Consider the following 123,637-nt stretch of genomic DNA (forward strand, 5'->3'; position numbering starts at 1 on the left):
CCTACAAGGGGGGTGGATTGTGATGAGGGAAAATTCCTATTAAATCCTACTTTTTAGGCCCAAAGACAAATACGTTCTACGAATTTTTCAAAAAGTCAGAGAAGTTCTATTTTGTAAAATATTTCCAAATAGGTTCAGATTGTGAAATTTGTTCCATTATTGCCCTTCCAACCCCAAACCTACCACCGTCTTAACCTACCTCGGCGGCGCGTCAATGGAGATGTACTAGGCCCTCACGCACTCCGACGCCGCTTTGAACACTTCGATCCCGATGAAGTTCTCGATGCTTGGAGCTCGCCAGTATAAGCTGTGTAACTGACGCTGGGAGCTCGCCGGTCACCGGTGTGAGCTTGGTGTTGTCGACGGGTCTCAAATCAACTGCACTAGCAATAAAAAAGAATATCGAAGCTGCTGGGTCTGAAGTTGGCTTGTCGAAGTTGATGGTTGCTAAAGCTCAGTGTGTCTCGCTAGAATTTGTTTGGCCGGTAAGTTCAGTTACAGCACCGCCGACATTTTTGTTCATCGCCGGTGCGGTTCATTCCGAGTCACGTGTGCTCACAGTTAAATCCTTACTTCCCTGCTATTTCGAGCTCGCCAACATTCTCGCAGTCACTGTGGTCGCGGGTCCATTTTTGGTGGCTCATTCATGCTGTCCTCTCCACTGTGCTTACCGGACGGTCATTTCATCAAGCTTGCTGCCATCATCGGCCACACCCAACTCGCGTGCTCATTGGTAAATCCTTGTATTACCGTCCTCTGTCCTCGCCAGATACCTCATCGACGCTGTTTTTGGGTTCGTCGACAATTAAACAAGAAATGAATTTAAGGGTATGGTTTTAGAGATGGTAGGTTTTAGTTGGAAGGGCAATAATGGAATAAAATTTGCAGAATCTGAACCTATTTGGAAATATTTTACAAAATAGGAAAATTTACAATTTGCAAAATCTGAACCTATTTGGAAATATTTTACAAAATAGGACTTTTTTGTCTTTTTGAAAAATTTATAGAACTTAATAGGAATTTTCCCATTGTAATGACCCTGTTGGCAGGTTCGAGACACTAGCAGGTTACCACACTAAGCGAGCTACGGGTGCACAATCCCATATCGCCTAAGTAAGAAAAAGGTAAAGTGTTTATATGTAATTGTGTCACTCCAATTGGTATGAGGCCTTTTAGGATAAAACTCAAGAGCAAAACCGTACAAACTCAGACCCAAAATGGACAATATCATACCATGTGGTAGAGTGGATCGTTACATTTTCTCTCTCCTTGGCTTCAATTTTTATTTGGGACAAGAAAATTTTAAAATAATAGTAATACCAAATGTACAAGTAAAACTGAACAAAGGGACCATAAAAAAAATATATACAGAGCAATAACGAGAAATTCCCGCGCCTCCACATATTTCAAAGAAATTCATGTCTAATGGCTTCAGTTAACAATCCCTTGCTGCAACAGTCAATGAGTGAAAACAAATTTGGATTTAGGATCAAACAATGCAATCAACATTTACAAACTCAAATGCTCCCCCAACCAGAGAGCATAAAGAATTCCTAACTTCATAACAATGCAAACCTTAACTACAGAAATTGTTGGGTCCTTGTACTACAATAAAAAGAAAATTAAACAATGAAGAAAATAATTGGGGGGGGAAAAAAAACAATTAAAATTGGAGTTGCTTACTATGAATACAAGACTCCCTGCAGATCCATGGCGGATTCTGTTTGCTTCTAATATACATGAGGTGAAACGATTTCTCATTAGGAACTCCCGTGAGATCTGACAGATGAAATTGATTGTGCTGAGACAGACGCTGTTGGGCTATTAGGATCCCGATCCCCATTGGCAATTTTTGGTTTCCCACTCAATCTTTCTATTGCTTCCTGGCAAATCTCGACAAACCAGTCGTCTTCCGGAAGTATGCTGCCAACATTAAAACTCAGCTTCAAAAAGTCGAAACTTTGATGCTACAAATATACCAAATTGCAATTCTATCGAACTTTATAAATTAAAAAATAATAATAATTTTAATTTTTCTAGCAAAGTCCAAGCAAATATAACAGTCAGATGCTACCTAGCCAGCAGCAGTGAAACAAGACTTTTTTTTAGCTTTATATGTACCTTTTATGTTGATAAATTCAAGTCCATTACAACAATAAACAGCATGAATTACAAGAAGAATTCTTCACAAAATTCCATGCCTTGATTTTACTTTAAACTTTGGTTGCTCTTGAAATTAAAATACTATAGATCTTTGGTGAATATTGCATATTGAAACACAATTCACGTGCAAATAGCCAGTGCGGGAGTACACTGGAGAGTGGAGGCAGATCTAATCTCCAGGCAAACCAATTGTATCCAAATGTATCTTCCAACAGCAGCATAACACGTATTGATAGATATGTTTTAATCTTGGAAGCCCATAAATTTGGATCTTTAATGATTTTTATTAATTCTGTAGAATTTCTTAATTGGTCGTGAATTTTACATTGACGTCACAAGTCAATGTCTTGTCAGCAAGAGAATCTTACTATTTTTATTCTCCACCACTTTTATGTTAAAAATTGAACAATGAAAAATCATACTAATTGGACTTTTAAAAATGGGCTGTTTATGCTGCAAAGAGTTCAGATGACTATGATATAATGGCATTCGATAAATCTCAATACTAATCATGTATGGTATATAGTATATGATTCTTTGAAAAAACAACAAAATTCTAGTCTATGATGTCTATCTGATAAAGCATTTGACCCAACATAAACATGTCTCAAAATAAACATGAACATGTTTGAAAAGCATATGACACACCAATAGGCCTGTGGCCTAGCGGTACCAGGCCCCTACTTTCCAAAGGGAGGTCAAGAGTTCGAACCTCAGTGGAGGCATGTGTGTTTGAGTACCAACTAGGAAAAAAAAAAAAAAAAAAAAAGCATATGACACCCTAGGTTAAAAACATAATTCTAACTTCCTAAAACTCCCTCATAATTAACTATGGTTATATCAAAAGACCACATCTTTCTTCTTGTGTCATGCAAACTCTCTCATCTCCTCTCTTTTTCTCAAAATAAAACCATATATATTCTTCAACACTAGCCTCTGCCACCATCAATTCTCTTTTCGACCCAACCATCACCTCTGCTACCTCTCCAATCATTGATCACATAAGCCTGAACAAGATCCACTAGCATCATCGGGGATATAATATTAAACAACAATTTAGTTCTAACCTACATAAAACAAAAAAAAAACTAAGTGAAATGTCCCAAACTCTTGATTAACAATCTAAAATTATATATTAGGTATTATGATTTCTGAGAAGTAAATCTACGGGAAAGGGGTGCTTTCAGCAGTTTAGAAGCTGAAGTCTAACTTATCAAAAAAAAAAAAAACAGAAGCTGAAGTCTTGAACAATGATTGGAAGTGCCGTAAATGAAGTCAGTCAAATTGGTGGCCTAACATACAATGGTGTCTAAATCCGTAAAGCCTGTGATTTTTAACAAGACTGACATAAGACCCCACAATGAGTTCATAGCTAATAATATCACTACATAATAGCGTAATGTGATTGTAACGGACGATATGTACGACCAATGCAAAAATATGATTACTCAATGGAAATCATTGATGTAGACTTAATGCTCTATGCTCCCATCATTCTCACACATGTAACAGTTCCGCTGTACAGGCCCCTAATCACACCAATACATCTAACTGATCATCCTTTCGGTTCTAAAATCCTATCATTGTATCATGTGTTTTTGTAAGTCAATACATAAGTCTTATGAAAGGATGTTATTTATACAGTTACATGGCATCAAAAGGTCATCCATGTATCGAAGGTTTGCGACTAGCCTAAAACGGATACAATTGAAAGCTGATAGCAATCAATTATCTGTCTACACATATATATAGTATAGGAAGTTACATGTCCACTATAACATAGTGTCTCCCCAATCCCCATCCCACATCAATATTTGTCATCAGAAGAACAGAAGCCCACTAAATAAGAAGAAAAGTTTAGTGAACTGAGTCTCTGCAGTTAAGAATACATGCCATAATCCAAGAATACTTAAAAGGCCTTTGTAATGCAGATGTGTCCAGTCTAACAGTCACTATTTACAAAGCTTGGCACAAAAATCTATTAGGATGTTTAGACCAACAATACAGCCATAATTTCAAACAAAGCAGACTGTTAATCAGAAGGGGCTTTGGTAGATGATTAAGAATACCAACAGGGTGGATATAATTTTTAAACACAAGTCAAAGTTCATTTCTGTAATCAGGATCCACTTTTCAAGTCAATTCAATAGAATCAGTGTGTGAATCATTTACCTCACTTACACAGGCATAAAGCTACTTTTACTCCTATTAAAAACGACTTGGTATCACCAACTCATTGGATTTCCAACTACGATATCTTCAGTTTTATTAAAGCAGGAGGTTAGAAACTAAAACAGAGAACTCACATATACAAGCTAAAAAATAAAAAATAACAATAATAAATAAATAAATAAATAATAGCATGGCGCCCAAAGTTAAATACAGTACTTGAAAGAACCAACACACCTATACGCATCCATTCCTGTCGCAGCAAATGCTGCAACTGCTTTAGATATGATCTCCTTGACAGCTCGATGCAAATTCCGAGATAGGTACCGCCCTTGGGAAGCAAAGCAGATGACAAACTGCATATCCAAATAAAACTGCACAAGATTCAACAAGTAGACAGAAGATCAGTTTCAACTAACTGCGCAATAAAGAGTGCAGGTAAAATAATGAATGCCAACCCTACAAACCTGTTGAATACCAAGAGGACCTAAAGGCCTTGGTCCTTCCTCAATGTCATCCCAAAAACTTTGGTCTTCCGAGAGCCATAAGATGACAGTTTCTGTGAGTCTCATCAACAGCAATGTGGCAAATCTTTCCCTGCCTACGAACATATCTGCAGCAAAACTGGCCATCCTGTTGAGTTTGGCATAAAGTTCCTGACAACAACAGAAAAAAAGAAAAATAAAGTTAAGTTACAATATAAGCTAATAAAATAGATATAGAAAATTAAACTAAAATAAATTCCAACACAGAATTTGAAACAAAAACTTAATATTGAATAAAGCATAAAAGTTTTTTGATTTTTGTTTTTTTGGAACCATAAAGAACTTCTACAAATATCTTGATCACATAAAATTCAAAAGTCTCCAATCCAGCTACCTGAAATTGGCAGCAGAACTCATTATCGGCATGACAGAATGAGTCCTTTATGATATTTTTTTTTTCTGGGAAGCATAAAGAACTAGGGGGAAAAAAAATTGAACTTAGGCATGATTTCCACCCCCCACCACAATTTAGTCAGTACTAAAGCACTGTTTCCTATACAAACACTGGTTTTAGAAAGAAAAAAAGTTTACCAACAATTCCCTTAATTGTCGCACACCTTAGCCAAACATGGAAAGAACAAAAGGAAGGAAATAAATATAACACAGAATAACAATGCCCATAGTAGTAAAACCGTACATATATCTCTAAATTAGTCAGTCAATGTAACATATGACTAGCAATAAAACAAGGAAAATCATACCCATGCATGTGCCTTGTAATGCGTGAGAGAATCTAGATCAATGTTTTCACTTAAGAGGAATGAGTTATCCTATTAATCAAGCAGAAATTGTGAAGTTGTCCTATTAAATATTGTGGTCAAACTACCAGACTAGTAAATGTGAATCAACTGCTACAATAGGCAGACACTGAGCTTTCGAATTGCTTAATCTAGAATTAGAAAGTTTGTGGCAATTAGAAAAAAATTGTATACCAATAAAAAATGACTAATAACTATACAATTGAGAGGTAAGGAAGACAGAAAAAGCAGAATTGCCTAGAAATACCTGGAATATTGAAGAAGGGAACCATTCTATTTCATCCATATTACCATCCATGTTAATGTACATGTCTGCACTAAGATGGCTATCACCATCCTCGGTAAAAATAAGATCTAAAGCATGTTGTCGACAAAAACTATCTTTTAATCGGTCAACCGAGCTGACAAGACGCCTTCTCCATTCTCTTTGCTCAGGATGACGGTTTTGCCGATCTGCAGGTTTTCTACGAGTATCATCCTTGTAATTAGCCTGATTCAATTGGGAGAGCTTCATGGTTGCACGTGGCAGTAGTTCATCTGCTAATAGGGATGCATTTGCGAGCAATGCAAGTTGTTGGGCTTCCGTCTCAGCCATTCGAACAATTTTATTTCCAGAACCTTCATAGTTTGCTTCTTCTTCCATGGAACCCGGCAACGCTTTTATGAGCATGTTAACATACGAATTAAATACCTGGAACAAACCTTCCAAGGTTTTACCTCCCAACTGCATACTAAGGAGTGGTCCCACATCTTCAAAGAAATCCTGCAAGGGCAATAAAAAATATACAGCAATATGAACATGAGGAATAGATCACTATCATTGATAAAGAATCATATCTAAGCAGATTCTATTGAATCTCAACTAACATTCAACTGTCAAGATGAACACATTCAAGATGCTCAAATAAGCAGAATATGATCCTAAGAAGTAAGAACCAAAAACACCCAGGTAATCTGTTTTTAGCAAGAAAAACCAATTTGAGAACTAATTGTTGAGAATCTTGTCTAACTTACGTTTTAGTATGCTATGACAGAGTGCACAAGATATTAATAAAACCAAGTCAGAAAGAGTATACACAATGCCGGCCGGAGCCTTAGGCAACTTAGGCGGTTGCCTAAGGCCCAGCCAATAAAAAGGCCCCAAATTTTTTATATTCTTATATTATAACCTTGCCAAAATTTATATTTCATTAATTCCTTCTATCATTAGACTCCAGCCAAAAAAAATGTCCCAAAACATTATAAGTGGCCTCCCAAAATTTTTTATTTCCTCGTAGTATTATTAGACTCCATTTAATAGTGCCCTTCCTTTTATAATTAGACTATAGCCAATAGAAAGGCCCAATTTTTTTTTTTTTATACTTTCTTACCTTATAACCTCCCTAAAATTTTTATTTTCTTCTATTATTATACCCCCATTTAATAGTAGGTACAAAAAATTTCTATCCATGTTTTTTTCTTTTCTTTTCTTTTTTCTCGTCTATCATTATCATTACACTAACAGTAATATATAATTAACCCTAGTGGATATTCTCTTTTAACCTTTATCTTTATTTATTTTTCCTTATTCCACACATATATTCAAAAAAAAGTATTTAAAAGTTAAAATCATTAGATGATGATAGTTTGAGAAAATAATGTCTTAAAAAAATTTTACAAATGGAAACAAACATTTCAAATTGAAATGTTAAATTACATTATAAAAAAATATATAGATTCTTTTCCAGATGCATGAATTGCTTACATAATATTATTGACCATACCTATCACTTCTGCTCATATCTAAGATTAGTTATGTAACGAGAAAACTTGAATAAACTGGCTATAAAACTTGAATACAAGGATGATTTTTAAATAAACATTGTTAACTATTATTTGATATTAAAAATATTATATATTAAAAGATTATTTTTATATTTTTCGCCTAAGGCATCAAATAATATTGAGCCGCCCCTGACCCCTGTACACACCAATAAAAAAAAAAGAAAAGAAGTTTTCAACCTAATTTATACCAAGAGACCGAGAACAATTCATAGCAAACTGAAATGTGATGCGTACACCAAAATATTATGCATGCATTGCTTACATAATATTATTTGACCATACCTATCACTTTTGCCGATATCTAAGATTAGTTATGTAACGAGAAAACTTGAATGAATTGGCAATATTATTTATAAAAAAAATAATTCTATAAAACTTGAATACAAGGATGATTCCTAAATAAACATTGCTAACTATTATTTGATATTAAAAGATTATTTTTATATTTTTCGCCCAAGGCCTCAAATGATATTGAGCCGCTGAGTATACACCAAGAAAAAAACATAGTTTTCAACCTAATTTATACTAAGAGACCGAGAACAATTCATAGCAAAATGAAATGTGATTGATGAGTACGTGGGAAATGATAGTACACCTAAAGATCAGACTGAGATATCACAAAGAGAGAGGAATTTTGTATGCCATCAACTAACCTCTTACAGAACCGCGATCAAAACCAAGTCTTAATTCAGACACATTTATAGGATCAATTATATGAATCAAATAATGAAATGCCAGATTTGACATCATTTTGCAACTACCACTTCCCATATTGTCCATTATATATCAAATGATGCTAAATTTTTGGTAAGCCAGTTAGTGGTGAAAGCAGGGTCGCATCCACTCCTCCTCAGTCAAAACCCTCATCTAAGTTCTTTTTTGAAAGAAAATTCCAAAGTTCATGAAAATGTTACACACTTACATATTGTATCTGTTTCTTACAACTGACATTTTTCTTATTAAGAAAAAGAGTCATGTTTTTAGGTGTCATTGTATACAAACTATTTCAGCTGTGTTAAAAAAATAATAATAATAATAATAATAAAAGAAGGTTCCAGGGTGTGGGAACACATGTTCATGGTGTATGTTGACAAATTTTAAAGCTTGTTGGAGGTTTCTGGGTCTGAATTGAAGAGTCAAAGCACAGTGCAGTACAATAGAAGTGTCCATGCAAAATGGAAACTAGTTCATTAATTAGAAATAAAGCTAGCAAATTCAGTAAAGAGGTTTAGAGGTTTGAATTTGGTGTACCACTTACATATTGTATCTGTTTCTTACAACTAACATTTTTCTTATTAAGAAAAACAGTCATGTTTTTAGGTGTCATTGTATACAAACTATTTCAGCTATGTGTTAAAAATAAAAAAGAAGGTTCCAGGGTGTGGGAACACATGTTCATGGCGTATGTTGACAAATTGTAAAGCTTGCTGGAGGCTTCTGGGCCTGACTTGAAGAGTCAAAGCACAGTGCAGTACAATCGAAGTGTCCATGCAAAATGGAAACTAGTTCATTAAGATAGATTAGAAATAAAGCTTAGCTAAGAGGTTCAAATTTGGTGTACCCCCCACCCACCCAAAACAACACAGAGTATAGCAACATTTTCATCACCACTTTATTGGGGGAAAAAAATTTATTGTCTTCATTCAGAACATATCCAGATATCCTTAAGCAACACAGACTAAAAAAATAAGTCAATCAATATTTGTAAAGATGGTGCACAAAATATGTGCGCAATAGCTAAGTTATTCACCTGGACCATTGAATTGAAGCGATGAGCACTACTTGAAAGTTTATGGTGATTTGTCGTTGTGTTGCCAAGAGATGTACTTGAAGGCCTGCCAGATTGACGTGTAACATGTGGGGGATATGTAAGTTCCCAATCATCAGCGGCTGCCATAGCAGCAGTACTCTCTTCAATTCGTTTTAAATTAGCATCTAGTGCTTGTTCAACACTAGGTCTAAAGAGTTTCAGTAGCACAGGACATAGTGCCAATCCACGAGCTTCCAGCAATGAACAATGACCTAATGCTATTTGAACACATTCTGCAGCTGCCCTTAAACCTCCAGCAGCTGCAGATGAAGCTAATGCATGTCTTTTAACAAGAAGTGCAAAAGCCTCAGTTTGCTTAGTAGCCCACATCACAAGCTCAGAAGTATAAGCTGGCTCCTTGCCAAAAATGGCCAATGAATCACTGGCTGCTTGAGCAATGGCAGAGAACACTAGCTGTGAAAGGGCAGCAGTATATGCTCCTCCATATGACGTACTTGACGGACGAAGACATTGCATGTTATACTGATATCTTAGGTAATGTGCATTGAGTAGCAAACTATGAGCACGGGGGCCATCTCCAAGCTTTTTAAGAGCTAAAATAGCTGCACGAAGCTCACCACCACGTGTAGAAGGTTGGCAAGCAGCTTCAGCAAGCTGATCCGCTAATTTTTGCCTCCGTTCACTAATAGCTGTCTCAAGTGACACGAGTACAGCTGGACTCAACCTTTTCTTTTCTTTTGCTTCAGAAGCTACTCTTTCTCCATCATCAAGGGCTACCAAAGCTTCAGCCACTCTCCTCTCGGCTAATAAAACATCCAGGAGATCGGGGAACTCTATTAATTGTTTCTCCAGGTCTGAAGGTTCTTTGTCTTCATAGTTGGATAAACTATTTGCAGTAGGACCATCAGAAACAGTGCTAGATAATAAATCAATGTGAACTCCCTCAGCTAGACCATGAATTAAAGTTGACTGAGTAGATAGAAGGTTTCTGATTGACAAAAGTTCGCCCTCTAAATCTGATATCTCTTTCGCTGTGCTGGAAAAAGAGGGGGAAAAGAGAAGGAAAGAAAGAAACAGATTATACAGGATCCAGGATGTACTCAATAAGTAATCAATCACAAATATAAAAATGAACTCCTAAAAGGGAACCCAAATATAGATTGATAATACAGGTAAAAAGGAGCTAGTTAATCTCATCTTTTATATATAAAAAAGAGAACATAAGAAGCTGTGATCATGTCATCGTTATATGTAGTTGGATGGCTTGAGTTATAGAACTACATTCATTTTTAAATTAATGTGTGTGTGTGTGTGTGTGAGAGAGAGAGAGAGATGCATCACCTCCCACTCCCAGAACCAAAAAAAAAAAAAAAGAAGAAAAAAAGAAGAAGGGAAAAACAACAAGTTTCTGTCTGTTCTCTTAAGTCTTACTCGGGAAATCAAAATACCATATTCAGTGAGCTTTGTAATAGGTCCAAAGCTTAAAAAATATTTTTGTGATCTAGGAAAAGTGTTAGTAGTAATTGGTTGATCCACTAATTTCCTAACATATTTCTTTTTCTTTTCTTTTTTTACTTTTTTACATTAGCCCAATCAAGTTTCAGAACAACAACATTCCCCTTCACTTCATGATAGAAACAAAAAATTTCTAGATATTTTCTTTCAAAGAAGTAATTGTGCAAGCACATCTGCAATCCAGATAAAATCAAGTTTCTATTTTAACAATAACGTCAAGGCATATTAGTTCCTTCTTTCCAAATGATAAGCATGCCCACCAAACTCCGCACTATGACCAGCTATTTTAAAAATTCAACAACCTCCTGAAAACTCTCCACCCACCTCCCGTTTTTTCTTTTTTGGAATTTAGCTCTAGAATTTGCAAAAGTGAATTCATCTACAGAAGACTGGTTCACAAACTCATAAGATTATACTAAGGCAAGTATGAATTCAAACAGAAAAAGATTGGTTCACAAATAGATGCTCACCGTACGGCATAAATAAGAACATGGATTATCTTGGCATGAGGACTATTGAAGATTTAATGGAGGAATCAGTGGAGGAAAAACTTTCAGTAAGATTTGGTGTTACTAGAGGAATCAATGGAGAAAATTCCTCCTTTTTCCTATTTTCTAATTCTTTCCATTCTCATAATTTCTTCTCCTATATAAAGGAGCCTCCACCATTGTATTGTACATTAATTGAGAGGGTATTATAAAAGTGATGTAACCCTTTGGGCCCTTTGTGCCATGGATGTAGGCTCTAGTGGCTGAACCACGTAATATATGTGGTTTCTTGTTTTATTTATCTATTCGCTTCCGTTTTATGTTTTGTATCAGAGCCTAATTTCTCTTCCTAGGTTTGGACCCCTATTTTGGGGTATTCCCTTAGCATCTAAAATGTTGCTAAAGGTTTCTCGGTGCTATTTATGACTCGTTTGGGCTGCAGGTTTGTTCAGCAATAATGTTATTCGCCTTTGCCGTGTCTCTGGCAGTTTTTATCAACTTGTTTGGGCCACCGATGTGTTTGGTAGCATTGTCCTCACCTTTGCCATGTCTCCCACAGTTTTTTGTTGATTTGGTTGGGTTGCCGGTGTGTTCGGTAGCATTTCTTCATTTTGTGCCGTGTCTCCAGCAGTTTTTATCGACTTGTTTGGGTTACCGGTGTGTTCGGTAGCATTGGTCTTCGTATTCTCTCTTCATTACTCACAATTGTTGTTACTCGTCATCTCAATGGCAAGTTAGACATTCATGCTCTAACTTGATGGGGAGTATTGAAGATTTAATGGAGGAATCAATGGAGGAAAATCTTTCAGTAAGATTTGGGGTTACTAGAGGAATCAATGGAGAAAATTCCTCCTTTTTCCTATTTTCTAATTCTTTCCATTCTCAGAATTTCTTTTCCTATATAAAGGAGCCTCCACCATTGTATTGTATATGAATTAAGAGAGTATTATAAAGTGATGTAGCCCTTTGGGCTCTTTGTGCCTTGAATGTAGGCCCTAGTGGTTGAACCATGTAATATATGTGTTTTCTTCTTGTTTTATTTATCTATTTGCTTCCATTTTATGCTTTTCAACAAGGACTCACCGAATGAAGGCTGCATAATTGGCATACACACTTCTACGCATTTCCTCGGCAGAAGCTTTCTTTAAATCCATAAGATAGGAGCATAATTGCCTGATTTCCTGAAAGTCAAAGCACACATATATTTTAGAAGTTTCAAATATCATTGTAAAAGTTTTTTGTTTCCTGAAATATGGCATAAGTGCATCATGTAAGCTGAAGAAAACTTGAAAGCAACTCGACTAAACAAAGACTTTTCCCAACAATTATACATTGACTACACGAATCCTCTTCTGTTATTCCGCTTTATCTAAGGTCGTAACATCAATCAAGCCAAATGTTACCATATCATTCATACTGTCTCAATCTATATTAGTTTTCGCCTTCCCTTCCTCTAGCATAATCCTCATTGTGGATCATATCATTCTTCCTCATTGGAGCAGTTACTAGCCTTTTGCTACACACATGGTGCAGGTTTAATCGATTATCTCATTTCATTATTCCAATTTTAGAGAACATTGAAAAAACGTAGCACAAAACTTTCAGGAAAAGAGACAATGAGCATCCATCCCAATTCCCACATTCCCACCTTGTAAATTTTTTTTTAGTGGAGGGGAACGGTAGAGTCCATTATGTATCTAATAACCTATAAAAATAGATGTCATCAACTGCTGGGTTAAAAGTATATCCTAGATTTCCTGTGTATTTTCCATATCATGCATGTTTCCACCCTTTATAGGTTACCTGATTAACCAACCACGTAGTCATGCACCCTCCCCACTTTAAAAGAAAATTTTGTGCCTGGGAAACATCAACTATCCCGGGCAATTTGTCTTTTTTCACCACCAAACTCAAGATTCGCCTAAAATTAGTTACAACAAAAACTAGAATGAAAGGGTTACCATAAGAGGTGATGACAGAAAAAATGAAATGAAATAGTAGAGCATGTGTCTTAATCTATAACTTATATATAATCTGCATCACAAGCTATTAGTTGGCAAGAAATGAGACAGGGAAACACTTAGAATTTGCTAGCGTATATGATGTAGCTACAGCAAATATCTTCTTTTTTTTTTCTTTTTTTTTTTTTTTTTTTTGATAAGTAGCTATAGCAAATATCTTTTTTAAGAAATGAAAAGAACATTTGATCACTTATAAGAGTGGCACAAACAAGATACAAATCGACTATTGCTTATATAGAAGAGGAGAATGGAGTACATGTAAAGATTGTAATGTAATCCCAGGAGGAAGTTTGACAAACCAACAAAGACTATTAGCATTAGACCTCTTGGTCAAAGAATCAAAAAGTCAAAACGTAATGAAAAGACTTCAACACACATAAAGTGGAAAGACTTGAAATGTAATAAAGGGATGACTTTTAGAGAAAAAATACTACAAGAAACCCAATGGGATTGGAAGGAAATATATATATAACTTGTGGTCCAAAATGGTGGGTTGTATTAGGAATGTAGCAAAAGAAACTCTAGGAGAAACTACACAAAAGAAATTATTATAAAAGAAATATGGTGGTGGAATGATGAAATACAAGAAGCAATAAAAAAAATAAAAAGTAAAAAGAATAGAGTTTTACATAATAAGAAACAAGAGGATTTAGAGAAATAAAAAAAAAAAAAAAAAAATTTAAATATGAAGTTAAAAAGATGGTAGCCAAAGCTTAACAAAAAGCACTAAATAACGTGTATGAAAAATCAAAAACAAAAGAGGGTGAAATAGCTATTTACAAATTGGCAAAGAATTTTTTTTTTTATAAGTACAAAGTGGCAAAGAATAGAGAGAGGTTGACGAGGGACATGAATCAAGTTAGGTGTATTAAAAAGAAAAAAGAAAAAAAGAGAGAAAACAATATTAGTTAAAGACAAAGATTTATGAGAAAGATGAAAAAATTACTTTCAATAATTACTAAATGGGGAATATACTACATAAGAAATTGTAAGTAACGAACCGTACATAGGAATGACAAATAAATTAATAATAAGGAGGTAGAGGACATACTTAAAAAGATGGGTAATTAAAACACTGTTGGACCGGATAACATATCTATAGAGGCTTGGAGAATTTTATTGAAGATAGGCATTGAATAGTTAAAAGAGAAGAAAGGATGCCAAGGGACGGGAGGAAATGTACTATAGTACCAATTTATAAAAATAAAGGGGATATACAAAACTGTGAAAATTCTAAAGGAATTAAATTATTGAGTCATATAATGAAATTGGGGAAAAGAATAATAAAGTAAAGACTAAGGAAATAAACAGCAATATTTGATAACCAATTTAAATTTATGCCACGTAGCTTCACAATGGAAGCCATATACTTAATAAGATAACTTATAGGAGTAAACAAAAATACTTGGTAAGGTTTTCATAGATTTAGAGAAGGCATGTGATAGTGTGCCAAGGAACATATTTTGATGGGCTTTACAAAAAACAAAAACAAAAAAGGTACCTATAAAACTTATAAATCTTAATTAATCTTAGGGTAAAGTGCAGAAAACCCCCCTGCGCTGTGTCCAAATTTGCAAATAACCCTCCTGCAGTATTTTTTGTGCATAAAACCCCTTTAACTCTCACATTTAGTTGCAAAATGCCCCATTGCCTTGACTATTTTTTATTAAATGACCATAGTACCCTTTTTTATTGTATTACACTTGACCTATTTTTCCTGTTGAAATAAATTATGAAAAAAAAATTCATAGTATATTGACGAAATATTCTCCATTAAATTTGCATAATTTTGTCTTTAATTTTGAAATTAATTATTTAAATAAAAATCTTAATTAGAAAATTTTGAAATAATTTCAGTAACTTCTTATTTTTTCATGAATATATTGCATAAAAAAGAAGATATTTTTTATTTACGTAATTTATTAATTTTTCATGAATATTGTATAAAAAAGGTATTTTTTTACGCTAATTTTTTTTTCAAAGTGAGTATAATAAGTTTTATTATAATAAGTTAATCATTTTAGAAAATGGTAGCTACTAATCTATTTATTATTTTCCATTTTTATGATAAATTGATACTAATTTTAAAATTAAGGTAAATGGTATAATTAATTTTTGAATAAGAGAAAATATAATAAAAAATAAGTTAATAAGAAATGAAAATTTTAATAAGAAAGGGTAAAATAGTCTTTTGTAATGGCTTGGTCCTTAATTTCAAGAAATTAATAGTTCAGTGGGGCAATCTTTAGTTTGGGGGTTATTTGCAAACGGACAATAGTTCAGGGGAGTTTTTTGGACTTTACCCTTAATCTTATTTAGGATATGTATGGTAAGATATTGACTAGAATCTACACTACACGCGAGAAAACTAGTGACTTTCCTATAAAGGTGGGATTAGACCAAGGTCCGTTGTTGAGTCCATACCTATTTGCAATAATACTAGACGAAATAATAAAAGATATTCAAGAAAACATCCAACGGCGTACGTTATTTTTGGGTGACATATAGTTTTAATAGATACTTCTAAGAAGGCCTTGGCAACAAAATTAGAAATATGGAGAAATGCATTAGAATCAAGGGGCCTAAGAATTAGTAAAACTAAAACGGAATATATGGCATGTAATTAAGATAAAGTAGAAGACAATGACAATATACATGTTACACTTCAAGACCAAAGAGTTACTCAAAAGAACTATTTATGTTGGCTATGATCAATATAACAAAAAGATGGGGAAATAGATGGTGATGTAGTAAGTAGGATTGGAGTCGAGTGGACAAATGGAGGCAAGCTAGTTGTATACTTTGTGACAAACGATACAGAGTTATTAGGCTACCAATATTGTATGGAGCAGAGTGTTGGGCTTTGAAATAGACACAAATATAATGCATTAATGTAGTTGAAATGAGAATTACATTGGATGTTAGGAATCACTAGAAAAGATAAGATAAATAATGAAAGGGGAGCATTAGGTATAGCGCCTATAAATGATAAAATTAGGAAAAGTAGACTTTAGTGGTATGGTTATATTCAATGCAGACCCAATGATGCAGCTATTAAAAGAGGAAGAGTTGTTTGTTTAGAAGGTAAGCAACAAAGAGGCTAACCAAAGCCTACGCACGACGAAGTAATAAAAACAACTTTAAAAACTTAAATTTAAGAGAAGACATGATGTATAATAGGAAAGAATGGAAAAAGAAGATTCATTTGCTACGATTTTTATGCACACACGTATAGAAGGATATTTATTTTAAAATTTTCTTGAGGAAAATAATTTTGTCATCTATCATGAGTTCTTCACGTGGGAACTCAAGGAATACAAGATGTATGTATGCTTTCAATAAGCAGCAATTATACCAACTATTATACCAGACGGAGGCATTTATTTCTCTTAATTAATTGAACATTTATTATAACAGATAGACTCTCAACTCCAAATGAAGAAAGATATAAAAACCCTACAAATCTCACGTCTAGCCCGTGAATGCACTTGATATAGGTGTGTCTTTGCAGGAGTGGAGATATATCATATATATAGTTCACCACTGTGCTCTTCAGCTAAGCAAAATGTAAGCATTCCCACAAATGCTAGGAGTGTCCGTGTGGTTGAGAGAAATAGATGTGAAGAACTCAGATGCAGTCCAACTGGCACAAGTACTTTGTGCATTTAGAATAATCCATGTAACATATTTTCTCTCATAAAATAGCATGTCAATCGTAAATAAATTTGATTGGATCAATGCCCAAAGTTATATACAACATCAACAACTATTAGACAGCAATTTGTCACGTCCTCCTCTTTTTTTCCTTTTTTTGGAAAATTAAATTTGATAAATATAACTTTTTAGTGACGTGTCAAAAAGGATTTTATGTGATAAAACCATAATTTTATTATTTATACCCCTTAATAGGATATATAACCAAATATATATATATATAAATATAACCAAATCCTAAATTGATTTGAGGTGCAGCATATAATGTTAATGGTAGCAAATGAGGCCAAACTTTTTCAGTATTAAACTATTTTGAACAATTAGTCGCAGTACTACTTAGCATTTAAGCATAATTCAAGTCCCTCGTGCTCTATCAAATCTCAATTCCCTCACAGAATAAGTGATATTCACAAGCAAAACAATTGTAGATACAATCAACAAGTAAAGATCTCTAAACACTGTAATACTAATAATATATGCTTGAATAGAGAAATGATCACACGTAAATTGATTTGAAATTGGTGCAATAAAATAAAATTAGGGCAATCCTATCCCAACCTTCTCATTCAAGGAGTGACACGTGGACTGCACATAGCCGTCGGCGTCGAAATTATCGGACCTGAATAGGTTGAGATTTTCCTCGAGCTTCGTGCCGGTGTCCTTGGCGTTGCCCTTCGCTGGCGTGCCTGAGAGTGACCTTGACCGAGAAGTCTTCGCCGAAGCCATTGGCTGGTTGAAACTTGTTTCTCCTTTCAGATCCGATTAAACGTACCGAAGTTTAGGGCTTGAATGACAACAATTGAAGCAAATTTCTGGTTTCAACACGCATCAAATGGCTTACAACTGAGGCTGAAAATCGAGCATGAGATCGTTCGTTCGATTACGAATCAGTGTTGTGTTGGTTGAATAGTGAGAGAAATAGAGGGTTTGGTGGCTCGCCAGCCTGACCGACTCCGTCTCTCTCTCTCTGTAGTTTCTCTCTCTAGTTTCTCTCTCCTGTCGTTGAAGTGGTTTTGACAGAAGAAAAGGGAGGCTTCAATTTAAAATTCCACAGCTGTAATTTAAAGAAAATAATTTCTGACATTTTTTTTTTTTCCACATATGTAATTTAAGGAAAAATAATTTCTGACTTATTTTTCCCCTTCCGTTGGCAATAATAATTTCTGCCTTCTGAACACTCACGGAGTCTAATTTAATAGTAGTAACATAATAAGATACACTCAAAAAAAAAAAGTTTGACAAATCTCTAGTTGAATTTCATAATTTTCTTGAAGACCATGCATATAGTTGATGAATTAATTTTGGTTATGATGATATCAACTTCAATTATGATTAATTTACTTTATCTTTTAAATCAAGTGATATCTTCTCATTATTTTCATATGAGAGTTAACCCTAGTATAATGGATATATATATATATAAAAGTAATTAGTGTATTCTAAATATATTTTATCTAATTGTACAATCCAATTGTAGAATTTGTAAATGAATCAAGTCAAGAATTCAAACATGTTATTTTAGTATATTTCATTATCCAGCAATTTTCGACAAGTTATTTCACAGATGAATTTGACATCAACTCCGACCTAGACTTTGGCCTAATACCAAAAAATATATATATATATATTTTCCGTTGGTGCTTACTATCTAGATTTCTATTAGAGCATCTCTAATGCAAAAATATTATATTTCCATGCCAAATTTATATTTTGAGAGGAATTATAATGTCAAAATGTTATATTTTTGCAATTCTGCTGTAACGATTACATATTTTGAGAGCCTATTATAGAGCTTTATTTTTATTTTAGCAACTTTTGACAATCTTAAAATATGAGAGGTCTTTTGAGATAACCTATTTTCTTCCGTTTGCTATATTTTGAGTTTTAGAAACTATTTGACAGCTGTTATATTTAAGAATATATTTGAAAATTTTAAATATAAAAAGTCTTTTGAGAGACTATTAAAGTGTCACACTTTCATCCACCTTCTATATTTTGAATTTGAGAGTCCATTTGAAATGCTCTTAATTATATGTGTATGACAACAAGTATGGATTGGACTCCATGTCATGGACTAACCAATTTATACCCCTTGAGAGAGATCAATTATGATAAACACCTGAAGAAGTAGGAAATAATGACAAATCATTGTACCATAAATAAGGTCAGCTTTCACTTGAAAGAGAATATCTAGCTGGCATATTGCTATAAAAATTTGGAATGAGAATGTGGTAATAGTCAAAGCATGGTCAAAAGTGTCTATAGACAACAATTTATCGGTGAAAGTGCAAACAATTCCCAATAATTTATAGGGTATTTGGTGCACTTTGTGCCAACTTCCTCTGCCTTTGAAGCTATAACTTCCAAATTATTATTATCTGCAAGCCTTGTTAGTTTGACTCTTGCTTCTTTTGCTCCTTCCAAAATTCCACTAAAGTTTTCTTCTTCTTGTGCGTGTGTGATTTTAAATATGGAGTTTTGAAGAAAAATGGAATATGATAAGATAAGATCAACTAAAATGATGGGAATTTCTCAAATAAATGATCGATGAATTACCTGCATAACACTTTATTGTGCATGATGGAACAGGTCATTTACATGAATCAGCTTAAAATATATACACAGCACAGTCGATAATGCTTCCAAAAAACAGCAATAACAAATACATTTTCGGTCCAGAGACTGTTGTTAATGCCTACAGATATTTGATTTCATCATCAGCAGACAGCAAAAGAATCTGATTCCTTCCCTTTGATAAACTATTATGCCAGAAACTGACAATGAGCCAACTAGCGAACTAAATTCAGCACATGAGCATCTGTATATTTCAACTCTGCGGCTTGTCATCAACTCAACTGCATAAGGAGCACCAAAGTCGCTTTCTTCAACCAAGGAGAGCTAGGTTGACGATTTAAAGTCTCCGCATGAACAGCACAGTATGACACTTAACCAGTTCATAGAGCCAGCTTTGGGGTTTCAATCTGCTTTTAGCCTCCGGGATAGTTCAACTAGTAACTATTTTCTTCTCTGACAAAAATTTTCCACCAGGACTGCACACTTTCACCAATTATCTAACTTCAACTCGTTTCATGGTCACTCTTTTCGCTTTTGATTCTCCATGATTGAGAAACCAGCAGCTCATGAACTTTGCTCTTCAGCTGCAAAGCATAAACAAAAGGTCTAAATTTGATACAGAACTTGTTCTTCTAAGTTTTTCATTTTATGATTTAATAAGAAGAAACCATGTTTCAAGAAGAGCGTCTAAGTGGCCCTGAATATTCCTTGGATCACTGAACAGATGGATAGAATTTCATCATTAGTAATAAAGACATCTATTTCCAAAGCAGTTCCAAAATTTTAATTAGACATTTCATAGGAAAAACCAACCTAGGGAATTTTAAATTATTTTTTTAAAAAGAACATTTCACAGTGCCTCCAAAATTTTATTCATGGTCCATGAAAATTTCATTAAAAAATGAAAAGAAAAAACATTAAGGATTTACCTAAATAATTGGCTGTGGATAACAACTACATAAATCATAAGATCAGCTCCCAGTTACGCAAGTAACATCATGAAACAGATGGGACGTATGTCAAAGTGTGAACCCTCCCCCACACACCCATTCAATATATATTAAAAAAAAAAAAAAAAAAAAAAAAAAAGAAGTAATAATTGGTCTCCCCTGAAATCTTTTACCAGACTTTGACCAGATTGGGCATTTTCCATCATAATGTTTGTGATAATAGTTGATAATTTGTATCACAAATGACACAGAAGCAATAATCTCAACAAAGTTAGTCAAAGAACACCTGCACTTAACTGTAACAGCTACAAGTCATGAGCACATTAACATGCATTATTCACATTAGTGTAGTACATTTACTATTACTGAGTACTGTAGCATTGTGTAGTTCATGTTAAAGTGACAACATTTTCACATTATAATTAGGGTTATTGGTAGGGTTTATTTTTTCTTTTTCTATTTCTCTTGAAGTTATAACATATTATTGACCTCATTCAACTTTGAAAGCTAGAACATAAAGGATGTTGGTGACTGAAGATCTAATTAAGGCCAAAGATATAAAACAATAACCTCGTTTAGCCCAGTTTCATTCTTCACCGAGACACGGATGGATCCATCAGGTCCCATTTTTCGGTACCTTGCCAGCTCCAGATCATCAGCATCACCATCCTCTGTAATGAATACTACAGGAGATCCATGCAAGAGATCACATTTGGAGACTACATCAAGCCAAAGATGCTCACTGAACCTTCCTTTTATTTCTTTGTATATGATGAACTGCAAAATCCATTATCAGCAACCCAAAGAGATCATTTCCTAAGAAAAAATCAGAGAGGGGCATGGGAAGGCAATAGATCTAAATGCAGCATTTTCCAACAGCAAAAATAATCACAAAGATTAAGAAAATATGCATTTCTTCGTCTCCAAATGAGATGCACATTATTTGGAACATGGGTTGTGGGAAAAAATAAAGAAAATGAAATCTCTGTAACTTTAACCACTAGATTTGCAAGCGAAGAAAGAAAGATCCTGGAAGCTTCAGAGAGCCCATCTAGCTCAAACCTGCTAGAACATCCCTACATACCATTTCTTTTCCTACATCTTCTTCGCAGTCATAGAGCCCATAATGTTCAATTCCGTGCAATGAAATTAATTCCACAGGAAATTTTGTCCTAACCAAAGGCCATAATATATAATTCAGATCTTTACCAGTGTGCTTCCTTCCATGTTGGGAGTAAGGCAGAAAGAGCTTAGAGAATTTTCATCTTGAAGAACATAAAGAATGGCCTACTTTAGAATAGATGAACAAATAAACAATTCTTATTCCATCAAATAGACTACCAGTTTTGTTAATGAGGTTCATATATAAATAGGCAAGTTGTTACAGCAAAATTACAAAAACATGGACAATGACAAGGTGATGATAGATTCAGACAGACAGAATAATCCGCACGCTTCTCATTTCAAGTTAACTAAAGCATAATGACACCAGTTGGTTCGCAGCATGGGGTTAAAGAGTTTACCATTTGTTGATTTTTCAAATAGCTCTGTGGTGTGGTGGGATGGGGGGTTGTGGGGTTGAGGAAAAAAAATAAAGCTAAATTAATTGTCAATGGTAGCCATAGCATGATAGCAAAAACAATGAAAATGTTAAGTAAATTCAATCTCATTGTCCTATATCTTATTTTTTAATCAAATCTTCTCCTTTTCACGTAGTATCGAAGAGCTCCTTATCTTTCTTTTTTTCATGCTGTCTGTATCAGAAATCACTTGTGTTGATTTTTGACATAAATGAAAGATTAATTTTCAATAATTCTGGAATGAAGCAAGGTCCAGACATAAAATGTTAATTGTATGTGTCAATGGAACTTCAGTGACCTAACCAACAAAGGATAACTCTAAACATCATCTAGTTAATCATTTGAAAATATGAAAACAAATAATACCTGGTCAGAAGGTGAGGTCCCACATTCTCCAGAGAGGTCATGAACATATAGTATGGCAGTTGGCAAATGCGACAGGACAGCAAGCGTTAACTTTTCCAAATTATTCCTGTCCTCTGCAGGTTACGAGGGGAAAGAAGCATGATATAAACCAAAGAGATAGACCTAAATCTTAATCCATCATCAAAGTAAGACATTTGATACAAAAAATGTGATCACAATCAGTCAAGTTATGCAGAAACATGCAGCCATGAATTTGGCTCTATTCAATTAACTAAAGTAAAAACTTTCCAGCCAATCCATATTCTCCGAAGAAATATCCCTGAATATATATATATATATATATATATATATATATATATATTCCTTTCTCTTTCCCCTCAATTAAGAAATTGGAACATTTTAATTACCCTGGAATTTTGAAGGCCAAAATTAACCATCAAAAGAGATCTACGGAAAAAAAAAGCAAGAATGTTTTTTCTTTTTTATCAAATGTGATGTGAGCATAATGTGGATATTTCATTTATGGAATGTACAAAAGCAATTTTTAAGATTTTTTTTTTTTTTTTTAATCCAGAATGATGATGCAATGGGGCTTTGTTATGACATGTAGGAAACTACTTCCCCTCCACCCCCACAAAAAAGGCCGGAAAACAGATTCGGATTCCATTGTGGAAGTGAAATTCTGCTTATAAATTTTGCTTGTGCAGCACACTCTTTTTCTCATGGGAAACATAGATGTTCCCAAAATAAGTTACATTTTTTGTTTACAAATGTCTGCTTTCCAAATCCACACCAGAGTTCTCATTAGTCTTCTTAGTACCACAGCAAAACAGATCTCATCAAATTCATTGATCTGGGTGTTCCTCTAAACATATAACTTTAGAAAATCACCACAAAAATTACAGCATAAACTGTATCAAAACAATGATCCAGAAATAAAAAACACATCTGGACAAATGACTTTAATTCTAGAATTATGAAGTTTGGCAGGGTAAGAATAACAGAAGCAGATTGACCATTTCTTGAGAGGTGACCTAAACATGTCCATGATAAGAATCATAAGATAAGTCACACAGCTGCACGTAATGGCTGCCACTCTCACATTCCGCGTGTGAATCAATGGACTTAGAGAGAATACACTCATAACTTGTGGATCCAAATCTTACAATCTGCGCTCTCAGATTTTTAAGACTTCCAACTTGCAGGGACAGAGTCGGCATAGGCTCGGGGGGAGCAGCTGCCCCCCTGGCCTGGCCCCGCCATTTTTTTCTTACTTTTATGTACATATATTTGTGAAATTTTACAAAATGCTCCACTAAAAAATTTCACTTTCTAAAAATATCTCTAATCTTTTTCTTTCTTTTCTCTTTTACTCTTCAAATTCCATTGATTCCCTTGAAAAATTACATTCCCCTTCTTCAATCAAACACTAGTTTTTTTTTTTGATAAGTAAAATGAATTAAAAGGCGTTCAAAAGGGGAACGCGTCCCAAGCTATACAAAAATAGAACCTATGATCTCAAGGAACCCAAAAAGTCCACAAGGTCCTCAATAGAGGAAAAATCTCTCCCCCATCCCCAATAAAAAAGAGTACAAATAATAGAAAATTTCAACACCCCAATGGAGGATTCCTTCCCATCAAAAGATCTTCTATTCCGCTCTTTCCAAATGCTCCACCAAACACAAAAAGGGGTTACCCTCCAGAAGACTCTCGCTTGAGCCCCCACCCATTGGCCCCTCCAGATATCCAGCAAGCCCCGAGATGTCCGAGGCATGACCCAATGAATACCAAACAGATCAAAAATGAGACTCCAACAATCATGAGCCACAAGACAATGCAGCAGAAGATGATCCACTGACTCCCCATTCAATTTACAAAAACAACATCGATTAACAATAATATGTCTTCGCTTCCTCAAGTTATTCAAAGTCAAAATCTTACTCCAAGCTGCAGTCTACACAAAAAAAGCCACCCTAAGAGGTGCCTTGGACAACCACACCGTCTTCCACGGGAAGGAAACGCCTAAAAACCAGAGAGGCACACAAAAAAAGACCGGACCTGGAACATCCCCTGAGAGGAAGGCACCCAAATCAGGGAGTCAACACCAGTGCCCTCCACCTCCTGTCTGTACAAGAGAGCCAACAAGCCAATGACATCATCCAACTCCCAATCCTGAAAAGATCGCCGGAATCGCACATCCCAAGATAACCTCCCGCTATCAAGACGATAGCAATTGGCAACCATAGCATGTTTGTCAACAGCAATCCTGTACAGCCTTGGAAACAAAAGAGCCAAAGGCCTATCCTCGCACCAAGGATCCTCCCAAAACCAGACAAATCTTCCATCCCAAACTCTAAATCTAACATGTTTGGAAAACTCGTCCCATCCTTTTCCAATGGCCCTCCACACCCCTACTCCGCTAGCATACCTGACTGGCCTAGCTGACCAACCCCCTCTCCTCCCCAAAACAACAAGAAATAACCCTTCTCCATAATCTATATCTTTCACTGCCAAATCTCCAAAGCCACTTACTAAGGAGAGCACTGTTAAACGAAGCCAATCCCCTAATCCCAAGCCCGCCCAACTGAAATGGCCTGCAGACCTGCTCCCTTCAAAGTTCTCTCATTTTTCTTTTATTTTTTTGTTTATTTCTCTTTTAAAAATTCTTCTTTTTGCACTCATGTACGATGTATGCGCTGAAACCTCTTTTTCTTTTTCTCTCCTCTAATTCCTTTTTCTTTTCTCTTTTTTTTTTTTTTTTTTTTTTTTACTGCAAGTTCTATGAACTTAGGTTGCGTTTAGTAACGAGAAACGTTTCTTGTTTTCTGTTGTCAACTTCTAAAAAGGCAAAACAAAAACAAAAATCGCGTTCAATAAAATATTTTTGTTTTTCTATAACAGAAAACGTTTTCAATTTTTGTGAAGAAAAGAGGAAACATCAAAATGATGTTTTTTATGTTTTCGACACTGTAGCGCAGAAGCGTTTTCAGTTTTCACTAATGTTACTGTACATGCACTATTCAGTTCAAATAAAATTCATATTATTTGTGTTATATACTAAGTTGCATATTAAATGTTAATAAAAATATATATTTTTAATATAGAATATATTAAATATTGTATATTATTTTTTATTTGATAAAAATATATTAAATAATAATGTAAATTATTTTTTGTGACAAAATAATTTTTGAAATAAAATATAATGTTATTAAATTATTAAGCAGTAGATATTTTATATTATTTTATATCATATCTATATTATATTATATGTAAATATTAAATTATAATTAATTTACAATATTATAACACAATATATATTTTATTCATAATAAAATTTCATATACTAAATATATTATATATCACATAATAAATGTATACATCATGCATATACATGTATTTATATACATAATTGGTGGGAATGTTTTTGCCTTGGTATATCTAATTTTGTACTTATGACGTATTGGGTATTTTTAAGATTTATAATTTTAAATTAGATTTTCTAAATTTATGGCTTTTTGATATTAATGGAAGCAAGTGTCGTGCCTGAGTGATTGGGTTACTTCCTGTGTCCGAAAGTTCGTGTTCAAGTCATTTACCCTCCCCCTCACCCTCCTCTCTAATCACTAACTCCAAAAATTCTTGCCATGAAAAAAATAAAAAATTTAAAGAATATTATGTACATTTTGTAACAAATATGTTGTATTACTAAACACAATTATTGTTTATGTTTTCAAATTTGTGGCAACAAGAAGTATTAATAAATTTCATTTCTGTTTTCTATTTTCACTCAAGAAAGCAAAATCATGTTTCTACTTTCTTAAGACTAAAAAAACATAAAATGAAAACGTTACTAAACGCACCCTTAATGTTTACTGTAATTTGTTGCGAATAATGACATACTATTTGAATAATGCGCCACAAGTATAGTTCAAAAACATAAAACGAAAACGTTACTAAACGCACCCTTAATGTTTACTGTAATTTGTTGCGAATAATGACATACTATTTGAATAATGCGCCACAAGTATAGTTCTACCCCCCAACCCCCCCTCCCAAACAAAAACAGCGCTAAATAAGTTTTCTCAATAAGAAAAGTTATTGGGCCCAATTTAGGGGGAAAAAAGGTTACCGGGCCCATATAATAATCATCCATTTGTCCCAGATTTCATATTTGCCACATAAAATTTATAGAAGACAATGTGAGCATATTAAAAGTGTTAGGACGGCATAGAAGATCTTCATCTAGGTCATCTCCTGTGGGATCAGTGATATCGCATCTCAGTACCACGCAACTGGCTCGATGTACAAATAAGTAACTATTACTCATCATGATGCCAAGAATTGGGCTTCTAAGGAATCCCTTCCAGTATAAACTATAAACTATTACTCAACTCATAATGGACCAAGTTGACTCAATATGAATTATTTTTACTGCTATAACAACCAAAAATATTATATATATATATTAGAAACTAGAAGAAGTCACCATGGGCTGTCAACTTCCTCAAAGTAGAAAATTACTCAAACACTAACCATATCCCCACATAAGTATGAGCAGTTTTGATTCATAGTTATCAACCTGTCAAAGTTACAAGTCAACTGATTCATTTTTGGTTGTGAAATGAAATATATCCACCCAGTAACAGACCTTGATTGAGAGGGATCAAAAGAGATGGTAGCATACCCAGGCACGCACCTATAGTGGCGCTCAGTGGGGGTGCCCCACTGAAATTTTTTCCATTATATGCCCCATAAAAATCCCCCACTGAAATTACAGGAAATCCCCACTATATGACTTTGGCCCCCTTATCATTTTTTATCTCAAGAAAAAACCTCGCGCAGACACACTCCTCACGGCTTCTGGCCTTCTGCGGTTTTTCTTCCCATTACCGACCAGCACCAGCCCCCTCCCTTCCGGCCATCCACCAGTCTTTCTCTCACACGACAAACACACTTGCCATTCACCAAGAACCATAGTTTTCAATTTCAGTAGTTGGTGAACAAAACCCTAGTTTTCACAATCTTTGGCTCTGCAACTACTTCAAGTTCTCTCTAAAGCTTGTAACAAACAATTTTTCAACATTTCTCTTCAACATTGAAGGTGTAAGATTAAGGCCACAGGTACACTCTTTTCACTCATTAGGGTTCAAAATTTTGCAATCAAGTTTTATTTAAGTCAAATTAAATATTGAAATTTCTCATAAATTTGTTTATTTATTTATTTTGTTATTCACACCTATCTGATCAATTGGAAGTGTTTTTGAAAAACCTCTAGGTGGAAATCAGTTCCTAAGCACATGGAACACCAACTCAATCTACTTATTCTTGTTTTTTCTGCTTCTTATGGCTTGCTTTCTTTGAATTTTTTTCTAATAGTATAGAATATGCAATTTCTGAATATTTAATTTCTGATTTTTTTTCCCCCCGGTTACAATGCACAGGCTTACAAAGCACAATTATGCTGTTTTGGGTGATAGTTATTAGTTAGTTGCTACTTTCCTTGTGCACAATGCACAGGCGCATAATTATGCTGTTTTGTGTTTAACTCAGGTTGAATGTATAGCTCGTTCATGGGTAATAGTTAGATTTGTTTTGTGCAGTTTATGCTTTGACCATGCCTATTTTTCAACAGAGTGGTATGCTAATAAAGTAGGAATTGATCACAGGAAACCAAACTGATCAACTGATTAGTTTTCAGCATACCACTTTTTATATTTTTATACATATAAAAAACATAGAAATAGATCATTGGACATGATCACTGAATACCCTAAAATGTGCATAGAAAATGAAGCTATCATACGACGTTTTCAAAATATAAAAAGTCATCGAGGACAATTGTAAATGTACTCGATGGAATTATCAATGAACATTAAACTTCTTTTGCTTATCCCTCACATAATTTTCTGGGTCCGTCACTGAGCATACCAATGCCAGGGGAAAGAAATGATCCCAGATAATATGCCACATATATATTTCATAAATTGGAAGGGGAAAAGAAAACTGCAAAAACCTTACCATCGTGTCTCTTCAGTAGACCAGGTGTGTCTGTTACCTGCAGTATACTTCTAGGTGTAAACAAAGTTACACAGAAAAACAAAATCCACATCTTACATAAGGAGATTGACCTGAAAATTCTGGTAGGTTAAAGCAATATGGCCCATTAGGATTCCTCTAGTTGTAAAAGGGTAGTTGCAGATCTATGCGGGGAAAAGAAAAATAAGAACAGTTAGCACAAATACAATAGCTAATTGTGCACAATCAAATTGGCTGTTCAAAATTAAATCCAATATATCAGGATTGGAATTTTTGATCAAAAAACTTATGAGCATCATCCTACAAGTATCTTTTCTTTTTTTTTGATAAGTAAAATGATATAAAAGAGCTCAGAAGGGGAGCGGAACCCAAAATAAATACAAAAGCTCACAAAGGGCCACTAAGCCTTAAGAGAGGCTAGAAAATCGACAATCACCTCTTAAGATCTATGATCTCTCCCTGAAATCCAACAAAAAAGAGTAGAAAGAATAGAAAACTTAAGCATAGAATTCGACATCTCCTTCCCCTCAAAGTATCTCATATTCCTCTCAAGCCATAAACAGCACCACACACAGAGAGGCGTAGCACTCCAAGCATCCTGAATATGGGCCCCCACATGGCAACCTCTCCCAGCCTCAATAAACCCTCTAGTAGTTCCCGGCATAACCCAGAGAATCCCAAACAAGCCAATCATCAAGACCCAGCAATCTCGAGCCACGGTACAATGAAGGAAAAGGTGATCCACTGTTTCCTCATCTCGAAGACACATATAGCAACGATTAACCACCACCTGGTTTCTCCTTCTCAAGTTATCTTGGATTAAGATCCTTCCCAGAACCGAGGTCCACGCAAAGAAAGCCACCTTGAGAAGAGCCTTAGAGCGTCAAACAGACTTCCAAGGAAAGCAAACTCTAAAATCATCCGAGAGACACCTAAAGAAAGATCTCACCTCAAAACGCCCTTGAGAGTTGGCAGCCCAAGTCCAACTATCAGACTCCTCAACCACAATCCTCTGTCGATACAGTAACTCTAAGAAACGAATGGCCTCCTTAATCTCCTAGTCCCGAAACAAGCGCTTGAATCGAACATCCTAAACCAACCTACCACTATCAAGATGATAACAGTTGACCACCAAGGCCTGCCTATCCAAAGCAATCTTGAAAAGCTGAGGAAAAGCAAGAGCAAGAGGAACATCCCCACACCAAACATCCTCCCAAAAACTAATCCTCCTCCCATCCCTGAGTCGAAACCGAACATGTTTGGAAAAGAGATCCCACCCCTTCCTAATAAAATTCCTAACACCCCCCCCCCCCCCCCCCCCCCCGCGAAGACCCCCTCACTTCCAAAGAGCTCCAGCCACCTCTCAACTCCCCAAATTGACTGCCACGACCCGCCTCCAAAGCCAGTGTCTCTCCACACCAAACCTCCACAACCATTTCCCAAGGAGGGCCTTATTGAAAGGCATCAGTCTACGAAGACCCAAACCTCCAATCCGAATCAGCTTACAAACCTGCTCCCAACGAACAAGATGAAACTTGAACTCTTCTCCTCTACCCCCTAACAGAAAATTTCGCTGCAACCTCTCAATCCTCTCCGCAATTGAAGAGGGAATCTGAAAAAGAGAGATAAAATAAGTGGTTAGGCATGATATGGTGCTCTTGATCAGAGTGATCCAGCCTCCCTTGGAGAGATACTGCTTCTTCCAGCCCGCCAACCTCCTCTCAAACCTATCCACCACTGGGTCCCAAACCCCCACACACCTCGAAGGAGCTCCTAGAGGCAACCCAAGGTAAGAGATGGGAAAGGAGTCCGTACGGCAACCAGGAATGTCAGCAAAAGCCTCTAACTCAAGGACTTCCCCCACCGGCACCAAAACGCTCCCTCCGACATTCACCTTAAGGCCAGAGACAACTTAGAACCAAATCAGAACGCATCTCAGAAATCTAAACTGGGACACGTTCGCATCACAAAGAACTAAAGTGTCATCAGCAAACATCAAATGTGAGATCTCCAACTAGGAAACAACATCCTTTCCCACCCGAAAGCCTTTCAAAAAGCCCAACTCAATCACCCTTCTCAACAATCTACTAAGGGCCTCCATCACAAACAAAAACAAGAAGGGAGAGAGCGGATCCCCCTATCTTAAGCCCCTCGAGCTAGAGAAAAAACCGAAAGGAGCTCATTCACAATAATCGAAAAACAAGCACTAAAAATGCAAAAGTAAATCCATCTCCTCCACCTATCACCAAATCCCATCCTCTCCATCAGGTAAATAAGGAAGCTCCAACTCACATGGTCATAAGCCTTCTCAATGTCAAGCTTACACAGACTTATCAAAAAAAAAAATGTCAAGCTTACACAGAACTCCCGGGATCCCACTACACAGCCTGGAATCCACACACTCACTGGCAATAAGGACTCAGTCCAAAATCTGATGGCCTCCCACAAAAGCATTCTGAAAATCCGAAATAATGCCATTCAACACTTTCCTCAGTCGAGAAGCAAGAACCTTTGCCAACAACTTGTAGAAACACCCCACCAAACTGATAGGGCCACCAAACTGATAGGACGAAAATCTCTAACATCCAACACCACCCCCCCCCCCCCCCCCCCCCCCTCTCCCCAAACAGATTCTGTGAACAACTTCTCAAAGAACTCAGTAAAGCCCTTGTAGACCTTATCCTCCTTGCATAGAATCTCTCCCTCCACCCGAATTCTCACAATATGATTGCCCCTTCTATGAGTATTGGCCAATCTGTGAATTTTTTTTGTGTTTTTGTCCCCCTTCTTAAGCCACAAAGCTCTAGACTTCTGTCTCCACGAGATCTCCTCCATGACTGCAATCTCAGCAAAATCCACCTGGCACTACACCCTTCTAACCTTCAGAGAGTCCACCAAGTCCTCTTGGCCTTCCATCCGGTCAATATCAGCAATCTCAGCAAGAATCCAAATTTTCCTCCATTCCAGATTCCCGAAAACCTCTTTATTCCAAATCTTAAGATTCCCTTTTAAAAGACGCAAACTGCCTGCAAGCACATGACTTGGGGCGCCAACCACCCCAAACCCCTCCCACCAAAGGCGGACCCTTTCCAAAAAACCCTCAGCCCGAAGCCACATATTTTCGAATCTGAACGGAGAACATCTGCTACGCAACCCACCACAATCCAACATCAACGGAACATGGTCAGAGAATCAGAAAATCTTTCCTCCCACTCCCCGACACAAGAAATCTGTCAAGCCGAGAAAGAGTAAGGGAGATCTGCCACTAGACCAAGTAAACGGCCCTCCTTCCAAAGGCAAATCCACCCAACCCAAACTCATCAATAAACTCCAAAAACTACTCCATGTCAGACGTCCACCTACCCCCCGTAGACCTCTCAAACGGAGAGCGAACAACATTAAAATCCCCTCCAACACACCATTGCAGAACCCAACGACGTCTAACCTCCCCCAACTCCACCCAAAGCAAATGGCGCTCACTGACCTTCGTAGGACCGTAAACACCAGTGAAAACCCAATGAACACCATCCTCCAACAGAGAGAGAACACACGAAACAAAGAAACTCCCAACCTGAGAGTCCACCAAAGACACCCATCTGTTATCCCACATGATCAGGATGCCCCTCGAAGAGCCAACAGCATCCAAAGCCATCCATTCCACAAATCTCCCTCCCTATAGGCTTCGCACCATCCTATCTGACATCGATGCGAGCTTAGTTTCCTGTAAACACCACATGACCTCCCCTTTTATGAATAACCGACTTCACCACTTTTCTTCTAACTGGGTTATTGAGACCCCAAACATTCCATGAAATAATTCGTAGCTTCATAGGAGCTGAAGAAGCAAACCCACCCCTCCTTCCACTATCTCTCTCCCTGGATCCCTTACCACCTCCTCCACCTCCTCCTCCACCCCTTCCCTACCACCCACCCTTTCCCTGAGATGAGAATTGAGAACATCAGTGAACAAACTCCTCGCCTCAGCCTCCCTACCCTCGAAAGACACTCCCAAAAGAGAACCCACATCCATACCTTTCTCCCTCACCCACACCTCCTCAACATCAGTCTGGCCACTCACCCATTCCCCCTCCGGAGGAACAACAGCCAACGGAAATGTCAAATTCACAGCCTGCTCTAAGTCTTCCCATGGAAGAACTTGCAGCTCCCTCCCAATCATTAAGGGCAGAAGAGGATTGCGAACAAAGACGCGTTTCAATCTCCTCATCAGACATCACACCCCTAGCATCATACTGAAAACCTTTCAACATCAAATGATCCCTAATCTCTTTCAACAAAACATTAGCTGTATCATCATCAATTCTCACCTTCACATCATGTCCCACACAAACCATAACCCCCTTACAATTATTCTCACACAGCCGAGAGAAACCCAACTTATAAACCAAGCCCCCATCATGTTTTCCTTCTAACTCCAAATCCCTCTCCACCTCTAGAACCGAGGGAGAACAACCAGTGACAGCCCCACCCTTCGCCAACCCCAAAGACTTTCTCAACCCCCCTGAGAAGGAGAAGATGCAAAAGGAGAGAAGTAATGGGGAGGAGATGCCCCATAAACGATAGTGGACTTACCTGGATCAAAACCCAACTGCATAGACGCCACCCATTTCTGTTTATCCTACCGTGTCCACCGTTTGCGAAAAGCAGCAAGAAAATCTTTTTCTTGGGCAAACGTCGTCACTGTATCAGCTCCTTTGATCGCCGATCATCCTTGAATCTTCCAGAAATAGGCAAGTCTCTGCCAACAAAAGAGGAAGACAATGGCCCAAATCCGTTATTTAAAACAGGCCCAGAGCAAGAAAACCCACCAACCGGCCCCCTTTTCAACCCAGAAGGCCCACAACCCGAACCATCTTTAACTGAATGGGCAACCGGCCCACCATCCGAACCATCATTAAAGGAATGGGTTGCCGGCCCTCCATCCAGCATCAAACCGCCAACGGGCCTTCCAACAACCGGAGGCCCCTCAAGAGGCCCACCAGAAGATGGGCAAGCCTCACAAGCAACTAAAGCCCCATTCCCCGGCCCAGTGCCAGGCCCATCATCGCGTGTGGGCTTCGGAGCCTTTCCAGCCCAAGAAACTGAAGAAGCAGACTCAGCAGAATTTGAAATCATCGTGGAAACAGTTGGTTTCCACTGTGAACGGACAATGCCTGGAAGCCAACCACGTGGATGGTCTACAATCCTCCCCCACCCACGCACTTGCTGCGCGTGGACACCACCACGAAACCTTTTCTGATCCCACCGCTGCAAAAAAGGCCGACAACCAGTCCTGGTGAAGCCTCCATTCCACTGCATCTGCCGAAGACCTTCTTGTCGGCGACGGTTCAACCCTGAAGAAAGCCCATCCCTACGTTTCTAAGTAAAGAGCCTTCTAAAACACTCATTACGGATCCACAACGCATCCCTCCGTTCCTTCCATCTCTGGAACTCAGCCATTCCCTTCTTCCCCGTGGATTCCCACCTCAACCATTCTTTTTCGTTAAGCAAGTGCGAACCATCCCCTCCTTCCAAGCTATCCGTCGTCGGAACAAGCTCGGGGTGCTTCTCCTCCCAAACAGCCACCTTATAACAGAACCGATCATCATGGATGAAAACAAATGGTGGACATTTTTAATAAATGCTCTAGTTAGTCATTAGGATATTTTTAATGATTGCCTAAATAGTTGTTAATTGTGATTAAATTGTATAAATTTTGACAATTTTACATTAGTTTTATACCTATTTTGCAAAAGACTGATTGTATAAATCTTTTTATTTATCAAAAAGTAATAATAATAATAATAAATGTACTGAATGACATCCTTTTGGAAATTTTATTCACTAGCTTTGTGTTCAATGCAGAGGGACAAATCAATACCAAGAAAATCTAAATTGAAACCTGCTCTCATGAGAAAAAGAAAGTGAAGAAACATTTCAAAGCTGAGTCTGATATCAACACCAGAGACTTTTCATAACTAAAATTAGCAAGATTAACAGTTCTAACTCAAGCAAGAGAGGACTTTAATTAGCTTGGTCAATTAATTCCTCAACTGCATTAGCTCTAAGGAATATATAACTGAAACCATTAAGAACACATAATAATCATTAATAGACGTGTCCATACCTCAGGCTTCCCTGTTGAGAGTATACGGACCAAAGATGACTTCCCCACATTAGGAGCTCCAACAAGGCAGAGTGTCGGTGTTTCTAAGTCAACAACTGGCATAGCACGCAAAGTCTGCAAATATGAATTTAGTTTCAAATATAGAGAAAAGCATATATTCTGATGGAACTTTTAGATAATATTAATATCACCAATGTAGTTATCGTAAACCAAAAAAAAAAAAACAGACACACACACAAACACACTTTATGGCACATTTGGATAAGTAGGAGGGCATGGAGAGTGAAGGATAGAGAAAAGGAAAGAAAGAAAAAATGTGTTACCCCCTATCTTGTTTCGATAAGTAAGGAATGAAAAGAAATGGACAGTATACCTCCTTATATTGTTTGGGGGAAAATAAAAAAAAGTACCCAAAAGAAGAAAGGAATGTTTTATTATACAAGTAGAAAGGGAAAATACGAATTCAGTTGTTATAAGATACAAATACAAAATGCTCCAAAAGGGCGATAAAACAAGCGTGATACAACCTTTCCACCTTTTCCTTTATTATATAACAAGCATGATAAAAACCTTTTCCACCTTTTCCTTTCTTTCCATTCAAAACTCACTCAATCCAAAAGGGGCCCTTAAGCTCGGAAAATATCAAACACAGTACGAAAAAGCTAAAAATGTAAAGATAACATATAGGACAAATGGGAAGCAATGGGTAGTAAATGGCATTAATGCACAAAGTGTGAACAAGTGAGAAATCAACACAGCATTGATATACTATATTAGAAACACAAGTGAGAAATCAACGCAGCATTGATATACTAGATTAGAAACACAAGATAAATCTTACACTACCCAGTGTTATTAAAGGCCCAAGGCGCACCAAGGCGCTAGATGTCCTTTGGAGCCTAGGCGCGAGGCACACGGCGCGGTGCTCACCTAAGTGAAGTGAGGCACACAATTGAAAATTTAAACTACCATAATAACATTCATATCGTATAAGTAATATCAATATTCTAAAAATTAATATCAAATATAAAAAAGTAAATCCATCAACTATACAAGCATCCAACAACCATAAAACAGAGCACAATTTTGTTTTCTTGAAAGGCAAAGCAAAATGTGTTTTTTTGAATGGCAAAACAAAGCACAAAAAGAAATAAATAAATATGTTAACAAAAAAAAAAAAAAAATCAGAGCCAAAAAAAAAAAGACAGAGAGGAGAACTAGAAGAAGAGAGAGATGTAAACAAACATAAGAAGAGAGGGGAGATCTAGAGGAGAAGAGAGAAAAAAGAAAAAGAAAAGAAAGAATTGACGTGGCTTCGTTGTTCATCTCTACAACTAGGGTTTCGTCTTCGTCTCACAATCTCATTCTATCGCTGTTCGGTTAACACTTTGACTCTTGAGCTTTCTTATTTTTTTATTCTTTTGTACAAAAGTTCCTTCTATCATATGTTTGGGCTTTCTTTTTTGTTTATTAAGTTGCCAAAAGTACCCTTTTTGGCTTAAGAAATAGAACAATCGTATTTTTTTTAAACAAATATCGGTGAGGCGCGCCTCACAAACAGGACGAGGTGTAACCGAGGCGCGCGCCAAGTAAACATCAGCGAGCCTGGAATGACAACAGGCGCTAAACCTGAGCCTCGAGCTTAGGCGCGAGCCTAGGCATGCCTTTAACAACACTGACACTACCTTCAACTCAAGTCCACAAATCCCTGAAAATCACATTTCAAATGAGCAGAAAAACCAGTATGTAGAACACTAAAAAATAAAAATAAAAAATAAAATTCTAACAGACAATCAAGATGGTATTGATGTACTAAAAAACATAAGATATTTTTTAAAGCAGCTGGAGGAGATGCATTATAGTACCACACAAACATGATTTCAACTTAAGATCGTAGATCCTTGACGTACTCACCCGTGTAGGGGAAATAATCAAGATTTAGATGGTTCAATTACTGCTTTATGCTAGTATATTCTCAAACACATAATTTCTTTAAATTTTTATTTAGACTATATATATAATTTAAACAGGAAAATGTTCGTGAACATGATCATTAACAGGCTTGTTTTGAGCTTGTGAATATATATATATATATATATATATATATATATATATATAATATCTAACATATAAAAGATCCATTAACCATTTAATACACTAAGACTAATTTATAAAGCCCAACCCAACCCATATATTTACACTCATTTATAAAGCCCAACCCAACCCCAAATAGTTCCATTTCATTCAAAAGCCCAATAGCTCAAGCCCATTACCATAATCAAACCCAACATACATACATACATATATATATATATATATATAGTTTTCTAAGGGGGTGAAGTTGATGGCTAGGGTTATAGTTATATGAAGTTGATGAATAGGGTTATATTTAGATGAAGTTGATGGCTAAGGTTATAGTTATAATAGTTATTACTATAGCCCTAACCATCAATTTCACCTTCTTACAATGTGAATCATGACATTTATTTAGCATACCAAGAGATTATATGTTCATTTGTGTTTATCCATTAAATTAATATAATGCTGAATTTGAAAAGGCACCTGAATTGACCTTTCCAGGATTGTGAATAACAAGTATTGAATCTCTTTTTAACTTTTTCTACCGGGTTTGATTAAGATAAGGGCAGTGACACATCCTCCGAATTCGGCGGAAGCCGAATAGAGAACATGCAAGTGGAGTTGCGGGCCCCACCACATGATGTCAGGGTGAAATCATGTGGTGGGGCCCATAAACCCCACTCACACACTCTGTCGGCATCCTCCGAATTTGGAGGATGTACCATTTTTCTTAAAATAATCATCATGTCTCATTGACCAATTTCTCTTTACTCTCTCTCTAAAAAAAACACACTCCCTCCGTCCCAAAATAGATGTCCACTTTGGGAACTATGACTCGCTAATTTTTTTAAAATTTTATTCAGACTATATATATAATTTAAACAAGAACATGTCTCTGAACATAATCATTTAAGGGTTTGTTTTGAGCTTGTGAATATATATATATATATATATATATATATATATTTAATAATAATAATAATATATAAAGATATATTTATATATGTTACACCTAACATACAAAAGGTCCATTAACCATTTAATCCACTAAGACTAATTTATAAAGCCCAACCCAACCCATATATTTACACCCATAAAGCCCAACCCAAACTTAAATAGTTTAATTTCATTCAAAAGCCCAATAGCTCAAGCCCATTACCATAATCAAACGCACCATATATATATATATATATATATATATAGTTCTCATATAAATATATATATATATAGTTTTGTAAGAGGGTGAAATTAATGGCTAGGGTTATAGTTTTATATATATATATATATAACTATTAGGCTTTTGAATGAAAAGGAACTATTTGGGTTTTGGTTGGGCTTTATAAATTAGTGTAAATATAACTATAACCCTAGCTATCAATTTCATTCTCTTACAAAACAAAACCCTAGCCCCCCCACTTCATAGTGTGTCGACGGCAAGCAAGAGAACGCACTCATCAGTAACACAAGACGTTAGTTGTCAACAACAACAAAGAAGTAGATCGTACCATCTTTGAATTGGTAAAAAATTTAAAAGAACAAAAGATGGGAACTTGAAAGTGGTGCCCTTTAGTTTGTTTCCTAACAAAAAGTTAAGTGTTCCAAATGGCATATCACCTTGGCAATGTTCAGCAAATCATTGACAGCTTTTCCTTCATGATGAAAAATCTCTTCAAGTTTCTTCATTCCCTACAGAATATCATAGCACATAAAATTTTCAGATATAAATGGACTTGGATGGTGGGTTGAACGAACAGGAATATAACTGACCTCATTCAATCGTTCTTCTGCTTCTCGCTTCGTTGAAGACTACAAAATTTATATGAATATCAATTAACCATTACCATACTCAACTCAAAGCATTTTAGAAAGCAATTGAAATAGGGGAAAAAAAAAAAAAAGTAATCACTATTCAGCCTTCAAGCAAGTTAAGAAAAAAGGGAAAAACAAAAAGGGCCATTCAAAAATGAAAAGACAATTTTTCAGTACCAAAAAAAAAAAAAAAAAGAGTAGTTGGAAACTTGGAACATACAGGAGAAAAATTTCCATTAACAAAAAGAAGAGAAGCAAATGAAGAAAACCCATTCTCAGGAAATAGAAGGAACAAAACAGACAAACAAACAACTATGCAAAGTAAACCTAATAAGACATGGAAAGAAGGAAACTTTCTTTATAAGATTCCATAGTTCTGGCTTCCTTTGTAGCCAAGTGATCAACCTTCTCAATGGCCAAACTAAGAATCTATGTAAAATCCTGAAAACCTTCCAATGAAGCTGGACTATGCATCAACAAATCTTAGATAAAACAAAAAAAAATCATTGCCTACCAACTCGGCCCGAATTTCCTATAGAATGAGCAACAATGTTAAAACTTTACTTGTATGATTCTATTAATTGGAGATTTGGAAGCAGCCTCCACACTACTGATCACTAATGAATGAGGCCTACAAGCAACTACCCAACTCCAATCTGATAGAATAACCCCAAAGAAGTGCCTTCAAGCTATTATCGTCTAAACTTGAAGAGAGCTAAAAAAAACTCCACCTTGTGCCCAGCCTCCTCAACAGGTCATATATATCCACAAAACCTTTTCTATTCCTTTCTTCCAAATGAGACAAGTTGCATAAAGGATTCCACAAGACCAAATTCTTATTTTATTCCCAATGCCAATAGCACAAGCAAAAAAATCAACCCAGATTTGACATCAAAGGGACCACCCAACTTATCCCAGCTAATCAGCTATTTCACATAGGCATGCAACTCAGGTGGGCTGAACAGGTTGAGGGAACCCAAGCTAAACTCAGGGAATAGACAAAGCCCAAGCTTGATCAAGCGTAAGCTCCAACTTAATAAGTCGAGCCCTGACCTTCCTGAGCTCTGGTTAAGTTCAGGTTAGGCTCTGGTCGGTCAGGTTAGGCTCTAGTTATTAATATTTTAATAATAACACTAACAACCAAAATAAACTAAAAAAACCGGATTCAAGACTTCAAGCTGGGATCAGGTTGCCTGACAACTCTGCCACATACTCAACCTGGATTGAAGTCGGGTTGAAATTCCAACCCAAGCACAACCTGAAAAACAAAAAGAACTGCTGAATCCCGTCCAAATACAGGATTGAATTCAGGTCAAGCCATCTAACTTGCAGCCCCAATACTAAAGAGTTATTGCCATGGCTAATTGCATGCAAGATCAGTGAAATGAGCAAACGTTGAATAGTATGATCATTGAACTCACAAGCCACAGCAAATATATTTGTCTAGGGATTCCAAAAGAGCTTGATTGGGAACGAGATAAGATTCGCACACATGAGTTGCAAATGCTTCAGCGTTACTTTTGGAGAAGATAAAAAAGAGAAATAAAATTAGGAATTTTAGTAAATTAGGGTTTTTATTTATGCTTATTGTTATTTTTGGTAATGTTTGAATTTTAAGGTTATTTTGGCATTTTTATGTTTTAGGGTTTTTAGGGTTTGTTTACTAATTTGCCTATATAAAGGCTCCTATGTAAACAGACAATTTAGTTTTTGAGTATTGAATAATATTGTGAGTTTGAGAACTCTCCTGTGTCTTCTTCTCCCTCGGTGTTCTTGCATTCCTCAATCCCTCTGTCCATTCAACCTATTCACTCTAATTTCTCACCCCCTTCATCTGTCTCTTCACCCCTTTCTTCTACTCGCATCTCATCTTCTCATTTTCCTCCCCTTCTTTCTTTCTGGTTCTAAATCAAAGTAAATACAAGGCTACCCATCCGGAATCAGAGTTTCTTGGTTGGAATATGTAATGAACCACTCCACCACATGGTATGATATATCTCATTATTATTGACCATCCTACAAGACACTAACTAAACTAAGACCTTATCATGAGGGGCAACCTTCACTTACAAGCCAGTGAGCTAGAGAGAATGATGGAACTAAAGCAGAAATTGTAGCAACACTAGGAAAAGAAGTCACTACAATAAATAAATAAATAAAAATAAATAAATAAATAAATAACTAACATCATTCTCCAAGAGGAGGAGAAACTTGAAAATTAAAGGTTGAGGGAGAATTAAGCTCATGGATGTTGAGGTTTTCTGAAAATCAGCGTTCCAAAAGATTGATTGTGTTGATTTATCCGTGAGATTGGTACCATCAGCTCCCTTAGATCTAAACACATTAAAAACTGAGGAAAATGACACTTTAAGAGGTTTTCCCCCGAATCCCAAAATTCTCCTAATAGTGAACTTTCAATCCTTCTCCAACAAAGAACCGAGTATGATGGAGAAGTTCTGTGAGCCCTTGGAAGAGAGCTTCACAAGGACAAAGGTGCATCTCCCAACTGAAAAATTTTGTTTTTGACAATGGCACTTCCATTTCAATAGAAAATGTCAAAATTCATTTGTCACTTAATAACTGGTCAGGTGAATACCATTTACATCTCCTCGAAAGATGTGGATTAGTGCAAATTAAGAAAGAGCACAAAACCAAGTGACCCCCTACCAACCTTGTATCCTAAAACCATGATTTATCAATGGATAATAGGCAACCACATAAATATGTGGGGATAACTATGAGGCCAAAACAAAATGATACTGGAATTTGAAAGTAAACAAAGATCAGAAGAATGAAATCTTTCTATAAGATCTGAACAACTACAGACTGGAATGAAATCTTTCTATAAGATCTGAACAACTACAGACTGATATGAAAAAAGCTTATTTGCATCAATTCATATTTAACCAGTTAAGAGACCAGGAGCACCATGTTGATGATACAATAGTTTTTAGTTCTAATTGAACAAGCATTACAACCTTAGCACAGAGAGAGGCGTGTTCCTTTCCAACCGATGTCACCTTCTTCCTCAAAGCATCAATTTTTCGCAACACCTGACAAACCATAAGGGAATCCACAATTTACATAAAAATTATAGCATAGAGTACAAGGATTTTGACACATAGTCATGACATAAAGAGAAAATAGACAAATATTAATGCTTTGTGAATCCAAAGATCATTTGTAAAGTACAACAGTTGCGCGCAAAGAAAAAGGAGTCCTTGAAGAAACAAATTCAATTTCTCATTTTCTAAGCATGAAGCATGTATACTTCCAATTTGTAATAGCCTATATATTATTACAATTATTTACTGAATCTAGTACTGCAATATCATGAATCCCTTTAACAGTGGATACGAGAAGCGGATCCTTCCAAGGGTAAACGAACCATTGCTATATGTTCCAAGGACCCTAAATAAATGACATGTGGACAGCAATACGGTTGATGATTACCTCTTCATAGTTCCCATCTCCAAGAGTCAATTCAATAAGAGACCGTTCGTAAGGATGCAAAAACTTTTTGTTTGGGAAGCTCTCCTTATACATCCTTAATGGAACAGCGAGCTCCTAAAGATGGAAACATGAAGCCATGAAGTCAACTTCAAGCAGTTCACTCATATAGCAAGTAGAGAATAAAAGATTTATTATGCTCAACTAACATAATGGATATTTAAGTTACCTTCATCAGTGCATCAAGTTGCTTTGCGCCTCTATTTCTCTCTCGCTTTGCAATATTGGAAATGCCTAAATGCACAAATTAAATGTCACATTTTGCAGTTGGCTCAACCAAGTTATAATGCAATTGACATCTAATTTGATTCAGTTGTCTAATATTGAATTGGAACATGCCAACCCAAACATTACCCCTTGTAGGTAAGACCCTCCTTGCCTTCCTCAGTGCCGAGTAAAGAATATCAGTAGGTGGCATCACCATAGGTAGGTTTTGAAAAGCACCAACAGTTTCAACTGTAGTCAATGCTTTGTCCTGGAAATGAAATAAAAATCATCCAATTCTTTCCTCCAGTTATTCAAATCTGATAAACAAACATTTAGAGAGTGCAAAAGCAATGAACTTGAAAAGCAAACAAGCAAGTTGAAAAGTATACCTAAATAAGACAAACCGAAAGCAAATTCATACAACGCTTCCGAACTTTGAGAAGAATTTATATTGGACACACTCCTCCCCAGGCTCCCCCTCCCTCTCCCAACTCCCAACCCCCACTCAGAGAAGGGAGGGGGGAGAAAGGTCTACTTCCCTAATAATATAAATAGTAATTGTTAAATTCATACCCTTCTGAGTCACATCTCAAGTCAAACTTCTCTATCACCTACATGTAGGGTTGCAAATGAACCAAGCTGTTCATGAACATCTCGGGCTCGGCTCGGGCTCGTTCATTAAGTAAACCAGCCGAGCTCGAGCTCAATTTTTAGGCTTGTTTAATAAACAAGCCGAGCCCGAGCAGTGTTGGGCTCGGCTCGTATAGGCTCGTGAACAAGCTCGTTTATAATGGGCTCATATGTATTTTCATTTTATTATGTTTAAAGGTTTGGCCCATACAATATATTAGTTCAGCCCACTTTCATTAATCAGGCCCAAGAGTAAGTAGCCCACCATCACATTTAATCTATCTCAGCCGTTGATTTTGGTACTCTTTAAGTGATAAGAATAACACCCTAAAAAAACTTATCAAAAAAAAAGAATAAAACCCTAAAAAGCTAGAAGACTACCGTATCATCTTCACAGCTCCACCGCATAACCCACCGGAAGCCCTCACAACAATACAGCTCGCTCCATCTCTCTCCCTTAATTCGATCAACTCCAACGTATAATCCGCTGGCCGCCCTCCACAAGCCACTCATCTCTCTTGAATGGATCTTAAGGTGAAGCAATGGTGGAAACCTTGTAAGATCTGATTTTATGTTCAAAATTTGTTCTTTCTTTTTGTATTTCTTCTTTTTTTCCTTCTATTTGGAGATTGAGATGCGATCACATGAAAGAGACGATGTTTAGTTCCTTTCTTGAATCTGGAATTAATTCTACAACTTTGGGTATATTGAATTTTTCAGCAGATGCATGTTATGGGAAATGGTCTAATTGCATAAATATGTTCTCTGAAAACATCCCTATGCAGAGTTGGGAAACAAACAAATTTGGAGGGTGTTTGTAACCGAGCCCGAGCTTTTCGAAACTCTACTGAGCCGAGCCCGAGCCCGAGCCCGGCCTATCCAAGCTCACCCGAGCCCAAGCCGAGCCCGAGCACCTCTCTGGAGATAACGAGCCGAGCCCGAGCAATCCAAAGCTCGGCTCGGCTCGGTTCATTTGCAGCCCTACCTACATGTAATTGCCCTCACTATATCCTACCATTTCAGTAAAACCTATCGTCATACCATCAAGGCCCCAAGCTTTATATCCACATAAACTTTCAACACCCACACCAACTCATCCTTTCCGAAAGGTCTCTCTAGCATCCAGCTAGCTGGAATTCCACCCCCACTAGATTCAGCCATTTAACAGAAGGCTATGCAATGTAAATACATTTTAAACCCATTTATTTCTCCTCCTCAGTCCACACCCCATTTACCAGTGACATGCTAAATAATGCAGCCTCTAATAGCACTAATCATCTTATAACTCAATATTTTTTTCTCCTTTAATTAAGAAACCCTTGCCCTACAAGTTTCTTCCATAATGACTAACCTCCTAAATCATCACTTCAGCTCATTCCTCTTCCCTCCATAGATTCAAAATTCTTAACCTACAATGATCTCTTATTTACCACCTCTCCCAGAATCTTGCCAGCATCATCTTTTCCACACTCGTTAATTTTCAATTTCCTCCTAAAATGAGAGAGAGGGAGAGAGAGAGAGAGAGAGGGGGGGGGGGGAGGGGGGGGGGAGGGGGGGGGGGGGGGTTGAAATTTTAACATAGTCACCCGTGGATTACGGCGGCGCATGACTATTCAATATTAAAATGCAAATATTAATAATCGGTAAGTAAATATTTCTTAACTCAAAAGCAAAGGAATCGAAAGAACACAGTAAGTCACCAATTATCATAACATTTAAATCTTTTTCTTCAGAAAATTTTCAGAAGTAATTACTACAAGAGGACGTACCTTTTGTTTGTTTTGTTGTTTGGTTTGGGCAGCAGGTACATAACTTCCATTCACAACTTCATATGCGGTAGTCTGCACTTCTTTACAAAAGCATAAAGTAGGATAGATTTCTGTTCCAGGCACCAGATATGAACCTGCATTTGGAGGTGGCATATCAGAATCAGAAAAGGATACACGCGCCAAAATGGAACTTGAGTTATATTGAAAAGAAAAATAATGGGAAAAAAAAATCAATAAAAGAAATTGAAGGACCAATGCTGCATTTGGTTGCTGAATAAAGGCAGGAATATAAATTATATTGCAAATTTATTGTTCAGGATGCAAGAAATCACAATCTTTCACCCAAATGAGACAAATAATAGTACTATTTAGCTCAGTAGATGGCAGTTTTTCTATATCATGAATCAAATCAATATCAAATGTAAGATTTAACACTTTATGATAACTATATACATTATAATGAAAAGGAGTGAAGATGAGGAATCCTTCAAGCTTGTAATATAAGGGAAAATAGAAACAATATCACCAAAAAGGAAGAAGAGTAAAGAGGAGGAACCTTTCAACCCCACTTTTCCTTTTCATTGATAATATTTAATGTTTAAGGAATATACAAAGGGAAAGAGATCAGTCCACTAAGTTTTGTCATGCTTCGTTCCTATCTCAATGTAGCGACCTTACCTCGTCTCAACTTCCATGGTGAGATCAATAGCTGTTCCATAGGCGGTGACTCGGTATTTAGGGTTGATCATCAAAGCATCAAGGAACGTGAATTTGCTCTGCGGTCATGTTTAGTAGGTCGTTTTGATAAAGATGTGGGATGTATTGAAGGGATTGAAGCGTGGGCTACGAAAGAGTGGAAGGTTTCAAGCGGCATAAAAGTTTCTTCCCTTCCCAACGATCTTTTTCTGTTCAGGTTTCCGTCGGAGCAAGAGGCTTTAAGGGTTTTGGATGAAGGAAGGAAGAGATGGGGTGAAGCATTGTTATCCATCAATATATGGTATTTCGCGGTTGGATGTTCTGCAGTGAAGGATCGCAGTATACGGAGGGTGATGTTATTTGGCTTGCCCTTTCACTTGTGGTGCCATAAGCTATTTGAAGCAATTGGAAATCTGTGTGGTGGATTTAGAGGTGTTGAGGCGGACGTTTCGGTGAGTGGAGAGAGAATCCTTCTCTACGTTTCCACCGGAAAAAAGATGCCGGAGTACGTCTTTGTTGAGGATCAAAGAGTGGCCTTTAAGGTCAATTTGATTGAGGAAGTCACACCTCGTATCCTTCCGAAGTCTCACCTCGTATCCTTCCGAAGTCTCACTATGAAGGAAGGTGGGGAGAGATCCTATTTCCCGCGTGTAGCAACGATTACCAAAGGGGGTCACCGGAATTTACAAGTTCGACAGGGCCTCAAAGGATCTAGCCAATTGCATGCCCACGCACCTGAAGCGCGTAGAAAAAGCAGTTCCAAGAGCCGTGTTAATCATGTCCTTGATCAGCGCCCACCGTTTCGGTTTGCCGGTTTTCAAAATCACCAAACACATGGCAAAGATCGTGGCATTAATGGAGCCACTCTTGCTTTAGTCACTGATGGGCCTAGTATGGGCCTGATGCACATTCTGGGCCTTTTTTGTTTAATGGGCTTACTAACAGCTTTCAGAAAATTAAAAGGGCCGTTAATTGGGGACCCAGCAACCAGCTATCAGTTTCAGTCCTGAATGAGAAGCCCAGCTCTCCTATTTTGACAAAGCCCAAGCGTAATGGACAACAGACCAGGGTTACAAGGGGGCCCATCTCTTTTATTAAATCAAAGCCTAGCCCAACTCGCTCTCATGTTAGAAGTCTTTCGCACAGTTCACTCCCCGGAACTATATGGAACTCGCCGGAAAAGAGATGGATGAATCTCTCTGCTGCCGAGGCTGGTGTTAAGCCTGTTGTTAAGGGGTTTCGTCATTCTCAGTGTTGCGAACTTTTCTTCTACATCCTGCTCTGCTAACCTACAGCCGAAGAGCAATACAAGACCTCCGTCTCAGGGCCATTTTCCTGAAGTTCAATGTTCAAGAAAAGAGAAGCAGAAGTGGGTAACTAACGATTCAGGTATGTCTTCAGATCTTCAGAGCCCCTCTACTGATCCACCCTCTTCTTCTACCCTTTCCTGTGAGGTGATGAACGGTGATGCAGATGTTACGGATAAGATGTATGGGTCGCCACTTTTGAACTCTGAACATAATGATGGGATGAATGGCAAGGAAGAGTGCATGATTGATCCTCCTGGACAGTTGATCACTGTTGGCAGTGCAGATGATTTGTCTGAAGGAGTAACAGTCTGTATGGGAAGAGGTTTGCAGTTTAAGCTGTCCAATGATGAGGCTGTGGCTTTGTTCAAAGAGTTACGATTGAATGTCGTGTTGAGAGGTTTTAAATGTGTGCCTTCTGCAACGGATGAGGAGAATGAGGTTGGTAGTATTGTTGGACTGGGTGATTATGTTACAGATTCAGATTCCGTTTATGAGTATGACAGAAAGACTGAAGAGGAGGTGGCTGATGATTTGGGATCCATCCAACAGATCTGCTTTACTGAGCTTCAACCTTGGCTGAAGGATGACCCTAACATATCAGTGGTGGAACCTCTGGCAGTGGTGAGACCTAATGATGAGGATACTGATTTGGGGAAGGACTGGGTGGTTGATAATATTGGAACTACCAGTGAGTTGTTGGGAGTTTCTTTAGAAGGTAATAATGCTCAGACTTTATCTCTTCTCCAAGCAATTGTGACTGGAACTGAGATAGCAGTCACTAATGAAGTTATAAACACGAAAGCCCATATCGTCTTGGAAAGGGATTCACGAGATTAAGAATCTCATCTCTGATGTCAATTACGACAAGAAGAAAAGAGTGGTGATGGAAAGGGGTAGGCCTAGAAGAAGGAGTTTGAAGAAGGGGGGAGGGGAGTTAATTTCAAATGGTTTTTAATGAAGCTACGAATCATTACATGGAATGTTCGTGGTCTCAATGACCCAAATAAAAGGAGGGTAGTGAAGGTAGCTCTAAGGAAATGGGGGGCCCAGGTTGTTTGTTTGCAAGAAACCAAGTTGGCATCCGTTACTGACAGGGTGGTTAGAAGTTTGTGGGCAGGAAGGTTTGTGGAATGGGAGGCCTTGGATGCTACAGGTTCTTCGGGTGGTATTTTAGTCATGTGGGACAGTAGGTGGTTGTCCAGATTGAATGTGTGGAAGGGAAGTTTTTCTATTTCTTGTGAGTTTAAGATGGAAGAAGATAATTTCAGATGGGTTTTTTCCTGGGTTTATGGACCGGTCGTTGATGCTGAGAGACCTATTATATGGGAGGAACTAAGCCACGTTCATGATCTGTGCTCTTTACCTTGGTGTTTGGTGGGGACTTTAATTCAGTCAAGTTCCCGTCAGAGAGGTCTACTGGGGGAAGAAGGTCCATAGACATGGATCAGTTTTCCGCCTTCATTGATGAGCACCTTCTCATTGATCTACCAATGGAAGGTGCAACCTATACCTGGTCTAATGGTAGAAACCCAGTTACTATATCAAGATTGGACAGATTTTTGATCTCTAGGGAGTGGGAAGAAAAATTCCCAGATGTTGTTCAGGCGGTATTAGAAAGGGTTACCTCCGATCATGTTCCTTTAGTTTTGGATTATGGGGGTTTGTATTCTAGAAAAACCCCATTCCGTTTCGAGAATATGTGGTTGAGAGTGGAGGACTTCCAAGGGACAGTTCATTCTTGGTAGGAGGGAGCAATCGTTACAGGTGCGCCCAGCTTCATTTTAACACAAAAATTAAGAGCTCTCAAACTCGCTCTTAAGCAGTGGAATAAGGATGTCTTTGGGAATCTTGAATGAAGGAAGAATAAAGTCTTTGCTGATTTTTCTGAGATTGATCGGCTTGAGGAGGCGGGTGGAAATGTGGAGTCTCTTTCTACTAGGAGAGCTTCATGTCAGGCAGTTCTTGCTGAGATTGCTTGTATGGAGGAGATTTCGTGGCGACAAAAATCCCAGGCTCTTTGGTTAAAAGAGGGAGATCGTAATACAAAATTTTTCCAAAAACTTGCTAATGCTCATAGAAGGAGCAATAATATAAGACGTCTACGGGTTGAAGGCGTGGAGTTGTGGAGGGAGGAAGAGGTACGCAGCGGGATCGTTTCTTTTTATCAAAAGCTTTACACAGAACTTTTAGGTTGGAGACCCAAGCTTGATGGTCTTCCTTTTGAGGCTATTTCTGTGTTGGAGAGAGATGGGTTAGAGCTTTCTTTTACTGAAGAAGAAGTTCTTAAGGCCTTATCCAGTTGTAATGGGGATAAAGCCCCGGGGCCAGACGGGTTCACTATGCGTTTTTTGATGGAAAGTTGGGCGGTTGTGAGAAATGAAGTGATGAGTACCTTTCACGAGTTTCATTCAACTGGTGTTTTTGAAAAATGGCTCAATGCATCATTTATTACCCTTATCCCTAAGAAGGGCAATGCTTCAGATAGTAAGGACTTTCGTCCTATTAGCTTAGTGGGTTGTATTTACAAACTCATAGCTAAGGTGTTTGCTCATAGAATCAGAGAAGTCATGGATGGAATTATTTCGGATTCTCAGAATGCCTTTGTTGGAGGACGACAAATTCTTGATTCAGTTCTTATTGCTGGTGAATGTGTGGATTCAAGGTTGCGGAGTGGCGTTCCTGAAGTTCTATGCAAACTTGATATCGAGAAAGCTTATGATCATGTTAACTGGAATTTTCTTCTTTACATGCTTGAAAGAATGGGGTTTCAAAGTAGATGGAGGACATGGATTGAGACATGTCTTTCGTCTGTTAAATTCTCAATTCTTGTAAATGGTTCTCCAACTGGTTTTTTCGGGTGCTCTCAGGGTATAAGATAAGATGACCCATTGTCATCTTTTCTCTTCCTTAATGTTATGGAGGGCTTAAGCTGACTCATGCACAGGGCATAGAATCTTGGTCTCATTAAGGGATTCCGGGTGGGAAGGGATGCTGACAATCAGGTGGAGATTTCACATCTACTATTTGCAGATGACACTCTGGTTTTATGTGATGCAGATGTGTCTTAACTTAGATATTTGAGATGCATCTTGGCTTTCTTTCAGGCAGTTTCAGGGTTAAAGGTGAATGTGGCCAAGAGTGTGCTTGTCCCGGTCGGGAATGTACAGGATATCTCTTCTTTAGCTGCAGTTGTTGGGTACAGGGTGAGCTCCTTTCCTATCCCTTATTTGGGATTGTCATTAGGGGTTTCTTCCAGGTTAGTGGGGAGTTGGGATTCTGTGCTTGATAGGTATGCAAAGAGGTTGGCCGGTTGGAAGAAGCAATATTTATCTAAGGGGGGTAAAGTCACTCTTATCAAGAGCACTTTATCAAGCCTTCCCACTTATTTTCTTTCTTTGTTCCAAATTCCATGTTCCGTTGCTGATAGAATTGAACAAATTCAAAGAAATTTCCTTTGGGGAGGAAGGGGAGATGAGTTCAAGTATCATCTTGTTAAATGGGAGCAAGTATGCAAGCCTATAAAAATTGGGGGGTCTTGGTATTAGACGAGTGATTCCTTTTAATCAACCACTTCTGGGCAAGTGGTTGTGGAGATTTAGGAAGGAAAGACATCGTCCTTAGCGCAGATTAGTATCTTGCAAGTATGGGGAAGATGTTGGCGGATAGACTACACGTCCGGTTTCTATTGCGGGAGGAGTTAGGGCTTGGAAGTCCATTCGGAAGGGATGGGATGCCTTATCCTCTCATATCAAATTCAGAGTTCGTGATGGTAGTTGCGTTCGTTTTTGGGAAGATCTTTGGTGTGGGAACCAGCCTCTATGTCGCACATTTCCCAAATTATATGGTATTGCAGTTGATAAACATGCCATAGTAGCCAATTGTTATCAACTTGATAATAGTGGGATTACATGGAATGTTCATTTTCGGCGTTCATTTCAAGATTGGGAGTTGGAAGAGGTGACCATTTTCTTGGCTCAATTGTGTCGGCAATAAGGAATTGGAAGGGGTTTTGACAATTTGATTTGGATTCCCTCCCCTCACGGGCGTTTTGCAGTAAGATCTTTGTTCTTATGTCTGTCTAAATTTGCATCCTATGATTTTCCATGGAAGACTATTTGGTGTTCTATGGCTCCTACTAGGGTGGCATTTTTTGTATGGAATGCTATTTGGGGTAAAGATTTTGACGATCAATAATCTGAGGAAAAGGGGAAATCTTATTGTTAACTGGTGCTGTATATGTAAGCGGGATGGGGAGTCAGTCAATCATCTCCTAATGCATTGCTCTGTAGCGCGCGATTACTGGAATGTCATTCTTGGCCTATTTGGCATGTGTTGGGTAATGCCACGCTCTACTAAAGAGCTGATTCATGCTTGGAGAGGTTGTTGTATGAGTAGGAGTGTTCGTGCTTATTGGAGATCTGTTCCTCATTGTATTTGGTGCATTTGGAAAGAATGAAATACTAGAATGTTTAAAGGGAAGGAATCACCTACAGCGACACTAAAACTTTTTATTCTTTGTTCTCTTTTTACTTATGTGAACAGAAATTCGTGTTCCTCTTCTGTTGATTTAATTTCTTTTTTGGATTCTTTGGGGCCTTAGACCCCGGGTTCTTTTATGTCTACGGGACGCGTTCCTCTATTGAACGCCTTTTTTAATTTATTATTACTTATCAAAAAAAAAAAAAAAAACCAATCATAATGGCAAGAGCCTCGAGCTAAGATCTCACCAAACCAACTATTGCATCCACATCACCCTCAATTAAAAAATGACTAATACCCGTAGAAGAGCCCTCAATTAGGCTGCCTAGAAGGCTAGAACAGCTAAATATCCACCTTAATAGCAAATCTAAATAGTAGTGTTCCCAATTGCATCTAAAAATATACATACAACAGCAATCTAAAGTAAGGTACATAACACCAACAAGGGTTGTAGCCAAGTGGCGCTTCCTCCCTCGCCTTTCAAAGCAGAAGGTTGACGGTTCAAGTCTCTATAAAAGCAATGTGGGCGTGTGAGTTTCCAGGATAAAAATAAAAAATAAAAAAGGTAAGGTCATAGTTAATTATCACCATAAGTGGAGACTTCCGAAAGGCTTAAAAGAAATATATGCTGCTGCTGCTGCTGCTACCACCACCACCACCACCACTACCACTACTACTACTACTACTACAACAAGAACAACAATAATAATAATAGCCCTGTAGTAACTCATGATAACACTTAATAACATTCATTGAAAGCTTTAACAATGGAAACCCATAAGAAAGATGAAAAGAATCCTGCTACCAGGATACTCTTAACCGGATTGCACTTCTCAAAGAATCCTTAAGTTCTTCCCAATCAATTAATAAAGATTATGGCTGTCAAACCACAATCCACCAATAATCTAGCTTTTGCATTAAAGATAAAACATATAAAAGAGGGTTTAAGGAGGGAACTAACGTCCCATGGAGCAGCCCAAATAGCTTTTGTTAAAGCAAATAATCTTTGCCAAAGGTCATAACAAATAAAACAATAAATAAAAAGCTAGTTGCATGACTGAATGTTCCTTCTGCACGCAACATACAATCCAGGCTTAAAAATTTTAACGAATTCCTAGTTTCGAGCAACTCATTAATGTCATTGACCAAACCAAAGCCTTAGTGTTCACTCTTTCTTAGGAAAGGGGACCTGATCATTTTTCAATATTATAGTAACAAGAAAAGGGAGTAAATTAATATTTCTAAAGAGGATTTAATAAGAAGCATACAAAGAGATGGGATGAAGAAAGAAGCAAGTTTCCTAACCTCTCAATCTAATAAGGTACTAAAATTGAGAATTCCACTTAGAATTAGGAAAATCAGAAGTACTTGAACTAACCATAAAATTCAACATTTGGTGGCCCATGAACATTGGAGATTTTGAACAAGTCAAAAAAAGAATCTTTGAAATGATAGTCACTTCACCAAAATTCTCCCAGAAACGATCCTATATCCGTCTAGAACTATATAGTATGATTCTAGTATAATGGGTAAACCAGGATGTCTTTCCAATAGTGACTCTAGAAGCCAAATTATTGTCACAACCATATTTCTGAAAACCATATTTACTTCTGATCACATCATTTCCCTAGAAAGTATTTATGATGAAATTACACCCGACCCATCTTCCTTTTTTTTTTTTTTCTTTTTTTTAACCTACACACCAGCTCCCAGTACTCAAACGACCACGTAGGGATTCACCTGAACCCAACCAAAGATTGGCCCTTCCAATTGTTTGAATCTTACTGGTGCAAAAGCACTCCTAAACATCCAAAAATACCACGACTTCGAAAACCATACAGGAAAAAAAAAATGGATTTCCCTAAAGCAAACGCATAACTAATACACGTTTAACATAAAAGAGTGTTCAAATCCAAAACGACACTCAGAGCATTGAAATATGTACATGAATTTGACCCAATATAACAACGCGAGCAGATGATGTATATTTATATACATACATACGTGTCAAATTTACAGGCATTTTTGCAAAAAGAACATGATTAAACGAAAACCCATATAGAACTCCAAATATAAAATGAAAAATTAAAATGACATAACAGAGAAGATAACTGGGTCTTTACTATAAGTAGTCGTAGCAGTCTGGCAGAGTTTACCATGGCTAGTATATAAAGATGCATCAATATAGAAAGGGTATATATATTATATAGAGAGAGAACGAACCCTTGGGAAATTTGGAGCGTCTGAACAGTAATTTGGTCGATGGAATCTGCCATAGTTGCAGCAGACTGGAGGTGCCGCTCATTTTCCCCCTCCCCCTTCTCTCTCTCTAGAATTTCTCACTCAAGAATGTGTTGCCGTAGATTTTTCCTTCCACAATTTGTTCGACAAGGAAACAAGTCCTAACGGGCAATCACGAATTTGGGCCAATCTGGGTTTGAGCTAGGTCTAGATCATATAGTCGGCCCCAAAAAAAAGGCTAGGTCATATAGGCACACGCCGGACAACCACAAGGCTTAAGCCCGACCCGATATCTGAGGTAATATAATAATGCGTTCCAATGCGTCAAGTTCAAGCCAATCCCAATACTTTTTTATTTATCGATTAAAAAAATACTTTTATGTTTTTTCTTTCTTTGCAAAAAATGCTTTAATACCAAAATTAAACTTAAATACTTTCTCCTCTCAAGGTGAAACGCTGACCTTCCAATTTGAGAGAGAGACAAATACTACTAGACTGATATTCATTTTTGTTCTAGTTTTAAAATTGCGTACAAATCCAATTTTTTTTTGTATGTGTATATTTATTTATATTATTACATTAATAATTTGTGAATTTTAAGATTTTTTTTTTTTTTTTTTTTTTTTTGTCGATGATGGTGATGTTGAATCTCTTAGAACACTCATAATTCACCATCGGGACACATACAATCTCCCTATTCCACATTTATCGAGCAATTATCGAAAAAAACTCTGGAGGTAGTCCAGAGAGAATTCAAACTCCCGACCTCCAAAATGTAAGGTGAAAGTCTTTGCTGCTAGTTATTCCCTTTGAGTTAAAATTGATATTTGATATAACTAGCATATTTTTGTATACATGCTATTTATTTTTATCCCAAAAATTATACATACATATATATATATATATATATATAAACAAAAACAAAAACAAAAAATTAAAACAAAACTTAGTGCCATAAAGTATTTTTCTGGCAAAAATGTAAGACTATTTCCCATGAAGTTTTTTTTAGTCGCGTACTCAGCCAAAACCCTGCCATAAAATACTAAATTTTGCCGCACTAATTTATTACTAATGAAAAGTTATGTTTTTCATTATCCCCACGAAGTTATGAACAAAGTATTCGTAAATAAGTTTTAAGGGTTGGATTTATAATTAATTTTTCTCCTTGTCATTTTTAATTTAAAATTCAAGTGTAAGTTGGAAATTGGTTAAAAGAGCGGAAGGAACAAACTCAAACGCCAACAAGCTCGGTTCGATGTAACTAGAATTTGTTTTGGGCAACAAGTTCAAAATATAAGCATGGTGCTAGGTGTCACAGGGGTCAATTAACCGGCTAACACTAGGCTGCCACCATGTTTGATCGTGCTCGCGGACAACAAAATTTATAAAAAATCGAATCTATCAATCGCACAACATTAATTTGTATATATCTCTGGACTTACTAGCACAAATTGTTGCTGCCAGAGTTGATCAATCAACACAGGCACTCAGGCAGCAGTAATGAAAATTATTCAATGCAGGACCATCTAATGAAATCCAAATGAATAACTAAAAGATTCAAATTACATCTTTTGAACATAAACGGTTGTTACATATTTCCAACTGACCAACAAATATATACTTCAAACAGTAGCTTGGTTGACGCAGGTTAATGCATTTGGTAGCCTCCTTGAATGGTTTCTCACCACAGTGGTCACAAATGGTACTAAAAGTGGAATAACTACAGAAATCACAGTGAAGAACACACTTATTCGGCTATTTGGTGCAATTGCAGTCATGCAAGTATCATAAGTCACTATCAGCGCGAAGATCGACACCTGCAATTCCAATCTCAAAGGGAATCCCATGGTGAGAAAATTGATCATGTGAAGGGATGTGAAAAACCCAATCGAGTTGAACAGCAAGAACAAGCCATACGAGATCCAATTCTTCGCGCCCATCACTGCCCGCCCAGCAGTGTGTGGCTTGCTGTTACCAGAGCCTGCAGAGTCATCCTGCCAAACACCACCCGGAGGACTAAGCACAGCTTGATAAGTTGCTGTCGCGATAAGTATAGCTATCACGAGCAGTGTGTTCCGTACTTTGCTAGGTGACTCTTTGATGTCATCGTACTTGAAGAATTCTTGCAATTGTGTAGAGAGTGATCGATGCTGCACTGTTCTTGACTGATCGTTTGATGGATTGTGATTAGCTGCAGCATCCTGATTTCGGTTGAATGCTGCCTGATCATGCAATGAGTGAAGGTCTTTGGCTGTCATTGCTCCAGCTCGCCTAAGGATCACTTCGATTTCTCTATCACCAGCTTCACTTTGAAATAATACTAGAACATCAAGAGGCGTTAGACCCCCCTCGTTCGATGGATTCACCTCCACTACCCCCCCAGTCACAACATGTTCGCCAAGCACCAACTCAACCACCTGTTCATGATTTCTTTTATCATTCATCTATAGAAAAGCAAACAAAATGATAAAAAAAAATAAAAATAAAAAAATACGAAAAGACATGGGAGGGGACGATATATGCTTGCCTCGTATTGTTTTGATGAGACTGCTAGGTGCAAGATGGTGTTGCCTAGGCAATCCTTCATATTCAAGACACCCTCCTTCTTGAATAGCCTGAGATGTTCCACCAACACTCTCAAGGCTTCGAATTGGTTGTTCTTCACCGCCAGGTGCAGAGCAGTCTCTCCTCGCGCTGTCACGCCTGCAATGGAATCTCCATTAGCTGAAAGCAATTCCCTCATGACAACAACTCTGCCTTTGATTGCAGCATAGTGAAGCGGAATTCTTCTTTCTCTTCCTTCGAGTATGCAGATAGTATTGTCCATCTTCACAAGCTCCTTCACAATCTCTACATGCCCACAAGCCGACGCAATATGCAGAAGGCTAAGACCATCTTGGTTCAGTTCTCTACCAAATTCTTGCCTCAATTTCATGACCTCTTGTACAAAACTAAAATGGCCAGCCAAACAAGCAATATGTACCGGAGTTTCTCCACCAGCTAACGCGACAGCATTGAGCAAACACGGATCATCTTCCATCAATTTGTGCAAGAATTCAACATTTCCTGTCCAAGCAGCCTCAAAGAGCCTTCTGTCCATTCTTGTAAAAATAACTCTCCAATCTGAAAATTACACAAACTACAGATACAAAGAACTTCAATATAAACGCTAGTTATGTTTTATTTTTTCAACGTTGACTTTTGACTCGGTTCATCTAATCTAAACTTCGTTGAATAACATGGCTATTCCCTATTTTAAACCAGTTTAATTTGAAATGTAACTTTCGCACTGCAACAATTTCAGCGGCAGTCTAAACCGCCGCTATAAGGTTCCCAAAACGCCGGCAAGTCCTTTACCGGTGGTTAACAAAAATAGAAGCTGATTCATTCATTGAGAATACAAGAGAGATATAGGTGGAGTTCTTGAGAAGAAGGGGAAATTAGGGTTTAAAGTTCTTACAAGTTATAGTAGCCCCACTCAACAACCACCACTGTCCAGATCTCCAATATGCCACCAATCAACCACCGCCGCCGTGATCCTTCCTGCGCCACACCAAGGGCACCACCAAGTCGTGAAGTCGTGGGTCAGTGAGAGAGTAGAATGGAAGCATAGACATTAGAGCGTTTATGTGCGAGTAGAAGCAATAAGCTACCCAAACCTGCTTTTAGGAAAAAATAATAATAAATTAAATAATTATAATTAAATTTTACCGGCATATTTTGTATAACCACCGGATATAATTAACTATTTCCGGCGTTTTAAAAAACACTGCCTGAAATAATTATTCCGGCGGTTTATAAAATAGAGCCGGTAAAATTTTCAATAGCTGGCATTTTGTTCTTAAACGCCCGAAAAAAATAAATTAACAGCGGTGGATAAAAATTATTTCTTGTAGTGTATATTCAATGAGGTTAGTACTGGTTGTACCAATTAAGTACTTGGTTGTCCAAACAAGAAATTTAGAAATAGCGTTGGAATCCAAATTTGGTCAACGCATTTGGCGTGGAATTTTCCAAAATCATATAAATTTAAAATTTTAAAAGACATATAATATTACTTGCTAAATAATAAATATTATCATTCGGGATTAGTGAGCTAAGATATAGGCACAATTGTCTCATAATTTATGAGGAAGCATACACTGAAATAAGTAATATTTTAAAATTGTATGTGATTTATAATATTTTTTATAAGTAATTATTTAAAGATGCAAGTGATTTAGAATATTTTTATAGATGGTCAATGTCAATCTGTATTTTATATCAACAATATTCTCTGGACGACACTCCTCATTGAGTTTTTAGAAAATTCGAAATATATCAAGAGTTTTGTAGTTTTATAATTTGACAGGTCACATTAATGTCGCTAATACCATTAAAAACCTTATCTGCATAAATTGCATCACCCCATGTCAATAAAATGTTAATGCATCTCTCTCTCTTATTTACTATTATTATTTTTCTCTCTGAGTTCCTTTCTTCTTCTTCTCATATTTCTTTAATTGATTTATTTTATGTTCTTTCAATGAACGGATTCTAGTGAATTGAGTTTGCTTTTAGGTTTACTGAATTCATATTTTCAGGTCAACGCATCCCTCAAAATATTAGCCTCTTATTTATCGGGACAAAAAAAAAAAAAAAAATTGGTGGTGGGGAGGGGGAGGGGTCAGCATGGTTTTTCAAACAAGAGGGAGGTTTACATAACAATGACAAATTTCAGAAGAACTTAATTAAAATTAAGTTAAATCCAGAAAAGGCCGTTGAGCCCCCAAACTCGAGGGTCGACCTTGGGCTTGGTCTGTTTGAGACCACTAAACGAGCCCAAAGCCTAAGCCCTCACTACGTGGTCCATACCATTTGTTTGTTTTTTTTTCGGAAGTTCGTGGTCCATACAATTGCAGATAGAAGAAATCCACGTAATAATTGCTCAGAAATGAGAAAAGCCATCGCAACATGTACGGACAAGAAGCCGTGTGTTACGATCAGGCACACATGCCCCAAATACCTACCTAACTTTGTCTTCTTCAACGACCAACCTCTCTGTATATTTTGTGTATATATACAACATATATATATATATATATATATATATATTTATTATGCATACTCATGATCTGTATCTATTTATTTCTTTCTCCTAGGACAGGAAAAAAATTAATTAAAATTTCCATTCACTTTTGTCAAATACAAGTGAAAAGTTAGGTTTGTATCTACTATCTAGTTCATCCCACTCAACACCCCCGATTAACACTCCAACTACTGAACAATGATTATTTTAAAGACAAATTGATAAGGGAAATGATTAATTAAAAGAAATAAAATATTGAATATGGTATTTGTTGTGTCCTAGTCATATCTAAATGCGCAACATGTATTATATTGATTTTCTTACTCTATGTAAGCTTGGTTGTAGCATTTAATGATGATTTGTTTGGGATGATTATAAACACATTTAACGGACTAAGATCATCTACTGTAAACGGGCCGTGCTGTATTTATGCTATAGTGAAAAAATGTATTTTTTTTAAATTGGTAATTTAGAATCCCACCGAAAAAGGAACAATGTTAAAAAAAATAAAAAATAGAAAGAAAAAAATAAAATAAAATAGAAAGGAAAAAAAAAAAAATCTCAACACGTTTTGTTTTTTTTTTTTTTTTTTTTTTTTTTTTTTTGTTTCTCAACACCTTTAATATTTTTCTCAACTTATTTTATTTTATTCTCAACACTTTTTAATCTTTTTCTCTACACCTTAAATCTTATCCTCAACAATTTTTAAATTTTTTTCTCAACACATTTAATGTTGTTATCAATACATTTAATTTTGTTATCAACACTTTTTTATCTTGTTCTCAACACCTTTTAATTTTGTTATCAACACCTCTAATCTTGTTATCAACACCTCTAATCTTGTTTTCAACACTTTTTAATCTTATTCTCAACACCATTTAATCTTATTTTCAACACCTTTAATCTCTATCTCAACACCTTTTAATCATTACCTCAATACCTTTTAATTTTGAGCTCAACATTTTTAATCTTTACCTCGATACCTTTTAATTTTTACCTCACTACCTTTCAATATTTTTTAATCTTTTTTCTCAACATCTTTAATTTTGTTCTCAACACTTTTTAATCTTTTTTCTCAACACCTTTAATCTTATTCAAAACCTCTTTAATCTTGTTTTCAACACCATTTAATCTTATTTTCACCACCTTTAATCTCTAACTCATCACCTTTTAATCAATACCTTTTAATCTTTATCTCAACACTTTTAATCTTTGCCTCAATACCTTTTAATTTTTACCTTAATTACCTTTAAACACTTTTTTATCTTTTTTCTCAACACCTTTAATTTTGTTCTCAACACTTTTTAATCTTTTTTCTCAACACCTTCAATCTTGTTATCAACACCATTTTTCATTTTTGTCTCAACACATTTAATCTTAATCTCAATCTCATTAATCTTAATCTCAACATTTTTTTTTTTTTTTTTATTCTCAATACCTTTAATCTTATTCTCAACACTTTTTAATCTTTTTTTCTCAACACCTTTAATCTTGTTTTCAACATTTTTTAATCTTTTTTCTCAACGCCTTTAATCTTATTCTCAACACCATTTAATCTTGTTTTCAACACCTTTAATCTGTAACTCAACACATTTTAATCTTTATCTCAATACTTTTTAATTTTTATCTCAACACTTTTAGTCTTTATCTCAATATATTTAATCTTATTCTCAACATCATTTAATCTTGATATCAATACCTTTAAATTTTTTCTCAACCCCCCTTCAACAAATTTTTTTTATCTTTTTTCTACACCTTTTAATGATAACACTTTTTAATCTTTTTTATCAACATCTTTAATCTTGTTTTCAACACTTTTTAATATTTTTTTCTCAACACCTTCAATCTTGTTATCAAAACCTTTTTCTTTTTTTTTTTTGTTTTTTTTCAACACCTTTAATTTTATTCTCAACCTCTTTAATCTTATTCTCAATACTTTTTTTTTTTTTTTCCTCAACACCTTTAATCTTTTTCCCAACTTATTTAATTTTGTTATCAACACTTTTTAATCTTTTTATCAACACATTTTTATCTTATTTTCAACACTTTTAATCTTATTCTCAACACTTTTTAATATTTTTCTCAACACCTTAAATCTTGTCCTCAACAATTTTTAATCTTTTTCTCAACACATTTAATATTGTTATCAATACATTTAATCTTGTTCTCAACATCTTTTAATTTTATTATCAACACTTTTTAATCTTATTCTCAACACCATTTAATCTTGTTTTCAACACCTTTAATGTGATACCCCTCTGATCCGAGACACGGGTTGATCAGGGCCAGGCCCAAACCCGAGGGAATATCAAACAATTAAAGTATTTTAAAGCGAACACAGATGAAAAAAATGAAACAATAAAGATGGAATAAAACTGAAAGAAACATTAATTATAAAATCCTCCATGTATAATTGAAAATTGAAACTCCAATCCTCCAAAACTTCAAGGTTACAACTTGGGAATCCACTGATGGACCCATAACCAAAAGTTCAACTGAAACTGAAAACTGAAAATAGATAATGCTAGAAATATCGAAAGATGTCCTACGTGATCTGATGAAGGTGAGACTGTCCTCGACAAGCACGATCAAGCTCTAAGGCTGGAACCGTCCTGTACCTAAAAAGAATAATGAAGGAGTGGGTCAGACCCACGAGCAAGTTCTAATCTAACTGCAATCCATACAGTGACCCGATACGCAGATACACCGTAGACACCTCGCAATAACTATCTAGTCCTTACATATAAGTATATCCACACTAAGGGACATTCACTAGTCCATAATAGGGGTCTCAACCTGAATAGAAGGCAACATGCGAATACGCACCCAGAGGTGGGCATGAGTACCTAGACCTAACAGGGTACACCTCAACCTATTATAACCAGCTACGCATCCACTGCATATACGCACCCTAACCAACGAGTTTGAGACTCAAGCTCAACTTGTGGTACCATAAACATATATATAAAGTCCGTCCAAATGCAGGGTATGCAATTCAACTATTTATTAAACTGACATACAATAACCAACTAGTTAGTCACTCAACTTATTCAATTGATATGACTTAACTACCATCCGTTAATCCAGGAAGTTATCCAACTTGGTTATAGCTGATCTGACTTAGTCACAATTAGGATTCGATATCTTTCAATCCATTCCATTAATCCATTAGGTTAGGTTAGGTTTATGCGTTTTGAGCTAAACCGTCCATAGTATGTCACCGTCCCATACTGGTACATACAATCCTCCATATCCATGTAAATTACAACATATATAACAATTCAATAATTTACAGACCAAAAACCACCATCCAATAATTGTAGAAGGAATCTTAACAATCCAGCAAATAAAATCCAGTAGTAATCCATGTAATTGCATCAAAGAATAAACTATTCTAACAATTAACATCCAACACATGCATAGTCAAATTTAATAAAATAGTGACCCTATCATATATTTAAAATTAGTTCTATAATAATATTATAGTCCAATAAATTGCTAAATTAAACTAAGCGATCTAGTTCCCTCCATCCGGTAACAGAGTACTAAGTCATATACTTATATTTTATTGTATCCTTTAGCACAGAGCCTCCACTATGCCACAAGTCCAATATATTACTTTAAAAGACTTCATCGTGCATCTAAAATAAATTTAAAATCATTTTATAGCACCCTAAACTGTCAGATTAAAATTAATCAACAAATCCCCTTTCAGCCGTTAACTGTACGCAAAGTTATCAAATAGCGTACTATTAATTCTATTTAAAACTCAGGGGTAAATTTATGTAATTCAAGACCTTAGTTAGATGTTAAAATTATTATTTAAACACCTAATTAAAATTTTAAAACTGATTAATGACACAGAATGCCCAAACAGTGACAAAAGTATTAAAAAGTGCCGTAAAAACAAATTCCAAAATTCACAAAAGGTTGGAGCCTGCTCTAAAAAGAAAAAGCAAGCTCTTTCTTACTTGGAGCCGGCTCCACATTCCCTTGGAGCCGGCTCTTGTTGAAGGAGAGCCGGCTTTTGCTTTCCAGAGCCGGCTCTCTCCCTCTTGAGAGCCTCCCGTTCTGTCTCTGCTCCGTTTCAGCTCATCTTCTCCATCTCCGATCCAGTCCTAACCCACTATTGGTCTCTAAAACTAATTTTAGAAGTTTAATTAACACCCAGTAGCTTCCTATTAATTTAATTACAGTAACTAGAATCAATTACCAGGATTACATTTGAATTAAAATGGCTACTGAACTGCATAAACTTTAAAACCAAACTGAAACGGATTTACGACAATAGTTCCCTTCCAACTCATTTGTTCTTCCTCTAAATTTGAATTTAAAGGACTTAAATTACATCTAATATCCAGTCAAATCTTGGTTCATCGCAGTAGGGTTCAAAACCAAAAGTAAAACCGTAGAACGTTTCATGCCAAAACAGAGACAAGGAAAACATACATGCTATAATTATTTGGTAAATAAAAACTCACAGATAAATCGATCAAGTAAAACATACATAAAACATGCATGGTTCAGTTTAAGGCCAATTAATCTCCTAGAGACTGTCCAGGTGCACAGAACACAAATCAAAGGGAATGAGGAAGATAAGAACTTGCCTTTGAGTTTCAAACTTGAAACTCTAAATTCCCAGTTCTGTATTGCCCGTTCAATTCCCCACTGCTGTTCCACAAACTTACGTTCCTTCTACCTTGCTTCCACCTATCCTTCCTCTCCTATCTCTCTCTATTCTCCCTCTGTATCCTACGGTCTCTGTTGTTTTTACAGAAATTACGTTTAATTATTTTCAAACCCTAAACCACCGTGACACACATACTTATAGGCTTAGTGATTAAACCCTAATCCATGTAACCTTAAAGCCAGAGCCTATCTCGGCCCATAAACCGACCTAAGATAAATACCTACGTCGGCCACCCTAAATTCACGTAAAGAATAGAAAACTAAATTCCCTTAAATTTAAATGTCCATTAAATAAAATTGATTAAACAATTAAATAAACACAATTAAATAAATTTATATAAACAGTTACCAAAAACATATTAAGTAACATGACTGATTAAACAAATAAATAAACAAAATTAAACAATTAATTAAACCAAATAATGCACATACAACCAATTTAAACAAATGAAAAACAATAAAACAAATAAAAATGCGATTTAAGACAATAAAATAAAGAAAAATGCAATACAATAAATATTAAAAATACCGAGACTATCCTTTTAAAATTAGGGGTATTACATTTAATATCTAGCTCAACACATATTAATCATTACCTCAATACCTTTAATATTTATCTTAAAACTTTTAATCTTTACCTCAATACCTTTTAATTTTTACCTCAGTACCTTGCAACATTTTTTAATTTTTTTTTTCAACACTTTTAATCTTATTCTCAACACCATTTAATCGTGTTTTCAACACTTTTAATCTGTAACTCAACACCTTTTAATCATTAACTCAATACCTTTTAATTTTTATCTCAACATTTTTAATCTTTACCTCAATATATTTAATCTTGTTCTCAACACTTTTTATAGAAAGGCTGGTTAAAGATTATATATAATGCAAAGCTTCAAAATACAAGGCAATTATTGAAAAATGTACAACTCTTCAATTACAAAAAAGGGTGGTTCTAATAATGATTTCCTTCTTTTTTTTGATTAACAAACCCAATATTATCTTGATTACAACATGAAATAATAATAATCTTTTTCTCAACACCTTAAATCTTGTTCTCTAAACTTTTTAATCTTTTTCTTAATACCTTTAATTTTGTTCTCAACACTTTTTAATCTTTTTATCAACACCTTAAATCTTGTCCTCAACACATTTTTTATCTTTTCATCAATAACTTAAATCTTGTTCTCAATACTTTTTAATCTTTTTATTAACACCTTAAATTTTATTCTCAATACTTTTTAATTTTTTTATCAACACCTTTAGTAATAATTTTTTTCTCAACACTTTAAATCTTGCTCTCAACACTTTTTAATCTTTTTTTTTTTTTTTGAAACCTTCAATCTTGCTATCAAAACCCTTTTTTTTTTTTAACACCTTTAATCTTTTTCTCAACTTATTTAATTTTGTTCTCAATACTTTTTAATCTTTTTATCAACACCTTTTAATCTTGTTTTCAACACTTTTTAATATTTTTCTCAACACCTTAAATCTTATCCGCAACAATTTTTAATCTTTTTCTCAACACATTTAATGTTATTATCAATACATTTAATCTTATTCGCAACACTTTTTAATCTTTTTCTTAACACTATTTAATCTTGTTTTCAACACTTTTTAATCCTTTTCTCAACATCATTTAATCTTGTTTTCAACACCTTTAATCTCTAACTCAACACATTTTAATTATTACCTCAATACCTTTTAATATTTATCTCAGCACTTATGAAAATAAGGTTAAAAAGTGTTAAGAACAAGATTATATGTATTGATAACAATATTAAATGTGTTGAGAAAAAGATTAAAAATTGTTGAGGATAAGATTTAAGGTGTTGAAAAATAAAATAAAAAGTGTGATTAAAAGTATTGAGAATAAGATTAAAATGTGTTGATAAAAAAATTAAAAAATGTTGAGAACAAAATTAAATAAGTTGAGAAAAATATTAAAGATATTGAGAAATATGAAGAACAAGAAAAAAAAAAAAAAAAAAAAAAAAAAAAAAAAAGTGTTGAGAATATTTTATTTTCCTTTTTTTCTTTCTATTTTATTTTTTAGGTGATGCCTGAACAACCTAGTACAACTTTGCTATTTTGAGGTACACTGTGACAAAAGAGGGAGATGGCGTACTGGACGGTGACGAGGGAGGGATGCGCTGAAGCAAAAGAGGATATTTTGTTTTTCTTTTTTTATTTTTTTTTTGGTAGGGAGGCGCTAAAGCAGAAGAGGATATATATATATATATATTTTTTCTTTCTATTTTATTTTTTTTAACGTACCAATTTAAAAAAAGTTCATTTTTTCACTACAGCATGGGTACAGCACGACCCGTTTACAGTAGAGGATCTTAGTCCACAATTAACATTGTTATATTCAAAGATATGTTTATGTTATTTTTATTTTATTCGTAATATATATATATATATATATATATATTTTTTTTTTTTTTTCTTTCTATTTTTTTTTTTAACGTACCAATTTAAAAAATTTCATTTTTTCACTACAGCATGGGTACAGCACGACCCGTTTACAGTAGAGGATCTTAGTCCACAATTAACATTGTTATATTCAAAGATATGTTTATGTTATTTTTATTTTATTCGAAATTAATTGTTGAAATAACCACATGCTAGTAGTGATTTGAAAAGAAAGAAACAAATATCTTAACATTTTTACATAGACATCAGCACAACTAGATTTGCATTTGGCTTTCTAATTTAGCTTAAACTATTTAGAAGTGTTCAAGTTTAATTTAATATATATTTTTTAATTAATAAACTAGAATATAAATCACATTAAGCTCAAAGTTAAACTTGCAAAATTTTTTTTTTTTCATAATTGGTGATGTATTGAGCTCAAAAAATCAAAATAAATACAGGAGCACAGAAGGCATACCATCAGAGAAAGAAAATAAAAACAATACTAAAAACAAGGCCTATTGAATAAGCCCATTTCCAATACAAAAACAAAAAATAAATCTCAACCCTAAGCAAGGATATCATTAAGAGCAACCTTTTGAACATCACAAACTTCCATGAGGGTAGAATGAGCCACTACCTCCTGAAGTAAAGAAATATTACCATGAAGCCTATTATTTCTCTCTCTCCAAATAAACCATACCCCTGCAGCAAAAAGACTTTGAAGTCTTTTGGAATTCTGATTGTCCAACCAAATAAAAAGATCCCACACTGAAGTAAGCTCCTGCAACTGCTGCAGCTCCCACCCTAAGACACCCCCTAACCACCTCCAAACCCCCTGTGAAAATGGACAGAAGACAAAGACATGGTCAGTAGTATCAATATTCTGTTGATACAGTGTGCACCTTGCTACTAGAACAACCTTCCTTTTCTGCAAATTTGCCATAGAAGGCAACCGATCAAGGAGAACCAACACTGCTATGATAGACCATCTAGGACGTGCCTTACCCCAACATACTTTGTACCAAGAAACTTCAGTAGTAGCTGTCCTAATACCATTCCATGCTGTTTTGAATGAGAAACGTCCCTCATCCCACAACAGTTTATCCTCCACTCTATTAATCACTATATTCTGCAGAAACAATCTAACTGGAGTTAAAAACTCACTTTGTAAAATGTGGTAAAACCAAACCTCATTCTGAATCAAAGAACTAACAGTAGCATCTCTGTGTAGTTGTAGGCTCCGAACCACTCTATGACCAAACACACCACTAAACAGTTGACCATTACACCAGGGATCCTTAAATAACAGTGTATGTTGTCCATCCCCAATCTTGAATTGAACATGTTGTTGCATCACATCTCTCACTGCCACTAAAGATTTCCAAATAGGAGAACTGGTTTGCTTTACCACTACATTCCAATAATTAGAGTGTTGAGTGTACTTGAACTTATACCATGAAATCCACAATCTATCCTTGCTTGTTAAAAATTTTCAAGCTAACACACATCGAGATGCTAATTGGAGATCAGAAAGTTTTCTAATCCCCAACCCTCCTTCAGATTTTGGTTGAGTCACTTTATCCCAGTTTAATAAATGCATCTTCTTTACTTCCCCAAAGAAAGTCTCTGCATTTATTTTGAATTTGATTGATGATTGTCACAGGGATGTCATATATGCTACACCAGTACTGAAAGATAGGCATAACCACAACTCTAATTAATTCCAACCTACCTGCTAAAGACAGTAACTTTGTGTTCCAGCACATTATCTTATTAACAACTTTGGCCAACAGCTCCTTACAATGAGTTCTCTTTAACCCAGTTGGACATAAAGGCAACCCCAAGTATTTAATTGGAAAAGTATCTTCTGTACACTTCAGAACCTGTAATAAAACTTGTTTTCTTCTCACTGCTCTTGAGAAGAGGACTTTACTTTTTCCCTGATTGATTTATAAACCTGTAATCTTTTCAAGTCGTCTGAAAATATCAGTAATAACGGCTGCATTATGAACAGAAGCCTTACAGGCCAACATTAAATCGTCTACAAAAAATATGTGAGTAAGAGGTTCTTGAAATTTTTCCACAGATTTCAACACTGCCAACTCCTTCCTCTGCACAGCATCAACAACTAAAGTAGAGAAAAATTCAGTAATCAAGGTAAATAAGAGAGGAGATAAAGGGCAGCCTTGTCTCAGCCCTCTTTTTGGATGAAAAAAGCCAGCAAGAGACCCATTTAACAGGATTGAATACCTAGAAGACTGAAATATGGAAGCAATCAACTCAATCCAACTGTCTCTGAAACCAAATTTCTTTAAAGCTGTCATCAAACCTTCCCAAGAAACTGAATCATAGGCTTTTTTGATATTAAATTTTAAAGCCATAACTGGATGTCTAATCTTGTTGAAGTCCCTTACCAATTCATGTGCTATAATTATTGCTTCCTGAATTCTTCTACCTTTCACGAAAGCACTTTGTTCCAACCCAACCAAATTTGGAAGAACCAGAGCTAACCTATTTGCTATGATTTTAGTGATAATCTTGTAAACCAAATTGCATAGTGTGATACTCATCGAATCCGAGACACGGGTTGATTAGGCCCAGGCCCAAACCCAAGGAAAATATCAAACAATTAATATATTATAACGAACACGGAATACAAAATGAATTTAAGAAACAATAGTTTAAGCTGAAAGAAAACTAAATATAAAAACCTTTAATACTAAATATACTTAAATCCCAATTATCTAAAACCTCCATAAGTTAACAACTCGGGAATTCATCTCTGGTGGACCCCTAAAAACAAACTGAAATGAAAGTAAACTGAAGATAAAATCCAAATCAAATATCTGGAAGGAAGTCCTACATCGTCGGTAGAATGGAAGATCGTCTCTGCCCAGCACGAACAAACTCAAGCCTAGAACTGACGTACACCTGAAAATAGGAGCGGGTCAGGCCCACGAACAAGTTCTAACCTACTACAATCAAAGCAGAGACTCGATACGCATATACACTCTAACCAACTCAACAATAACTATATAAGTCGTGTATATATATATATATATATATATATATATATCCACACTATGGACTCTCACTGGACTATGAAATGGGTCTCAACCTGAGTAGAAGGCAATATGCAAAACGCACCTGAGTGGGCATGACTACCTAAGCCTAACAGGGTACACCACAACCAGCATAGCCAGTTACGCATCCTACTGCATATATGCTCCCTAACCGTCGACACTGAGACTCAAGCTCATGTCACGGTACCATAATAATATATTTAAAATCCGTTCATAACCATCCATAATAAATCTAGTAAGTCGTTCAGCTTATTCAACTACACAGACTTAACATAGATAACCAGTAATTCAGCTAGTCATTCAGCTTATGCAGCTTCTTTGACTTAGCCTAAATATAAGTAGGATTTATTTTTAATCCATTCCCTTATTCCGTATAGATAGGATATAACAATTTTGAGCCAATCCAAACCTAATATGTCACCGTCCCATACCGGTGCATACAATTTAATCCATCCGGCAGTTAATAGAATAAATAAAAATATAACTATCAACCAATCCATACATTCCACAATTGACAATAAAACATTAAGTACAAATATTAATTGTTCCATATTAAGCATGATAAAATAATTGTAAATTAACAAGCTTAATCCATACTACTCTGAAATGTCCATTAATTGATACTACAGGTTATACATGTAAACCAATTAATTCTAATCAACCATAACAGAATATAAATGTTCACAGGTTTATTTTTAGTAATTCTGGAACGTGACTAACTGCAAATCATCACTAAGAATTTTAATACCAAAGTTTAAACATCTTGCAGTTCCTCCCATCCAAACTGTAAACCAACTTAGGGCCAAATAAGCATACTAAACCATTTAAATCCACACGCTCATTTTATAACATTAGAATAGGTTTAATTGAGAATTTTATTGCTAAGAACTGCTATTCTAAGTGTTAAGCAATTCTACATCCTTTCATAACAAAAACACAATAAATTGATTAATTAAGCATTGTCCACTGTCGCATTAAAACAAAGTTGTTTTATTTTGCATAAATCTTCTCTCAAGGATTTTAATCAAGCTTAGACCACCTTTAAACACCTCAGTATAGCTTTCAATTGAAACTGAAAATTCCAAAATCCAAGTTCTGTAGCCCATACAGTCGCAGAAAAATTAAAAAACGCACACCCGATGGAAGAGCCTGCTCTTCCCATCTTGGAGCCGGCTCTACTAGAAGAAGAGCCTGCTCTAAGACCCCTAGAGCCGGCTCTACTTAAAAGTAGAGCCTGCTCTTTGTCCGGAAGAGCCTGCTCTATTAAATCTTAAGTCGTCTCTTCTCTTTCTTCATCTCTTTCACGTCCGGCGTGTTTCTGATGAACTGTCTTTCTATCCTAGGGTTCTTAGATATTTAAACTAAGTTTTAACATGTTCCAAAATCCATTATATTCATTTTCCAACTTCCGTCATCGATTAAAACATGGATTAATGCAAGAAGATTTCAAGAAGAGCAAGTTAAGAAATCAGGAACATCACTGTTTTAAGTAAATTCACCATGCGAGACAGATTAATTTTTAATAATTCCAATGTGTTTTAGATCTAATAAACTCTACATACACCAATTTACATGAATTTAAAACACAAGATACGCAAGGAAGCATTAAAACAAGTAGTACACAACGTTACAACTACAATCAGTTTTAAATCAACAGAGATAAAAAAAAAAAAAAAATCCAGTTTAATTTTAATCTTTAATGGTTCCAGTTTAATTTTGAATCTTTAATGGTTCCCTGGAGTTATGTTAGACATGCAAAGAACACGAGGCAAAGGGAATGAGTTAGGATAAGAACTTGCCTTTAGGTCTCAGTTTGAAACCTTGCACCGTTGCTTCCTAAATTCTCCGGCGAACTCCGACTACTGTAAACCTTCCTCTGTTCTCTCTTTCTGCCTCCACAGACGTGTTTATGTTCTAAAACCCTAGGTAGAACCTTAATGTATATATTTATAGGATTAAGGTTACCCTAATTCTAGTCCTAATACTATACAGGAAACTAAGTCGGCTAAAGAAAAAATAAAACAAAACCCTAAGTTCAATTAACGAAAAACAGGAAAATAAAATACAATTTAATAATTAATTAATTAATTCACAAAACCACCACTAAATAAATAAAAACAAATAAATTTACACTTAATCAACAAATTCACAACTAAATAAATAAAAACACAATTTAAATAATTAAATAAATTCCAGAACTATCCTTGTTAAATTAGGGATATTACACATAGAGCAATTGGTCTAAAGTCCCTCAGCTTTGTAGCATCACCCACTTTTGGAATCAAAGTAATAAAAGAGCAACTAACCCCTATTGGCATATTTTTTAAAATGAAAAAGTGTTGGACTGCAGCTATTACTTCCTTATCAATTATAAACCAAAAAGTTTGGTAAAATCTTGCAGGAAATCCATCCGGCCCTGGTGCCTTATCAGGTTTGAAATTCATCACCATTCCCTTGATTTCTTCATAGGTAACTGGCCTTCTAACATATCATTCTCTATTTCATCTAGAGTATGCCTAGGAACAAAATCACACACCACCTCAGAAGAACTCTTTGAGAAAAGTTTCTGATAATACTCCACAAACCAGCTACTAATAGTTGCAGGATCAGTTAAAACAACCCCCTCTGCATTCTCAATTTTTGTAATAGCATTGAAGTTTCTGTGTTGCTTTAATTTTTTATGAAAGTACGCAGTGCATTTATCATTATCCCACAGCCAAAACAATATGGATTTTTGAGCCATCATTATTTCTTGATCAGCCATTGCAGACTCATATTCATCTCTAATAGTTTGTTCTTCATCAAGCATTGCATCAGTGGGATTTTGTAACAAACTCCCTTGAATTGTTTCTAATTTCAGTGTCATCTGAATTATCTTCTCTCCCACATCTCCAAACACGTTCTTATTCCATTGTTTGACATCCTTTTTCACATTCCTGAGTTTAAGTAATAATCTATGCATTGGAATACCTTTTACATTAATATCCCAAGCCTGTTGTACCAGAGGAAGAACCTCCCTCTTATCACACCAGACTTTAAGCATCTTAAATGGCTTTGGACCTGAAACAAAATCCTTTGAAACCTGCACCATCACCCCATAATGATCAGACGTTTTAGACATTGTGTAGGAAAACTTGCTTCCAAAATATTTATCCAACCACACATCTGTGATACCACCGGATTTCCGGATGCGGGTTGGCCAGGCCCACGCCCGATTACTCGAGGATATCAAAACAATTAGCAATAAATGAACACAGAATACAATTAAGGAAACATGAATAAATAAAAATTTGCTGAAAAGAAACTAGAATGATAATCCAAATATTGAAACCTCAGAATAAAATTAAATTAATAAAGAATTATTCTTATACATCCAAATTCTCCATTTCTAATACAACTCGGGAATCCATCTAGTGGACCCCTAAAAACTCCAACACTGAAATCATCAACTGAAGAACTCCACTGCTAAATCACGAATAAGCTCCTACGTCGTCGGAAGAATGAGAAGCCGTCTCTGTTCATCACAAACAAGATCTAAGACTTGGAACCGTCCGTTACCTGAAAAATAATAGTGGGTCAGGCCCACGAATAAGTTCTATCCTAACTACAATCCAAACAGAGACCCGATACGCAGATACATCTTAGACGTCTCAACCATATCTATATAGTCCGTAATAGATAAATATATATATCCACACTACATGACTCTCACTAGACTATGCTGAGAATGCACCTGAGTGGGTATGACTACCTAAGCCAAACAGGGTATACCTCAACCAACATAGCTAGCTACGCATCCTACTGCATTTACGCTCCCTAACTGTCGACTATGAGACTCAAGCTCAGATCGCGATACCATAATTTATATATATAAATTCCCATCCAAACCAATGCAGTGCTGCTCAACAGTTCGTTGCCATGACATGACATAAAATTAGGATTTAAGTGTTTTAATTAAATCCCTACCCTTCCTATTAACAGAAAATATAAACAACCATCCAGTATGTCGTTCAACCATTTTAGTTGACAGGACATAAAACCATGTAGGATTTTAACTGTTTTAGTTAATCCATTCTGTATGTATGAATGGGTAGGGATTAGCGTTTTGATCTAATCCGTCCCTCCGTATCCCACCGTCCCATACTGGTGTATACCATGCAAATGATCCGTAATGATGCAACATTTTGAGCAGTTCATCAAATAAAATCCACATAATCCATATAGTAGATAATACAGAATTTAAACAGTTCATCAACTAACAATCCAACATCCATCCATGTACTAACGAGACAAAGTTTAATAAATCATCAAGTTAAAATCCAGTATTCATTTAGTTAATTGACAGAAAATATATATGTATAATTCTTCAATTAATTCCAGTCTGAAATCCAATTAGATCGATAGAACCCAAGTACTAGTTCCGCAATTTAAATCCACTAATCCAAATAATTGCAGTGTAATGCTTAATATTACAACAATTAAAACTCCAAGCTTAAGTCCGTGCATTGCAGTACAAAATTAATATTTTCAACAAATAACATCCAAAGTATGCATAGATCAAACATGATATATAAATGACTTTAGCATGCAACTAAAATAAGATTTATGAATATATATATAATCCGTTAAATTGCTAAAATTAAATTAGGCAATTAAACCCCTTCCACTCGTTAACAGCCTGCACTGCTTTGTAATTTTCTATGATTAAATCCATGAGTACTAAGACACTAATTGTAACGACCTGGTCATTTGCCTCCCTTTCCCTTTTCTTGAAATTTTACGAATGAATTTTTTTCGTTTAATTTTCTTTTCTGAGCTCTGTTTCGTGTCGCTTAGTGTCATCTCGAGTGCTCGGAATTGGTTTCTGAGACTCTTTCATGCGAATTGACAACTTCCTTTGAGGACCGAGTCATTTTCGCATTTTCACTTTTCGGACACTATGCGTCTTTCGTCCTTTTCCCTGTTTCGTCTTTTTCCCTATTCTGTCTTTTCCCCGTTTGTCACATTGTTGGCACAGCCTCACTTCTCATGCTCAGAGTTGGTTTTTGACTTCACGTGCCTTCATCTTGAGTGGTTTCCTTGAAATATGTATCTTCACTTTTGTAAGAAAGTACTCTGGTTGCTCCTGGTGTTCATAGGGGCGTGGATGCACAATTCTTTGGAATTATTTTCTTTTCTTGGGGTGCTTTTCATAGATATCTTTTGAAGATGTTTTATTTCAGGGGCATTTAAGAAAATATCTTTTGGAAGATATTTTCATTCTGGGGCAGTTTCACAGTTAACCCTTTTTGTATGGGCCATTGTGCAATTAACGAAAGTTATTGCAAAATATCTCGTCTGGAGCCTGGATCCTTGTACGGGATTCATTTTCACTTTTTGTTGACTCGTAAATTCATAAATTTTCCTTCTGGTCGTTTTTCTCCAGTTTCAGAGTTTCTAGACCCAGTTGCTACCGAACTTGTTCGGGGCATAACTTTCTGCTCGGAACTCAGTTTTTGGCGTCGTTTCTTCCGTTGTTCATATTTTCTCATTTTGAATCTTTTTTGTTCACAAAGTTTTGTCATTTGAGCATGTTTGCTCAAATTTCACTTTTCCAGACTCGGCGGGGCCCTTTCGGGGCACTTTTTGGATTTTCCTATAAAAGGGGGATGAGATATTTTGATTTTCATCTTCCCCACTCACTTTGCACGACCAGAGCTCCCATGGCAGCCCAAGGGAGGCTGCCACCACCTCTCTCCCCTTTTAAACTTCATTCATTTGTTAAAAAGTTGAAGTGCCTTTGCGTTTTGTGTTCGTATTGACTACGCGCTTCTTTCCTCCTTATTGAAAACCCATTTTCTGACCAAATTTTAAGTTTGGTTTTGAAGTCAAGTTGTGATTTTCATGGGGCTTCCTTCGGATTCATGTAGATCGTGTTGTCTCCGACAAAACCTAGGAGTTTCGGCGGATTCGGAACACTTTTTTTTCGGTGGACTTTTGAGATTTTCATCTCAAATTGAGGTAGGGAGTGTTCTAGGTTGCTTTCTTATTATATAGCATGCTTGTGATGTATATATTACTTGTTTACATGCTTGGATATTAAATCTAGAGATTTTAATTGTTTATTTTCTAGCATGTGATTTGATTTTCTCGGTTGCCTATAGCCTTGTTTAAACATGTGGCATGATAGAATATTACCCCTTGGTATGTTGATTAACATATATTAAATTGAGAGAAATTGGACAAGTAACAAAGATTTTATTTAATATTTTACTAGAATAAAATATTAAATCATGTGGCCTTAACTAGCTTGAAATTAATATGTGTTAGCATATTATATTAGGCCTTAGCATGCTCTTTAACATAGTTGAATTTGAAAGTAATTGGAGGTGTTTTGAAAATTAGTAATTATTAATTAATTTGCCCCGAGTGCACTATTCACTCTATTTAAATTTCGACTTGATATTCTTGACTTACATGCCATATAGCTTCACATATATTTGATTTAGAATATTCGGTTAGGTTTTGAAACCTTTCATTTCATTAATTTCCTTATTTAAGATTTAATCCTCATGGTGATATACAACTTGGAATTGAATTGTGGCATGCTAGAAAATTAGGATTTGGTATAGTTGTTCACATATATTAAATTGGGATTAATTGCATGAGAATTGCAACTTTTATTTTATATTTAACTTTAATGAAAGTTTAATTCACATAGTCGTAAATTGAATGAAATAAACTAGTAATGTGATATTACATTAGTTCTTGGCATGTTCTCTAAGATATGTTAAATTGAGAACATTTGGTTAAGTTTGAAAATCTAGAGATTTTAATTAAAAGATTTAATTAAAATCTATTTTGTGGTCCCATTAGCTTAATTAAGATTTTAACTTGATATTTGTATTGGCCATGACTTGTTTACTAATATATATTAATTGTGGACCATTTGAAGTTACTTTAGAACCTTGGTAATTAAGTTAGCATGATTTAATTAGAGTTCTACTTTGTTATTCCAATAACCTAATTGAGTTTTAGAATGGATATAGGTGATGACCATGCCATGTTCTTTAATATGTATTAATTTGAGGTTATTTGGAATTGAATGAGAATCTAGGGAATTTAATTATTTTTATTTAATTAAATTCTATCTAATTGAGCCATGGATTTAATTGTGTTTGAAAGTCGTTTCTATATCAAAATCCTGGACATGGACTTGTTGTATATTCATTTGGTTATGTTTTGAGCATTGGATAACATAGTTGCTATGTTTATACTCATGAGAATATGTTTTCCTTATTGAATATATTGTTTCCTTGTGTAATGATTTGCACACTTCGTATTTTACATCTTTCATGCATAGCGTGTAACGAATCGCACACTGAAGATTCGACATTCATCATATCATATTAGTTGTGGATTAAAGCATGTATTGTATAGGTTTCTAAATTTGGTTGTGCTTGGTAAATAGTTGATTATCTTGCATATTCCTATTGATATATGCGTTGTTGCACAACTTGTTGATTTTGGAAACTTGGGGATGTCGTTGTTTGACTATGGCTAGGACGTGGTTTTAGTACGGGGGATAGTCCCTCTATATAGTCTAGTGCGCACATAGGGAGGTTACCCATGGGCTAGTAACCCTAAAGTAACTATGTTGTCGGTCTGATCCGGCGTGACGTCCGAATATCCACTTTGTTTGATTTCGCATTTCATTTTCAAGTTGATAACTAGATGATGTTGTAACTTGTTGTTCCTTATTTGTCGTTCCATTTTAAGTTACATGATGTTAACTTTGCGAAATTGTGCTTTATGCATTGTATTGGAAGTTCCAATGTTGGTTTAATTGTATCGATATTGAAAATTATGTTTTGACGTTCTAACAAAGCTTAAGATTGATCCTATTGATTCATTTAGAACTTAGACGTTAGGTGGCATGAACCACTACTGTTATTTTGTGCTTTAGATTATAAGTTGATGGCTTTGAGAACTTATTCCTTGTTGCATTGTACAACATGCTCTTTTGTTGTTGAATTGCATGGAGAATGTGATTCTTGTTAACTTATATTCAAATGTACTTTTGTCATGTTGTATGGATTACTCTAGACCTAGTTCAGTTGTATTGAAAATGCAATTCATGTTAATCTATGCTCAAGCATTCCAGTTCTTTGGATTATCCCAACCATGATTCGTTTCATACACGTATGTATATCATGATTCTTGTTGCTTAGACTCTAAGGTAGCTTAGGATGCTCCCCGAGTTTCACTTGGACATAGATGTTAGGTGGCATGATCCCCTTTAATATGTTTCACTTTAAGGTGATAAAATTGTAAAATGCTAGGTCGATGCTTGCTCATTTCCTACGAGTAGCTTTATGTTACTCACTCACGTAGTGGGGACATTTTTCAGGTATGAAGACTTGGTTCGTGGTGCTCATTGCTCCTTGGATGGCTTATAGTTTTTAAGTTTCCATTTTATGCAAGTGTTAGCATAAAATGCCTTTTTGTAACCTTATGTATCAAAATATGTATTATTTGATTCCATATACGTAGTGTGTACATGAGTACACTCTTTACAATGTATTTGATATGTATGAGATGAGACCGGAGGCCAATGACCATTATATTGTATGCTATGTACTTTTTAACTTCACGAAATATTATGAAAATCTTGAAAAATCGCAAGTTCTTCACCATGGTTGCATCGGGTGTGGGAATTCTATTCTCATTCTTTCATAGGGTCTTATTAATCTTGTATGAAGTGTGGCCAAGGGCCAAACGGTCATTTGACTCCATTTTATATTTTTGGATTCCGATTTTTCATTCTAAGTTTCATTTTTTGCCTTTTTGCCCGTTGGGGGGTTGGATTTTGCATCGGTGGTATTTTTAAGTCATAGACCATTGTAGCACGTCCTAATAGGTAAGTTACGTTTGCGTGTATGGTCGTTTCTGGGTAAAACCTCATCCTTGGTGATTTGAGCCTCTTGTGAATTCATTTCGCACTTTTTTTACATATTCTGATATAGGGGCATTATAGACTTTTCACTGTGGTTTTATTTTCTTCTTTCATCATGGTTGAATAAAAAATATGATTTTAGGGGGGTTTCTTTTCTGTGTTTTTTTAGAAAATGTCGTCTTGATATCAGAAATCGTTTACGAAGTTCAACTCTCAGTTTTTCAATTTAGGAGCTTTTTGGACCTCCATGACCAGATTTCATGGAGGGGCATTTCGGGCATTCTACATTGCATTTTTTTTAATTCTCTCGTGAGTCATGTAGAAAACTCAATTTTGAGGGGGTGTTTCTTCTTTGTGTTTTTGCAAAAAATTCATTTTGGCCTCCAAATTCAGCCTCTGTTCTGGATTTTTCTGAAAAATAACCTAACAGCAGCTTTATGGGCGGCTGCCAGCCATGTATGCACCCAGCGCGCGCACGGCTTGCATGGGCGCGCTCATGGGCGTGCGCATGGGGCTGTCATGGCCCCTTGTCGGGCCGCCGCGACATCTCAATTTCAAACCCTCGTTTCTCCCTCGTCCGGACTCCAAATCGAGTGAACTTTTTTTTGATCTTGACTATTTTTTCGCTGTCTTTCCAACGGTGTGCTCGGTTGTATCCGGATCTTCCTGGATAATTACCAGTTTACCCTTTTAGCCTTAAGTGCTCGTTTTTCTTCGTCAAGCCATTTCTTCTTCGTCCGGACTCCGAATTATGCGATTCTTGAGTCCATCCTGATTATTTTTTTGTTGTTTTTCCAACGATGTGCTCGGTGGCACCCGAATCCACATTTTTCAAAAATGACTATTTTGCCCCTGGGGGCTTATTTGTTATATTTTTGACTTTTTGCTTCCGCATCAGTTCTTGTTGAGTTCCACGACCTCATGGAAGGTCACTTTGACTTCTTAGAGTCATATTTTTTATTTTTGCTTCCGTATTCGGATCCGTTATCGGATCATCCTTTCGGTTCATCACTGACGCACTGGCCTAAAAACCAGGTCCGTCACACTAATTTATTAAAAGTGGCTCTAATATAGCATGATATAACGTTTGGAATCCTTGTTCCAACTCTTTTTAATTTCTAGACACCGATTACACCATTAAGTCCTTCCGGTCCGCTAAGTCCATAAACTGCCGCGACTTGCCCTAGATTTTTCCTACCGTTTAAAACCTTAGCATGCAAATAAGTTTATACATCTTAGGGCTTTAATATTCCAAGGTTTAGTGTTTAAAACCATCATAGTAGCCCAAACAGTGCAAAAAAAACCACATTCGAACTAAACAACGCACAAAACTGCTTCTGTAAACAAATACGATCACAGAGCCTTCTCAAAATAAATGGAGAAGGGTCAATCTGCCTAGAGCCGACTCTCCCACAAGGGGGAACTGGCTCTCCTTGCCTAGAGCTGGCTCTCTCCCCTTTGAGAGCCTCGACTTTGTTCATTCTTCATTTCCGACAATCTGCTCCATCTCCGACCCTTTTCTACCACTCTGTTGCTTCTTAAATCTGATCTTAAAAGTCTTAGAAACATCCAATAACATCCCTATGCCTTGTACATAATAGTTCAATTCAATTATAGTGTTTAAAACCTTAACCGATTAACCATGCTTTTGTAATACCCCTAATTTTGAAAGGATATTTCTGGTATTTAATTTTTGATTTAATTATTCTTTTTATTTGATTAATTGTTTACTTGTTTATTGTGTTGATTAAATGGCATGTATTTTGTTTAATTGTTAATTATTTATTTGTTAATTATTTGCTTAATTGTTAATTATTTATTTGTTTTAAGTATTTGATTAATTGTTAATTATTAATTATTTGTTAATGGTTGTTTTTTTTTATTTAGTTAATTCATTGTTAGTATATTTCTGGTACTTATAAATTTACGTAAGTTCTTATAGCCGTCACTGTTTTAAACCTAGGTTGTTCAATGGGCCGAGTTGTATATGGATTAGGGTTTAATGTTAGGTCTATAAATATGTATGTTACGGTGGCTTAGGGTTTAAAACAACACAAAACAAAACGTAGTTTTTCTGTAAGAATAGAGTGATACAGAGAGTTGTGAGGGCAGAGAAACAGAAAGGGAGTTTGAGTAATTTACAGAGAGGTTTAAGGTGGAAGGAGTGGAGTGCTTCTGGGTTGAACCAAGAGCACCGGAGAAGTGGAACGATAGTCTAGGACGTTGTCGGAAACTTTAGAGACGGTGGATTACAGTTTCAAAATCTGAAACTATAGGCAAGTCTCTGTTCTACTCTTTTCCTTTAATATGTGTTCTGTGCATGCCTAGCTAGACTTCAGGGGTTTAACTAATGATAAAACGAAATAGTCGTGCATGCTTAATTGGATTTAAACAGAGGGTTTCATGATTTTATATGCTTCTTCATGATTTCGTTATTTCTGTAATCTTTATGCATGAACTGTGATTTGATTTGAAACTTTGCCTGCTAAAACACTTAAAATAATTTAGTATGGACGTATGGGACTTAGGTTGAAGCTTAGGGGCCTTAACAATGAAGTTTTAGGGTTTACAGAGGTTGAACGGATGAAGAAAAAGACCTCAGCACTAACTGAGGCGCCTAAGTTCGCAATTGAGGCGCCCAAGTTAACAATTCAGCCCCTTAAGTTAGCAACTTAGGCTGCTCAGTTGTAACTTAGCTTGCTCAGTTGGGGTTTTGGTTTTAAACGCCCAGTTTGGGTTTTTGTGCACTGTTTGGACTATACAAAGTGTTAGCTCTTCGTTTAAATTGTTTTAAATGTTTTATAGGATTGTTGTGGACCTGTAATAACAAAGAGAAACGATAGTTCATAAATGGCATAGGGATTGGACAGTGTGAAGCTCAGGATAAATCTATACGTTGCACATTGTTTTGCTAGTTATGTTCCGGAACTTTGCAAAGTTTTAATATATGATTTAATGATATATATAAATCATGTTTTACAGTGTTTTAAGTATGGTGGTTTAATTAAACCCAACTATACTTAGGTTGGATATAATTGGTACTTAAATTGTTATTAAATGTATCAATTCATGGATTATGTTGGAGGATGTAAATGCTTAAATTTAATATAGCAGTTTACACTACTGGAATTGGATTTTTTTGGCTCTATATTGAATGTCTGTTAGATGTATACACGTAAAATTTATTTTGTGCATATTCTGAAGTATAGTCGATGACTATTTAATTACTATATTATCAACTGCGTTAACTGGAGGATTGAATGTACCGGTATGGGGCGGTAACATACTAGGTATGGACTAGTTCAAACACTACGTTCTACCTAACTTGGATTAAGGTATGAATTAATCATATAGGTTAAGTCCATCACTGTAATACCCCAATATTTTAAAGGTATTATTTATTGGGATTAATGATTTTATTTTTTATTTAAAATAATTTGTTTGATTTATTTAGGATTAATCGCTTTTATTTTTATTTTTAAATGATTTGTTTTAGTTAATTGAGTGTTATGATTTAATGGTCTTGTTTGTATTAATTTATATTTCATGATTATGTATGATTATTGATTTTTTTTGTGCGTAATTATTGATTTAATTGTTGACGTGTTAATTTTATTAGTATGGTGTAAATTCTTGTTTGTTTATGTGTTTCATGTAATTAGTTATTTTAATATAAGTGTTTATTTAATTATTTTATTTATTTAGATTAATTGGTTTGGGCTTAAGAGAAGTTGGACCAAATAATATGGTTTTGGGCTGGAATGAAACCTTATTAGGTTAATTAATAGAGGCCCATGGTTATTTTATTATTTAAATGATCAGTTTTGGTATAATTATAAATATATATTTAATTATATATAAAAATATAATTAATTAATAAATTTTACGGAAGGATATATATATATATTTATGGATATATATATATATATATATATATATATATATATATGATTTAATTAACCAATGGTTAATTATGGGAGATATATATATGTATTTGTAATATAATATGTGTTTATATATATTATATTATTTAAAGAGTATTATTTTTTTATTATTTTATTATTTTTGGTAGTCCTACTAGGAATAAGATTTAGGTTTTAATGTGTATAAATATACACATAAGGATTTAGAGTTAAAGGTTTACACACGTTAGAAAAATAAGAGAGAGAAAAAAAAAGAGATAAGTAGAAGGCCAACAAAGAGGAGGCCGAATCTGCGAAGGAGGACGTTGAGATTGGAAGAGACGATCAAAGCTTGAAGCGTTGGTTTCGTTTCGAAACCTTCAGGCAAGTTCTTTTCTAACTCTCCTCTTAAGACCCATAAGTTTATCACCTTGAGTATCAGAATTTTAAATTAAATTTATTAATTAAATCAAAGTTAGATAGGAATAATTAAAAATATATATATAAATTATTATATTTGATTTGTGGATTTATCAGATTTTAATTGTGTATATAGGTGTTGTTTATATATTTTAGAATTAATCTATAGGTGGATCTGTGATCCAAGAGGGTTTATTAGGGTTTCATTATTTTTCTGGAATGTTCCTGTAATTTTCTGGAATTTTTATGACATTTTTAAGAATTTATTTTCCAATTATTTGTTTGGTAAATTATATATGTGTGTGTGTGTGTGTATTCTGTATTTATATATACTGGGAGGGAGATCAGAAGGGGCTTTTGATTCAGTGTAGCGCGGCATAGCATAGGTTGGTGTGCGTGTGAATCAAAGCCATTAACAAAATGGATTGATTCAATGTAGTGCGGCGCATGGAGTTTTGGTACGCCTCAGGTCAGAGACCATTGGATGAGGTTTGATCAAAGAAAGGGATCTAGTGTGGCGCGGATCACAAGGATATGGTACGCGCAAGAATTGAATGGCTGAGATGCCCTGATGGGGAGCGGCTGATCCGATGCAGGTGAGCTCATACAGCAGAAAGGAGGGTAGCCAACCAGAGTGCGCCACATCAGCAAAAAGGAGAAGTTGGCGCGTGGTAGCGTGTGTACAGCGCGTGTGAGCGTGTTAAGCCACCTGCCAGTATAGGGAAGTGTGTGGAAGCGTGTGCAAATAAATTGGGTGCGTGTGGAGGCGCGTGAAGGCGAGTAGAGAAGCGTGCAGGGTCCTGGAAAGTTCCAGTGCAGTCCGGTGATGTCCCAGAATCAATTTTAAGCTTGTTAGGGTTGAAATTAACCATTAGAGGGTGTGTTCTTAGTATTCGGAGAGCCTTAGAGTGTTACTAAGATGTTTAGTAGCTTTTAATTGGTGGAAATATAATTAATTGAATATTTTGCCATGGAAGGAGGTGTATGTATACACACACACACACACACACACATATATATATTTATATATATACGTATATATATGATTTTAAATAATCAAATATTATTAAGGAATGTGTTATACATATATATATATATATATTAAATAATATATGTGTATATGTATATATTAGGTAAGATGGTTAGTATTACCATTCTTATTTTGCTGTCTTTTGATTGGCTCGTTATTAAATTAACGATATGCGTATAATATGCATAAGATGGCTATGTATGAATTAATTTGTTGTCAAGTTGAAAGCTAATACATGGTGGAATTGTAGGCATAGATGAGTTGTCATAGGCGTAAATATATTGTCTAAGTATTTGTATAAATAAAATACATACATGGGAAGTATGGATGAGTTACTAATTAAAAGTATAAATGAATACTTGTGGAGACATGGTTGAATTGCCAATGTATAACTAAACATACTTAAGGAGGCATGGTTAAGTTGTCGATATATAAATAAATATATTTATAATAGCATGGCTGATTTGCCAAAGTTTAATTATATTGTTGTGTGTTAGATGATTAAAATATATCATCTATGATTACTGTTTGTGTAAGTTGGATTAGGATTAGATATTCTTATAGTCGTATAGTCTAGTACTTACAGGTTAGTGTATTATTTTATACAAATTAATAAAATAATACTGGTAGTGACATGGATGATTTGTCAAAGTCTAGATATTGACTGTGTGATTTAAATACTTAAAATTATTATTGGTTTTGGAATTAAATATAATGTTCTTTTAATTATATTTTATGATTTAAATTATTAAATTGCTGTCTGGGATGGAGTTAAGGTTAGAGGAGTTTCTTTAAAAGAAATTGTGGATTGGACTAGGAATGATTATTAATTAATCATTGATAATGGTTCTGGAATTAATGAACTTGGTAATAGTTGTGATAGTTATATTATATATAATTATGTACATTAAAGATAAAGAATTTATTAGGTTTGGTTTTGATCAGAGATGATTCATTTATTGGTTTTCAGAGGTCCGGTAGAGAGAACTTACTCGTAGGGTTTAACCCGCGATTTATTTTTCAGGTTGTTAGAAGTTCAAGTCTAAAGGTTGAGGATCCACAGTTGGAGGACTTATCCATTCTTTCTTCTTATTTCAATGTAGGATATTTTCTTATTGTTAGATAATGGAATTTTTATTTAGAGATTATTGGATTATGTTATCAGGGGTCCTTGATTTACAGGATTCCCGAGTTGTAACTTTTGGAGAATTATTAATGAAATTTTTATTCAATAGAATTTCCTTCTGCGAATTATTTATTCTTTTTATTTCTTTTTGTACTCTGTGGTTGTTTGAAATACTTTAATTGTTTTGATATCCTCTAGTTTTGTGCGCGGACTTGATCAACCCGTGTTCCGAAATTATGGGGTATCACAATCACCTACTTGTGTCATATCAATTGAGAATTGAATGACCTACTATGATTTCAGGATGGATTTATTATACATATATCAGACCATTACACAGATGGATGGTATTTTGTATTAAGAGGAGTACGGACTTTATATATATATTATATGGTGCCGTGGTATGAGCTTGAGCCTCATGACCATGGTTAGGGCGCGTATATTGCCTAGGATAGATAACTGGACATAGGTGTTGTTCCCTGGTAGGTCTAGGTACTCATGCCCATCTTAGGGTGCGTATTTGCATGTTGCCTTCTATTCAGGCTGAGACAGACTTACTGGACTAACGAGCGTCCTATAGTGTGTACTATATACATATATGGACTACTCTAGCTATTGTTGAGTCTTCCTAGGATGTATCTGCGTATCGGATTACTGTTGGATTGTAGTAGATCAGGACTTGCATATGGGCCTGACCCACTCCTTCCTTTTTCAGGTGTTCGTCAGTTCCAGGGTTAGAGCTTGGACGTGCAGAGCAGATACAGATATTCATTCATCCGATTATGTAGGAATCTTCTCTATGATAGTTGTGGATTTTATTTCTATTATTTCAGTTTTGGTTTGAGAATTTTAATAAGGGGTCCAATGGATGGATTCCCGAGTTGTAAACTTATGGAGTTTTGGATTATCGGATTTGATTAATTATAATTTAAGGATTTCCTTTTAGTTTCTTTTAGCTTATTATTTTATTTCGTATTTCACTTTGTATTCTGTGTTCGTTACAATATTAATTATTTGATATTTCCCTCGGGTTTGGGACTGGGCCTGATCAACCCGTGTCTCGGATCCGAGGGGTATCACAGCTTTTAACGCAGACTAAAACACAGAAATACTAGAATTATAACAGAACAATTCCACGCATATAGATATCTGAATTGGCATATAACAAGCATGCAAACTTTAGTTAGTAATCCTTTAAAACCCTAGAGACAGTCTAAGGATGCACAGAACACAGGCAACGGGAGAGAGAAAGGAAATAACATGCCTTTACAGTTTTGGATTCAAAACTTTGTTGCCGTCCTTCTAAGTTTTTCCGGCGACCATGTCCATCGTCTAGAACTCCTTTACTCTGGTTCTGATCTAAGAACAACTCTCTACCCTCCTCTTTGGTCCAGTTCACTCCGTTGGCCAAAACCTTAATAGGAACCCCTCTGTCTCTTCCTCACAATAACTCTCAGTTCCTCGCTGTTAATTAGGTACGTGAAAAGAATTCACATCTCTTTCCAATCCTAAGTCCACATAATGATGTATTTATAGGTTTATAAAACTAAAACCCTAATTTTAATTTTAATCCTAGAAAGAAAAGAACATCTACTCAAATTATATTCTCAGTCGGCTAAACACATGAGAATATATGTAACCCAAAAAGTATAACATATATTAAATTATGATTAATAAAACAAGTTTAATTATTAATATATACCAATAATTAAAACTAACTCTAAATACATATATACCCATATATATACATGGATATACCTCCATGGGTAAAAACTGTACTCATTTGCATTATTCAAACAGTCCGTTAATCCTATCCAACCCCAACCTCGTTTTAAAGATAAATAAATAACATAACACATTTAATTACACATTCAAATGCCACCTAAGCATATAATTAAACACAGACAATACAATTAACCAAATAAACATTTAAACAACTAAGCAAATAGTCAAAATTGTAATTTAAAACTTTTAAACAATTAATTAAAAAACACTTAAGCACCCATAAACAACTAAAACACAATAAAATAAAATAATTAATTGCCAATTATATCCTTTTGAAACTAGGGGTATTACAATATCATTCAGAAAAACTCTGTCCAATTTTACATGAATCCTCCTTCGAAGTCGCTGACGATTACACTAAGACCACTCCCCATTTGTAGAAGTTAATTCCAACAAACTTACCTGCTGAAGACACAAATTAAATTCATCCAACATCCTCTGAGGCACTCTACTACCCCCTTTCTTGTCCCCATGGAAGCGGATAGCATTCCAATCCCCCAATGTAATCCAAGGACCATGAACTAAGTCAGCATAATCGAAAATATACTTCCATAAATCCAATCTATTCTTGTTTTGATTTGCAGCATACACAGGTGTACAATAGAATTCTTCCCTTGTTGAATTAACCACTACTTTAAACAGCATGCATTGATCCTTACTATCCATAACAGAAACACTGAACACAGTTGGATTCCACCCAATCCAAATTCTACCCCCTAAATGAGCATCATAGTTATTAACCCAACTCCAATTATTCCTAATCTTATTGGAAATAAACTGAAAATTATCGAACTTCACTCTAGTTTCTATTAAACAGACAAATTGAAAGGCATTATTTCGTATCCAACCTTTTACCTCCTTTTTGTCTTCTAGGCTTATTTAAGCCTCTTACATTCCATGCTCCTATCATTGAGAAGAGGACGCAGTTTGAGGCTTTAGCCCCAACTGGCTTCTAGTTACTCTTGCAGGTGTTGCAATCTCCACCTTCTTTGATTTCTTACTGGGATCCCCTTGACCAACTGATCTAGTTTCCCCAGCAACCCCAACACCAACTGTGGAAACTTGCACAGAATCTTCCATAGGGTAAAACACTGGTTTCATAATATCTACCCCTTCTTCCAGAGATGGGTGGACCACCCCAATCACTAAGAGGCTTTCCACAATACAATCTTCTTTTTTATCCGTAACACCTTTAGCATTCTTTGTGTGCACCACCATTGCATCCTTAACAATATCTGTTGGTTGTAAATTATTTTCCACATCATCTACAACATGAATAGTATCTTCAAGCTCGACTAAAGCAGCAAAAGCATTTGAAACCGGGACGGATTCATGAGATTCTAAAATCTGATCTTTCACAGGCAAAACCTCAACCACTTCATCTACATCTACAATTTTTCCCTTTTGTTTAACCATCCATTTGTCCACCCCCTTCTTAGGTTTAGCTTTTGCCTGCCAGACTTTGAGAGGGCATCGATCTTCTAAGTGATCAACTTTCTTACATAAGGCACATAGCTTAGGTTTCCATTCATACTCAATATCAATATTGCAATCACAACCATGGATATCAATCACCAATGATTCTGGTAACTCCTCCTTAACCCCTACCTCAACCATGACATGAACGTAATCACCCTTATCGCGACGTAATTCTGGATCATCCATATATATTGGTTTAGAGAAATTTAAACACACCTTTGACACTGAATCGGCATTATGACAATGAAAAGGTAAGTTGTGAAGCCGTAACCAAACCGGAACTGAGTCCAAGACCTTCTTGGTTAAATTAACATTTTTATCCCATTGCTTGATAATAATAGGTCTACCTTCAAAAGTGTGTATCCGAGATAATGTTTGCATAACCTCCTCCTCAGAATCAAATCGAACAATGAAGAAACTATCCTTCAAATAAACTACAGTCACCTTTTTTGCCCAGCGTTTTTCAACAAAGCTCTTAAATCGATGATAATATGGCTATTTTCCAATCACATACCCTATCACTGAGTTTTTCTAATAGGATATCTACTTCGCAACATCAGCTTCAGTGATAGATACCTTTGCACCGCGACTGCCACTGTGATATAAAAGGTTTGTAAAAGGTTTAGAAAGATCAGTGGAAAAGAGATTACGCCATGACGGAGATGGCGGTTGAGGTAAAGAAGGAGAAGAAGAAGAATGGATTAGGGTAGCAGACCGGCCAAGAGAGCTTGCCGGCGTTGAAGAGGGGGGAGACCCCTCCTCCATTTTGGCGTTTCCCTTAGAACCCTAGTTGCAGTGGCCAATTAGGGTTTTCCTAGAGAGCATAAAAGTTAAATCATCACACAAGTTTTTTCGACCTGACGAATAAACTTGCAATTTTAGTACAATTGGTTCAACAAAGGAGCTCAACTGAGCCTTTAATCAAGTTAAGTTTGGAGTGTCTATGAACTAGGGTTTATTTCACATCGTTGTAACATGGATAAATGAATAATACCGTGTCTACGTTTAAATGCTATCTTAAATTATACAAGTTTTAAATGACGTAATATCTCTTTAAATTACAATAGTATAAATATTATTGGATATAATGATAAAAACAATAGTAAATGAACTAATTTTAGTTTATAAATATATAAGTAGGCTTGTACCTGGAAGAAACCCCATTCTTTGCATGCAGAATCCAGCTTCTTCAACTCCAACTCCGTATGATCTCTACCCTTTTCGATTTTACTGTTTGGTTTAAATTTTTAGAAATCTAATGGACAATCTCTGGGTGGCTTAGTTGGAAAAGACTTGTGCTCTGGTGTCGCATTAGGTCTTAGTATCGATTCTTACTAGGTGCAAACAATTCTTTGGAGGGGTGTGAGTATCAACCAGGAAAAAAAAAAACAAAGACACATATTGAGTTCAATTGAATCTCTTGTGTTTGATTCTAATTTTGTTCCAGGTTATTAGTGAGGGAGTGCTTTGAAAATTAAAGAGTGTTAAATTTATAATTTCATTATTTAAATGGGCAATTCACAAGTTAAAGGACATTCTGGTCATTTTATCATGTGTTAAAGCGGTCAGGGATGTCTTTTGTCAAATGTTGCAAACCTGAAGGGGCGTCATTGTTATAAAATGAGCCAAGCTGCATTTGGGTGTCAATAAGGCAAACTACATTAAGTGTCACTGTAATTTATGCAACAAATATTAAGTTGCATTCTTCCAACAATAAGGTAACTTTGTATAAAACATAATATACAAAAGTAAAATGGTATTTTTTAAATTATAAATGAGGCGGGATGACCTTCCTTCATCCTGCTCCGAGTTTTTATTACAAAACTCATGTGGTTTAAAACCACTACTTTTAATCTTACCCATAAACCACTACTTTTAATCATACGGAGTTGGAGTTGGAGTTGGAGAAACTGGATTCTGCATGCAAAGAATGGGGTTTCTTCCAGGTGCAAGCCTACCTATATATTTATATTTAAAATTAGTTCATTTACTGAAAATCGAAGACACGGTATTATTCATTTATCTTATGCAAATTCAATCATTGCAACAAAAATGCTCTATATTTGATCCATTGAAATTAAGTTAAAGGTTCAACAACAGAGGGGTCATATAAATAAGTATCAAAAGTGGACCAAACAAGAGATGGATTAATATAGATAAAATTGAGCAAAGAAGTGTAATATTGACTTTCTTTTGTGTACCATTCTTTTGTGTACCACTTCTCTATTTCTTTTTCTTCTTCTTTTTTTTTTTTTTTCCAAACAAGAGATGGATTAATATAGATAAAATTGAGCAAAGAAGTGTAATATTGACTTTCTTTTGTGTACCACTTCTCTATTTTAAAAAAAAAAAAAGAAAAAAAGAAAAAAAAAGCATTGACCAAGTGAGGAAATAAGTGTTGCAGGTTATAAGCCATGGAGTGAGCAGTTCAACAGTGGAGAAAGTAAATGTTGAGTTTCTAGTTTTTTTTTTTTTTTTTCTTTGCATGCAGAATCCAGCTTCTTAAACGTAGACACGGTATTATTCAAGTTTAATTTAATATATATTTTTTAATTAATAAACTAGAATATAAATCATATTAAGCTCAAAGTTAGACTTGCAATTTGAGTACAATTGGTTCCACAAAGGAGCTCAACTGAGCCTTTAATGAAGTTGAGTTTGGAGTGTCTATGAACTAGGGTTTATTTCGCATCATTGTAACATTTTTTTTTTTTTTTTTTTGAGAGTAATGACTCAATATTTTTGTGAGATTATGATAAGAAAAATGCTATACTTTAATTTGTAATTTTATCTTAAATTAGATGGTTGTTTATTTGTCAGCTTATTTGGCTGTGTGTATTTTATAAATAAATTTTTGAATATAGAAAATATCTTAATATAGAAAAAATAGCAAAATTTATAATTATAGAATTTAAACCCTCATATAGCTTAATAATCTGAATTAAGTTCTGTTAGTATATATTATCTTCGTTTGGGATACCCTTTCCATTAAATCTTCAAATAATTAAAATTAGAAGTTATAATTTTTTACCAGAGTGATCTCTTTCTCCGGAATAAGAACCCCTTCAGTAAATTATTAAATAATTTAAACTAGAGACTACAAATTTTTTTACTATAAATGAATGATCTCTTTCTTGTGAAAAAAGAATCATAATTTACATAATTCACTTTAAAGCTTTTTGTGATTGTATTTTGATTTAGTATTTTATGACTAAGGTTAAATTCGAAAGGGATACCCAACACATACAAAGTACTTGAAAAATAGAGAATGCATAAGAAATATATATATATAATGAAAAATATAGATATTAGTAGAGAAAAACAAATTAGAAATAGAGGAAGAAACCTAGTTTTTTTTTTTTTTTTTTTTTTTTTTTTTTCAATTGACAATTTGTTTAGTTTTTTAAAAATAATAATAATAAATAAAATAGAGGACAATATTTTTTTAATTATTGCCACATAGATTCAAGATCAAATCTTGAATTTTTAATTCGAGATGTGTGCTGTTATGATAAATAGAGTTAAAAAAGATCTCTTTATCAATTAAAGGTAAGAATATTCTCTCACTCATCTTAATTGTTTATCTTAATATTTTTGGTATAAAATCATCCACATTTATATTATTTTTCTCAAAATTAATGTTATAACCCTGGCGAGGGCATTGTCATCTGTCCCAAAAAAAAATGTCTATTTTTCATTTTTTGTTGTCTAAAAATAATTATTAATTTTCCTTTTAAACAATATATTTTACATCTTTTCATATATATCTTTGGAGTTTAAAATTTTGAACTTAAATATTTAAAATTTAAAAGGGTATCAGTAACTTTTTAGGAGATAATTCATGGCCCATATGTCTCCTTACAAATTTTTAATTAAAAAAAAAAAAACCATAATTTTTTTTTAAGATAAAGAGAGTATATATTTGGTCACTATTGTGATATTGATATGGCTCTGGGGAGCAGGCATAACACGTACAGTGTATAAAACTCCGGATGTACCCAATACCTTCTCTATAATATGTACCATTGTAGTACCTTGAAGGTAATATGGCTGTAGATATACTAATATATATGTATATATTATATTATATATAATGGAATAAGTATGTAAATCATCGTTGGGAAAGTAAACTAATACAGAGTAACCCTCCAAGCAAGTCTTGACCAAACAAAACAAAACAGACCATTTTCCCAAGTAGTGCTAGGAAACAACACCAGAGAACAAGTTAAACAAGGAATCAGCATTCCGCAAACATAGAAAAAGCCTAATCACCAAAAGCCACTCAAGGTTAGATTAAAAAACACGGCCCTTCAAAAAATCATTGTCACCGCAAATAGTTTTTAAATTCCAAGAACCCTTTTACGGGTGCGTGTCTTATTATAATTGGCGGTGATTAAGTTCTCAGTGACGCCTTGGTTATTTTATCTTACCAGCCATATTAAAAATTGTCCGTTTGCAAACAGCGTGTCACCATTTTATCCTTGACTGACTCTCTCTCCTCTCTTCTAAATTTAATGAAGATACCAAAATCCCCAATAGCCCCAACGCCCACAAATACTCAGTCCTACTCGCATAAAAACTCCCACCCCTTCTCTCTCTACTTTCTCTCTCTAAAAAGTAGGAAGAAGACAAGCCCTCCCCTTTGATTTCCTCATCAGATCTTCAAATTCCAGCCAAAAAAAAAAAACCAGACCCATAAATGCCGCAGGTGACAAGAAGAAGATCAAGAATCATACAAACCCGCTAAATCAATACACACACCTATAGATTTACATATATATATACACACACACACACACGCACGCACAAGTAAATGAGGTGTAAGAAACACTTACCCGACCTCAGTAGCAGCGTCGGAGTCTGTGCTACGTGTCTCCGTGAACGCCTCGTAGCTCTCATCGCCGCTCAGGCCCAAGCTCAACTCCGGGCCCAGGCCCAGCTGGCCCAAGATGATCGCCGGAAATCTGACCCACATCCACCGCCTCTTCTCTTCCCTCGTTCTGTTTCGCCTTATGTGAGTCGCCGGAAATCTGACAACGCCGTCTCGAACCACCACGTCCACCAGCATCACAGCCTGCCGGATCAACGGTTCTATAGCACTCCACAAGTGGGCCCCACGGGTGCCATCGTCACTGCCGGCTCATACAAGAAGAAGCACAACAAGTTCTCTCGCTTCTTCAATCTTTTCAGATCCAAATCAGAGAAATTCGACTTGGATCATAGGGTTTCCGATTCGAATTCTGCAGATTTGGCGTCTTCGTCGTGGTTTTCGAGCATTCTCTCGGTTCGCCGGAAAAAGCAGTCGCGGCTGTTTTCACTCGATGAATCGACCGCCGGCGGCGGTCCGAAACCGTGCCGTGATCGAGATCGGGGAATGTCGCCGGCGAGATACTCGAACGACGGTGAGGACGAGGAATGCTGCAATGGATCGAGCGGGTACGCGTCAGAGTCACCTCAGAGGTGGAAGCAGACGCCGATAAAAGCGACGCCGCAGGTCCGGCGAGGCGGCGGTGGGCGGGCGACTCACTCCCGAAATGTCTCCGGATTGGCGTTTTGTTTGAGTCCGCTGGTGCGTGCGAGCCCTAGTCGGCAGTGGAGTCAGAAGGGAATGCAGCCGGAGATATCCTTTCCCGGCGAGATCAGGGTTCCGGTGAAGCCTCACCTGTCGACGGCGGCAGCGTTCTGCGCGAACAGATCAAGAAAGCTTGCGGATTTCGGGAGGTTCAATCAGACCCATTGATCACGATGAAGTTGACATTGACCTGCACCACAGGACACCGTGATGACATTGAAAGTACGGTTTTGCCCTTGTAATTTTCGTTTTATTCTCTGTATACTCTATGATTTTATACACACAAACAAAAACAAAAACGAACAAATCCTTTTCTTTTTTTTTTTTGGGGGTGTAATTGCGTAGTCTGGTTGGAAATTACGTATATACCCTTTATAGAGTCAAAGAACACAGGTAAGTGGATGGTGTGCTTCTTAGCAACATAGTGGATGATGCTCAGCATTTGTGATACAACTTACCCAATGCGTGGGCCAGGTGCTTGAAAATTTTGATCAGAGAAGGTGGGGCCACATGTGGGAAATGGGGGCAATCAGGTGCGTCCATTACGTTGGGAGGTGGAAGCTTGGTCCCACCCATTTATGATAGTGTTGTATGTGTGTGTATATGTAGAGGAGTATATGTTACAATGAATACCGTGTACCAATGTTTCAGATGGTATTAATGAAGGTGAGTCTGATGAAATAGTAATGTAATTTGCATATGGTATCAAATTCTGATTTTGACTTGACAAATAGTGCTAGTAAATTAGTAATAAATAGGTTGTTGGTGATGGTAGAATAGGGATGGTGTATTGTACCATTTGGTACAACCCCACGTCTCTTTTGTTTTGGTGGGACCAGATGGAAATGGAAATGGTCGTCGGTGTTGGACTAGTGTTACTTTACAGTAAAAAGTAAAAGTAGGGTCAATGGTGTTGTAGTGATGGGTGTTAGGGACGCATATTCTGTTTTTGAACTCAAAGATTGGGGAGTTAAAATTTGTTACGGTACTTTTTGTTTCTGCACATGGTAGTTAATTCAACTGAATTGATGAAAAAAGTTGACTGACGGTTGTCTTCTTTGCCTAATGTAGTAAACAATTCGACGCTTGAATGTTTAATCAGTCCTAGTTTGGGTTTTAGAACACACATTTTGTGAAAGATAAAAAAAAAAAAAAAAAAAAAAAAAACATAACTTAAATGTGTTTTTGATTCCTTAGGCCTTGTTTGCAAATGTATGTTTTTTCAGAATTGCGGGTGGTGTATTGTATTAAAGCAAAAACTGGCAATACGTTTTTGATAATCAGTTGTTGATGGCATCCAATTTTTGTTTTAAAAAACAAAGCCCAAATAGAAGCACTGATTATCCAACGCTTTGACATTATCAAATATGTTTGTATAAATTTCATTTAGACCCCTCTAGATTTGTCTATACGACTCTCAAGTTTGCATATTTTCATTCCAATTCTCCGTTAAGACACTCGGACCTTGTCGACTAACAAGGAATGAAATATTGTAAATTAAATTAAAGGGAATGAGGCAGGCAATTTGAACATTATAGATTATTTTTTTTACGATGTCAACAAAAAAACATATTTGACCGCTGGGTCAAATGTTAGAAAAAGTAGTGGGTCTTCAAATTTGGAGGGCCGACAACCCTTGGGGAATCTAATTAAAAGAATTTTACTCAAACATGCTTCCAATCATAGATGAACACAAATCTTGATAAAAATATTATTTCTGTTTCAGATGAAAATAAAAACGCAAAACGAACAATGGTTTTCAAATCAGGATAGTTAATGCCCTTTTTTAGATGAAAAATTAGGCTTGAGTGAATGCAAATAAAAGTGGTAAAGATGACATCTAAATGTTACTTTTCTAGCCTACAATAACAATAATCAAACATTTTTTTAAACTACTTAAGATTAGCAACATGAATTCTATGTTTTATTTTGCTCTATTCAATCCCATATTCTCTCATATCATTTTTTACTCATTAACTTTGGTCTTCTTCTTCTCCTAATTTACCATCAATGTAAACTTGTCATTTTTCTATTGACGTCTTGATTACTTTATCTTACCCATGGCGTATATATATTTCTAGCTAATTAAAAGAAAAAAGGGTAAGAACTAAAGAGGGAGCTCCTTGGTATATATATATTTATATGAATGTATAGTCTTCGTTTAAATTATGAAAACAAAAAAGGATGAGAATTTTGAAGACCGATCATTTTCAGATTGCTTTTGTGAACGGTAAGCCTGATATTTTTCAAAGTGTGTTCAAAAGTGATAATTCCTGATGAAAGCACTCTGATATTTGAACTAAAGTCGGCAAACACTGATACCAAAGGAATTGCATTGCATGTAAGTGATTATATATAACTTTTTTTTCTTTTTCTTTTTTCTTTTTTTTGGTACAACAAGCAAACACAAAAATTAAGAGATTGTTTGATTTGTCACTCAAAATATTTATTAAGAATTAAAAAAATAAAAAAATATTTTCAGATAACCGGCTTTTATAATTATTTAAAAATTCAGACATTTTTTAACTGAATTTTCAAAAAATAAATTTTAAAAACTATCAAGCAAGCAAATTTTTATATAATTTCTTTTAATTTTTAATTATTAAAAAACAGAAAATCTTGCTTGAAAAATTGAACGTAATATACCCTAACCATTGTCAGGCACCCTTTCATATTTTGTATGATTCACTGGAGAATATTCATCAAGTCTTATAGTGTCATGTTGTCTCTAAAATTGACAAATAATAACATAATATAATACATATGAAATATTGTAGAGAAAGAATAAAGAAGAGACGTAGAAGAATATAAGTAGATTATAATTACTTTGTTAAAAACCAATAGACATATCCCTCATCAAACACCCTTTTATATTTATTCACATATTCTCACATTGAATACGTGTATATTACAAAACTTATTTTTTTTTATTTGAAAAAACCTAACATTGAATACGTGTATGTTATATTATATAGTCTCTCATGTCGCTAATAATGTTTCTTTAGTTTCCTACTTTTGAATTTCTTGTTATATTTTTTTTCCCTAATTATTAGCAACAGTTAGTTAATTTTGGATATTACATATTTCTGAAGATATTTTCAATATTGTACAAACAAGTGAACAACAAGATCACTTACTCTTCTAAAAATAATAATAATAATAAATAAATAAATAAAAATAAACCAAGGTTAGAATTTTACGGTGTGATTGACAGGAGTGACATTGGGATATAAAGTAGAAAATGAATGGAGTAACCTCCACTCTATATTCACTCATTAAAACCCAAAATAAGTGTCCACATGCACTAGTGTTTTGATCATACCACCACCTATAAGGCTTTTACTGGATAAAAATGGTTGACATATATTGGTTGGGACCCACTTGACCCCCAACTCATAACTTGATATAATTTCTGTTTTGTTTGAATATTACTATATATATATATATATGTGTGTGTGTGTGTGTGTGTGTGTGTGTATATATGGTGGTGGGCAAGTTGGTAATCTAAATATGCAGTACCCAAAATAAGGCAAAAGAATAAGTCAGAACTAAGAGTTTAAGAAAGTGATTGGGATATAGACTTTGAAAGTGATTGGGATATTTGGATTTAGAGATTTTTATATATATATATATATACACTTTTTATGAGATCAGATTCACGATAGAATCTATGTGAAATTTAGCGAGAGCTGAGATTAATTATATGACGGTTCATAATATTACTATTATTTTATTAAATGCTACAAAGACCTTCTAGTATCTAAAATAATAGCTCATTGTAACACTATAAAACTTAGTTTAACTTTCTATGCTTGTCGTGATGATTTAAAATATTATTTATTACATCGGTAAATTATATTGAGTTATAGTAACATCTATCTCCTAGTTTGAAACACTACATTGATGTTTTGTAAAATTATTTTATTGAATTAAAAAATACATCAACATTAATTTTATGGACAAAAGTGTCTAACATATATGGAAATTGGTGTAATTCTCAATCAAGAGGGAAAAAAAAAATAATAATTGTTCAAATAAAATTTAGTGTAATTTGCCCTTATGAAATTCGAATTAGATGGTTTTTGGAAAAAATGAAAATTTAGTGTTAGAAAATTATAATATTGAATTAAGAATTCTAAAATTCAAAAAAATATGTATATATTATGATTTGATACGTGACTTGTATTGGGTCAATCAATTTATGCTGACTTTATTCAAATATGTTATACCACTGTTGTAAATGTGACTGATCATGCGAAGAATGAAATCTATGGTAGGAATTCTACATACCACAAAACCAAATTTCTTGTCACATCATATGTTAAAGATAAAACATCTTTTCTCTTGACTTGTTAGGCATTTAGTGCAGAGTTAGGTCATTGTGACTTTAGATGGAGACTCTTTTCTAAAAGTGTAACATTATCTAAGTGATAGCTTATTGTTCATTATTATATGCACTTTATGGAAAGAAGAAGGAAAAAAATCGTCTAAATGCCACAAAAATTTATGATGGGTTGGTCCACTTGTCAAAGTAAAAAGGCACTGAAGGGTTATTATCCCATTCAAATAAATTCTATACTTTTTTTCACTAGTAAATTAAACCCTATCTTCCTTTGTTTATTTCAACATAAAATATATTTTTCAAAGTTTTATTTTATTTTTGAAGGTAAAATATTTTTCTATTTTGATGTTTAGCAAATGACTAGGTTGAAGGAGTCCATTAGGTTGAACATGTAAACATTACTTTTAAAAAATTTTAATAAAATATTTTACTTAAATTTATAAAAACCAAACACCAAATATATATATATATATATATATATATATAGTTTTTTAAAAATATTTTACATTCAAACAAACATAATAGTTTCTTTTACATTTTAATACTCATTTAAAATGTTATTTAATCTCCTAATGCCCACAAGCATTACTGTATTGATTCAATGCATGCGGATGGAAAATTAAACTGTTTTTGTTTTTGTGTGGATTGGTATAAATATTATTGTTGAAGTCAATAGAAGATATTAAGTTTAATTATACTTAAACTTGTACGGCCAACATGGTAAGGATAATGTTCAAATTGATGAACTAATGAAAGCGTTTGTTTTTTTTTTTATTTTTAAATAAGGTACCCAAAGTCGATTGATTTATATTATATATTTATATATTCATGTGAATGTGTATTTTGGCCAACTGCAAATATAATTTCACAAAATAGCTTACGTGATGATTTAAGAAAATCTAACGAATGAGTAATTTTTAAAACTACTTCGAATTGACTGCGTCTGTTAAGCATTTTTAATGCAAAACAGTTGCAGTGGTTGTGGAATATAGTTATGCAATGAATATATATATATATATAAACACACACACACACATTTATGTATAAATATATGTCATAAATGTCATAAGTTTCACATGTACTACGTATTATTTATACCAAATTTATTGCATACCAAGTCGTAGCGAGGCTAATTTTAGTATTGATACATCAATTCAATTACTTGAATTACCTGCAATATATTTTTTTATTTTTTATTATTTTTTTTAAGGCTAGAAATTGGATTCCCAATGACAACGGGAGCAATCCAACTTGAATTACGAAGATATTTGCGCCCAAAGCATCAATTGAACCCATGTAAAAAGTATGGCTTTGAGTTGAAACTACTCTTTATACTCATAAAATTTAAATGAGTAATGATTTATGGTCCGAATTCGATAGTTATCGAATCTTATTTATGTAATTGGAGTGATGTGCCTCATCACATGATGTTACGGTGATATAATACGATGGAATTCACCACCTCACTCCCATAAATGAGATTTGGTGCAACCCACAAATCATTATTCAATTCAAATAAACCCTCAATTTTCATTGAATTAAGACGAATAGTAGCATCTAGAAAGAATGAAATTTCAAGCTTGTGAGAGTAGTCATTTTGTACACATATTGCCAATATTATTTCTTACACCGAAAAGTCCTCTCAAGAACACTCTCAATAAACGAAAAGTTGATTAAAAGACTAAAATTTTTATCTAACAACGAAAATTATACTAAATAATTAAAAAAAATTAGCTCAGTTCACGGAATTTCTATTATTATATAGTAAAGTCAAAATTATGAAAAAAAGTCATTTAACATAGGATGCCACTGCAAAAAGAGTGTAATTTTTTATTGACAACTAGAAAGAACAAGAACAATTATTCATCATGCACTTCATTGCAACAATTGATTGCTCAACTCATTCATCTTTTTTTTTTTTTTTTTTTTGCAGTAAAACATCATTTTTTTTTTTTTTTTTGATAATTGCGTTCAAGATAAAACACCATGTTGTTTCTTGTAACTCAAGCCTTGGGTGAATGGAATGGGACTATGGGGTCCACATTTGTTATAGTTGTGTAATTAATAGCCATGACCCTTTTCATTTCTTTTTTCTTACATATTAATTCTTTTGACTTGAAAATGCAGTCCACATGCAATCCACCAGCTCCTAAAATGGGAAGCCTAATAAATATTGTGGCCCATCCCATTTCATTATTTTTCAATGGAAAAAACATTGATATTCAATTTTAGACTAAGCTTTACATGTGTTTTTCTTTCAACCTAAGTTTCAATGTGCAACCATCAACCATATATGTGTTTTCACACCTAGATATAGTAATGTCTAAGGTCATAGATGTAAATGAACCAATCATTCATGAGCAGTTTGGTTTCAGTTTATTACACTCGATCTATGTTAAAAATGTAACACATTTTTTAAAAATTAAATCGAGCTCCAGTAATATAAATTGGTTCAACTCAACTTATTTGTAACCTTAGAAACATAAGCAAAGATCGACGTTTTGTTTTGAGATAACTACTTGTACTCTCACTCACAAGCTATTAATTTCTATTATCAATCAAATTGTCAATCTGCAATCAAATTCGTACAACTTGATTTTGTATTTTCTTGCAAAATACGGCTAAATTAAGGGGTCCCTTTGGTACATTATTGTTCTAAAAGAAGTTAAACCAAAATTAGACACAGAAAATGATGCCTTATCTTACTAATTGGACAATAAGCAATCATTTGGGGCCAATATAATAATTTTTTTGGTAGCATTGGAATGTCGTGCAACATTTTTAAATAAGAGGCATAAATGTCATTTTGTGCCCCACTAATAAGTTGATTCCACTATTTCGGTCACATTGATAAACAAGAGGCCTGCGGACTATCCACGTGTTCTCCTCATTACTTCAAGAAACTAAGGTAAAGTTGCAATGAATAAGGAGGACCTATTCAATGGTCAGTTTTGAAGCATTTAAAACCCTGAGTCTAAATAGGTGTGGCTGTCTGGGCAGACCTTAAGGTTCCGATTGAGAGAAAAGAAAAGAGATAATAGTATTAATTATGATAAAAAAAGAGAAAAAATATAATAATAATTTTTATTTATATTTAAATAGATAAGAGATAAAAAAAATAAAAATAAATAATAGTTAGTATTTTTATTTAGATAAGATAGAGAAGAATATAAAAGATAATATTCTTGTTTGAATAAGATATAAAGGAGAAAAGAAATAAAATGATAATAACCAAATTACTACCATTCCGCTTTTAAATAGATAAGACATGGAATAATAATTTTATTCTTCTAATTATTGAGGGCAATTTTAAAATTATAAAAATATTATTTAAATACTATCATTTCTCTCTTTTTATCTTCTCATTTTTTTGAGACAGGATATGAGAGATAAGAAGTAATAGCTATTCTTCCCTGTCTCTCTCTATCATTTATTTTATATCATTTTCAATAATCCAAACACAATTTACACTATCCTTTCCATCTCTCAATCCAGACGTCCATCCTATTCTCCTATGTTCAAATCCCCTTCTCCCTAACATAACCCCAACTAACTCCTAATTCGCTAACCATCGCCAGGGAGTTATTGAAAAAAAAAAAAAAAAAAAAAAAAAATCTAAATATTTATAATCCTTAAAAATAAAAAAAATTTCAGTAGAAGGGCAACCCAATTGGAGCTTTGATCTAGTCAATTCAATTCAATTCAATCATAATAAGCTTTGGATTCATTAATGGTCATCACACGCCTATTAAACCATGCCCTATTCCCACCTGCATTTTAACACCACAAGCAATACTATACTAACATAGCTGATTTTTGCAAAGTAGTCATTTCCATAACCATTCGTTACAATCCACAAATAAATTTATTCAGACATTGTCTAAGCAATTCATTTATAAGTTCATACTTCTGGAAGAGAAATTATCCCAATTAATATTATGTCCTCAGGTTTCCGGATAATGTCATAGACAAATAATTTTTTTCAAGGAAATGTACCTCTACCACCACCCAGTGTCTTGAAACTCCCATGATTTTATGCTCTTACAGAGGCAATAAATCATTTTGAAGCTCTCAATTTCGGAAAACTGAAGTTGAGTTTTGAAGCATAATTATAATAATAGTGAGGACCATCCTCAGCAACTCGTGACAGCAATTCACCATGAATTATCCACTAGGACTAAACGCGGAATGTTATTTTAGCATGAAACAATAAAAAGAACAAAATAGAAAAGTGGACAACAACATAAGAATGCACCACAATTCATCTGAAATTTAATTCAGGTTCCAAAAAATAACACCGCCAATTATAGGTGGTTTAATCTTTTGCATGAAGCAGTTTCACTCAACCACAGCCAGCAGATCACCAGCTTTACAAAAACAATGCTTTGCATCTGTTCCCAAATCCACCTGATACACAAAACAAGCACATCAATTGTGCACCAAGTACGGATCATGGAAATAATGATCACAATACTAAAGGTGATGATGTGTGAGAGAGAGGGCATCTCCTTGATATACACTAGAAGGCGTAGATTAGCTTTACTCATGCTATCTTTTTCTTAACACAGATCCTTGCATTGTCCAGTGCTGACAGTGCAGAGTGGTCAAATTAAAAACCGTACTCCCTAAAAGTGAACGTAAGCTTAATCAAATAGCATGGATTCAATATACAGAAGCCCCTCGTGCAAGAAGGCAATCAATCTTGATTAAAATGCTGGCTGCCTGCCTTAAGTGCCCCCGTGCTAGAAGGCAATCAATCTCGAGTAAAATGCTACCCACTACTTAAGGTCCCCATTCTCTGTTCAAAAGCCATGTTCAAAAGTAATAAGATGCTCAAAGATGCCTGCTTTTTACCCACGGCAATTCTTAAGGTGATTCCCAAAACCCCAAATTAGTTCATTCAAATGCCTAAATCAAGTGTGGATCAAACTGATCCAATGACTAACCAGCCTGAATCCTATGGCTTCTAGGTCACTGGACCATTCCCTATTGTTTGACCAAATCTCTCAATTCTCAATGGTGCAATTCTTAAACTACTCTTCAGTCTTCAATCTTCACCACAATATCAATGCTGACCCAATTAAGAAGTGACTCGGGACTCTACCTGATCAACTTCAATTTACATTTTACTCAAGGAATATTGCCACATTTTGTTAAATAGTGCTAACATGTGTGGCGACCATTTTTTAGGATAGGATAAATGACCTATATAATCAAGCCCCTTAACAATATCAACCTAATTTGCAAGTTGAGTCTGTTGATCCAGAAGACTGCCTAAATTTCTTCAGAATTACAATCTTCAACACGGACTTTTTTTTGGGGGAGGTAAATAATACAGGGACTTCATCTTCCATGGAATTCATTATCACGAAACACATGATTTAAGTGTATGTTTATGGAAACACAAAGCACCAACGGCCTATGGTAACAATCAAAAGACAACCCCTGGATGTGGTTTTACTAACAGGGGATTTCAAGTTCCCCTAAATAAAATAATTTAGAGGGATTCTTCATCATAGTAAGCACTACAATCAGAATTTTAAATAGCACTTACCTCATAAGCATTTATGTCTGAGAAAAGAACCTGCAAAAGAAGCATTTCGTTCTCTTAGATGATGGAAAAGGCAACAGAGCAAAACAAATGAATAAGAAATGAGACAAGTATGAAATATTACAATTGACCATATTTTAAAAATGTGGAAGTGGCATAAACAGAATAAAACTAATTTATTGCAGGAAAATCACCAACTCGCTATAAATCCCACCTTCTTCCCAGCCTCTAGTTGCTGCGCCTCAGCACCAACAGAGAGAATCTGAAAAGGGAAAAAATTAATAAAAAGTCATCAGCAATGAACAAATAAAATTGAATTTGTTATCCGCAAGTCTGTCTGAGGACAGTTGTTAGTGTTTCACTGACCTCCCCCATAAGGTAACGTTCAAATTTTACAGCTGACTTTGGTAGCAAAACTCCACCAGCTGATTTCTGTGTGAAGAACATTTCATTCATCAGCATGACAACCAGAAGATATGTGTTTGCTTACAAGGATGTGCACTTGATATCTATTTTGCTAATATATCACCATCCAATTCAATATGGTTAAAAATATAACACTGAGGGAGAGAAATTGCTTAAGGAATAAATGCACCGATACATTTTATTCACTTATTTATTTATATTTTTTGGCAAACATCATAACAGATTGAATTTTTTTGCAGAACAAAAAACCAAAAAAACCCCACCATCAGCATAAGTCTCCCTACAGTAATACTAGGCCTTACAAATTATTCTAACATTTACAAAAACTGAATTTGGTTATCTTACAGTCATTATTTGGATAAAAAGACGCGATAGCTGCTTCTCAATACAACTAGTAATGAATAAAAAGACTTCCTCAACCAACTCCAAAGAGCATTATTGAAAGAGATTCAAATTGAACTTTGCCAAAATGAAAATGAAGAGCTGCATTATGGCCAGACCAACTCACACACGACATGTTTCTTTTTGTCCGACATTTTTTATGATGTGTTTAATAGTCTTGCCCAGAACACAATGGAAAAATCTCTTCTATTTTGATAAGATTAAAAAATAAAAATAAAGAAGAAGATTGGTATCAGCCCAGGAAAGATTCAACAAAGATGGAGAACTTGTGGTTGAATTATTAGGTTCAATGCATTTAAGTAACGTATTAGGTTTGCATGCAAATAATTTAGATGCATAATGCATAAAATTGGAGTCTCTAATGGGTCGGAACTTGTGCAAAGAAGTTGGTTTCACTCCCTATTCTCACCCATAATTGCAGCTCTCAATAAAAGGTTTCAAGAATAACTTCGTAATTTCATCATAATGAAACAGAGAATTCACTAACTCGGAGCAGATTCAGCAAATTACCTTCAATGTATAGTGTGATATTGAACATGAATTTACAACCAAAATATGGCACTTATATTACCAAGCACCAGCCTTTAGCTCACCATTAGTTTCAGCCTTTTAATCTCAAGAAGCACTAGTATTCAGTATTCACCATCCAATTAGACCAGCTTTGGTGTTTAGGCATAGCTATATATTATTGTATAATGATCCCGTATAGACCTGTCAATGGATCGGATTTTGATCCGCATCCGAGCAAATAATTGGGATATGGATTGGAACATTTAATCCGATAACCCGTTAGCGATCTGAATCCGATAATTTGTTACCTAAACAAACCGGATATGGATTATGGTTGATCCGGTCCAATAATAATCCGATCAGAAATAATATAATATATAATATGCTACAAATAATATCTAATGGTATATATATAATATTTATATATTATTAAAATGTTTCTAATTATTTTTTCCTTCTCACATCTTTCTATTTTGTCTCTAGTTTTTTTTTTTTTTTTTTATTTATTTATAAAAAGTAAAATACCTAGATTTGTACTTTTTTTTTTTTTTTTTTTTTGTTTATATAATATTTTTCTTCTTTGGCTTGTATTTTTTTCCTAATCATTGTTTGCTATTCTCTTTTGATATTATTTATTTTTACAATATATATATATATATATATATATATATATATATATATATATATTCGGATCGGATTATCATATCAGATGTCCGATAAATAACAAGTCAGATATGAATTCTATTCTCAATAATCTATCAGATTATTGGATCGGTTTAGAAAATGGTAACTAATCGGATCAGGACTGATCACTGATCCGATCCATTTACAAGCCTAATCCCGTATACCTAGGCCTGTGGGTCAACCGTTTTTGTTGCATGTTTGTGTTGCCGGGCAAGCTATTGTAGCGGTAAATTGGCTGATACGTGTTTGGTTATCCAATTGATGTTTCTTATAGTAACCCAATTTGATTCCAAAAACCAGCCAAATAGGAAACAAAAAATTGATGTTTTGGGGCTTTTGGCACTATAGCAGGATTTACTTAGCAGGCCTGTTGTAAAACTTTTGAACCACGTATAAAAGGCATTTCCAAAATGTTTCACAACCCATTTGGAGCCCTAACTCTGGCGATTCGGGCACTCTCCAACTTAATCACTCTTGCCGATGACGACCTCCACACACATTACATAACCTCCGGTAAATCTTCTCGATTATTTCTTCTTGAATAAGCTCTATTTTCTGCAAATCTAAAAACCCTATATTTGAAGAAAATAGATCTAACTTTTTCTTCTTGAATAACCTCTATTTCTTCCTATTATTTCTTTTGTTTTTGTTAATATCACTTCAGATCTAGAACCCAAGCATTTTAATAGTAAATTTTTTGTTTTGAGCGGAAGTGAAACCCTGATTCCTCTTCATCTTATTCGGTGAAACTCGAGTGAATCAACTTTGCGTCTCAAGTTTCTCATTGAACTACGGTGAGGTTATTTTTCTTTCTTTGTTTTTGCAAGAAAAGTTTTGTTCATTTCTTCTTTGTCTAAAGAATGGAACCCTATTTTCGTTATTTCTTTTTCTTTCAAAATCCAAGTCTCTGAAGCAGCAACCCTAGTTAGTGACCAAACTGTTTTTTTTTTTTTTTTTACCTTTTGGTTTCATTACTTTTACTGGGTGAGGTTACCATAATCACTAATTGGAATGAAGAAATGAAACCAAGGTAAAAAGAAATAGAGTTTTGGCACTTTAGTAACAAAACTAGGGTTTTGTTTGTTGCTAAAAGAAAAAATTAACGAAACCTTAGTTTCGGTCTTCAAACAATGAAGAAATGAACAAGACCCTAGTTTCGTTCGTGCAAAAATAAATAAAAACAAATAAACTCACTATAGCTCGATGAGAAATCTGAGACACAAGCTTAATTCACTAGAGTTCCGCCAAAAAAGATCATGATAGAGATAACCTAAATTTCCAGAGCTAGGGCTCAGATGAGATGGGAAAAAATGTTGAAGCAAATGGACTGAAACATTTCAGGAATGCCTTGCATGCATGGTGAAAATTTTGCATAAAGCCTGCTACATTGCGGAAACATATGGAAATATCGGGCCGATTTTTGGAATCAAATTGGATTATTGTAGGAAACATCAATTTGGTTACCAAAGGGCCAACTAACCGTTATAGTAGCAAGCCCACAACACAAAACAAGCAATGTAAACTGTTGTCAAACAAGCCCTAAGGTTTGGTCCCAAATATGAGGGTGATGGAATGCGAGGGCAGAAAAAACGTAACCTTTGTCCTTATTTGCACAAAATAGTTATTCTTAAAATTAAACCCACTCCACTCCTAACACTTGTGCCCGACTTTTTCCCGTTACAGCAAGCAACGGCACTTATCCATTCATGATATGGCTTTATTGTGGAAGTAAGCAAATGTGATACAAGCAAATGCATAAAAAAGATCCAGAAGAACAACACCTTCAATAATATTAAGATATTTACCAAAGGAACAATTCCAGCAGAACGTAATAAAACTTAATAATAAGCCAAGGCTAACGTTTGAACATAAAGTTCTTTATACATTTATAAAGAAGAACAGAAATGAAATGGGTAGGAATATTGCCACAATAATTTTAATACTTTCAGACCATTTTAAAACACTTCAGTGGCCAATGTCAGCTGAATTTCCTATTTGCAACAAAATTGCTTGGGCAAAACATTTCAAATTACAAAATTCTCTTTAGATAAACCATCTTTTCTGGAAGAGGAGTATGTGTATATAAAATCAAGTGTGAAAACGTAGTAAGAAGGAAACATATACTGATTACTACAAGAAGTTTAAGTAAATTGAGCTTATAACAAGTGGAACCTACTAAAAATCCTAATATAAATGTCTCCAAAACCGCATTTAGATCAACCATAAAACAGACAGGACCTCCCATTTTGAATCTTAAAATTTGAATTCACAGATAATCTATAATATACAAATATCACCTCAGGTAGTTCCTCTAGACGAATCAACACTCTATCAGCTTGCGGCACAACCTGTAATTTAAAGCGCAAAATAACACTAAATGAAAACCCAAAAGATACACAAACACAAATATGAATTATTAAGAAAGTGAAGATTAACTACTTATCAAAAAAAAAAAAAGACAAAAAAAAAAGTGAAGATTAACTAGAAATGAACCTTAGTGGCCTCAAATTTCTTTGCAATCGCACATACTCGCAGAGAATTTCTTCGTTGACCTGTTCAACAACCCAAAAATGCAAAATTTATATATAAATTTGACAAAATTATAAATAGAAAACATTACTGGGGATAAACAGAGGTTTAGGGTTTAAAGAAGAACCTAATAGTCTGCGGTTTGAGGAGAGAGAAGGAAATCTGGTGTTTTGAGTTGTAAAAGGTTTTGGGACTGCAACGAAAGCAGACGCCGCCATGGATAAGGAGAGAGAGAACTTAAGAGAGAGAGAGAGAGAGCTGAGCAGTTAGAGAATACGAAAATGAAAGGATAGTGGTGTAGGTGTGTGAATATATACGTATAAATACACGTGGGTCGTATAGCCTGGCGATTTCAAACTGTGTTCTAGAGAGTTCAGAAATTTGATCCAAGCCTTACGAAACATAATGGGCCGTGATCCAAAGTCCAAACCTACAATTCGGGTCGTGTTGACAATATTAATAGTCCATATCTTCAAAAAAAAAAAAAAAAAAGGCCTCACAAAATTTCAAAAGACGAAAATGCCCTTTCTCTTTGTCGTCGCATACAGAGGGTTAGAATAAAAGCTGAAGATGCCTTTTGTCATGTTGCAATATTTGATTTTTCCTTTAGATACATGAAGGGTTGCTCTGGTCTTTTCACATTAATTGTAACTAGGACTCGATGAATTTACTTATTTGTCATCTTTTTATGTAGGCTGAGCAATGGCGTAGTCAGAAATTTCCTTCAATGGGGACAATATTTAATAGCAATAATATATATATATATATATATATATATATATAATTTTTAGTAAAACAATATATGTAAAAATTAAAACATTGATTCATAATATTTCTATTCAGTACATTCACAACGATTTTTCACATTATTCATTGTTGTTTCAAAATTTAATTTATTGAATTAAATATACTAAAAAAAATTTAAATTCAATGAATCAAAAATAAGATATGAAAAAGAAAATAACTAAGTTACCTAATTGTTCTAATATATCACATATGTAAAAAAATAAAAATAAATAAATAAAACCATGATAATCAAATCTAACCTTATAAGTTATAACAAGATAATTCAATCCATCAGAAATTTTGATAGAGTTGAATATGTGATTTCGTTGATTTGGGTTGAAAAAAAAAATTAAAAAAAATTTTCTAAGTTTTATTTAGAGAATAATAATTAATAACACAATTACACAAACTAAATTTTGAAAGAACAATAAGTTCTAAAATAATTTTGATAATAATAACGAATAATTTTTCTAATTAAAATTATAATATCAAATAATAATAGTAAAATTTAGATGATAAAAAATATATATCAGATTACTCCCGAGGTATTATAAAATGAGACCGCAGTATGATTATAGTAGGGTATTTGAAAGAAATAGATTATTACCTGTCTGTTGCACTACATTGAGTGGGTCTACTGGTAATTCCACTTACTTTGTTTGGATTGTGGAAAATGTTTGAAGACTGAAGATGTAATGAAAATAATCTATTTGTTTGTGTAAAGTCAAAAGTATGATAGAATATATTGATAAAATTATTATTATTATTATTATTTGGAAAGTGGAAAAGAATATAATATTTTGGGAAAGTGAAAAAAAATATTATATTATCTGATAGATAACTGTGAATGAGATTTTAGTTATATATATATAGCCTATATATGCACACTGTCAAATTTTAGAGGCTTTTGGTTATATATATATATATATAGTATATATACGTGGATTGTCAAATTTTAGAAGGGACAATTATATAAATATAAAAAAAATTTCATATAAAATTTTAAAAAATTAAAAGTTTAGTGGGGGCAACTGTCCCCACTTGTCCCTCTGTGGCTACGCCACTGAGGCTAAGTGTTTAAATGAAACATCAATTATTTCATACATTCTTATCTTTGTCTTTATTTATTTGTTTGTATAGTTCAGGACTGCTTAATAATTTCTCTTTATTTAGATTAATTTTAAATACTTATATTTATCCTTTTTTAGAAATTTTCATAATAAACCAGCATCTTGTTAAATCTAATTGATTGGTAATGTGCAACTTGATAAATATTGTATACAAAGATCGAACTCCACATATTCATGGTGCCTGGTGCGAGAGTATTTTAGTAATTTTTGTACTTTTTATATTGTCACAGTGTGAGAGTATTTATTCATTTAAAACTTTGTGTATTAGTACCTTTGAAATTTCTTTTAACCCAACCTTAATTTTGGGTAAACCAAATAAAAATTAATGTATTCTTGTACTTTTAAATGTAGTATGTGTTTAGTGTTTTTCCTTATTTTCTATTTAAATTGTACCACTAATTTCACAAAAAAACAAAACAAAACAAAAACAAAAACTTGTTGAAATATAAATCTAAATTGACTTAAAGCAAGCCTATTGAAAGAGTAGTAATCATTCAAGTTTTTCTGTTTACTTCAAAACATTCAAAAATGTTACCTTTTTTTCAACTAATAAAAGTATCTTTGCGACATCCCAATAAACCAAACTCAAATCTAATCAACAAGACAAATTTTACCATGCAAGTGTAAGGATCAATTGGCCACCCCTATTGGTATCCAAAGACACAGTCACAGTATATTCTGAAGAAAGAAAAAGAAAACAGTATAAAGTAGTAAAAACCCTTTTATCCAATTTTCTCATATCATTCCTTCATATTCCTTGACAATGGTGGGCCCATCCAATTCCCAGGTTTTGAAAATCTGTAGGTGTGTTCTCAAACTTCGCTCCATTTCTTAACAAAAAGAAATCTGGATAACAACTCACACAACGGCTAGTAGGGACCACCACTCTCAACTTTTGTCCTTAAATCTCTGCACCCCTTAAATATGTCCTTTTCTCGTCACCTCACTTTTCCCGGAAAAGTGATACACCATTTTCCATTCCCACAAACATGTTTACATTGTTAAAGAAGAAAACCCTTTTCTCAAATTAGAGTTCCCTTTCTTTTTCTTCCCATTTTCTCAGATTTTTTTTTTGCAAGCAATAGTGATGGTGATAAAGAAGCTTGGGTGCTGTGAGTGGATTTTTCTTTGTATTCTGCTGCTTGCAGCTGTTGTTTCTTCCAAGAACCATGGTAATCTATGTTTGTCTCTCTCTCTTGATTTATTTGGTTTCATAATCTATTTTATCATAGCATATGATATGCCTAAAATATCCTCACTTTTGTTGTTGTTTGCAACTAGAGATTTTGGTTGATTATTCTGATATTTGACTAGGTTTCATTACTTTTTCTAGTAAGATTTATGGTTAAATAGATACTAATAATGACAGTAGAAACTCTTGTGGCACTCTCTATGGTTAGTTCAGTATATGGAAAAATAAAAATAGATTATGATAAGGTGTAGTTTTGATGGAGAATTTGCATTTACTATTGATTGAGTTTGTACTTTGTGGAAGAAGCTGAGAAAAATAACTTTAAAACAAAGATATATGAGAAGATACCAGATATTAGAACGATTCGACTTTCAAGTGATTTAGTTGAAAATGCTCAACTTTTAGTGTAAAGGATATATGAAGAAGCTTGCTTAATAGGCCTGATACTGAAAAATTGTAGTGAACACAATGCGGAGTGAGCAATTTTAGAATCCAATATACGGATGAACAGGACAATATTTTTGTTAAAATATTAGAATGTAAAGCAGTAACAATGTTGGTGTTGTGTTTGAGTGGCAGATTCTATATTGCTCAAGTCCACCTCTAACTATATAATTTGTACATAATTCATAAGATAAGTTTTGATAAATTTTTTTTAATTTTTTTCCAAAGAAACAAATTTGGTCAAGAAAAAGATTTTACAAGATGGATGGAGAAGTGGTGGTCCTTCAAAGAGAAGTAAAGAATTCACAGATGGAATGAAAATATTTGGTCAGCCATCTTGCTCTGTCACACATAGTATTGGCACGAGAGCTTTGAACAGTCGTCTAGTTTAGAAGGTATTAACAGCATTCATGTTAGCAAGGACGCTGTTTAAGAAAGCACCTTAACATTGGGGGTATGCTTTTCAGACACCAATTCTAGAATGAGGATTGTTGCTTAGGTATATTGATCGAGGAACAGGAGGAGGACTTACAAGATAAGAAACCATTTGATAGGATATCTAACTAAAACAACTCTAATCCTCAAAAGAATAGGATGTACATATATTCCACCTTAAAATAGTTAAGTTGTGGATGAAGATTTGCCCGGAGGCCTTCACCAAAAAAAAAAAAAAACTGTCTTTTGATACAGATGAGAGGCATCTATATACCTGATGTGATGGATAAAAATTAGGCTAGCTGGTGATGGACTTCCTAGAAGAAAAATAGCATTTGGAAAATGATAAACTTGACTATCTAAGAGATGAACACTTGGGAGAGAGACTCTATTATTTTTAAATACTGATAAGAGTCTTGTTAGACACTATCCATTAGAGTCGCGCAAAAAAAACGATCGCTTTTTGTAGCATTACTCATGACATTATTTGGTAGCTACTACTTATATCTGAGCTCCAACCACTCTGATGCAAGTCAAATTTATTAGGAGGGACTGAATGCCAAATGATACACACATTTCCTTCAAAATCTCGAGAGTCTCTTTTTCAGCTTTATAAACCCATCCCGACTGCTCATAAGAGTTGGGAGTCTTGGGACCTATTATAGTTGTTGTACCTTAGCAACTATCTAAATTTTTAGGGACCCATGACTTCATCCAGGCAATACCTAGCATTATCTCATTACGTCACAAAAGTGTGTTGTTAAATTGCACTTAATTCTATTACTATCTGTGAATTTAAAATTGTTCCGACGTATTAAATATCTGCATCCTTATGAATTCTGTTTGAAGTTCATAGTTATTAGCGTGGCAGCAGATTTTACACCTCATCGCAATAGTTTTGTTCAGATGGTAAGTTGCAAAGGGTAAAGATTTTGATGGATGATGTAAATTCGTGTTAACTCATGAAAAATAATAAAATGAAGTATATATACAAAAATTGCGAAATTGGGGTGAGAAAATTCAGAGCTAGTGGCAACTCTAACAAAATGAAAAGGAAAGCGAGATTACAAGGAATCAATGGAGAAAAGTCTCTGATAGGGAAACCGATGCATGGTTAGTAAAAGAGATGTGCATTGAGATCCTGGATTAAATAATAATAATAATAATAATAAATCAGTTGCAAATGCTTTTGAATAATTTCTTACAGTAGGTTGTCACAAACTGTTTTGTCCTACAGAAAACCCTGCAAATGATCTTGTGGACCTCATCAACAAGAATCGAACAGCTCAAAGGCTTTTGCCACTAAACAACAGTCCTGGTCTTGGGTGCATGGCCTTGCAGTATGCAGAGGAATGCAAAGGGAACTGCACTGCTAACAACACCATAAACTATCGACCGCCGGAAGATGACTTCACAGAGGTTTTTGCTCCCAATTGTGGTGTGGAACTACCCACTTTTGGCATCATATCTGGTCACATTGTTGGGTGTCAGCACAAATATCTCGAGCCATCAGAAGCCTTCTCGCATGTCCTTGTTCGAGATAAGAAGACTCTATCCCTAGTGAGAAACAAAACACATACTGAAGTAGGAGTTGGCTATGTTAGGAATCATAAAGGGGCTTACTTTTGGTGTGTTTTGTTCAGTAGTAGTCAGACAAATACTACATTTGTGCTTGAAGATCTTGGTAAAGGGATCAAGCAAAAGAAAGGGTGCTATAGTGGAAGCAGCATTCCATGCAGCAGTGGACAGAAAAAAACCAGTGTGTTTTCGAACAATATTTTTGTCGCGTGTTTTCTATATATTTATCTGTTGGAACACTTGTGCTCCAATTTATTCTTGACAATTTGAAAAAAACTTATATTTACATGCTCTAAAGTTTTGTTTCCGACTCTGGAATACCTTCCAAGTCGCAATTTTCTGGCTCCTTTCATTCTGTGTGGTTTTGAAGATTTGCACTTCTTGATCTTAGCAAGTGTGAGACTGTATGTATTAGCGAGTGTGAGAAGTATGTATTATTCCCAGTAAGACACATCCTAATCTATGATACAATTACAGATATTTGTAGCTTTTATGACAGAATTTGCATCTCATGATATTTGATAAACCTAAAAATTCAAAAAAAGAAAAATGTATATTCATTCTGATGGATGTTCAAGAAAATTTCTTACGACAAACCACCCATTTCATCCAAACGATTGCACCTTCTATAAAATCAGCAAGGAAGGTGATATTTAAACCGTTCTCGATCTTGCTTAGACTTTGTTACAGTGACAATTGTTTAGATGAATGTCATTTACCTAAATTATTCAAATTTACACGAGGTTAGGAATTATCACTGTACATTATTTTCTTTTCTTTTTCTTATTAAATTAATATTACTACTTCCTTCCATTTCTCTTCCATTTGAGTAAAAAATCCTAAGCAGCTTGAAGAGAGCCATGTTGGAAGTATTACTGAATTTAATGAGAACCTATACATTCCATGAATGCACTCTATCCCCATTGAACTAGTTGATGATACACAATTGGCCCTCTTCTACGTATAGAACATCCCATATATTGTCATGGAAGTCCAACAAATTTCAGCTTTTGTTTTTCCAGGCAAAAGTCTGGCTGATTATATAAAGAGCTTGGAAAATATTGAAAATTCATGATGAATATAATTGATCTAACTAAATATTTTTGTGAACAAATGAAAGTAATTGCCTTTGTTGTCCTTAAACAAGCCATTTATGCTGATAGCTACAACAATCAATTTCAATGCAGAATCTCAAAATATTCTATATCAGTATCTAAACACAATCACCTTCCCTGTTCATTTTATGCTCTTAATGAAGAGGGATTTAAAGATAAATTTTGGAGGTTCTTAGTCTTTTCTTGCCCTATTATTCCACACCAGAGTTTCTCAGCGGTCTATAATGTGAGGCTTCCATTGAGTCTCCAAATGTGTTGTTTTTTTGGGGGCAAAACTGTTTTACAAAGAAGTTACGATGAACAAAAATGAATAATTCAGGCATTCAAGCATACAGTGCGTGTAAAGGGCAACTTAAATGTGCCATCTGGTAGCACCTGAGCTATTTTATAGAATCAATGGGACCTAAGGATCCATCTTAGTTGCCAAATCAAAGAGTACATCATCCCTAACGAACAATATATAGAAATCATCATGAGGGGTAGGAAGGGAAGCCTGGTACCAAAAACGATAGGATGTAGAAACTGTCCCCATGTCTCAACAGCCAAAAGGCCCAAAAGGTAACACTTTCTGGTCCATCCGATATAAAACCCTTGTTTCTTGGCAGTGCCAGAACTCCCCTTTAATCTCGATTTATCACCTCTTTTCCGCCCTGGTACAGTCGCTTCTACCACTTTGGTCTTCGAGAAATGCCACGAAAATCCAAACCACATGACAATGAAGTGTAGAAGCAGCAGCAATACCTTTATGGGATACTCTTGGGCTTCAAATAAAAGAGGGAAAAGCGAATAGCAGGACACTACAGAGAAAATACAAAAGTTTGTGTTAGCAAAATCCAAACACAGAATAAAGTGGATAATAAATGTGGCAAGAGCGCATGAAGTAATCAACTTTAACAGGAAAATGGAATGGAGTTAATAGGAAAAGGCAGAAACAACATCCTAGCTTTGTTTAAAAATGAGCAACCCAACAAGAACAATAAGGGGGCTGTGTTTGTTTAGGTTTGGAAACCAAGGGGTCGAATTATGGAGACAAACGTTGTAAGCAGATTATACGGCACACGATTTTTACTAAATTTGGGTAAATAATGATACAGGTGATGTTCCACATTTAATTTTAAGCAATGAAGAATACAGAAACTTAAGCCATGATGTTTAAAAGACAATAATTTAAACAAAGAAATGCAGTAAAGAACTAGAAATGAAGTATGGCATTAGGTAGTAATGACATACATGCTTGGCAGAAACTCATATACCCAACAAAAAGAAGAAAAAAAAAGGATATATTGCAAATAAATTCTAGACCTAAAACCTCCAAAAAGGAAAAAACAAAAAATGAGGCCCCACTAGAACTTCATTGCTAAAACTAGTCTCTTGACAACCAACTTCAAAATTTCATAGCTAGACTCAAGTTTCAAGCAAAAATTTTGATGGGCCTAGAGATAAAAAGGCCCTCCCCCCCACTCCTTTTCCTTCCCCTTTCCCTCCAACCAAACAATGGAAGCTCTTTCTTTTCCTTCCCTTTTCCCTCCATTTTTCTATTTCCCATTCTTAGCTCCAACTAAGTGGACCACAAGATATACTCAACAGACTTAATATAAAGAAGCCAGTGACCCAAACAATCGCTAGAGACACCTCCCTTGAGACCAAAAGAGCCTCATGGTTGACATGGGCCCTAAAACCTTACTTTTAATGTCCAAGAGAACAAGTTTTCTCTAGCCATGCTAGCTGAATTTTTACAATTCAGTATAATTATGTTAAGATAGAGCTCTCTTTATGTTCTTAAATAGAATGCATAATCTGATCTAATGATGTTAATCTCAGCCAGCAGAAAGGGGAAAAAAAGCTGTACAGTTTTTCAATACAAAACTCAGACCATCATTTGTTTGGAACCTAACTCTTAGCCCGCCTTTGAAGGTCATCATATTTAGGATTTTGAATTTTCAAATCAATTGCATGTATCGGATCATTTCTGTATAAACACGCACATGGAAAAGGTTGTGGTGATTTCTAGCAATTATGATAAATGCGAGGAAGAGAAAGAGATGGGTTGTTCTAGCAGTTAGGCCCGCCTTGTTTAAAAAAGAGTGGTTGGCAAGAGATAACAGAGTGTGTGAAGGAAACACAATGTATTCAAAGTTGTCTACAAAATACCGAACACATAAAACATTTTTCATCCATATGTGCATAGACTGGAGAAATAGAGAATGGTTGTGTTAGCATGGATGGCAATAGCAAGTATAATAGGCACTTAGCAGACTAGTTTTAAAATGTGTATATGTATTTTTGTAATTCATATATGAACGTTAGGCTGAGCTTACGTCGTATTGCTTCCTTGTTTAATGTTAAGGCAAGTATAAAATTTGCCACATTTTTACCTATGAACAGCCCAACATGTCTTATAATCCATTTTAGGGCTCTTATTGGTACTTAATGTAATTGTATCTTTGTAGCAATAGAGAAATAGTAGCTGATTATCATAAATAATTAAGTATTAGGGCTCTTATTGATATTTGCGTCTTTTATGTGAAGGATTACCAAATTTTGGCCTGTTTAATAATTTATTGACTCCCCATAACTTAACATGAAATTCCTTTAATCCAATGTCACCAAATAATATTAATAAGGTGGTAACTCCATGGACTACTTCACAACGAAGGACGACTTCCCCTAGGGATTTATTGCTGAAGGCCCCTGCGGAGGAAAACCTTTATCCCTCAAAATAAAATACGTTCATCAAGGGATTGACATGCTACTGAAGAAGCGAAGACCAAGGCATAATTTTCATTAAGAGAGAGAAGGGGAAAAAAAGTGCCCTTCATCAAATTAAATCTATGAGCAAAAAACAAGAGTGCAATGCTTCAAAATGATTTTTGGAATACTACATAATTTCAACTTATTGCTACAACAGATTTCTCAGATAAAATTACTGCCAAAATTGCAGTAAATTTCTAACTTCTTTCGATTTATTAATTTATTTACATTTAATTACTGACCATCATGAAGTTCTTAATGTTCAGGGGGAAAAAAAAAAAAAATGTTCTTAGTAAGTCAATTAAGTCATATGCATTTCAAAGATGAAAAAATTAGCTTTTACTAGAGATTAAACAGTGGTTTATCAGCATAACTATTGACAACAAAAGGTAATGCCTGGCATCCTCCATGCTTTGAGCTGCAATAATGGCAAGGGGGATCACAAAGTGAAGTGATGCCTTTTCATGGACATGCCACCCAAATAGGAACCCGCATGCGTAAGCATAGGATACCCATCTAGTAATCATCCTTGGTTGGGGATCCTTCCAAGCCTTAATAAGAAAAGGAGATAAGGCTACCAGGACCGTCATGAAGGTAATCAAAGGAGTGATCTGGATTTTCATCATTTATTCAAGTACAAGATTGGTTCTTAGCTGATATTTGGCATTGTTAAGAAATTTGATAAAATTAACTCTGACAAATTTATAAATTGATCAGTCAGTCAGCTAAATTGTGTGCATTATGAATGGGCTTGTTTACAGCAACGGATACCAAATCCAGCACAAATAACACAAGTTATTTAATATTATTACCTGAGGTAGCACAGCAAAAGGAGACAAGTCTCCCACTAGTCCGCCAGTAAATGAAGCGGTTGGTGCTTGGATGCTAAATCCCAGTTTTGCAAGCAACAAAGCGAACCCTTTATCAAAAACAATATAAAATACCCAAAAATTTGGAGCCCAGTATGCATGGCAGAGTCCCCTGCCAAAAGGGAACATGCGTCGAAAAACTTGTTGTATGTGCAAAATAAGTACAGTAGGGTTACTAAATAAATAAAACAGTGACAGAGCATGGAAATTGGGATGACAAGCAATAAATAGTGTTGTATTTAAGCCAAAAAAAATCGGTGGAGGAGCTAGTAATTAGAATGCTAATTTCGTTTTAAACTACATATTCAAAATACTATGCATGGTAGAAATGTGAATGTTGAGATGGATGTGGCATAAAAGGAAATAAAATATAACAGAAATATAAATTAAATAAATTACATTTGAGAGAAGGTGCAATTAGCATCACTTTGGAAATAAAATGAGAAAAACCAACTAAGATGTTTGGCCCTCGAGAGAGCGCAAGTAACATGGTCCACATTGAGAGGTTATGCTAGAACACAAATGGAAATTAGCATAATTGAGATAGCATCATAATAAGAAAAGCGCGGAAACGTATAGGTTACCTAGAATTATGACCTAATTCTGCAAAAAGTTGAAAAAAAAAAAAATGACCTCAGACAGTTGGGGGACTGTGACCACTTTCTTGTAATGGATTGTGTGTATACATATACGTTCTCAATAATTTCTGTTGACATAAAATTTCAAGTTGGAATATACAATCAAGTGGTTCAATATAGCAAAACAAATGAATAAATATATGAGGATTCTCAACAGTAACAAAAAAAGGTACCAAACTTCATACAAATTTGATTGGTAAATTACCTTGCCATAATATACAAATGGCCCATACGCCACCATGAAAACCGCCACGACGGCTGCCCCCATTGTGGAGGGAAAAAAACTCCCCTCTAATAAGAAGCGTACACGTCATCACTACACATATCTACATTCCAAGGACATATGAAGCCCGTCATGCTCAAGCCTAAATTGAGTGTATTTTTAGCCCAAGACCATTGTTATTTGTCTTCCAACCTCCATCAAGGCCGAATCAAGAGGTCATCAGCCCAACTTGTTAATATTTAACATCCGGTCCGTTATTCAAGCCCAGCCGGATCAAAGTATGTTTAGCCCAGTTATTCAAGAATGCACAAGTCCTACCAGTTGAAGGATTTACCATAGAAGGAAAATTCTGAGATAGGAAGTTCTGTACAAGGCAAGTTCTATGTATGGAAAATTAGACAATGGAAAGAACTCTATTAGTAAAGAATGTTTATATAGAAAGAATTGGAGGACAAGTAACGCGAGTCCTACCATAATTTTACAATCTTTTGTATATAAATAGAGGCTTAGACCTCCAATAAAGGGATCAAGCAATTCTACGCTTTTCTATACACCATTCTTATTTATTCTTATTGTTTTTGAGTGAGTTGTTTGATTTTTCTCAATCATTATTGGTTGAGCGGAATTTTGCACCTACACTTTGGCGCCGTCTGTGGGAATCGTATAAAAATATACTCCCACTTGTTCTTCAAATCAAATCCTTAGTCGTATCTGGAATGTCAAACGGAGAGTCAGCAATAAATCAACAGATAGAATTGATGCAAAAGATGCGAGAGGAGTTCTTACACCAATTTGAGACATTCCAGCAAGCAAACGATACGAGTGTCGCCCAGATAGCTGCGCTTCAGCAGCAAACTCATACGCTACACACGGCAATGGCCAGGCTAACGCCACAACCACCACCAGGCGATGCTGCAGCACCACCCCCCACCAAGAATTTACCTCCAGTTCACGAGCCTCCGGCCAACAGGCCACCACCCAACGGGGCTTGACCTAATGAGGTTCAGCAACAGCAAGGGACGAGGTCCGAGGCGGTTGCTTCGGATAATCTCCCGCGTCGCACACAGGACGAACAGGCCGAGTCCAGCCATAGGCTTACGGTATGGTCCAATGGCGTTTCAGATGGCGCACGCGTACAAGATGCCTTCGACGAAAAGAAGCTATTAAGAGTTCAGACACCAGCCGAGATGGTTAGAGAGCACAAGAACTCCTTGGTCAAGACCCCCTTTACTGACGATGTGTCACTTGTGGAGAGACCAAGGAAGTTCACTATGCCATCCTTCACCCAGTTCGATGGGGCAGGAGACCCCTCTCGGCATCTCGATCATTATGCGCAAAAGATGGCATTGGACGATCATAACGATCCGTGGATGTGTAAGGTTTTTCCTACCAGTATAACCGGAGCAGCGTTAGAATGGTTCAGGAATAGGCCACACAAGTCTATCCCTGATTATGAGACCTTGTGCACTATGTTCTTAGCCCAGTATTGCGGAAATAAGAAGCAGAAGAAAAGTATCGCCAGCCTTTTCACCATAAGGCAAAGGAAGGGAGAAACTCTACAAGATTTCTTATCCAGGTTTAACATGGAAGCCTCGGAGATAGCAGATTGCCACCCTGCCACGGCAATCGAAACATTTAAGTTGGCAATGATCCAGGGAACCAAGTTTCACACATCCTTGATCAAATATTCCCCCCCGGATATGCAGACTTTGAACGCTAGGGCACAAATCTACATTCGGTTGGAGGAAAACGTAGCTCACCGTGCACAGCACGCTACCCTCGTCACAGTGGAAAACAAGTCTCGAGAGAAAGCTGCAAGCACAAGGATGCAGAAGGTTTCTCATGCCACCACATAAGTCACCCAAGCGCCTGAGAAGAGGCAAAGGACAGAGGACAGGCTTACCCCTCTCCGTACTACCTTAGCACGCCTGTTCCAAGAGAATAAGACGAGGTTCGCAACTCCTCAGCCCATGAAACAACCCTTGGAGCAGAGGGACAAAAGCAAACATTGTGCCTACCATAGTGTAGGTGCAAAATTCCGCTCAACCAATAATGATTGAGAAAAATCAAACAACTCACTCAAAAACAATAAGAATAAATAAGAATGGTGTATAGAAAAGCGTAGAATTGCTTGATCCCTTTATTGGAGGTCTAAGCCTCTATTTATATACAAAAGATTGTAAAATTATGGTAGGACTCGCGTTACTTGTCCTCCAATTCTTTCTATATAAACATTCTTTACTAATAGAGTTCTTTCCATTGTCTAATTTTCCATACATAGAACTTGCCTTGTACAGAACTTCCTATCTCAGAATTTTCCTTCTATGGTAAATCCTTCAACTGGTAGGACTTGTGCATTCTTGAATAACTGGGCTGAACATACTTTGATCCGGCTGGGCTTGAATAACGGACCGGATGTTAAATATTAACAAGTTGGGCTGATGACCTCTTGATTCGGCCTTGATGGAGGTTGGAAGACAAATAACAATGGTCTTGGGCTAAAAATACACTCAATTTGGGCTTGAGCATGACGGGCCTCATATGTCCTTGGAATGTAGATATGTGTAGTGATGACGTGTACGCTTCTTATTAGAGGGGAGTTTTTTTCCCTCCACACTTTGCCCCAAATTTCATTTTTAATTGAGTGACGGCTCCCATTAAAGAGGGAATTGAAACAGGTTTTTTACTTTGCTTCAGAGACGGTTCGAGGACTTTCATTATTACTCCGTCGTACAAGATTCTGCAAGAGTTACATTCGCCCTAGCTACACTCCTGCGTTCTTCATTCCATCGCCTTGTCAGGTTAGTTTTTTTTTCGCATCTTTCTCTTCAATCTTTCATTATGAGTACTTCATCTACTCCCGAACGTATAGACATTGGGGATTCTGAATCCACACCTTCATCTTCCCCCGTTCGCATTAGGGTTCCCCCTCCTAGGGTTTCTACAGATCGTCTTTCGTTGAATCAATTAGGTACTTCCCCCCTTCCAGCCGAGACATCCACCTCATGCTCTGATAATGTTCTTAGTCATGAAGAGAGGAAAGCAATCATCTCTATTCGCCGCATCAAGTTCTCTGTTGCTTCGGTAATGGAAGAATTTGATATTCCTGAGGGAGTAGAAATTGTAGAATATCCCGAAGGTGCCGATTTTACCTCCGACGAAGGAATTGAAGAGAATGAGTTGCTTCTTTCGGTCGGGCATCTTAGCGCCCTCCGGTTCCCTCTTCACCCCTTCTATCATTTAGTTTTCAACAAGTTAGGTCTTGCCCCCCTTCAGGTAAATCCTAATTTCTTTCGCATCCTTTCGGCACTGTTGGTGCGCCGGAAATTAGAGGCTCTGGATTTGACCTTTGCTGACCTTCTGCTTACTTATAATATATCTAAGCATGGGACCGAGCCTGGTCGCTTCTTTTTTACCTCTACCCTTCATCAGAGGATATGCACGAACCTTCCTTCATCCGAGAAGAAGTGGAAAGAAATGATGGTTATAGTTAAAGGAAAATGGTTCGTGCCCCAATCAATTACGCTCCCCATCCCGCGCAAGTTCAGGAAGTTAGGTATAGAATACTTAACCTCCCTTCATACCAAGTGTTCTGGCTGTTTCCCTTGCCAAGTCTTAATGTTTCGCCGTACTTATGAGTTTCTTGGTGTTTTTTCAGCTACATTCCCATCCTCTGCAGCTAGGAACAGACTTTCTTTTGTTGAGGAACGAGTCTGGAGTGACCCCTCACCTATCGAGGACCTGCTAACTTCTTCAAACCTCAAGGATATTGCCTCCAGTGCTGTTGCTGCAGACCTCATGGATCTGTCTTTACCATCCTTTGATAGTTTCCCCATGACTGAGGAGGAGATACGGAGGGCTGAGGCTTTAAAAAAGAAAGCCGAATATGCCCAACCCTTGGTCGTTATTAGGTCTACTGAGGGTGAGGTGGAGGCTGAGGAACCACCAATGAAGAAATCTCGCCTCAACCCCCCATCCTCTGGTAAGGGCAAGGTCCCTTCTAAAAGTAGAGAGAAAAAGGCTGGAGAGGCCGAACCTGAAGATGAAGTCAGGGCATATGTTCTAGCTGAAACTGGGGCTCCTTGGACTCCTTCCTTCACCAGGGCTGACAAGTCAGTCCTGCATTCAGGGGATTCTGTGATCACAGACCCTTCAGCTGCACTGGCTGTGGCCCGAGGGATGTGGGTCCCAAAGGACGAGGAAGCCATCAGCCAAATGGGGTTGGAACAACTACTCCCCTCTGCCCCGGTCCGGGCCATAGAGGTTCGTATTGCTCCTTCAGAATTATGTTACTCTTGCTTACTTATGTTTCCATTTATGCTCATATTTGTTCCTCTGTTATACAGAGTCTATACCACACCATGGCCCTCTGCGCCACTGCTGAAGCCCAATCCCTCTCCATCAAGAAGCTGGAGAAGGATCTTGACAATACAGAGAAGAGAGCCACCACTGCCTCTACCAATCTGAAGATAGCTTCTGAAGCCAAGGATGTGTATAAGAGGCAGTTGGCTGCCTCTAAGGCTAAGGTGGATTCTCTTCAGGCTGAAATTCAACGCCTGACCGAGGCTCTTACTACTTGCTTCAAGGCGGGGAAGCAAATGCAGGGGCGCTACTCCTGTCTGGCACACCTGGCTAGTGCTAAAGCATTCCGGTCTGGCTATAATCAGGGCTCAAGCCCTAGGACAATGGATCCGGACGCTTTTGACAAGCAGGTGGGGGTGCACTTCCCATATGATGAAGGGCCACAGGCTTTGGAAGCTGAAATCCGCTTTGCCGAGATGGTGAAGGCGCACCTGAAGGGTACTCCTAGCTCTTCTGCCCCTGCGACTTCAATTCCTCCTACCCCAAGTCCTACTGTAGTGGATGCTTTTGAATCTACTCCCTTCGATCCGAAGAGGAAGTAGAACCATGTATTTTGTTTTTATTGACAGTATATTTGGGATTATAAATATTATTTTTGTTTTAGGCTTTTTAATACCTGATTCGTTTTTGCTGTATGCTTTTGATATTGTTCATACTTTTCTGACTGATAATGTTTTTATGACAAACAAAACACATTATCTTTATGTTTCGGATTTATGCTATCCGAGAAAAAGTAAGGATGATGGGAAGAAGGAGATCCTTTTAACAGTTTAATTGATATCTCAGGATGATTCATATGGACAATGATCTAACTGTTAAGTGAACTCTTCTT

General features: G+C 35.4%; 8 protein-coding genes across 12 annotated transcripts; 2 read left to right on the plus strand and 6 right to left on the minus strand.

Annotated features, from left to right (window-relative positions):
• Positions 1–1,366: 1,366 nt before the first annotated feature.
• LOC132276391 (exocyst complex component EXO84B-like) lies at positions 1,367–18,007 on the minus strand. 2 transcript variants are annotated; one of them, XR_009470879.1, is made up of 8 exons: positions 17,527–18,007; positions 12,317–12,414; positions 9,210–10,266; positions 5,883–6,398; positions 4,800–4,988; positions 4,570–4,706; positions 1,684–1,923; positions 1,367–1,449 (listed from the first exon to the last, which is right to left on the minus strand). XR_009470879.1 is itself a non-coding variant. In XM_059777799.1 (7 exons), the coding sequence occupies exons 1-7, from the start codon at positions 17,692–17,694 to the stop codon at positions 1,761–1,763; spliced, it is 2,328 nt and encodes a 775-aa protein (XP_059633782.1). In that variant the 5' UTR covers positions 17,695–18,007; the 3' UTR covers positions 1,463–1,760. The 2 variants fall into 2 exon arrangements, 1 of the variants encoding a protein (XP_059633782.1); XM_059777799.1 differs by lacking the exon at positions 1,367–1,449 and having other exon boundaries at positions 1,463–1,923.
• A 1,502-nt stretch (positions 18,008–19,509) lies between these two features.
• Positions 19,510–53,488, minus strand: LOC132276393 (nucleolar GTP-binding protein 1). 2 transcript variants are annotated; one of them, XM_059777800.1, is made up of 14 exons: positions 53,314–53,485; positions 44,606–44,739; positions 42,354–42,474; positions 42,169–42,233; positions 41,943–42,056; positions 41,468–41,542; positions 38,448–38,486; positions 38,295–38,366; positions 34,602–34,715; positions 28,570–28,641; positions 28,460–28,496; positions 22,439–22,551; positions 21,063–21,269; positions 19,510–20,126 (listed from the first exon to the last, which is right to left on the minus strand). In XM_059777800.1, exons 1-14 carry the CDS (start codon positions 53,393–53,395, stop codon positions 20,046–20,048), a joined length of 1,326 nt encoding a protein of 441 aa, XP_059633783.1. In that variant the 5' UTR covers positions 53,396–53,485; the 3' UTR covers positions 19,510–20,045. The 2 variants fall into 2 exon arrangements, with proteins under 2 accessions (XP_059633783.1, XP_059633784.1); XM_059777801.1 differs by lacking the exon at positions 28,570–28,641 and having other exon boundaries at positions 53,314–53,488.
• Positions 53,489–54,861: 1,373 nt separating this feature from the next.
• On the minus strand, positions 54,862–57,005 carry LOC132276394 (ankyrin repeat-containing protein BDA1-like). 2 transcript variants are annotated; one of them, XM_059777803.1, is made up of 3 exons: positions 56,792–57,005; positions 55,859–56,454; positions 54,862–55,748 (listed from the first exon to the last, which is right to left on the minus strand). In XM_059777803.1, the coding sequence occupies exons 2-3, from the start codon at positions 56,429–56,431 to the stop codon at positions 54,954–54,956; spliced, it is 1,368 nt and encodes a 455-aa protein (XP_059633786.1). In that variant the 5' UTR covers positions 56,432–56,454; positions 56,792–57,005; the 3' UTR covers positions 54,862–54,953. The 2 variants fall into 2 exon arrangements, with proteins under 2 accessions (XP_059633786.1, XP_059633785.1); XM_059777802.1 differs by having other exon boundaries at positions 55,859–56,470; positions 56,792–57,004.
• A 14,027-nt stretch (positions 57,006–71,032) lies between these two features.
• Positions 71,033–86,453, minus strand: LOC132278247 (uncharacterized). Its single transcript, XM_059780050.1, has 2 exons — positions 86,190–86,453; positions 71,033–71,671 (listed from the first exon to the last, which is right to left on the minus strand). The coding sequence occupies exons 1-2, from the start codon at positions 86,451–86,453 to the stop codon at positions 71,033–71,035; spliced, it is 903 nt and encodes a 300-aa protein (XP_059636033.1).
• A 5,626-nt stretch (positions 86,454–92,079) lies between these two features.
• Positions 92,080–93,006, plus strand: LOC132278248 (uncharacterized). Its single transcript, XM_059780051.1, has one exon. It carries the CDS (start codon positions 92,080–92,082, stop codon positions 93,004–93,006), a length of 927 nt encoding a protein of 308 aa, XP_059636034.1.
• Positions 93,007–101,271: 8,265 nt separating this feature from the next.
• Positions 101,272–107,576, minus strand: LOC132276396 (10 kDa chaperonin 1, chloroplastic-like). Its single transcript, XM_059777804.1, has 7 exons — positions 107,410–107,576; positions 107,247–107,305; positions 107,051–107,101; positions 103,098–103,163; positions 102,946–102,993; positions 102,735–102,764; positions 101,272–101,587 (listed from the first exon to the last, which is right to left on the minus strand). The coding sequence occupies exons 1-7, from the start codon at positions 107,498–107,500 to the stop codon at positions 101,519–101,521; spliced, it is 414 nt and encodes a 137-aa protein (XP_059633787.1). The 5' UTR covers positions 107,501–107,576; the 3' UTR covers positions 101,272–101,518.
• A 2,563-nt stretch (positions 107,577–110,139) lies between these two features.
• LOC132276399 (uncharacterized) lies at positions 110,140–113,154 on the plus strand. Its single transcript, XM_059777807.1, has 2 exons — positions 110,140–110,370; positions 112,507–113,154. The coding sequence occupies exons 1-2, from the start codon at positions 110,286–110,288 to the stop codon at positions 113,115–113,117; spliced, it is 696 nt and encodes a 231-aa protein (XP_059633790.1). The 5' UTR covers positions 110,140–110,285; the 3' UTR covers positions 113,118–113,154.
• Positions 113,155–113,290: 136 nt separating this feature from the next.
• Positions 113,291–117,726, minus strand: LOC132276400 (probable dolichyl pyrophosphate Glc1Man9GlcNAc2 alpha-1,3-glucosyltransferase). Of its 2 annotated transcripts, none has more exons than XR_009470881.1 (2): positions 117,526–117,726; positions 113,291–114,759 (listed from the first exon to the last, which is right to left on the minus strand). XR_009470881.1 is itself a non-coding variant. In XM_059777808.1 (2 exons), exons 1-2 carry the CDS (start codon positions 117,709–117,711, stop codon positions 117,046–117,048), a joined length of 465 nt encoding a protein of 154 aa, XP_059633791.1. In that variant the 5' UTR covers positions 117,712–117,726; the 3' UTR covers positions 116,199–117,045. The 2 variants fall into 2 exon arrangements, 1 of the variants encoding a protein (XP_059633791.1); XM_059777808.1 differs by lacking the exon at positions 113,291–114,759 and adding an exon at positions 116,199–117,324.
• Positions 117,727–123,637: the final 5,911 nt, after the last annotated feature.

This window comes from Cornus florida, unplaced genomic scaffold, assembly GCF_030987335.1.
Source record: "Cornus florida cultivar Cherokee Brave unplaced genomic scaffold, ASM3098733v1 CherokeeBrave_3.0.0_Hap2_Chr10, whole genome shotgun sequence".
NCBI classification, from domain to species: domain Eukaryota; kingdom Viridiplantae; phylum Streptophyta; class Magnoliopsida; order Cornales; family Cornaceae; genus Cornus; species Cornus florida.

Coding starts and splice junctions, on each gene's coding strand:
- LOC132276391 (XM_059777799.1), bottom strand. CDS start 17,694: ATGGCTTCGGCGAAGACTTCTCGGTCAAGGTCACTCTCAGGCACGCCA. Junction 6,399..9,209: donor GCTTCAATTCAATGGTCCAG/GTGAATAACTTA, acceptor TTGCCCTTGCAG/GATTTCTTTGAAGATGTGGG. Junction 4,989..5,882: donor TCCCTTCTTCAATATTCCAG/GTATTTCTAGGC, acceptor TGTTGTTGTCAG/GAACTTTATGCCAAACTCAA.
- LOC132276393 (XM_059777800.1), bottom strand. CDS start 53,395: ATGAGCGGCACCTCCAGTCTGCTGCAACTATGGCAGATTCCATCGACC. Junction 28,642..34,601: donor TCTCAACAGGGAAGCCTGAG/GTATGGACACGT, acceptor TTCCCCGCATAG/ATCTGCAACTACCCTTTTAC. Junction 22,552..28,459: donor TCTACTGAAGAGACACGATG/GTAAGGTTTTTG, acceptor CGTAACCTGCAG/AGGACAGGAATAATTTGGAA.
- LOC132276394 (XM_059777803.1), bottom strand. CDS start 56,431: ATGGACAGAAGGCTCTTTGAGGCTGCTTGGACAGGAAATGTTGAATTC. Junction 55,749..55,858: donor TCTCATCAAAACAATACGAG/GCAAGCATATAT, acceptor AATCATGAACAG/GTGGTTGAGTTGGTGCTTGG.
- LOC132278247 (XM_059780050.1), bottom strand. CDS start 86,453: ATGGATAGTAAGGATCAATGCATGCTGTTTAAAGTAGTGGTTAATTCA. Junction 71,672..86,189: donor TTAATTTGTGTCTTCAGCAG/GTAAGTTTGTTG, acceptor GTGATGGTGCAG/GTTTCAAAGGATTTTGTTTC.
- LOC132278248 (XM_059780051.1), top strand. CDS start 92,080: ATGAGGTGTAAGAAACACTTACCCGACCTCAGTAGCAGCGTCGGAGTC.
- LOC132276396 (XM_059777804.1), bottom strand. CDS start 107,500: ATGGCGGCGTCTGCTTTCGTTGCAGTCCCAAAACCTTTTACAACTCAA. Junction 107,102..107,246: donor AGAAATTTGAGGCCACTAAG/GTTCATTTCTAG, acceptor TTTAAATTACAG/GTTGTGCCGCAAGCTGATAG. Junction 102,994..103,097: donor AACGTTACCTTATGGGGGAG/GTCAGTGAAACA, acceptor TTCCCTTTTCAG/ATTCTCTCTGTTGGTGCTGA.
- LOC132276399 (XM_059777807.1), top strand. CDS start 110,286: ATGGTGATAAAGAAGCTTGGGTGCTGTGAGTGGATTTTTCTTTGTATT. Junction 110,371..112,506: donor TGTTTCTTCCAAGAACCATG/GTAATCTATGTT, acceptor TTTGTCCTACAG/AAAACCCTGCAAATGATCTT.
- LOC132276400 (XM_059777808.1), bottom strand. CDS start 117,711: ATGTTCCCTTTTGGCAGGGGACTCTGCCATGCATACTGGGCTCCAAAT. Junction 117,325..117,525: donor CTTTTGCTGTGCTACCTCAG/GTAATAATATTA, acceptor ATGAAAATCCAG/ATCACTCCTTTGATTACCTT.